The sequence below is a fragment of the Pagrus major genome, chromosome 20 (genome assembly GCF_040436345.1).
Source record: "Pagrus major chromosome 20, Pma_NU_1.0".
NCBI classification, from domain to species: domain Eukaryota; kingdom Metazoa; phylum Chordata; class Actinopteri; order Spariformes; family Sparidae; genus Pagrus; species Pagrus major.
Genome location: NC_133234.1, coordinates 19,508,564 through 19,652,742, shown reverse-complemented (window position 1 = coordinate 19,652,742; position 144,179 = coordinate 19,508,564). Strand labels below are relative to the sequence as shown.

Below are 144,179 nucleotides of genomic sequence, written 5' to 3'. Positions count from 1 at the left end.
TTAGATTTTAAACACTCTAATGACTTCACACTGTGTCTAATAAGATCTCTTAATTGCTCTGAGATAACTGTGATCTGATAATGTGCTAAAAACCTGAAGATATATCTTTTGCAGGTTTCATTTAGCAGCGAACAGACTCGTGGATAATAGCTCATTAGATTTCTAGACTCGAGGCTTCAAGCAAACACATGCCACTTGTTTCTATTCTACGCACACACACGTGCTAGACTACTCTAAACACACACACACACACACACACAGAGTGTTACTGACTGTCAGTAATGTGGAAAATGACGCTGCAGCAGTGAGGGACGAACAGACGGAGAGACTCGGTGGGATTACACTGCAAACAGACACACACGCACACATTTAGTTACCCGAGCAGAAACATGAGCATGCATAAGAAGACACCGAGGAGAAGTGATTTAAAGTAAGTTAACACGGTAAAATGAACACTGAAAGAGGGGAAAAATGTGAGGAGTGGAAGCGTTGAACGGGAAAAACACGGATCGGTATGAAACGTGACGCTCTAAACGTCTTTCTTCGTGAGGCGGAGGGGTAAAGAAACACACTCATACCTTTGCTGCTGCTCTGCACATGTCAGCCACCATCCTGCCGGACACGCACGTCTCAAAGATGTTGGAGGTGGCGAAGTGGTACACCTTCTGCAGCGCCACCTGACACAGGGGCAAAGTATGGAAAGGTCAGACGGTAACATTTTACGTGTTCAAGTTTGAATTTGACTTATAGATACGGTATGATTGATAATAAAAGCCTGGTGTGCAGCTGTGTACGAACATGCTGTGTCTTGGGAAACTCAACAGATGTTACCAAACATCAGGGGTTACATGAGGGTGATACTGTGTTCGTATATTATTCTGTAACAACAGAGCTGTGTTGGGCATTTGTATTATGAATGGATTTGTTCCTTTAAAACCCTGAAAACAAAGTATCTCTATAATATTTATGACTAAAGAAGCAACTATGAAAGTCACATTAAGAGATTTAACACTTAAAAAATCAGCTGCACCACTTCTAATCACATTTTCATTCAAATGTTGCTAAATTCTTAATGGTGCAAATTAAAATCATCTGTTTTCAGCTGAGCCCAGTCGACCTCAAACCAGAAACACACAAACAAAGAAACTACTCCACTAATGGGGGTTTGCCATCGGCATTTTTGGCCACGCTGAGTCAAACCGTGCCGCGGCTCTTTGCATTTCCGTTACCAGATTAAATGCAGCGAGCTGTGCCAGGCCGGAGATGGAAAATCTCCAGATCGGGGCCAAAGTGCGCCAAGCAGGTTGCCGTGATTCCTCACAGACTGCAGCCTCACCGCTCTCTCCTGCTGAAACAAGCTTGTGTTGTTGAACTCGACTCACGTTTGTAGCTTCAGACTGAATCTCTGTGGTTTTAAGTTCTCTCTTGTGTCTCTGCTTGTACTTTCAGACATCTGCTGTGGGCTACAGGAGTCACGTCAAGCTACTGCTGCTGAAAAACCAACATCTCTTGATGTCTCCGCTTCATAGTAAAAGCTTTTAAATAACAAACTACCGGGGCCTTTTGTTGTGAAGAATCTGTATGAAGTGAAATGTGTTTATCATTGACTTTAATAAAACTGCAGGGAGAAAGAAGACAAACTGAAGCCGGCACGGTGAGATTAGTCGAAGGGCTTCAGACAACAGCTCACCTACGACAGGTAAACAACTTCTCCGACCTGCCACGCCGTGTAATGGAAAAACGCTCTCAGACACACCTTCCAAGCGCTTTGCCCTGTAATGGAGATGCAAATACCTGCCACGCTGCCGGCGCCGAGTCAAATCAAGTCAAGCAAAGCCGAGCCAGCGCGAATGGAAAAGGGCCGTGACAAGCTGATTGAAAGAGGGCCTTTAAGGTTAGCGGCCCGTATTAGTGTTTGGATAGGTTCTGGGATTAGCGAATTAATGACCTTAAAAGAGAGCGACGTTACCTTTAAGTCAAGGAAGTACCAGTGTGTGTGTGTGTGTGTGCGCGTGTGTGTGTGTGTGTGTGTGTTAACCTTGTATATTTCTATGGAGCATTGAGTCAGGATGGTGCTAACAGTGGAGGACAGGCCCAGCTCCACCAGGCTCTCCAGATGAGTCTGGGTATCCGTCTCCGTCTCGTCGCGCGTCTGTTCCAGGGTGCTGCTGTCGATCAGAGCGAAACACCTGCACGAGCACAGACACGCACACACACTTATGCGCTTGTCAGAAATGAAAATGTCAACAGCGCTCCGGTGGAAAAAAAAGGCTGTTTTTTTTTACGTGTCCAGCGGAGCCAGTGATGCAGACTGGTGCATCTCAAACAGGAACACTCATACTCAAGACGTTGTCAACGAGGCTTCACAAAGTGACAGTCTGACTTGTTAATTTGTCTCTACCTGTCCAGAAACTGGAGAACGAAGTCTTCAAACTCAGCCGAAGCAAAGCACAGATCTTTCTCCATCTGAGAGGGAGAAACAGAAATGATTGAATTAAATAACACAATGTGCTTTAGCTTGTGATTATGTACTGCATGTGAGACGGTTTTATTCCAAATAATTTAAGGAACAGTTCGACGATTTGGGAAACATGCTTGTTTGATCGATGCCGCTCTCATGTCGGTACGCTAAATAAGAGGCAAGAGCCAGGAGATGGTTAGCTTAGCTTAGCATGAAGATAGGAAGCAAACCTAGCACTGTTAACCTCACAGTAACGGAAAGATTTAGGAAGTGACTGCTCGCATCCTGCGCATAAACAACATTAAATCTTCTTGTCATTTTTACACTATTTTGTACAAATAAAACAAAGAATATAGAACATGTTTTAGTGAGCTTTAGAGGTGAGGATTGGCAGATTTAGCTATTTACTAAGGGAAGTGCCAGGCTAGCTTTTTACCCCTGTTCCCTGTCTTTATTCTAAGCTAAGCTATCTGGCTGCATATTTACCTTGTACACTAAATAAGAAGTGGGAACGAGGGGACTGTAGCTAGTAGCTAGCACTAACTCCAAAAGTTGCTAAAAGTCATACGCTAGCAAGTCACTAGTTGCTTTTTAGAAATGAAACCACTGTCTACCAACAAAGTCTAAGCTAAGCTAGGCGGCTACACTTCACTTTTTGTACGAATGAAAAAAAAAAAGCTATAGCATGTTAATTAGTTAGCTTTAGAGGGGCTAATTGGCACATTTCTGTCAACTTTGTTTCCAGTCTTTGTGCTAAGCTAAGCTAACCATACAGACATGAGAGTGGTTTTCAAGATAAATGAGAAGGTCTATAAATGATTGATGCAAAGTACAATGTGAGTTTTGCTTTACGCCGTAGACATAATGTACATTTAATCTCTTTGGAGACTCAGTTAATGTTGTGGGTACCTCTGTGAGATCATCGTGCTGAGAGGGAGCAGACGAACAATCCACTAAAGGCACCAGAGTGGTGAAGGTGGCGATGAACTGGAACGTTATCTGGACAGACAGACACAGCGGGAAACAGATCAATTTACATCATCGGACGTGATCGAGGCCTAAAGTAAAATAACCTACCAGATGTCGGGAGAATAACTTTTTCAAATGTATTAATTTATTCTGCTGTGATGGATTAATGTAGTCTGGAGACAATGAGCGAACCACGAAAGGAAATCAATCCATTTTACAATCCAAGCAGAAACTGAGGACTGAGCCTCGGTAATTACGAGTTCTTCAAACTGAGATATTCATTCCACTTTCGGGAATTATTAATAGGATAGACCGGAGAACGCTGGAAAGGAATTTAATCAGCAAGAGCTGTATTGTCTACTTGTCTCACAATTCTTCTTCATTACTAATCAACACATTCATTACTCACCATGCACTTGCTGAAGTCGTTGGGGTCCACCCCTGGCAGAGAGCCTATGAGCAGCGGGAGCACGTGCGCGCGGCCCTCTGGGTAATGGTTGTTAGGGGAAACCAGGCTGCGAGCCATGCCGATCATGCAGCTGAGAGAGGCGGTGAGGGTGTGCGGCTCCGTCAGGGTCTCCATCGCCGCGTAGGTCCTACGAGGAGGGTGAGTACAAAATGAGATGATGGGAGGGTTGAAGAGGGAAAACTGTGTGAGGGGTAAGGTTCAGGTTCATTTCGCTGTTCTGAAAACAAAATTTGTACCTCTTTTTGGAGTTATAAGATACAAGATACACATATTTTTAGATTCAGAGTCATTCCCACTTTCAGATAATGCCACTCACATACCATCTCTTATTTCCATTGTGAGCAAACGTTCATAAATCTGTGTAGAAATCATAGAAAGAGATGTTCCTCAAAACTACAGAACTTGCCTTAGAAACTACACGTTTTTAAGTTTTCTTCAATATCAACATAGTCTAGCGAAAGATATCTGTTAATCCATGCATACATCATGAACAGGCAATGCTAATAGCTAATTCGGCATACATTTACAGATGATAATTTGCAAAAGGATATGAGGGATATGAGCAGTTGCAGCAGCCAGCTAAAGCAGGCCAACATCCAAAACCCTTTGTGCCTGATTGCTGCAATTTGCGCCAAAACTAGTACTCCTTCATGGAGTTATAACTCATACATTTTTAGATTCAGATTCATTTCCACTTTTGGACGATATCATTTTCTCTTATGTCAATTGCGAGTAAATGTCCACGAATCCACATAAGAAAAAGAAGCTCCTCGTAACTGCAGAACTTGCTTTAGAAACTCGCATTTTTAAGTTTACTTCAGCATCAAATATACTGTGGTGTCAGACGTCCGTACAGCCATGGGTATTTTGTAAACGGGAAATGCTAATTGCTAATTCGGCATACATTCACAGATGGTAATTTGCACTGATATAAACAAATAAAGGCTAAAAACACTTACACCTGTCTGTTATGTCGGTCTGTTATCCTCCAGATCAAAGTAAGACAATTATTGACTGATTGAGTCACTAAAATCCATCAATATGTTGCCCTATCAGTAAATGTTTTGACGTGGTTCATTGCATACATCTCCCACAAACACTTACTTCTCGAGTACAGGTGGTATGGCGAGCTCTGGTGTGAGGAGAGCCAGGTTCTGAAGAGCGTAGGCTGCATCGGTGCATCCGTGTTTACTGCACATCACCAGGAGAGGGCGGATGAACACAAAACAGGACACAGTACAGCGTCAACAACAACACACACGCACACAGGCAGATTATCACAGATGACCTGTGTTTGTCCAGATTAGGCTTGTTGTTGCCAGTGACTGCGCACGCTAGTTAGACACAGCAGGGTTTGTTAGATAACTGGCTGGCACTGATTCAAGTGGCATGTTTGCATGGCAGCAACCCAGTTAACCCTCGTATGGTGACATGTAGGTCAAAACTGCAAAAAAACTGGGTTGCTTTTGGCTGAAGAGTGACGGCATTTTAGTCATTTAGATGCTGATGAAGTCTAAAAAGTCTCCAGAACGCTCACTTTTAAGCAAACTTTCGCCCTGCAGATCACCAGATCACAGATCAGCTGTGATATTTAGCAGAAAAAGGACATCATAGTCGAGCTAAAAGTAAGAACTGGGAGGTGTGAAGCTAAATATGCCGACGTCCTGGCTCAAAAAGACGGAGGTCTGCAGGAGACTGTGGTCATTAAACGTGGGTTAAAAAGACCACTGATTGGCTGTGACTGTGCAACAGAACGCTCACACCTCCTCCTCCCACAACGACACCTTTATTTCTGCCCGAGTAGAAATAGTTTCTACCGGCCTTCCCACACACTGCCTTTTTTTTAAAATGTCATCTTACAAACTATTTTTACAGACCGGCTTCTCTTGAAAAGCTAATATATATTTATTGCCCTCTTTTGTTTGATTTCTATCACTGTGCTTTTTCTCTAATAGTTTTCCTGCTTTGTTGTGTGAACATTTGTTGCTTAGTTTCAAGGCCTTGAATACTATTTTTATAATTTCTCCAGCCACTTTGCTTTAAAGATGCTCTATTAATACAACACTCACTGAATGATGTCGTGATCTAACTCTTAAACTGTTTAAGTGTCCTAACTCTTATCTGGTGCTGCAGGATCACATGCAGAAAGACAGGACATAAGCATTATTTTCATGGCCGACAACCACCAGCGTGAAGTACCTGAACATGGCCAGCAGGGCGGCCCCGATGAGGCTGCGCGTGAACTCCTGCAAGTCCTCGTCGGTGAGCCTCTGACTCTCAGGAACCAGCGTGATCCAGCTGCGGGCGGCGTGGCGTTCCCGGTGCACGCGGCGCACAACGCTCGCCGGGAGACGCTGAAGCAGCCGCATCAGTCGTGACTGCGGGCACACACACAAACGCACACGCTCAACATTAGCGTTATCACCCAGGGACACATTCACACAGTCTGCAGTAAACAGATCTGTGATATCGCTCTTTTCTCCGGCACTTGTGCATTTCATTATTGCCTGGTTGGTGCGAAGAGGAAGCAGCCAAGTCCTGAATGACAGGTTATAAATCACAGGAGTGTGACAGGAAGCAGTAGAGAATGTGGTCACAGCTCGCACAGTGTGCACGTGTGTGTGAGCGTTAGACGTACCTGCCAGCGCCCGTGATTGGAGGGGTGGTAGAAGGAGGCGATGCTGTTGAAGAGGCAGGTCAGCTCTCTCTGTGCAGGGTTTCCTGGTCCACCCTGCAGGAATGCAAATCAGCAATGTAATTAAGCAGGAAAAAGCAATAAAAGTACGTGGTTTTTAATGTATTTTCATGAGAAAATGCCTGTTGGGGGTGTACCAGAAGCGCTGTGATCCACAACACCAGATGTCCGATGTCATAGGAGTTGGTGAGATACCGCGGTGCCACCATCTGACTGACCCCGACTGGAAGGTTGAGACTGCGCAGGATCCTGGTGAAGATCTACACACATAAGGGTAGAGGTGGGACACTTTTTGGTAAATGCTTCAGTCGACCTATGAAAAACTGCTACCTCACACATCATTTTAGGCCTCGTCAACATTTTCCCATTGGAATTAATCGGGAATTCAACAATTCCCAATAGCCTAGATTATGTTGATTGATTGATTGTGAAAGGATTAAGGTGCAGATAAATGCTTTTCTTCATCGAAATCACAGCACCTGAACTCACCCCTCCTACACCTCACTCCCATGAACCAGAAGTCCCAAATAAACACATTAACAGACACACTTTCATATGCACATAATCCTGCTGATGACTCACTGTGGGAATATAAGGGGTCCAGTCCACGTAGCCGATGTTGTCGTTGGCGAGGCGAGCGAACAGGTTCACGAGGTGCTGCGAGAGGATATCAGACAAGGCAATCAGCGCGAGCGTAAAAAAAAACATTCCCAGAAGTGAAGGCCGTCATTCCTAGAAGTAAATATAGCCACTCCGAGAGGAGATGTTCAAGAAGAGAGGAAGAGCGCACACACAGCCAGGGACCCGCTTCGAGGCCAGGACACTGAGCGGAGGCACAAATGGAAAATCTTATCTGCACTCGGAGCGGAGAGCGCCAACGCTTTAACAACATTTCAACATTTCAATCATCGCCGTCAGGAAATGTCGGAAAGTGTGTCAATCCAAATTACTCAGTCCATTTTTAGGAAACTGGACAGCTGTGTGATTCATTGCTCAATCATTAAAGGGGGAAAAAAACATAATCCACCACTTGGTGCTGGAGATTTCTCTGGAAACTTGAGAAGTGGAATTTTCATTTAATTTCAAGTTTATGTGATTTTGCTTTGGCACAGAGATTTTAAACTTTGAGGACAGCGGAGAGTTTGTTAAACTAAGTGTTGAATCATTCACAAATGTTCAAAGAATACCTGAAATATTGTCCAAGTGTGTGTTTGTGTGTGTGTGTGTGTGTGTGTGTGTGCACGCCTCACCCCTTCCCAGCTCGGCTGATTTTGCACCGATGTCCAAAGATTCATCAGCTCATCAAACCACAACCTGGAAACACACACGCACAAAAACAACATTACATTCACACACCTGAAGCTGATTTTGCCCTCATCTATCTCCAATTCCCAAAATATGACCTCCGCTCCCTCCCTTGTCGATTCTGGAGGAGAGCGAGAAAAAACTGAAACGGAAAAATGAAGTATTGAAGATGATGTATTGTGGAAACTGTTCGGAAACTGCTGATGAATCCAAGAATAAATCCAGACAAATAGCTTGCGAAAGAGCGAAAACGCTGAAGAATGCAGTGAGCGCTGTGAAGAGGCTTGATGGCTGGAATGCAACCATGACGGGTGAGGAGAGAGCGGCGCAGAGGTTTTCCAAGGAAGCAAAATAAAAGCAAAACAAAGAGGAGGAGGGGGGGAGCACCGCTAACGCAAGAGGAAGGTTATTTATCGAAATACTCCCAGGTGTAGACGCTAACAGGTTTGCATGACATGCACTCTTAAAGGGACAGTCCACCCCAAAATGTTTCCTCTCACCTGTAGTGCTGTTTATCCAGTTGCTGAGTTTAAATCATGACCGGTTTACTCGAGATAATCCACAGACCTTGTAACGAGCAGTTTCATCTGTCCTCTTTCAAACGAACGACGCATACCGAGCCACTCAGCCTTCATTTTAAATTCCCATTGTTGAACATAATGTCGGGGATTCTGGATGAAAACTGTCCACAGATGTTCAATACGATTATTCTGTTGGGTAAAAATATTTAGGAAACCATTTGAATTCAGTTTTTTTGAATATGTTGTGAAGCCAATTTCTTTAGGAAAAGATAATCGCTATAAATCTTTACAAAGTAGCACAACACAATGAAAAACTTGAGAAAGTATGCTATTGTGAAGAGCAGGACTGTACAACAAATGAAATATGTGTCACAATGAATTTTTCCTTTTTTATTATTTCTATGATGAACTGGGATTGTTAATTTAATTGATCACTGTAAAAAGTATCCCAGTAAAATTTTGAATTCATGGTAAATTTATTATTTTATCTTTTTGTCCTTCCTGTGTGGATGTATTGTATGTACAGAAGAGGATGAGGGCCACTGAAAAGAAAAAAATAAAATAAAATCTGACTTTCTTTTTCTTTTTATGATTCTGACATTAATCTCAGAATTTGGATTTTTCTCAAAATTCTCACTCTAAACTCAAAATTCGGTCTTTTTTCACTGAATTTTGACTTCAAACATAGAATTACAGCTTTTTTTTCTAGGAAATCTGACATGTTTTTTCTCAATTTTGAGAAAAATTCTGAGAAAAAAGTCAGAAATGTAAAAAATAAAAGTCAGAACTCGTTTTTTTCCCTATCCTAACCCTCTTTCATACGTATGTCATCACATCGCCATGAGTTTATTTGTTCTTGCCTGTATCAAGTCACTGTAAATAAAAAAATACAACAAAAAAAAGTACAAATAATACGGCTACCAGCTGTATCACTGCGGAGAAGGAACGCTGCATGGTTGAGAGGCTAGCTGAACAAGCTAAATACGTTAGCTGACGTTACAGCTCAGCTGAGGAGGATGCCGTTCATGCTTACTTGTAAATGATCCATGAATAGACGCCTCTTTCTCTTGTTCGGTAGTAAGAAAACAGTTCCTACATGAAACTGCTTGCAACAAGGTCTGCATCTTATCTCGATGATTTCAGGAAAATAACATTGCTGTTGAGTTTTTCACCACGAGCCAAATGTCATCCAGTTCCATTATATTCGAGAGAAGGCAGACATCTTCAAAACTCAGCAACTCGCACCAAAAACAATCTAGAAGGACAAACAGAACTACAGGTAAGAGGAAACATATGTGTTTTTGATTTTGGGGTGAACTGTCCGTCCACGAGATCCAAACCAACATATTCTGACTTCTTCTGCTGGCAGAGATTCTTTCATAAATAGACAAAGCGTGCTTTTGCAAAAACTTTATGGACCCTTTGTGCTAACTCTGGCCGACACACGCCGCACTTTGGCGTACGCTCCCGCTTCTAAACGGAGCCATTCGAGTTGGCCGACTCACTGGAAGCCCTGGCCGTGTTCCTCCGGGGGCATGATGGTGGGCAGGAACAGCTCCATGTTGCTGATGGCCTTCTGCATGACCACGTCGAACACGCACAGCAGGGGGCGCCACTCATCCAGCATCTCCTGCGTGGACGACGCGGGGAAATACCTGGGAAATTCACACACACACACACACACACACACACACACACACACACACAGAGGGAGGATAGACATGAGTGCAAATAGACGCAGACAAGCAAAAGACAGACTGGAGGTACAAATACACACATTGATCTACTGTACACAGCTCAACTGAGGATCAAAGCAATGCATTATCCGGAGAATAAATTACATGATCACAGAGGACGAGACTTACAGTCTGCAGCTTTTGATCAAAGCCTTCAGAATGTGGTCCACTGAGCTGCAAACAAGCACAGAGAGGAGGTGTGTGTTTGTGGAGGGAATCAGCTTTCTACTGTCTTGTGAGGTCCACGTGTCTTCGCCAAGGTTAGAAAAACCTTCAACAATCAGGCTGCGACTAAAAATCACTGTGACCATCAACACATCTGTTAAGTAAAATCCATAGGTAACAGTTTTAGAGCAATGAGAAGAAGGATGAATATTTCCAAAGCGAGACACTGTCTGGCATCTTTGCTTCATAATTGATCATTCTTACCCGTAAATTCTTTAGGAAAGAGGTTAACTTTTGGCATCAGGGTTGGGAATAGAGTTATAATAGAGCTACACTTTCTTGCTAGAGTTAAATGTGGAAAAACAAAGCCGCAGATTTGAAGCTGCAGCCATTAGCTGGCTGACTTAGCAGGAAAAAGGTGGCCTGGTTCCATCCAAAGGTGACAAAATGAGCCAACAAGCACCTCTAAAGCTCAAATTATACATTGTTTGTATGTTTTATCTGCTGGATATGATGTCAAGGCTCTGTGCAACATCAACATTCAGAAGCGAAGCGTCTGTTCTTCAGCAGCCGCATTAATAATATAGTTTAGAGTCGATTTACCCGCTTTCTGTCAGTGTTACGAGCATATTTGCGGCTCGTTTAGATCAAGCAAAGGATGCTCCGCGGCGCTGCTCGAATATGACAACCCGTTGTTGCTCCTAAGCTTCTCTGTCATCGCTTCAAAAGGCATTATCGCCGATCTCGCAGAGCAGCTGTTGACTGCTGTTCAACATATGATGAGCCAAAACCAAACTGAATAATAATTGTAGAGTTGTCCGACAAGAGAAAACAGATGTTTTGAAAGAAATACAACCCCCAAATCAGAGAAATGGCGATTCGCTCGGGACTAATATTCTCCCATGACCTCTGCGCTTTGTAATATGTGGTGGAAGCTTTGCTTTATTTATTGCAAAGGAATAAGATCACAGATGTCCTCCAGTGTTATTTGAAATTACTAGTGGCAATACTAGTCCCTTGCGAATAGGGCTTAAGAAATATTTTGGCATATAACCCCCCATAAAACATCAATTTGCCAATTTTAAGAGGTGCCGGTAGGTGAATTTTATTACTTTTGGACAGAGCCAGGCAAGCTGCTTCCCCCTGTTTTGAGTCTTAATGCTAAGCTAAGATAGCTAATAGCTTCAATTTTGACATATAGACATGAATTTTATTATATTACAGACAACAACTTATTCATATTCATACCATGCCCATGTCGGTATATAGTTATATCATTATTTCAGTATTCCTTTATGTGCAATGGTAAAAACTCAACTGATGAGTGTGCTTCTTCTTTATATGTTTATATTCTTCTTACTGTTTTATTTTCCTCTTGTTCATATCTTGCTTTTATACTTATTTGTTATTTTTTGTTTTGTTTTTTATTTTTATTGATGCTTATATCCACTTTGCTACCCCCCTGCACTGCTATAACGATGCAAATTTCCCCACTGTGGGACTAATAAAGGATTATGTTACCTTGATATTTACACTGTGCAACTATCCTGTGCCATTCCTGCTTGTATCCTGTGCAATTCTATTTAAATATTTTATAGGATAAAGCTACACACCATGTGTCAATTGCAATTACGGGTGGATTTCTCCATCAACGTCATATTTGTATAAGTAAAAGTTGTATGGTCTATAAAGAGTTTATTTTTATTTTGAATATTTGACTTTTTTAACCTCTTCTTTTGAGTCTTGTGCTGCTGTAACAAGTGAATTTCCCCAGTCTTATCTTATCTTATCTTATCTTATCTTATCTTATCATAAACGATGTGATATAAAACCAGGTCAATTGAAAGTAAGTACATATATACAGTCAGCCAATACAATGCTCAAACCGCTCTCATCAGGTTGATGTAAAGGTAAAACTTCATACTTGGGGAACCAGATGAGTCCGAGGTGCTCGGTTTTGGAGTAGACGACCCGGTCGTACAGGTCGTAGAGTGGTCGCCATGGCAACTGCAGGTCATCTCTCGACAGCAGTTCCTTCTTCCTGTTTGAAAAAGGAGAGTTGAAGTTATTATCCTGTTTCATGATGATACGAGGATTTACGGTTCTTTAACACTCAAACCTGCGAGGTAAAAAAAAAAAAAAGACGTTGTCATGACCGAATGATTGCACTATAATAATGTTATTGTGAGGTGAGAAACTACAGGGTGTCTGAAAGAGTCTGTAATTGTGGGAAAGTGAGTCACCGCCTCGCAGGCTGAACCGAACATGGCGATGACAACTTCCAGACATGTCTGCAAACACAACACCGCCATTCTCCGTATTCAATAAAGCATAAATGGACTGACGGCTGCAGACGTTAGTAATTTGCAGGTGTAGACTCAGCTGGGGTGAAATACTCTCTATACAGGGGCTCCGTGGAGAGAAATGAAGAGGGTTTGAGATCTGAAGGCAGACGCGACCGGCTCTCTGCAAGCTGTGAAGTTACCTTTCACTGTGATTCTTGATTTTTCAAACGCCCTGTTAAGCTTTTAAAGCGCACGGTAACCGTTGTGCAACTGATGAGTACTTTAAAAGCTTTAAAGGCGCAGCAGGTTTATTTAATCCGCCTGAGAAACTTCCACATTGCTTTTCTTTGTACTCCATTACTTCGCTCTTTGTAGGAATCACAAATTATAGCAATAAAAGTTGAGGGTTAAGAAAATGCGCAATTTCCACAGGCTCAGCTTCCTCTCGTCTCTTCCTCTCTCATTCATCTGGCAGCTATGGAACAGACTCTCATTGGGGACACTTGAGAAATGAAGGAAAAGAAGAGACAATCGGGGAAATGATGGTGAAATGCCAGCGGAGAGAAGAGAAAAAAAGCAAAGGGGAGCCCACTGAGACCCGATGTGAGATGTTGAGTATCAAATTCATCTCTCAGCTGTAAATCCTGGCACTTAATATACGGTTAACCCAGATCTTTCTCTTTTCATCTAATGGAAAACACTCAGACAAACGACATCTACATTAGAGTGTTGTTTTGTGATGGATGTGAAAATCATGGAAACAAGTGGAGACAAATGGGAAGTGATGAATGTGGCAGTCCTGGAGAATATCCTGCAGTGGGTGGAGGAGTGACAGATCTGATCTGAGAGACAAAAGCAGGGAGTTACGATATAGGTCAGGGCTTAAAAGGGAATATATGCACTGCAAGGCCAACATTTTTACTTACTGAGAGTGCGTCTGCCTGTTTGCGTATGTGTGGGCGTGCAGCTCAGTACATTTACTCAAGGACTCAAGGACTCTGTCAAATTTTGAGGTGCTACTCAGGTATTTCCTTTTTTTGCTACTTTAAACTTAACACTACTACAATTGTTTGACAGCCACAGTGACTAGTTTCATTTCAGACTGAGATTTCTTAAAAATATTTTTTTCTTTTTTGTCTTGCGACCCCTTAAAAAAGGACATCTGGATGGAGCCTCGTGCAGCGTTGTGCAACTTCGCCCATCCGTCCACAGTCTCCACACATAATAATTTCCACTGCCCATTTCCCAAACTAAATGAATAACAACCGCTCAATTACAAAATGCTGTGAGCTTGACTCGGGGTGGAGGGATTTTGTTGCTGTTGGCTCCTTGTATTACCTTTTGTTAACGACTTCTCTTGATTATCTTTCACTGGCAGACATTTCCCCAAGACTGGTTGGATGGTTCCTACTCGATGTGTCGTTTCAAAACTCATTGCAGATGTGGCCGACGTTCGTCCTTTTTTTTTTATTCAGACCACAATCTGAGCACAATTTGCATAAAAATGTGAGATTGTTTTCTTTGGGAATCTCATCCTCCTTCAAATATTGATATGAACTGGCTTTCTTCATAATGAAATCTCCACTTTAGCAGCTCCTACATACAGTACGCCAAGCTTTCCAATTATGCTCTTATCTATTTTCTGAAGGTTTTTTTTACTGAGGGGTTGTTTATATCTCATTCACAGCCGGATTTTCTGATGTTTTTTTATGGCTGTTGAAAAGATTTTCTGATTTATGGAGTGATAAAGAGAGATATCCAAATTTCCCTCTGTAACAAGCATTTTGAACCTGGTTTTATTGCATTTTAAAGCAAAAAAAGAGCACTTATACTGACTTGTAATGAGCTTCTAATTACTTTTATATCTACCAATACCTCATTACTTTACTCTAAGTACCCAGTGACCTCTGTTTTAATGCCTTATTACTTATGTCACATTAAAAGGCATTGAAACGCTGTGATCCCGTCCTGGTTTTGAAGTTTTCTCCTCATGTGTCATGTTTTGCTTGTCATTTCCTCCCTTTGTCTGTTTTTCCACCCTTTTTGCTCCTCACCTGTGTTCATCAGTTAACCACACTTTTTAAGTCCTTGTCTTCCTCTCTCTCTCTCTCGTGTCAGTTCGTCTGTTCTGTTTTGCTCTTGTGATCCCATGTCTCCCTGTCCCATCTTCCCAGGGAAGCTTGTCTTCGGCTTTTGGTTCTGACGCCTCGCGTTATATCTGGTTTGTACCTTTCTTTTGTTCTGTACTTTGCTTTGCTTTTGTGTTTGGACTTTCACATTCTGTTTTTTCTGGACTTTGGTTAACAGCTTTATTTAATGAAGCTCGCCTTTTGTTTCGTTACCTGCCTGCCAGTGTGTCGTATGTTTGGGTCCCCTTTTCGTAAACCTGACAGATCCTTGTGAAAAAGCATCGCATTGTGATCAAGCAAGTATTATGATCTTTGACCTTACAAATCTTTCAAAGTGCTTTATAACTCGGAGCACAGTTGCTTTGGAGGAGGTATAGACCCTTTTCACGGCAGCCATATTGACATGAAACAGAAGCTAAACACAGGTTTAATTAATGACAATGAAGTTTCTGTTCCAAGACTTTCTAGTGAGCCAACATGCACAATAGCAGCCTCCTGACTCTGTTTGACCTAATTAGTATCATTGGTAACACCTGTGTTTACCCTATACTGTTTTATGTCAAAATGGCTGCAGTGAAAAAGGTTTATTCAGGCCTGGGAATGGACGGGAAACCAAGCGGGTCAGCAGGCAAGGACGCAGCAGAACTGGGCTCAGCAGCGTCGCTGTGAACATGAGGCGAGTTTGACAACAGGAAATAAAGTGCAGAAGTGGTTTAAAGTGGTTTAAAGTCGACCAGGAGCCTGACTCCAGGAGAACAAAGACACGGTAGGTTTAGGTGACATAGACGACTCTGACATGACGCCGAAACTGTTATTTTGATAACTTCAGTTCATATATTGAATGTTCAAACTAAAATTCTGATATATTAGACCTTGTATGAACATCTATCACTGCGTTTGTTTGTATTTAGATTCAGATCTCGATGCAGATGCAACATTTTTCTGTAATGAATAACCTTCACGGAGGTATCTGCTCTCTGAGAGCTTTTGTCTCAAGTCTGCAGGTACTTTAAAGCTCCAAAATGGCAGCAACCCAAATGTCAGAGAGGTAAGTGACGAATCCACTTTAGCACGTCATATGTGACATCAGTATCCCACTTGTAGCACAGTGATACTAACCAATCTCTCTGATCTCATTATACTAAAGGACACTAAAAGTTAAGACGAGCTGATGCTGGGAAGTCTTGGCTTCTGAGGTCAAGAGCTCCCATTGATTTAACTTCCTACACTTTCTGTCATGATATATTAGCCATAAAGTTATTTTATTGTGAATAGTAGAACTCATCCATCCATCTATGTAGCAGCAGGCCGCCCTGACATGTTTCTCCCCAGCTCCTCCTGAGGGGATCCCGAGGGATTCCCAGGCCATATGGGAAATGTAATCCCTCATGTTCAGGGTCTGCTGCAGTGAGGCATCTGGATCAGACGCTTGAACCACCAAGACTTGCTGCTTTTATTAAAGATCTCCTCCACACGTGTATTACTAGGGCGTACATATACATTTTCAAATGTGTGTCTGCCATGAGTTTTGCAGAAAAAACAGGAGTATTACCACAATTTAACTTCTTTCTCCCTCATTAACAAATCCAGAAAATGCAGTTTGAATATGTAAATATTTTAAGTGCAAAAATGTGAGTAGTTACTAAGGAACAAGTAAGGAATGAATGAGGAACTACTTGATAGTTAATGGATCGTTAATGAGTAATCTCTGTGATTCAAGGACTATATAGCACATAGTGATGAGTCACTGGAGAAGGAACTGGGAGATACTACATTAATGAATCATTAGTTAATGATTAGTTCATAAGTATCTTGGAATCAACATACTGTCCACTTTCTTCATGAGTTGTTCCTGATTAACTATGACTCAGCTGATGAGTGGCTGGGAGTTGCCCCTTGCAGCTTCTCTCATTCAAACACTTCCCAGGTGACATCAGTTAAGTCTGTGAGGGTTCAGGGCTTAAGGGCCTTATGGGGGAACATCGGGATTGGGCCTTAATCTATGTGCACTGAGGGGCTTCAAGTTCAGGTGGGGCTTTAATACGAAGGAGCTGTGGTCTCCAAGCTCCCTGTGGATATCTTAGCGCCTGTCCCTGAGTGTGGGGAGAGGCTACACATATGTTGTGTTTGTGTATACATGCATGTTGTGTCACACCCACCTGAGAAGCTGAATGAGCAGCCTGGCGTAGTTCTGCATCATGTGAGGCTCCAGGTCCGGCAGCGTGACCAACTCATACAGCAGCTTGATGAAGAGGATGTGGTCCTCCTTACTGAACCTCCGGCCGTACAGCTTCAGAAAACTAAGAGTGGAGGTAAGGAGGGGGGAGTAGGGTTGGTGCAGGTGACAAGTGACCATCGATGAAAAGCTGATGTCCTCTCGCTTCCTGCAGCTGATCCATTTACCGTATATACGCAGCGTCAGTGGCCCACTTTCTCGACATGAACTCACCTCAGTGAATGTGAGTCGATGCCAAGTGGGCATGTGTTAAAGCTTTATTTAAAGTTGAGGTGGAGAACATGGTGAACTCATGCTCTCTGGAGGCCGACAGAGGAGCTGTGTGGTTTCCTCTTTAAATACTGCTGATATTTGGCACTTGGCACAAATTTGTTTCAGTGCAAAAGACTCTTGAAGACCTCATTGTGGATATTTGAGCCTTAAATGTAAGATTTATTATTGAAAGTGGAGCACAATGGGATCTCGTTTCAGAAAATATATGTCTGGTGGTGAATGGTGAGAGACAAAAACATGTTTAATCCCGTTCATCATCAGTCAATGAAGATCTTTCTCTTCTGATTAAAATGTCTTCCCCAAAACTACATAGTGCACCTTTAAAAGATCATTTTTCAACTCGAGAAAGCAGTTTACAATAAAGCTAATGAAATATAAGACTGTGAAAGTACATAATAAGAAAGACTTCACACCCAATGGTCGCACAGGTGACATCACCTTGTTTAACTGAAACCTTGTAGAGCCGGTCCTGTATATCAGCTAGCTTACATAACTGACTGACTCTCCTGTCACATAACTGAGGCTGTCAATATGGCCACATTTTCACCCGCAGAGACGGCCATGTTGCTGTTGGTGATGTACATTACACAGTGTACAGTACAGTGGGTTTGCACAGAACTAGATGTATTTAACTATCTCTACAACAAACTTTGACTTGGAAAATTATCTATTTAATTGTCAAACGTCATATGTTTAAGTCATGGCACAATTCAAACGGGATCAAAAATGTATTTCCCTCTCGCAGTTGAAACCTGTAAATTCTTTCCCCCCAAACTAAGGTCCAATGGGCACATTGGAAGGGGCGTGACTTCGTATCTTGATAGCTGTACTGACAAACTGCACAATGCAGGTCAATATTATAGTTTTATGACAAGTTTTACTGTACCTAACGCTGTGGTTCTTAACCTTTTTGACCTTATCAAGTTGGTTTTCACCACAACCCCAACTCAAAACATCCTGAAAGTGCCAAAATGAAATCAAAAGCGGGTCTAATCATAACTAATGTGCACAAACACACTCTCTTAAAATTCAATAAAAGTCTATTTTAAAAGGTGCACTATGCAACTTTTTATAGTCATATAAACAGACAGAGACAGAGCTCTTGATGTAGGGAATATTAATTTTAGTTGTGCTTTGTAAACACATGTCACCTTTAAGGCAAATTATATCACTGGTGCAGGTGTCATGTGAAAACTATTCCATTTTTTCTAAACTACGATCTGGTGACTCCTGGACATTAACTTGCCACCACCTTGGGGGTCCCGCCTCCCACCAGTGACCTAATGAAGCTTCCTAATTTGGCTTTTGTTGTTATCATCCCAGAGAAGTATTCATGCAAGTGAAATGATAACACCTCAACCCTCCATTTTTACTCACAATATCCTGAAATTGCCAAAAATGACAAAAGAGGGTTTTTTGTGTGTCAGTATCCAATCAGAGCTCATGTACACACACTTTGACTTTCACATACAGACTCAATAAAATCTAGGTCATTTTAAGGCTAATTACACCACTGCTACAGGCAAAGTAGTGTAAAATATGATATTTTATGTTTTTCTAAACTACGATCTGGCGTCCCCTGGAAATTAACTTGCCATCACCCAGAATGAGAGCCAATCACCTAATGTTTGTTGTTATGATGCCAGAGAAGTATTGATGCAACTTTATAACAACACATGAGGCCTTGGGTTGTGAGTGCAGTCAATCCAACCTTAGATCTTAAATAATCTGCTATACAAACAAAAAAATATGAATCCTAGACGACTAGCTGTGGGTTCATCTTTGTTTCAACACTCACTGGAAGAGTTTCCTGCACCAGAAAGCGACCCCGGGCCACAGCTCTCTGACGAGCACAGCTCTGGACAGGTTGGCTTTGATCTCCATCAGCAGCTCCGTGGCCTCCCAGTCCAACCGGTCGGAGTAAGGCAGCAGCCCGTTATACACAATCTCCTTCTGGGGGATAAACCCTGCCATCTCCTCATCCACAGTCATATCCCACCGGTCACTTTTCCTTCTGTGTGCGCGTAAAAAGAAAAAGGTAAAGAAAGCGTTCCCTCTTTAGCTAATGAGTGTTGCGCCTTCTGCTGCAGAAGTAATCCGCTGTGTCCAGCGAGCGGGCGGAAGGCAGGCAGGCGATCACAGGGAGGAAAAGTGTGTCACGCTAATTGAGCTGTGCAAAGCCCTGAGCAAGCCGAGGGGCCGTTTACCTCTTCCGCCCTGACCTGCAGTGTCAGGCGCTGCGTCACCTCGTCACTTCACACCTAACACATCCACCGGCGACCTGCGCGCACGGCTGGAGGTGACCAGGTGCGCGCATCATGACGCACGACAGGAGGTCGGACTAAAAAGGCCCACGGGTCGCAAGAGGAAGGTGCATTAACCGTGTGGCCAGCCTTTGATTCCAGCACCACTGAGCCTAACAAGGGGGAAGGCTTTGATATATGAAGGCTTTCATGTGTGGTGGAGGAAGAAAAAAGAGTGAGGGTGACTCTCTGGACTACAAATCCCAGAAGCATCTATATCCGTACGTGCAGCCAACTAATCTGCAGAATAATAGGATGATCTGATAACTGGGTTAATGCCCCCCTCCTGTTCTACTGACCCACAGTGGTTGTTACAGGGATAAACAAAGGGGTGTGCGTCTGGTGCATGAAGTCTATCTATCTATCTATCTATCTATCTATCTATCTATCTATCTATCTATCTATCTATTGTCAATCAAATGCATGAAAATAAAATATAGTACAAAAGAAAGAAAAAATGAGAAAAATGTATTTAATCACCAGTAATTTAAAAGATAAATGCTGGTTCGAGGGCACCAACAGACTTGATTTGAAGTGACCAATCAGGATCCATTGGAGGTGGAAGTCTGTGAATTCAGGGTGGTTTCTGTCAGTCAAAGCGACCATTGACCGACTGAGTGAACAGCCAATTGAAAAAAAAAAAAAGCGACTGAGGGAACAGAACAGCTACAGCTGCACTTGTTCTGTCAGATGAAAATAAGACTGGACATTTAGCAGGTGCTTTTTCGAGAGTGATAAATAGAAGTGCAGTGGAGTGAAGATCTCCAACTTTACAAGAAACCAGTAAAAGAGACACAAAACTGTGCCGTTCCAACAGAGTACAAGACAGTAGCACATAGTAAAGGAGAAAACCTCTAGCCTTCAGGAAGGCTTCAGTCCTCTGACTGTTTGAACCTGGGATAATGGCATATTAAACTAAAATGACACTTCTGCCATGGCCCCAATTAATTCAGTCAGCCTAATCCGATATCAAACTCGATAGCCCTCCACCACCCATAACTGCTTAACATGATTAAAGCTGATCTCATTGGGTATAAGATTTAAAATGTTTGCTGAGTGATGCCTACTTTCCCCACAGATCTGGATCAAAATTCATCATATCCGATTGGATTTACTTGGAAAACTATGAAAGATACATTCAAACTGTCAATACCTCTCTGAATCTCCATCATCTGAGCTGCACATTGGAGGTAGTTGAAGGTTTCTACCCATATTTACGTGACTATATTCAAGTTTTATGTGTTACCTGTACCCTCTCTGTCTTACAACACCTTTTGTCCCCAGCCTTCTACGATCTCGCTCCTCCTTCCATGTAAATCTATTTACTTTAAGCCCATGTAATTCTCTCACAGCTACATGCTCAGCGGTCAATTGCAGGATATTGTCTGGCCTATCCCATAGCGAGGTTGCTGCCGCTCACAGAGAGGGGCTTAGAGACGACTTCTCTGGTCTGGTTGCCTTCAGAGAAATGGGTTTTTTTGCTGCAGCAGCTCAACGTCAGCTCGTTCTTAAGCTGCCTGATTGCATAAAGTGCCTTGTTTCTCAACCCTGCCTCAGCCTCACCAGCGGTCTTCTACCTGCAACCTTCAGTCAGCTTCACGAGCGAGGGTGCCCTCTTTAAAACTATTTTCTCTCAATAAACACAGACAGACACAGAGTCACAGACTTTGAGAGCGATCCCAGAACAGAATGTGCCTTCCACACGGCATATCAGTCCAAGAATGGACTCTGCCAAGTAATCTCACCCAAGACTTTACCTTTTATATCCCCTCAGATCTTATTACTTCGGGCCTTTTTCAGCCCTTTAAAGCCGCTACAGCACCTGCTTTCTCCACCGCTGAAACACATCCAGAAAGAAACACGGTGTCCGTCCCTGTTTCTTCTTCTTCTCCGGTCATGTTGCCAGGTATCTGGAAGTCGAGAAGTTTGTTGGAATTGTGTTTCAGTGTTGTTGTGTGGGCACAGGGGCTTGCATGTGTGCGCACATCTGCGAGATTCATTATTCCACAAGTGGAGTCCACAGATGGAAAATGTGATTCAGGATGATGATGCCTCTTTGACTCAGCAGGGAGAAGACCAAGCAGAGCGGGAGAGAGGTAGAAAAAGGAGGGAGGGGGGGAGAGAAAGGAAGGAGAGATGATGGTCCCGATGGAAGTAGATGTTTTTGTCTTTCACCAGCTTGCTCATCTTTTCCTCACGATCGTCAGCAGACATCAAGACAAATCAGATCAAATGCATGCATATACACACACACCAGGGCCACTGTTAGATAGGTACACAAGTGCACACACACACACACACACACACACACACACACACACACACACACACACACACATCAAGTCTAATTTCCACCAGGGATTTACGGTGATGCCAGTTTTCTCGCTCCTAAAATATTGGAAAACTCAAGTTTGCCAATAAGTGTGCGTGCATGTGTCTGTGTGTGTGTGTGTGTATGTGTGTGTGTGTGAGTGAATGTTTGTGTGTGTGTCAGTTTGGAGAGTAAAGAGTGTAAATGATGTGTCTGGGAAACCTGCAATGTGATGTCAAAACACACACGAACACACACACACACACAGAGTTCCTTCCATCCAGCTGGGTTTCTCGCTGGGAGATATGCAGCCCAGTTCATCGCCAGACAGACGGGTAATATATGGCCCCCGCTCCTGCCTCACACACACAGACACACACACACACACACACATGCACACACTCTGACACACACACTCAAACAAATACATAACCACATTAGACTTCTCTGCAGAACTAAACTGAGCTGTCTGCATGTTCCTCACTCAGATTCCACTCGCACTCGCCTCTGTTTCCTTTGGATGCAACAAATCGCCGAGGAAAAAGGAAGCTGCGACCGGCCGGATGCCAAGGTGAGGAGGAAACAAGGAGACAAGGAAATAAGGAGACACACATTCCACCACAGAGCTCCCGCGGAGCTGCTGCAGCAGGGACGAGCCTACCGGCAGTGATTTCTTATCGTGGAGAAGGCGAACCAGCGAGGAGTACGCAGGTATGAAAGGTTAATTCCCTCTTCATCTTCTTCCTCTTCTTCTTTTATCTCCTCTGCAGCAGTCCTGCTTACATTGTGCGCTGGTGTAGCAGCCTAGTTGCTATATTTCACGGTGACTGCATATGTGATTTATGTGTGAACAGGAATGAGTCCGCTGAGAGGTTTCCCCTGGCTTTTGATTCTCCTCTCTGCAGCAGCTGTGTGTGCAGGTACCACACATGCTCTCACGTGTGCATTGACACAAACAGCAACCATGCATTCAGATATTTTGCACAAATACAGTTTCTTCACCTCTTCACTCTAGAAGTATAAATCTAGCACAGACCACACACACTTGTGCCTGCTCCACAGGTGTGGGTAGCGCAAAGGTGGACAACCGTTCGTCCGAGGTCTGTCGTCATCCATGTGAGGAGCTGCTGGGGTTGCTCACTGAGATCCACGGCCTGCGTATTGTCACCAGCAACCTGCTGGAGGACCTGGATAGAGTCGTAAGACGCACAAATACGTCAGCTTTTGTTTGTTGTCTTTAACTCTCTGATGCTACTTTTATTTTGAAAGGGAACGAGAGAGAAGCTGGATTAAAGATGTAAAAGAAATACAGAATTTTAAACATATGAAAACACAGAGTTAAAGGTGTTTTAACATCAGTAAAACAGACCGATGTTGTGACTGTTACGGAGACGCTACCAGCCTCTGCAATGTACTTTATATTGTGTTTGATGGGGCAGAGCTTTGTGGGAAGTCTGTGACCTAACAGCAGAGTTGCTCCTCTTTCAGCGCAAATGGAACAAGTAGTGACACACTTTTTTCTGGCAGTAAGCGCTGTGGTTTGTGGTAAATATCCTGGTCATTTTGTGGGGGGAAAAAACAAGCCGAAAGAATACCATCAGTGTTAAAATGTTGGCCGCTAACCTCTTCCGAACCAAAAAAGCAAACAGGCAAACGTCTCAATTTAAAGGTGCAACTGTGAAGTTTTGGGGAAGAAAGTTTAGTAAGAAGAGAAAGATCTTCATTGACTGATTTTCGTCATGCCTACACAAACTAAATAAACAAACTGATTTTGGTTTTGTGACTGAATAAACAAACTGAACTTAAAGTTTCATACTTTAAGTCCTTTCTAGCTTCAAACAGTGTTCTGGGGAGCTAATTTTCCTCTGAGAACAGATTGTTTATGTAGTTGTGGAAAAAATAAATATTTCTGAGTTTGAATTTCTTCTCCAAAATTACATAGTGCTCCCGTAAGTCTGTAGTCATGACGTACATAGTTAGAAAGCTTACATTCCCGTGATTTTATTCATGCAAACAAAGTCAAGATAATCATGTGGACACGTGAACCACCTGTCTCCTGAGCAATTTACACGCCAGGCTCTGGATGACTGATGTATCATGTAGCCAATCAGATTTCAAAACCAACAATATATAGTTTGTAAGGTACCAAACTTGGAAATTCTTCAAATTTATGTAGCTTTATATGCATCCAAGTCAGGGTAAATAAGGAAATAATAAAATGCTGATGAGTTTAATTTTCCTGTCTCTGGTATTTTGAGGTCACAAAATAGCTTTTTTTCCCCCAGGCGTGTGAATATTATCTCAGAAAAACGTGTCATTTTTCAGTGATGTTATCTAATTTGAACTTGAACCATGTAAGGCTATATGATGTGGAGCCACTGTGTTTTTTCCAGCTTAAAGGGGCAGTTACAGGTCATCTGCAGGCAAAATATTAAGGCGAGAAAATGTAATGAATATTCATTGTGTTCAAACTCCTATAGATTAAGGCCAGAAGCACTTACAGAGATCCTGACAAGTTGGAGGAATAAAAAACTGCTTATAACCTTTCAAAAGAGCCCAAAAACATTTCTGTACTCGTAATTTGGTTCAACAACAGCTTTGACTTTACTTTGGACTAGACCATTCTAGCCTAATTCAACAAGTCTATGTGTACGAATACAGGGCAATACATATTTATAGAGAGAAAATGTAGTTTTCTGATGATGTTTCAACGTTTTGAAAGTACAACATGTGTGTATTTGTATTTTCAGTCAAGAGAAAATGAGGAGATGCGGATATCTTTGTTCGAGCTGAGCACCAGCAGCAGTGGCAGCAGTGGCGGCGGCGGCGGTGGCGGCAGCCGAGGCAATGGCCGTGGTCGCAGCCATGGCCGTGGTGGTGGTGGCGGTGGTGGTGGTGGTGGTGGTGGTGGTAGAGATGGCAATGGTGATGGCCATGGCTACAGTGATGGTGATGGCTATGGTGATGGCGATGACTACGGTGATGGCGATGGCTTCGGTGATGGCGATGGCTACGGTGATGGCGATGACTACGGAGATGGCCATGGCTACGGTGATGGCCATGGCTACGGTGATAGCCATGGCTTTGGTGATGGCCATGGCTACGGTAATGGCCATGGCTATGGTGATGGCCATGGCTACAGTAATGGCCATGGCTACAGTAATGGCCATGGCTTTGGTGATGGCCATGGCTTTGGTGATGGCCATGGCTACGGTAATGGCCATGGCTACGGTGATGGCCATGGCTACAGTGATGGTTATGGCTACGGTAATGGCAGTGATCATGACGAGCTTGACAGAGACAGAGACGGGGAGGTCTGGTGTATGCAAGATGGACGGATATACGAGCAGGGGGAAGATTGGGAAGTCGACAGCTGCACCTCCTGCACTTGCCAGGTCAGCATGACCGAGTTCAACTAATCTTATTTGACTTCGACTCAAATATCAGCAGGGAGGTGTTTCCTAGGGGACTGCCAAGTCTTTGAATACATGGAAGATCTGTCATGTAGTTAGACCTGCTTCATAGAGGTTAGACGGTAAATATTCTACGCTACAACTGCTTCCATCTTCATTTGTAGCATATATTTTCAGTCCTTTGAAGGAAGTCCAAGTCCCAAATCAAAGTCTCTTTGTGTTATTTTGTTGAATTAATTATATAAAGACATCTCTGGACTTGGATAATTGACTCTGAAGAGATGACAAAAAACTTAAGTCTCAAGTTTTGCCCTGGTAAAATCCTGGAACCAAAAAGTTTAAGAACCCCCTAACGTTGCTCTAATGTAGCTTACCAATACAGGAACAGCTATGGGAATGGTTAATACATTTAAAGGAATAGTTTGACTTTTTGGAATATACACTTGTTGGTTTTCTTGCTGAGAATTAGATCAGAAGATTAATAACACATAACTCACGAGACTTCTAAAAACCGAAATGTAGAAGTCAAAATGGCTCAAGCCAGGAGATCGTTAGCTTGAGTGAGCATAAAAACTGCTGTTCAAAGGTTAAGAAATCAGCCTACAAGCACCTCTAAAGCTCATGTTATGTCTGGTTTAATCTGTACAAAAAAAGAAGGGTTACGTGCTAAGCTAACGGTCTCCTGGCTGTGGTTTCAGATATGAGAGGCATCCATCGTCTCGCTCTTCTAACTCTCGGCAAGTGAACAAATAAGCATATTTTCCAGACTATTCCTTGAAAAATGCATTAACAAGTTGGAGAGATACTTCAGATTTCACTTGTATCTAAATGTGGTTTCATTTACTTCCAGGCCGTGCTTCAGCCATCTCTCTGAGTCTGTTTCTCTTTACAAAACATCATTAGTTTTTTTCAAGGATGGATTGAGGGAGTAGCCAGACTTCTTGTGAGTCATGACAGCATACCATTCCTCTGCAAGGACTGGCATTAAGCTCAAACATCTGGCTCAAACTAGCGCGGTTTGACTAATAATGTTTTTAACACCGTCTGAATCTCCCTCACCTTGTGCAGGATGGGAAGGTGGTGTGTCAGCAGGTGTCTTGCCCTCCGGTCTCCTGCATCAACCCTTCCTTTATTGATGGACAGTGCTGCCCCGTCTGTCTCAGTGAGTTTGGTTTGTGTGCAGCTATGATTCATTGTGGAAAAATTGTGTGCTGTGATCACAACCTTTGATTAAGGTGCACCAACAGTGTATGTGTGTATAAAGATAACGGAGACGGCTGGTCTCCGTGGTCCGAGTGGACGGCGTGTTCGGTCTCCTGTGGACGTGGAGGGCATCAGAGGGGCCGATCCTGCAACGGCATCACGCCTAAAGACTGTGCTGGCCCGTCAGTCCAAACCCGCAGCTGCATGGTGACGAAGTGTGACCGCAAGGGTAAGACATCACTGCATGTCTCATCTGTCACGGCTTGATTTATTTATTCTTATGATTGAGCCTGAACCGCCCAGGGGGATGAATTGAGTATCCCTCAAAGGGTGAAACTTCAGACGAATGGATTTTGGAGATTAGAATCATAATTGGAAACATGTTTTAGTTTAGTAAATGTATACACACTGTGGAGCTGTGGTGGTGGTCTGTGCTGGATTTCTCCCAGAGACAGTTCCTGGCTACTGTACCAAAAAAAACTGGACTACTTACAATCTTCATGTGCTTGTTTCGTGTCTAGCGCGTCCTAATGGGAACTGGGGCCTTTGGTCCCCTTGGTCTGCGTGCACGACCACATGTGGCGATGGAAACATCACACGGGTTCGTCTGTGCAACAACCCTCCACCACATAAAGGAGGTCGAGGGTGCGCCGGCAGCGACAGGGAGACACAACCTTGCAACAACACACTCTGCCCCAGTGAGTATACGAGCACAGATGCACACGCAGCCTGCACTGTCGTACTAACAAAGTAAATATTGTGTTTGTGTGTAGTTGCCGGAGGCTGGACGAGCTGGACCGAATGGTCGCTGTGCTCGGAAACATGTGGGGGAGGTCTTATAAGTCGTCAGCGGGAGTGTTTGAACCCCGCCCCTCAGAACGGTGGGAAGCCTTGTGCTGGAGTTGCTGTGGACTATGAAGCATGCAACAAACAACCATGTCCTTTAGGTAAACTTGGATAACTTGGATGAGACATTTTTAAACAGCAGAGAGTTAAAACAAAGATTCTGCCTTTAATCAGTTAGTGAGGATTAGGACAGAACAGACAAATGCTTCAAAAACGAACTTCCTCGGAATGATTCAGCTGCTGTTAACCAAATCCTGGATTATTTGCGGACTCCTTTCCATTTGTATGTGTTTTCAGATATATGTGTGCTGTCAAACCCGTGTTTCCCTGGGGTGGAGTGCACATCATATAGCGATGGATCATGGGAATGTGGACACTGTCCGTTGGGTCTAAGCGGCAACGGCACTCACTGTGAGGATGAGGATGAGGTAAGAAGAGCCGACGTAAAGGATCAGACTGCATGACATCAGCCGGTTAATGGATCAGTTCCACTAATGTATGGAATTGGAGACAACAGTTTGATTATATAGCGCACAGATGAAGAGGAATAATAGATATCACAATGAAACCTCCAGAACTGTTTCCTTACATTAATACGATTATTTCTGTATCACAACTTCACGTTTGACCAGTGCATGAAAAAACAATCTCTCCCATTAAACTCTGTTCCTGAAGGCACTGTGATCTCCTAATCTGACATTATGACCAATCTTAAAAGAAATAAATGTAGTGTAGTCTGATCCCTGGAAAAATCCCCTCCGGTCACCCCTTTGTATTTACACTCAGTGTTTGATATGCTGAACATGGTTGATCTCTCTATCTCTGCAGTGTGAAGTGGAGGATGTGTGTGTCACAGAGTGTGTAAACACAGACCCGGGGTACTACTGCATGCCCTGTCCTCCTCGCTATAAAGGCACCCAGCCGTACGGCCTCGGACTGCAGGAAGCCCACAGAAACAAGCAGGCATGCGTTTCTCTCTTTGAATATCAATTTTCATCCCCTCACTTTGAACTACAATCATGAATCTCTTTGTATTCTCTGCTTTTGGCTGTAGGTGTGTGAACCATACAATCCTTGCAAAGACAACACACACACCTGCCACAAGTATGCTGACTGTTTGTACCTGGGCCTGGCGTCTGAGGTGTTGTTCAAGTGTACGTGCGCCGTCGGGTTTGCGGGCGATGGCTTCCTGTGCGGTGAAGACTCTGATCTGGATGGCTGGCCCAACAAGAGATTACCCTGCAAGCAGAATGCAACGTATCACTGTCAAAAGGTGAAAGCATGAAAATAATTCAATCTGATTGGCTGTCAGTGTTCTGGATGGATGTGATTTCACTAAACTGAGTTGTGATTGGCTTGTAGGATAATTGCCCCATGCTACCAAACTCTGGACAGGAAGACCTGGACATGGACGGACTGGGAGACGCCTGTGATCCTGATGATGACAATGATGATATCATGGATGAGAGGGTGAGACTGTGGCTCAGACATGGTGTAACTAACACAAACACAGATAAGCAAAAGCCTTACATTTGCTTATGTTGCAACTCTACGTTTGTTTAGGGTCAAAACCATTTGGTTATGGTTAGGACAACGTCATGGTCTGGCTATGTTTTGGTCGCCACATACAATGTTTTAAGGTCACAAACACAGCTGGAAATAGCCCAGCTTCCTTTGAAAAATATCTGGTTTTGGCTGCCACAAACACAACTGGAAATTGTCCCCGGGTCTCCTTAAAAACACCTATTGTTGTTGGCACAAACATGGCTTACAAACATTGAAATAATGTCATAAAAAATATCCAGCAGACTGAAGCTGTGGTCATCCATTTGGCAGCCTCATCGCCTGTTAATTCAATCACCATCCCCTCCACCTCCCGATGTGAAGGTCAGGCAATAAGCATGTCGTGCACGTGATATGGCACGTTTTGTAGAAATGTCAATCTGGTATGTAACCAGTGACACATACAAACTTGGACGTATCTGTGGTTTGCAGAAATATAAACTGCTAACGTTATATCCTGGCAAGTGGGCTGAAACTGACTGGCAACAGGCATATATTCACATCCTTATGTGAACCGTATGTGTGAACAAATGTGTGCGTTTGACACAGGACAATTGCCCGCTGGTGTACAACCCTCGGCAGTTTGACTCTGACAGAGATGGGGTCGGCGACCGCTGTGATAACTGTCCCTTTGATAGCAACCCACATCAGACAGACACTGATGATAACGGAGAAGGAGACGCCTGCAGCATCGACATGGACGGAGACGGTAGGAGCCACTCACCAGTTATTACAGTTTTTTTATTCACACCTTGATTTTTGCTTAGATTTAGTTAAACGTACTGCAAGGACATTTTAACAACAGACCAGGATCAATAAAGTGTAATAACAAAGTGGATTTAGTGTTATGTTACTCTTGAAATATGGATTGAATTACATTTACCCTAACAAAAGTCTTGATTTATATTGTTTGGAGTGTGGTTTTATGTGTAATAAAAGAATCGTGTCTGTGTCCTTCTCCAGAGGTTCTGAATGAACGTGACAACTGTCCCTTAATCTACAACACTGACCAGAGGGACACAGACCTGGATGGTGTTGGAGACCAGTGTGACAACTGTCCCCTTCTGCACAACCCACGGCAGGTCTCTGAAACACACAAAACTCAAATGCTGAAAAGCTCAAATGTATCTACTGAAAAATAGACTGGAAAACAACACATCTGGTATGTGTGTTTGCAGCTCGACTCTGACAGTGACCTGGTCGGGGACATGTGTGACAACAACGAGGACATCGATGAGGACGGCCACCAAAACTCTCTTGACAACTGTCCCTACATCGCCAACAGCAACCAGGCAGACCACGACAAGGACGGGAAGGGAGACGTCTGCGACCATGACGATGACAATGACGGGATCCCTGACGATCGGGACAACTGCAGGCTGGTGCCCAACAGGGACCAGCTGGACTCTGATGGTCAGTGTTGCTATAAGTTTCTCTAAAGTTAAGGTGGCAGAGAGGGAAATTCAAATCCACATGTAGAAAAAAGCCAATCGCATGTGGGAATTTTCATAAAGCTCTTCTGAAAACAAACAACGAAAGTGTCACCCATTACGAAACGTAATCTACTGAAAAACAGTCAACTGAACTGTTAATACAGCTCGAATGTCTTGACACAGATGTGGACAAATGCTGATTAATTTGCTGTCACATAAGGAAGATATTTCCCACAATTTATGATAAATGGATTTTGCAGCCATGCAATAAACTCCCGTGACAATCTGTCCAGTTATGTCTCCACTGATCCAGGTCATGTAAATGTTGGACATCAACATAAACCGTTTATGGCTCTCAGTGGTGTGATTAATCATACATAAAAGACTCTTTAATCTATCCACCATCATACAGCTCCTTCTCACAAACATTTGCACATTATCTCGTCTCGTCTTTCTTTTTTTTTCCTCGTCCTGGCAAAAGTGAATCCAGGAAATCACGTGGTTTGCATCTCGTTCCTTGTTCCTCTCTCTCGCAGGTGACGGTAGCGGAGACGCATGCTTTGATGACTTTGACAACGACAGTATTCCAGATGCGCTGGATCCCTGTCCGATGAACGAGGATATTGGGTCTACAGACTTCAGGAAGTTTCAGGTTGTTTTGTTGGACCCTAAAGGCACCACGCAGTCCGACCCTCTGTGGGTGATCCGCAGCCAAGGCACCGAGCTGCTGCAGACGGCCAACTCGGATCCTGGCATCGCTTTAGGTCAGTTAAGTGATCATGTCCGTCTGGGTCAAATTGATTACTCAGAAAACATTTACTTGCCAGTTGGCAGATTTAAATACAGATGTTCTGATACCATTTCCCCTTCCTGATACCGATTCCTGAACTCTGTGTTCAAATTGGACTGAGTACTGATCCGATACCAGTGTGTGTGCGCAGCCCACACTTCAGGATTCACAGCGTTGTATACCACTGTATAATAAAAAGCCTACAAAGCTAATATCCTTTTGTTTGAGCAGGATACGACAAGTTCAGCTCTGTCGACTTCAGTGTGACATTTTACGTGAACACCAACCGAGACGATGACTTCGCAGGCATCGTGTTCGCCTACCAGTCCAGTCGACGCTTCTATGTTGTCATGTGGAAACAGGTGAGGTTTGAAAGCTTGACAATAACTCCCATTGATGGGAGAAAATAACCTTAACTGCGCTTAAAAACCTTTGATTCGAGGTTTAAATCAGAAGTTAGATCCATCTTTTGTATTTGTCCTTGATGTCCTAACTCAACCTCACTGGTGCATAAAAGACCTGACTTTTCATCCGTGTCCTTTTGTGCCATACTGTACAAACATCAGTATAACCTTCACTCTCTTTTATCCTCCACGTCCTTTCTTTCTGTGAGAGTAGGTGTCTCAGGCTTACTGGGAGAAAAAGCCGTCCAAAGCTTTCGGCACAGCGGGAGTCTCGATCAAACTGGTCAACTCCAGCACAGGACCGGGGGAATATCTGCGCAACGCCCTGTGGCACACCGGAAACACCCGACACCAGGCATGAATCAGCGACTTTATATCTCTCCTGCTCGTCATAAACCACAGTAAACCTTGGGCAGACCATCCTTTATTAGATTGGCACAATAAAGCTCAGATATTCAAGTACAATTTTCTTGACGTCTGTGTGTGTGTGTGTGTGTGTGTGTTTCAGGTCAGAACATTGTGGCATGACCCCAATAAAATTGGCTGGAAGGACTTCACCGCCTACCGCATGCACCTCATCCACAGACCCAAAACTGGGTTCATCAGGTACAAAGACGGTTTCCCACCTTGAGTTTTATCACTCGACAATCTAACAGTGGTTAGATTTATTCGCACGAGATTCTTGAATGAGACTAACCCCAGATGATCTCTTTTCCCTTTGTGCTTTCTTATCGTCTGGACAACGTTTCTCTCCTGTTTCTATAGGTGAGAGGAGTCCCAAACAAGACGTATGAACATGTAGATTTATTGAGTTAAAGAATTTGTTCCTTGGCTGGTTTTCTTTTTTACAGCCTGAATTTATATTTTCCATGTTGAGCTGTCGCAAGGTCATAAAACACATCTGGATTATGATCGTGGAAATCACCCAAGTTTAAAAGTTACAAAAACAAAATTTTTTGGACCTCTTTGTAAGGGAACAACAGCTCCTCTCAAGTAAAATACCTCTACACAGGAGCAGTAGGCTTTACATTTTAATTTACAGCACAGACATTTGTTCTGTTTCATTTTGTTTTGATTCTTTATTTGCACATAAAAATTAAATAAAAGATAGAGTACATAATATGCGAGGAAATATGAAGATTGCCTAAAAACAAGCCAAGTTATTGATTTGGATTTTTAAAACGCAACGGAAAAACTTTTCAGTTTCTAGGAAACTGTTGTAAACAGAGCCAAATAAACAATGTTATAACTGGCTGTGCTTTTAAAGGGCCATAGCAGTGTTTTAGCCCATTTACTGCACATCACATCAATTTTCCTGCATGGTTTTAAAAACTTAACTGCCTAAATATAAGAAATTAGTGCTTGATTTGAGAAGATACAGACTAACAATGAGGGAATTTGTCTTCCAGTGCAGTAAGAAAACTTTACTTGACAAGAAATCTTAAAATAAGTTGGTTCAGACATAAGTTAGCGTTCAAAGGGTTGAAATAAGTAGAAAATGCTGTTTTTAGATCAGATTACTTGAGATCAGACTTGACAACACAGTGATAAGTGATAATCCAGCTGTGTTTTATGACCTTATTACAGCTCAACAAGAAAATATAAATTAAGGGTTCAGGTTGGAAAAGCTGTTTAACTCAATAAATCTGCATGTTCATACATCAGTTGACTTGTTTGTGGCTATCCTTGCCTATAGAACGTTAAGGACTTTAATATAATGCATTACTATTAGCGAAATAAATTGGATATAAGTAAATAATTCTTAATTAAAGTATTTTTGCATTCCTAATTTTAGCACAACCTCAGAACAAACGTCTCAAAATCAAATCAGCACGTGGATCCTCCTTTGAAAGCGCTACATAATCCATTTATACTCAAAACAAGACCAACTAGAATTTATGCCGCTTTTACAATAAAAAACAAACATGCCGCACACTGAAGATCAAAACATTCAGAGCAGGTTTTAGAGTCTGCAAGCAGATTTTTCAAAATGTTGTGAAGTCAATGAAAACAAATTGATGAATGAAATGTTCTAAACTCTAAAAACACCAAAGCAGCACGCCTTAAAAAACAAGCAGCAACTCTGACAAGTGAATGAAATTTGCACAATTTATGATTACACATTCTGGGCTCAGTCGCTCTCTGTTCGGTTCCTGTTGGTTTCAGTGGAGGAGCAATTTACTGTAAAACCTCTTAAATTTGTGGAAATCACATTCAGTGCCATCTTTAGAAGAGAAATTCAACCACAGATGTTCTTTGAGGATATCATCAATCTCCAGGAGTTGTTTTGTAACAGTGTAATTCACTTTCTTTGTTGTACTCGGTTCTCCTCAACCTGCCACATCCACTTAGTTTTCCTCTCACTAATGGACTTTCAGAAACAGCCCCCCGGCGATGACTTCTCTGCGCTTTGTGCTGTTTATGGAGGGAACAACATCAGTACTGTGGTGAGGTTTTACAAGCAGAGAAGAAGTGAGAAGAAGGAGAACAAACTATTATGTGTTCAAATTTTTAAAATACTCTTAAAAGAGGCTGTCTATGGCTGTTGTTGGATTCCGGGCACTGAATGACGACTGTACGCTTATTGAATGTGAGGCTGAAAAGAAGCTCCTGCTCTTTGATTGTGAAGGACGGACACATATTGATATTTCAGATTGTTGCTATGAAGCTCCACTGTAACTGCTATATATATAGCACCGTTTGACGTCATGTCCTCGGTGTTTATTTAGTAGTAGTAAAATAGGGAACAGGACAGAGACTACAAGAAAAAACAACAAACTTGACAAAGCAACCAAGTGAAAGAAAGAACTTAAGTGTAAAATATAGTACACAAACTGTTGTAAAAAAGAAACACTAAACAGAAAGATTTGCTTCAAGAGTAAATGTAGGAGGCAAAATGGCCTCTGCCACAGTTATATTGTTATATACTTAATTATTACTGATATATGAACGTGTAGGCAGCATCCTAATGATGTAGTTTGCAGACGTGGAGCTCAGTTCCAGCTCTTTCATACACTGGTGGGTGGTTTAATTTATAAGATTATATGAAAGTTATCATAAGTTTGTAAAATCTTTACCTCTAACGTAATATATATAGCTGTCAGATATATGTAACGGAGTAAAAACAACAATATATTCCTCTGAAGTGTTGTGGGGTAGAAGTAAAAAGAGTAGTAGAGAGGTAAAAATATTACTTTGGTAAAAGTGAGTCATCCTTACAAATAGCACTTGAGTAAAAGTCTTAAAGTATCTAATATTAAATGTACTTAAGTATCAAAAGTGCAGGTAAAAGTAAATAACTTGTTGTTTTTTTTAATCAGATTTCCGATAAAATACTTGATAAACGCTGTGTTTTGATGATGTCGCCGCGTCGTGTTCCCCTCGCAGGGTGGTGGTGTACGAAGGCAGGGATATTTTATCGGACTCGGGGGCGGTGTACGACCACACCCTGGCTGGAGGCAGACTGGGACTTTTTGTCTTCTCGCAGGAGCACGTCATCTTCTCAGACCTCAGATATGAGTGCAGAGGTAAGAAATCCTGTGGAAAACACCTGTCCTGACTACTGATGAGTGGCAGGACAAATACTTCTTTACTTAAACCGGCAACAGATAAAGTTTTCTGCTTCGGAGTTTCATTATGAAGTAAATGTCGATTACACAGTCTAATGGATATGGAATAATGAAACCATCAGCGTTTACATTCAGTCTGCCACCGGGCGCACGGTCACCCGAGGAAAGGAAGGTTAACTGGTGATCGATTTCTATTATGGACCAAATGATTGAATAAACTCACGTGTTGTTGTTGTTATTTGTGACTGTAAAGTAACAATACAACAATGTAAAAAATACTTCATAAGAAAAAGTCCTATATTCAAAGTAAGAGTATAGAAGTATAAATCTGCATAAGTACTCAAATTAAAGTACTTGAGCTGTAGAATAATTTGACACCTCGGCATGATTAGATTGTTAATACCGAGGTCGAGCTCATTAAATACTTCATATACAGTTAAATGTTTAAGTCAAGTGGTTCTCAACCTAAGGGCCCCAACCCCCTTGAAGGCATCACAGCATAAATCTGATAGGTCGTGAGATGATTTTTCTTTCTTTTAAAGTAAAAGTAAAATGGAAATACTCAAGCACAATGTCTCTGATGACCTGTATTTATTCACTTCCCTCCTCAGATCACTGAACAAACCCGACAGAGATCCACATTCATTTCAGAAAATCATCTCAATACGACTACGAGACAGAGAGAGGACGCACCGGACCGAGGCCTTTATCCTGCCAGAACTATCAATTAGTGACCAGTCATCTATCTATCAATCAGCTTTTCATGCGACAGTATTGATTTTCGGGCCGTCTCATTCGCTGTATATTACTGTAACACTCTCACAGCACCTCTAGTGACAGTAGCCTCTTGTTGCTTTTCATTTGCTTTTTGCTAAATGGTTGTAAATAATTATTTATTGCCAGATGCCAGACATGAAAGGGGGGAGATGGGAGGATGACTTCGTGATGGAGTTAGTAGATTTCTGTGCAGATGTCTGGTGGTAACTTATCAATAAAATACTTTGTGTTTTTTTCAGTTGTTTCTTTTTTTACTTGTGTTATCTGGTGACGCCACCACAGCACGCACACACACAGGGCTGTGGAAACATGGTCTGTAGCACCTTCCAGTGGTGAAAGTAGTTACTACACATGCTGAGGGGGAGGGAAGAAACTACACTGAGAAAGGTTCACCAAGGGAAGTGAAGTTAGAGGTGGTGCAGGAAGTAATCACGTTGTTTACTCAAGTAAAAGCAGTGTTGGAAAAGGTACCCAAAATCCTTCCTGAGTAAAAGTAAAGATAACCTGTCAATTAGTTTGGTAAAGGTAATTTTTAAGTAATTTTCTGAAAATGAATGTACTTTAAGTGGATTATACTTTTACTTATCAGCCAGGTTGATTACTGAATCCAATATTCAGCATCTTTCTGATTATTTTTGTTATCTGATTGCTGATAAAATAAAATAATGGAAAAACGCAGCATGCAACCTGCAAACTAACTTGTAACTAAAGCTAACAAATACATGTAGTGGAGTCCAAAATGTTGTGGAGTGGAAGTATGAAGTAGCAGAAAACGGAAATATTCAAGTAAAGTACCTGAAAATTGTACCTAAGTACAGTTCTCGAGTAGTTACATTCCCTCACTGAGTAAAAGTAGTAATTACACACTTTAAAAAATGACTCCACGACATAAATAAATGTGATAATAATGATAAATATAGTGGAGTAAAAGTAGCAGGCAATGGAATGAGTCAGGTTTTAAGAAAAGTGTTTCCTGTAGGCTGACAAATCTGGGTCTCCAAAGAAACCTGAGTCTCAGGGGAAACAAATCCTCTGTAATGACTGAAAACACAGAACCTGTTGAACCGGCTGGACAGGGGAGTGCACAGAGACACCACACACACACACACACACACACACACACACACACACACACACACACACACACACACTCTACCTGGCGCAGCAACGTCACCACTTCCCACTGGGATGTGAAGAATGAGGAAGACGAGTCCCAAGCGAGAAGACAGGAGTCATTACCAAACACAGACAGTGAGTTTCTGTCCTTAAATCAAGCGTCATTAAAGTGGAGTCATGGTGCTCGGCTGTGCAGAAAGGTGCGCTCTGTTTGCGCAGCGGCACCAGTCAGCCATGCATTTTGCGCTCCTGGTCGTCTGTTATATCCTTTACCTCCTGATCGGAGCCGGGATCTTCTCCGCCATCGAGCTGCCCTACGAGCAGGAGCTGCGGCAGGAGCTGGAGGCGGCCCGGCGGGACTTCCTGGCCAACAACACCTGCGTGTCCGACGCGCGTCTGGAGGAGCTGCTGGTCCGAGCCCTGGAGGCCAGCAACTACGGAGTGTCCGTGCTGGGAAACGACACCAAAAACAACTGGGACTTTGTGTCGTCCTTGTTCTTCACCAGCACCGTGCTGACCACGACAGGTGAGGCCCCGGGGGGACAGGTGGTGAAGCCTTAAAGCTGATGCGTTTGCTTTAAAGGTGCACTCTGTAGTTTTGGGGAAGAAGAGACAGATCTTCAGATTGACTGATTTGTTTTTAATGCCTAAACTCTCTTTGTTTTCATGACTGACTAAACAAGCTGCCCTTAAAGGACAACACAATTTTATACTGTTTCACTTTGTTTATATGTGGCGGACCCTGCCACCTTTCTAGCTTCAAACAGTGTTCTGGGGACCGTATTTTCTTCTGAGGACAGCTTGTTTATTCAGTTATTGAAAAATATATATATATATTTCTGATTTTGTATTATTACCTTACATTTGAATCTCTTCCCCAAAACTACATAGCGTCCCTTTAATTAGCCCCTTTAATTGATAAATCACAGTTTTTTAAGGGTTTTTATATGTTGCAACAAGGGTTAAAGGTGCAATATGTAACAATTGGCCAGCTAACAAATTCCTATTCAAACAAATAGGGGCCAGTATATTAGTAGAGAAAGCTAACTGTAGCTGCTGTTAGCAAGTTAGCTCAGTTAGCCGTGCAGCTAGCAGTACAGACTGGGGGGATGTTGGTGCTGCCACAGCAGCTTTAGACCGGGACGAGCCGGGGCTAGCTGGTTAGCATGCTAACTTTAGTAGATACATTACAACATAACACATAGACGTCATAATGTCAAAGAAAAGTCATTCCTTCACAATTTATTTTTTTAATGCTTTCAACTAAAATCCTCACATATCTCACTTTTAAATATCACCTCCAGACATGCTGTAAAGAATATAGAAAGAAATGTGATTAAACTGATTAAAAATCCCTAAAATTACATCTACTTCCTCTTCAGAATCCATCAATTAATGTACCATTTAAGGGCCCGACCAACTGATACTGCTCTATCACAGATTTATAGTTTCAGTGTATATATTGTCCTATATGTGCAGATATTTAACCTTAAAAAAAAAAATAGCTGTGGGTTTCACACTGTCTAGTAAACCAGCACGTCTGGAGTTATACACGTTAATAAGTTGTTTTTGCTCCGGATAGTAAATGATTTATTAACCATTAATGAACTTATTTAAGCTCTTAAAGCCTTTATACAGAGTGACTTATTAGAAACTGTCCCTATCATGTCACAGTTCATGTACTTTCATTATGAAAAGCTGTCAAGGTTATACCGGAGTCATCAGAAGGACAAAATGCATATAGTCCTGTAATCTTTCAGGGTATTTAAAGGTCCCTATTGACTGTACTAACATACTGTCAGGCTTTACATGTTGCACCGCTTGTTATTCAGTAAGCAGAAGCAGGTTTAGAGGTGTTTATTGTGGGTTTTAATGAGAACTGACGTCCCTGAAGCTCCATGACACAGTTAAAGCATTAGTTATGCTAAAAGGAGCAAATTAAAACCCACAGAGCTTTGGCGCTCTGTGTAAACATTTGTTTAGCCTATTATTTATTAATTAAGATGTAGACAGTCTTGATTCAAACTTGTCTTTACTAAGAAGAGATGTTGCTGTCTGTCTTTCTCTCTTGCCTTCCTTCATTTTCTCTAATTACTGTTCTCTGTGTCGAGCTTCGCAGAGGCTAAGTGGCTCCTGGAGTAGAGTCCCACCTCTAATTATACCTTCTGTAATTAACGCCGTGCTGCATGTTTGGTTTTGTTTCCAGGTTATGGCCACACTGTTCCTCTGTCAGATGAAGGGAAGGCCTTCTGCATCTTCTACTCCCTCTTTGGCATCCCCGTCACCCTCTTCTTCCTCTCCGTCGTGGTGCAGAGGATCATGGTCCTGGTGAGTCGGCGTCCGGTGTCCTACTTCCACCATCGATGGGCCATGTCTAAATCGAAGCTAGCCGCCATACACGCCACCTGCCTCGGCGTCATCATGGCCCTGGTGCTCCTCATCATCCCTGCGTGGATCTTTACCACCATGGAGAAGGATTGGGACTTTCTGGAGTCTTTGTATTTCTGTTTCATCTCTCTTACAACCATTGGCCTCGGGGATTATGTCCCCGGCGAGACACACAGTAAAGAGGACAACCCACACCCGCAGCTGTACAGGCTGGCCATTACAAGTGAGTGGGAAGCTAAATGTACTGCCTCTGCTGTCAGGTGGAAGCCTTTAATCTCCAGAAAAGAAGAAGAAAACGAAGTCAAATAAGGACAAAATGCGGTTATTGCATTTTTTTACCCACTGGTTTGAAAAAAGGTTTCAGGAGCTCTATGATAAGTGAATTTTCTTATCTTGTAGTGCAGTGGTTCCCAGCCTTGTTGGATTGTTACCCCTGAAAACAAAGCATCGCCTCATTGTCTCAGTTAGCATCAGTCCAGGACTTGTGAGAAGCCAAGCCACTGAGTTATTTTACTTTGCCACGTTTTAAGTTAATGATTGTTAAGGCCTGGAAATCTGAAGATTATCCAGTATTTCAGAGGGGAAAAGAGTCGAAGTAACAGTTCTAGCATTGATGTTTTGATGCCAAGCCTTTGTCCCGATGGCCCATTATTCAGATCCAAACCCTAATGCTAACCCTTAGTCTCTCAAAGTTTTTTGAGATCAGCCTTCATCTAACAATTCGGGTGACGTGGGTGGAAAGGTGGAAGTCAACAGCAGCAGTAAAATCACTTGAAATCTAGTTTGGTGTCAGGCCAGAAAGATAGCTTACTAAGGCCAAAAACCCACGGACAGGGGCCGGCAAACACTCAACTATCAACTGCAGGGAGATTGTGTATTTTCGTAATAATGGTCGCTTGATAAAAGGATGTCTGACAAATAGGCTTTCAGTCCAACGGGCCATTTTTCAGACTATTGGTGGCCGATGTTTTTCAGGTATTGTCGACAAGGCTGCGGCTGATGGACGATGGTATCCTCCATCGCCAACGGCTGACACTCATCGACTACTGAGCTCCGACCGTCGTAACATTGTTACCCCACTAGAGTGCACAAAAAGTAGTGTCACGTCAGAGTTGCTTGCGCTTTTGGCAGGCGTTGTTGGCACTGGTGGCATGTGGGAGAGAAAATGGAGAGAAGTCTATTGCTGCACAATGCAATAACGTTACGTTTCCATGTCTCTCACATTATTTTCTTCTTAAACCTGTTCAGTTTGGCGAACCCAAGGTGCTCGCTTACATTGGTGGCAGCGGTGTTTAGTTTCTGCTGGCTGCTGTTAGTGTGTATCTCTCAATCGTGCCATCATTAACTTCTGAGGCTAAACACAGTTAAGTTACGGCCATGTAGGGCGACGATGCAGACCTTTTAAACCCCTTAACCCTTAATACAGTGCATGGGGATGCACTGTATGTCCAGCACTCGCCAGGCAGGGATTTCAGTTGATCTAACTCCATTCACTAGTTGAGGGAGAAGTTTCTCGGCTGAGCGAGACAGTTGGAGTCTGCCGTCAGAGCGAGTGAGAAAACAGCTGTGATTACTGTGGTGAACTAATGAGCAGCTCCTGCTTTGCAGCAACTCTGAGGGGACTTCTGATTCAGAAACACCCAGTAAACCCTGCTATTGTGAATCCCACCTTAGTTTAGCATATTAGCATGCTCACATTCGCTAATGAGCACTAATCACAAAGTACATCTGAGGCCGATGGGAATGTCATTAGTAATGCAGGTCTGTTTCGGTTAGTTTTTGCATTTGGAAATAAACTAGAGGACTGCTAATGGATAATGGCCCTGGAGGAAAAGTCAGGGGATCGATTAAGTTTAATAGTTTATCTCTAGAGCTGTGTCACTAGCATGGCAAAAAGGAGAAAACAGAAAAAGTGCAAACATAAATTTAGCTCTGCATGATTGGTTTGTGTCAATCACCTTTGGGTGTATCGGCCCTCACACCTGGAGCCACTGCTGCAGAGGACTACTCGATCCTCTACAACAGTTCTCTTTTCTGATTGACAAAGTGAAAAAAAGGTCATGACTGTTAGCCACTACACCCTTATTGTACTGACCAAACCCAGATTTGTTTTATTAGTCACTCTGTACTGGTCTTTGTTCCTTATTCTGCCATTTTTTATGTGTGTGTTTGCTCTCCCAGTCTACTTGCTGCTGGGCTTGGTGTGCGTCCTGGTGGTGCTGGAGACGTGTTGCGAGCTTCCCCAGATGAAGCGCCTCAGACAGAGGTTTTACCGAGAAACCGTTCGGGAGCTGGACTCTGAGACCACCAACATCATCGATCGGGATCACATGAGCGACCAGCTGAACAACTCTTCGGACCCGATAGATCATCGTCCACCGGTCATCCCTTCTGTGTCAGAACAGGCTGTGTCTCTCCGGCAGGACAAGTCACCGCCTTACACCCCAGCATCAGGACCTGCTGCTAATGGAAAACTGAGATGACAGATTGCCTGGAACATATTGTTTTTAAGAGACTGGTTAATGAACTGAGCGTGAGCACTCTCATGAGTACACCATATCTACATGTAAGCACTTAATCACTTAAAAAGGGATTGCTTTCTGCTACTGCCAACACCAACAGACATTTGTGGCGTAAAAGCAGGAACCACCCACAGACTATCAGGATGGCATTGTTTTCTTGTTCTCTCCTGTTGCTCAATTTGCTGCAGATAAGAGCCTGATCTGTGATACAGAGGAAGGGCCGGGCCCCCGAACGGAGGGAAACCCCGCAAGGTTCCACTTCCTGCCAAAGTCTCGGTGCTGTAATTCCAAAGCGGCGCAGTTTGCTCCAGAGGATTTCACACCGGCTCATGGCACATTTTATAATCTAGGGAGGTATTTGCATAGGAAATTTGCCTTCTTGGAAGCAGTGAAGCAGCACGAAGACAATCGGGCATACCATCAGTTGGTTTATTGTACGTTCCGTGCAAGAAGAAGATCAGATAATGGCAAAAAATAAACATTTCTTTCTTCCTGGTTGCTTACAGGTGATTGTTGGCCTTCAGGTGTTGATAGCAACTTGAAATATACTAAGTAAATATATTTAGTTTATTAAAGGTGCACTATGTAGTTTGTATGTAGTATATAATTCATTTTTATCCCTAAAAAAACGAAATAAACAAACTGACCTTTAAGGACAACACAGTTTCATACTGTTTTACTTTGTTTATATGTGGCGGACCCTGCCACCTTTTTAGCCTCAAACAGTGTTCTGGGGACCTTATGTTCCTCTGAGAACAGCTTGTTTATTCACTTATGGAAGAAATAAATATTTCTATTTTATTATCACCTCATTAATATTGTAAATATTAAAATTCTGAGTTTGAATTTCTTCTCCAAAACTACATAGTGCCCCTTTTAGTACACCTCCAGTACACTACTGTTCAGAAGTTTAAAGGTGATATATAGAATTTATGCTGCTAGGCGTCTCTCAATCAAACAAAATGTGGGATCATGGGAGTCTTCGCTGGTAAACAGCCACCACTGATGATTAAAATCTATCTACGGGACTCAGGCAGAAATGTTAATGGATCAGATAATGTTTTAAAGTTGAGTTCATGTCATGCTCATGCTCAAAACACAACAACATACGTAACACAAAAGTCTAGGCCAGACCTATTCAACTGGCTCACCGTGGGCTGAATGCAGCACTTTAACAACCTCATTCCAACCCTCTGAGCATTTTGTTTGTAGGATAATTAATCCATTTACTTGCTGAGCACAAACATTCTCTTATTTCATTAAAAAGTTTCAACCCAAGCTGTTTAAGCAGAGGGAATTTACAAAAATCAACACCCTACTTCTATGATTAAAAAGCTGCACTGTTATTTTTTCCTGCACTTCTGTATTTATGAAGTTTCTTTTTTCAACTGTGAAAACTCATTTAAAAAAGCAGAGAAAAAAATGCATCGTTTTAACACAATTAAATTCCAGGCTTTACAAGTCCGACATAGGGAATTTAAAAGTCTGGCTCTTCTAAATAAGTAGTTGAATAGACCTGGCTTAGTTAAATAGACATTTAATGCAGAAATGGTACATCTTTAAATGGTAAACTTGTCCCCACAGTGTTGCATGACAGGGGCGATGCCATTTTCCCCATAAAAAGCCAATAGTGTTAACCATCGACTCACCTTCTGTTTCTATTTAAAAGCCTTAAGAATAGATTTGCTTCAGTCTTATCTGTTAATACCACCTTATTATTCTACACTTGAAACATGAACCTGTTCCCATTCGAATCTGCACAAATACTGATCCTAAGCCTCTAATTTCTTTTACTTCTGTCGCTCAGAGGTATGTTCTGTCTGGTCCAACCATCAGACCACCAAACAAAAAAACATCTGTTTTCAAAGAGGACTTTTTACATCCTAAAAGCATCAGAGACCATTAGGAAATATAGAGTAGAATCAAGCTTTTGAACGGTAGTGTAGTTAAAACTTATACAATCTAATGCTAATGTACAGCAATAAATCCCTTATTCATGGAGGTTAAACTGTTGAGTTTCTGTTAACATTTTCTGTGTTGTTAATTTAGCCTCACTGATATAAATTGGGTGGAGAACATGCTAAAATAATCTTACTTGTCAGTTTAATGCAATACAATTAAACCACAACCGCAAACTGCAGCCTGTTAAATGACCATAATGGATGCATGTCATTGTGGTAGTGCAATGTGTGCCATCCAACCACTAGAGGGCAGCACTGTCATTGCACATACAAAAAGTTAGTGGGCATTTATATTTCATGCTGCTTAAGGGAGTGTTTCTTTCTTTCGTAATTATGCTGCAAGAATATGTAATTGTTACACCTGAGGTTGAAAAGGCACGTTGCAGTTTTTATGATTCATGTATTTTGTCAAAGCTGTCCTAGTTTACAAGAGTGTTCAACTAAATGTGCAGTATATGTTGGATGTTTTAGGTTACAAATAATTTTTTACACATTTGCTTGGGGCATAGCTTAAAAAATCAAATCGAGAGTCTTCCATAGATCGTTTTGCTGCTGTTTTCGGTTGTTGTTTTGCGTGTTATTGTTATTTTAATCGACATCAGAACTTGTAATGGTAGTTTTTTATTGAATGTAGTTAGCGTTCTGCAAATAAAAAAGCATCATGGGATGTTTTAGAGCTGATTATTTCTTCATAAATGTACAAATGACAAGCGGATCAAACGTCTTATATAAACTTGGATTATTTTATTTATACAGTATCATATTCACATTGTAATTCAAGACACAAACATGCAGACTGATGCGGGTGCACACATTCAAAATCACACGTTCATACTCAAACATACACACACAAACACGGTCCTTCAACCACGGTGGCAGACCTCACTCCCCAGCGTGAGAAAGTATTTGTCCTTCTGAAATGTCCTTGAATCCACATGAGCCGCAGGACGGTTGTTGTGCAGCGGACCTTGACCTTTGACCTCCCCACAAAGGCTGGAAAGTGTTATTCGCATATCGGTAGAATAGCCCACACCATCACACTCACATACACTCCCTCCCTCGCCGCCACTCATGCTGTACGTCTGTTGTGTGTTTATACGATCTGTGGCTGTTTGGAGCAGCGGGGCCAGAGAGGACGCAGGCTGAGGATGAAAAGGATGAAGAGCAGCAACGCCATGATGGTGACTATGGAGACGTAGCCGGCGTGGGGTAGAGGGGGAGAGTCGGGAGCCTCGGCTGGAATCATGTTGGTCAGATTCAACATGTAGCCCAGCGTCCAGCCTGCGTCACTGCCTTTTATCTGGACACAAACACAGGAAGAGGGAAACTGTCACTGCGCACTGTCATTTGTTGATGTGACACAGTTTGGGCGGATTCAGACTGCAGTTGAATACAGACTTTAAGGGAAAAATGAATAAGCAAGGGGAGAAACGAGGAGTTACTGAATGTTTGATGAGCAGAAAGATCATCATTCACAGATATCAGCCCAAATAAAAACCTACAGGAGACTTTTGCTCATCACGGCAGACGGTGATCTCCATCATCAAAACACAAAATGAGGGAATATAGTTTGGAGTTTAAAGACTTGAAAGATTGTGTCATGAAGAAATGAAGCTGTAGTAAATGCTCACTAAGACACTTGGTATTAAACTGGTATTTCCTTAAATTTGTCACATATTTGGAATTATACAGTATTTAAATGTGTTTAAAATGGGCACTATGCAGTCTTGGGGAAGAAATTTAAACTCAGAATTGTAATATTTACAACATTAATGAGGTAGTAATACAAACTCAAACATATTTATTTTTCCATAACTGAATAAACAAGCTGTTCTCAGAGGAAAATAAAGTCCCAAGAACAATGTTTGAAGCTAGAAAGGTGGCAGGGTCTGCCAAATATAAACAAAGTAAAACAGTATGAAATTGTGTTGTACTTTCAGGTCAGTTTGTTTATTCAGTTTATTCACTCATGAAAACAAAGAGAGTTTGTTTATTTAGTTTGATAGGCATTAAAAAATCAGTCAATGAAGATATTTCCCTTCTGATTAAAACGTTTTCCCCAAAACCACATAGTGCACCTTTAAGTGGAGCCTGAATCATTAATTACTCAAAAAGATTTTTTTTAAAAACCCAAAACCCTGCATTTTAAATTGATGTATCAATCATTTTATTTTTAAAATTAGGTATTTATAAACCCCATTTTAATTTGAAGACTTCATGAACTTATTAAATGAATAATTTTTTTAAATTTATATAAAATAACTCACTATTATTTATTGCCCTTTTAAATGTCATTCAATTGGATGCTTTGCAACTTAATCTGCTTATTTAAGTACTAATTAATTCATTTGTAAAACCTTGTAATAATAAATGCTTTTAAGCCTTTTACATGACACTTTTGATCCTCCATACAGTCACAGCTATTCTCGCTGCTTAGCAACCAGCTGACAGGCAACGTCCAATTAGCTTCACTCAGGTGTGCAGCGCGGCCATTACAACCGCACCGTCTGCTACACAGCTGACATCTTTTAGCATGTTAGTGGTCGCTGTCTGCTTCATGACTCTGTGGTTGGACTGCTAACGCTCTTCATAAGAGGATACTCACTTAATTTCCACCCGCCATTAAGGCCTGAGTCCAAGGTAAGAACCAGCTCTTGTGTTTTTGGGGCTCAACAGGTTGTTGTTTTTGCTGTAAGCTAGCTCTGTGTAGCCTCTACGTGTTTACTGGTGATGTGCTCCTGTAAGTGTGCTTTACTTATTGGTGTGGAACATAATTAATGCAGGTGGCCTACCACATTACTTAACACCCACCTACAATGCAGTATTAAGTTACCTCCCCAGACAGCGTAACAACCATTAACACCTGGACTCGCCCAGCCCTAGCAACCACCATGAAGGCTTGTTAAGTCAGCAACCCACAAGTGGCCCTAAGGACTCAACTAAACTCAGAGCTCATACATGTCTTTAACGACTCTGTAAGGACACTCCCACACAGAGTTTAAAAGCCTGGAAACTCCCCTCCAGTTAGTTAGAACTGAAGAAGCCTCTTGTGAGAGTTGAAATGTCTTCAAGAAACTGAAACAGGTCCAGTTGCCTATGATACAGTAGGTAGAATTACCATGACCTGGATGACCTAAACAACATAATTAATGTAGCAGATGAGCTAATTACCTGTTGTTTGGGTGTATATTGGCACATAATGCGTTCTTGCATTGATCACACTGTTGTGAAAATGACTACTCCTGGTTACTTTTTTATTAGTTTGGTTTTTTTTGGGTTGGGTCCTCACTGAAAGTCAGGTCTCTTGCAGAGGGCAATTCGGGTCAATGGTTGTCTGAAGGATAAATAAGTTAGTCACATTCATAATTTCTCTCCATATGGTATTTAGCAAAGCATACGGGGAATATTTTAGTAAAAAGATTTAAGCACAATATACGCTACTCAAAATTAGTTAGGGGTATTGGGAAATGGGTGCATATAAACATGTGCATGGATGTGCAATAAAAGTCAAATGAAACAATGATTCTGGAGACCCAAAATATTTCACAACATCAAAATTCAGATATGTCACAGAATAAACAATCAAGTGAAACACTGAAATATCCCAATATCCTGACCTAATTTTGAATAGTGTATGTTAAAGCCTTGGCTTGCATTGAGAGCAACATGTGTTGCTGGCTATACATATATTTCACATGCAGGTGTAGTTTTGGAGAAGACATTTTATTAAAAAAGAGATCTTCGGTGATGGATTTTTCTTTAATGCCTAAACCGACTAAATAAACAAACTCTTAGTTTATAATTGGTGAACCCTGCCACCTTTCTAGCTTCAAACAGTGTTCTGGGTACCTATTTTCCTCCGAGAACAGCTTTTTTATTCAGTTATGGAGAAAATAAATATTTCTGAGTTTGTGTTATCATCCTAATTTATATTGTAAATATATATGTATAAATAAATAATTTATTCTCCAAATCTACATTATGCCCCCTTAACTTTTATCAAGATACTATATATAGCGGCTGTGTCGTAGAAGTGGTCGTCCATTAATTGCATGGTTGGCAGTTCAAAGCTTGGTTCCTTCTTCTGCAAGACACTTGCATGGTTTATACGTGTGTGTAGCAGCACTTTGTCTGCTAAGGTAAAAAAAAAAAAAGCCCAATATGCAGTCAGTGAGTCCCATTTAGTTAATTTTACTCCATCTGGGTATTGAGTTATGTGTCAGATGGGAAGGGCTTTGCTTCCATTCAAGGCAAAGTGCAACGTGACTGTTGCTTCACAGAGGGTGGGTACATTCAACGTTGAATATTTCTCTTGTAATTACTGAGAAAGATACTGTTAGTATCTTTCTCAGCTGAGGCTATCCAGAAGGTTATCAACACTGTAGGATATGACTTAAAGGAAGGGGCACAGCTTTGGGTTGTGTGGGATAGGAAAGGAGTGGACTGTGATCTACTGACCTTTTTAATGAATTTTATGTTGGGGTAGGTCGCTGCGGTGAAGTTGTATCCTTCTGTCAGCAGGGTGAGGATGTACGTGCCAGAGAAACAGTACTCAGCCAGATACTTCACTTTAACGTCTGGATGCTGCTGCGTTATCTGTTCAAGCAGTGATATCATCAATGTACAGTATGGGCTGGCTGGAGGACATAGATAAGACAGGAAAGTATATAAATATGGCAGGAAATTTTTTTTGTGCATGTAGAACGGATGCATAATTATGCCCCGACCTGATTCCAAGGAGTTGAGCAGAAGCTTTTTAGCTTATCCCTGACAGCATCCAGGGGAATAGATGTATCAGTCAGATTGAGGAAATTCATCACAAAGTAGTAAGCAGAGAAAGCCTAAAGAGAGACACAGAAAGAGGAAGAGATGATGCAAAAAGAAATTAACTTGTCCTTTCCTGTCCAATATTTCCCATTAAGTACCTCGACTGTGGATCCTGCCACTTGCCATCCTGAGTGAAATATAATCAGGGCCCATGAATGAGAGTGTAGCGGCAGTACAGTCCATCAGGACAACTGTGACACGTTGTGTTTTTATTTCTCACAACAACCATTCAACTTAACTTTCCTTCTTCTAAAGTTTGACATGAAAATAGTGAATGAAATAAGACTTGGGCTGAGTGCAACTTGAGAAAAGATGGCAGCAGTAACTATATTTCAGCATCCGAGGAGCAAGTTACCATGCTTTGCGTGTGCAACTATTTGCAGTGTCGTCACTATTCATATCTACACAACTGGTGTGTTTTATGATTAAATCGTTTGTCGAACTTGTTCATAGAAGTAGCTTCTTAATTTCTAGCATAGACGCATAATGCTTTTTCTTGCCTTACTGACTCAAATTATATCTATAGACAAGTGTTCAATAATGTGTACCACAAATAAAATGCCATTCACCTACATTACACTGGGGTGTTGGCAAAAATCTCAGGGATAGATAAAATAAAACCAAAGTAACTGTGGGGCTAGATAAGACTGAGATGAGCAACAAAACAAATTATTAATTTGTAGATGCAAATCATGAACATTTGAGTGAACAAGTAGCACTCAAAGCTCCAATCATTGTTTATTGATAAGGACAAGTCACGCCCAAAACACAAGTTGCTCAGTGAACTGTGACTATTAATGATTACAACTGATAGATCAGTGTTATATAGCCCCTGTGGTTTGTTTGTGCAACCCTCCGAACAACACGCAGTGTCTCACAGGCCACTGATATATGCTGATAAATAAACACTGTGTGACATTACCCCAAATGGCCCCTGCAGAAGTGGCTGAAAGACCCCATTGAATGAGCACTGGCTGTATTTGCAGTGGGTAAAGTTGAAGACTCTCTTGACGACGTCCTGGCATTCTTGGAAGTTTCCTTTTCCCGTGTGATTGAAGGTTGCAGGAACTTTCTGGGGTTTTTGGTCCGACACACAGGGACTGTCATAGAGGGCTGAGTAGTTCTTCGTCGCATTGTAGCCGGGGTTGAAACAAGGATCTAATATGCTTCCTGGACCTGACTAGGAGAGAGAGGTGTAAGAGACAGAGAGGGAACTAATCAAATTCAAAGTCATTACACATTTCAGCATATCAAATCTCTCCTAAAGCGTAAGTTTTAAATTATCTCAGACTATTTAACATTTAAACAGTCTATCAACAGCCGCGTTTCATCAATGTATTTTTAATGCACATTTTGACGTATTGAATTAGATTTTTTAAACAGAAAGAGTTCATGCACTTAATGGGAGATATACAAACATTTACCTCAGATGGCTGTTTCTGCTTCAAGAACACAAAAAGAAGAAGAGGGAGAAGAAGTCGTTTTTGGTGTTTTTCGGGATAATCGCATAATGTGCGAAAACCCTGCCAGTAGTAGCAACATGTACGTGTGGACTAATGAGGAGACCAAATTATTCCACGGTCTAATCCACAAAGACAGCATCTCGACCATTTTAGATGGAAAACTGCAACAGAACTGGTTTTGCTTTCTTTTCGCGACCTTTCTTTTTCTCTACTTATTGCAGTCATTTGCAACGTAGCCTATGCCACCAACTTCTATTAAAACTATCCTTTTCTTAGCTTAGTTTATTCACTTTAAACCACATTTTTTTCCCTTGCAATATTTCAAAAGTTGGCTTGACAGTTGGATGTCAACACAGCTGATGTTAACAGAGAAAAAGAAATATGCCTGAGACCTCAAAATTTACCTGAGTCTGTTGTGCCAGTGTCATTCGCAGTGCTTGGTCTTTCCCGTAACACAGGAAGCTGTGAGTGTACAGGTTATAATCATTTCCGTAGAGTCGGAAGGCCACAGAGTTGCTCGGTGACTCTGAACCATCATATTTATCAGATACAAAGCTTATCTGAGTGGAGGCCCCTCCAAGGTCAAGAGCACCTGTGGTGTCCAAGCCCTGCAGCAGAGACAAAAGGCAGTGAAGTTAGTGCACAGCAGGTGGACACTGACAGATCCACATTCCTGACTGGCACACAGAAAGCACATCTAAACGTACATGGGGAAAAACGTACATGGATAATATGCATCCAAACACATGCATACTGACCTGTGTGAGGCGGTCGTCCAAGTAGTTGACCGTGACCCAACCGAAGGCGCCCTCCTCCTGGCCGCTGAGTATTCTCGCTCCCTGATAGGAAAAGGGGAACTTCTGCAGGGCTTGCTCCACAGCCGTCAAGACTTTGTCTGATGCCGAGCTGTCCTCTATACTGCAGGCACACACAACACAAATTCATTAGAGTGACTCACATACATAATTCAAATCAATACCGGAGCCTATAAATAATAAATAGACTGTGTTGCATATAATGGATTTGACAGTAACATATTCGCTGCTCTGGCAGTTCAAGTGGAGATAAATCACAAAATAGGAGGATGGAAAAGGCTCCAGATAGCAGCACTTCAGCTGCCAGTGTGAACATAATTACAGAGTTTAAACTTGGGATGAAGTCACCTCAGTGTCAGCATGAAAAGGCAGGCTGTGTTACTCTTTAATGGATGCATGTTTTATGTTTGATTATGTCGTACTTCAGCAGTCTCATTCCTGCAGTAGCGCCCAGATAAAGAGGGGTCTCTTGGTGTCTTTTCCCTGGGACCCACTGCTCGGCCTCCTGCATGCACGCTCTCAGCGATTCCCCTGCCTTCAATGGTTCGCGCGCATAGCTGGAGATACCTGGACCTGCGAGTTGAGCAAAATGTCAAGAAGAGGTTGAAGTCATTCAGTCTAAATCGAGCGGCAATAAAACATAATAAGAGCCTTGAGTTCAAAGATGCTAGCCTGCTCGGGAGTTAAAGGTCATCTTTACCACTTCAAGAATATGGAAGGGAATTTGCTATGGGAGAGAAAGCTCAGTAAAGTTGTTATCAAGATGTCTGCTTCCTGTAAATGTTCCTGATGTACCCTCCATTGAGGAAGTATTCAATTTCAACCCTTAAGTTGTTCTATTTGAGCTTCCCAGTGGGAGAAATTACAGCCAAGAGTGTCCCTGATCAAATATCCAGCATCAGTGTACACATCCTCCCCTCTTGAGAGTAGGGCAGCATTTCAATACCCAACCTACCAGAAAAAGATTTAGGCCCAATCCCATTTCCAATTTTTACCCCTAAGCCTTGTTTTCGAGTGATCCCTTGCCCCTCAGTATAAGGTTACAAGGAGTAGTTGTTGAAAGCTCAGTCGTTTCTTTACGAACTGACATTCCCAACATGGCGCCTTTTGCTGTGGTCATTTCTCTCTTGTTACTGTGGCAATCCTGGTATCATCACAATGCAATTTGCCATTAATCTGATAGAGACAGAAAAGCATGGATGCCCGCAGTTCATTTAAACCTTCACGCTATTGGTCAAGCCACTGCTTTGTTACCGGCTAACAAAGCAGTGCTAACACTAACTTTCTGCACTGATATTAGAGGAGCGGTACAAAGCGCAGCAACTTCGCTGCTGGACTTTAGTTAAATGTCGGGTATCATACACCATCAAAGGGGGGGATGCAACATTGTAATACGTCAAAATGTGGGACTGTCATGAATAAATCAGCAATAGCAATGTAACATTAGCGAGCTAGAGGGACATTAGGAAACTGGTTGCGATTGTTTTAAGCCTTTTTATAAAGGGCCATAATACATTAAAACAGCAGAGAGTTCTCTTGAAGGGCCATGTAGCCCTAACACTTCACCCTACCTCTCTATCCCAACAAAAATCGGGACACCCTACCTCTAGACGTGAACACGCAAAACGTAGGGGTAAGGCTGAGTGGTAGGGGCAAGAGGTGTATTGGGATTGGGCCTTAGCGTGTCCCAATACATGCATGTCAAAATACAGTATGTCAGAAATACCAGGATGTCCTCCTACATCTGGCAGCAGCATACATTTTTGGCTAAACTAACCCACAGCGGAGGATACTTCACGTTCCGGATGACATACTTTTCCAATTGTACTTCAAATTTCACGCCATGAACTACAATGGATGTATAACAGAGGGTCAAAGTTCAAAGTGCAATGTCATGACAAAGACATGATTTGGAACACAGCTTAGGTTCATGTGTTAACTTCTCAATGTACCTGGTTATATGATACTGTGTTATTTTACGTTTTTCCCATTGTAAGAGGAAAACCAGCAATGCTTTAATTTGTCTTGCAATAATTTATGACTTCTACTGCTTAAGACATTGTTAAAACAGCTCAATGAAAGCCACAGTAAAGAATTTGGGCACTGTAGTTACAAACAAACCTTACTCAGGGAAGCGGGTTGGTTCCTTTTGTCTGTGAATTGCTGTCTGGTGCGTATGAAAAGCTTTGATAACCAATGTAAATTACATTGCGAAGGAGGCTGGCACACACCGACGGTTAATAGATAAAAAGCAATTGTTAAATCAACTGTCAGCTGTAATATGATGTGTATTAAAAGCACTTTAATAGTTCAGCAAGCACAATTGGTTGCCTAAGAAAGTGCCCTGAGGATGAGGCACACAGCGCAGGCACAGTTTGTACCACTATCTATGAATTGTTGTCTTGTAACTAATGTCTTGATGAATGATTAATTATTTGTTGGAATACGTTGGCATCTGGCAATCACAAAGTGATTAAGTCATAAGTAGAGTGTCATGGGTTTCATGGGTCACTTTTTAATGAGCCATCCGTTCTGCAGCAATAAATGTAAGTAAATCATTACAATATAACAATCCATGTCCAATTTACATTCATATCTCCAAGTGTCGTGTTGCAAATGTTAATGAGTTTTTAATAATTTTTGCTGCAAATGCCCTGCAAATCTTTTACAGAGGGTAAGAAGATTAGAGCTGAAATGATTAGCTGATTAACTGATTAGTCGCTGGTTGGAAAATCAATCTGCAACTATTTCGATAATTGATTGTTTGTTTTAGTAATTTTTTAGGGCAAAAATATGAACCATTGATTGGTTGCAGCTTCTCCATTGTGGGTAATTATTGCTTTTCTCTGTTCGTCGGTTGTGATGAATTTAATCTCTTTTTTTTTTGGGCTGTTGGTCGGTCTAAGCAAGTATTCAGTTACTCCAGAAAGGAATCAGTTGAACTGTCCGTCTGACTGGTCTTATTGATTAATCAACATGTCAGATTAAAATACAAACCAAACAGAAACTGAGTAGAGTGCATAAATGTCACATGTGCTTATGTAAGCTTTAACCAACCAATTTCAACCAGTAATTTCATGCCGTCCAACCATCAATCAATCTTCAGCTTTCATGTCAGAAAGACGCTGCTGGAGCGAACCGTTTCAGGGGGCCGTGCCTCACTGATCAGGCTACTGTACAAAAACAAAAAATTATAACTTTATTCACTGCTTTGGGTGAAACTGGATCATATATAATGGAGGCCATGTTTTCTGATTTTCCCTCTAATGTCCTCCAGCTGCCCTGCCAAAACCGTCAGTGAGTTTCCTGATAAACTGATGGCTGTATTTGTTGCTAAAGTAACCGCAAGTGAACACGGCCGGTGTTGGGACCAAACACGAACTCTTCGACCAGCTGTAGCCAGTTTGATGACAGGGAATCCAGTTCTGCGGTGGTTTACGGAGTTAAGCTGCTGTTAGACGGTTACTGCCTGCTCGTTTTAGTCATGCAGCTAACACTAGGCTGACTAACTTTAGGCCCCTGGTTGCCAGGAGCCAAACCTGGCAAGAGAACCACCTTGGTCCTGCACTCCCTGTCATCAAATTGGCAGCTGTATCTATCGTACCGTGTTTGGCAAGCACTCTTGTTACTTAATCGGCTTTCTTCACTGGGAGCTCACGGTTAGGCAGAGTTGGCTACTTTGACATCTAGCTGCATGGTGTCAAAGTAACTATTGGCTATTGGCTACTATAACTGGCAATGAAGTCACTCCCTACCTTACTGTTTTTACAGGAAACATGTTAATATGCAGAAGCAAATATCACTCCGCCTTTGGTTTCATGGTAACTTAAAATAAGTCCGATCTGATCCACATCCAAAGTTAATCAGGTCTATTCTGGGAACCCACAGGAAGTGACAATGGCAGTGGTGTCAATAAAATCTTATCATTTCCCGTCCCTATTAACATTCTGTGCCAAAAGTTATTCATATTAATGGTTAACTAGTCATCTATGAAGTATCAATGAATAAGTGACTGACCATTAACAAATCCATTATTTATAACTAATTCATTTTTACACTTTTCCAAATATATTTTCAAAGTTTAAGCTAAAGTATATTGTTCTCGTGTTGCAAATTAGCATATTTAATATCTGTTGGTGCACTAAGTAAAGTACATATTCATACAAGCGTAAGATTACACTTCCTTAGATATTTACATTAGTATGCATTAGCGGTCGTACGCATGAATGTGAGGGCAATTGTGCAGCGTGTACCTTTGACTTTGCAGGAATGTGTCTGTTCAACTCTTCCAGTGTTGTTATCCTTTTCTGCCGGCCACTCGTAGATATACAGAGCTGTGTGGGAGGAACCAGCATCCAGCACAATCCCATACTGGAGTGTGGAGACAGACAGAGGGAGGAATTTTCAGTTCAGTGCTCAGTGACATTAACTCTGGATGAGTTCCATCCTGATGTACTGTTCAAACATTCAGTGTTATGATTGTATAGCCCACAGACAAACTTCCCAGTACTACTATTATCAGCAAAAATATTAGTTTAGTGATGACACTGTTGAGTAAAACAACAGTCTAGAAACTGTAGCTGTGAGATCAAATGGGCTTACATTTCATGGCAAAAAGCAGTGGTGACTTATAATTCTTATCAACATTATATTGCCTTATTTGGTGATAGATTTCTAGAACCAGTACCAGGTTGACAGGAGACCATATTTGGCTGGTGGATCCCACAGTAAAGCACCGGGCTCTCACACATTCAGGAAACAGGCTACAACATTTTTAACATTTTCCTCCACCATACCTTGTACTTTTGGGGGAGGGGCCTGTTCTGCAAAACCGCTACCGTCACCAAGGCAACAATCGCTATGACACCAATCACAGTGATGATGATGGTCACGGGCGTTTGCCAGGGGTTCTTCTCTTTCATCTCTGTGAGCGTGGGCGGGAAAGACAGACAGACAGACAGACAGACAGACAGGAAGGAGAGGCGAGAGGGTTTACCAGGGGGGGTAGAGAGGGGAAGATGAGGGCAGATCGGGGGCAGAAGGGGAAGGAGAGGGGTGTGTTAGACAGTCTTGCATCCAGATGTGAGTGATGTCACAGCATGTTTGTATGTATGAGAGAGAATCCGTCCAGGGGTTTTGCAGAGAGTGTTTAATTGTGTTGTTTTGTAACCAAGGACTACAGATGGATTTCTCATTTTTTTTTGTCTGAACTCGTTCCAAGCTGTTCGTTAAATCAAGCGGAGGTTGTTATTCAGCCACAGCATGTTTTGTAAGGGTATTCCACCGAAATGCTGAGCTAATGCTGAAAGATCAAGAAGATTTCCCCTTCGGGAGACGATTAAAGGGAAACCAGTTGCGCACTTATTGTTGAGGAAATAGCTGAAATGTTTTATACAAACATTTGGCGTCAATCAAAATCAGCCACTCAGCGTTGGCCAACAGTAATTAATAATTTCAACATCCTGTTTCAGGTATTATTTTAATCCTGAGTATATTTGGTCTGCTGCTGCTTTGTTTGGCTCCCACATTACTTCCTAAGTTCTCCTTAAGTTTCCACTGTTTACACACACACTCACACGCACATACACGCATACACGCTCATGCTATTGTGGATAATATGAGCTTATACATCCACAGTTTATTTAGGAATGAAACGGGTTGACAAAACAGGTGTAACAGGATGTCTCTATTCACATGACTGTTGCGATAGAAAAAAGTGATGAACAAGACACCCGCCTGAATTTAAAAGTACACACACACACACACCAGTCGTTGATTATTACCATGCTAAGTAAACTGGCAGACGCTATCTAGGTGCACATGACAGCTGGCAATGTACACACACTCTTAGAGAGACCGATCAGACTGTATAGTAGAGAAAGGCACAAACACACGCACACACACATGTGCAGGACCCGCAGCAGTGATCGTAAACCTGACCTTTGTCTACTGTGGGAAAACACACAAAAGAACTAAAACTTAGAGCGCGTTAAAGCAGCAAGCCAGAGGCTAACGGAGAGCGGAAGAGAGCACTTACCTCTGTTGTCTACTTCAATGAAGTACCAATGACGGGGGAGGGAGAGAGGGAGGGAGAGAGAGAGAGAGAGAGAAAGAGAGAAAGAGAGGGAGGAGGGAGAGGGAGAGGAGAGAATGGACAGAGGGAGGTAGCGGACTGATAAGATGAGGAGAGGTTTTTCCGTCGCGGCCGGACAGAGGATTAGAACAGAGCTGTGTGTGTGTGTGGTGTGTGTGTGTGTGGGGGGGGTGTGTGTGGGTGTGTGTGTGTGTGTGTGTGTGTGTGTGTTGTAGTTCTCTGAAGCACTGAGTTTGGCATTTCCTCCCCAAGCTGGGGCAGCAGAGCTGGTCACTATGGAGACACAGCTAATGTGTGTGTGTGTGTGTGTGTGTGTGAACCCCTTAAAAGGGACTCTCTTCTGCACTTTCTCACTCCTCTCTGGGAACTAATGAGTTACTCACCCCAGCACTACTCTCTCCCTCTCTTCTCTCTGTGGGATGTGTAGGAGGGAGGGGAAGTGGGGACTCCCTTGTTTAGCATTTTTTTTTTTTTTTTTATTACTGGCAGGCTGTGATGTCATCTCTGTGACGGATTGGAATCCCCTGCTTTTCTCCGAGGTGGTGTGTGCGTCTTTTATTTGTGTTTGTTAGAAGAATAGCTGTTACTGGAGTGTGTGTGTGTGTGTGTGTGTGTGTGTGTGTGTGTGTGTGTGTGTGTGTGTGTGTGTGTGCGCACAGACCCAAAACATGACTTGCCTGCAAATTTGATCCCTTCTCTTGCCACAACACATGCACAAACGCACATGTTTAAACATGCACAAGAGAGTTACTGTCACCTTGTTATTTATGTCACTTATCCTTCCCCCCTCGAGGGAGCTGCGTGACTCGAAACCTCTTAGCATTAAGGAAACACACACACACACACGCATGCACACACATAAACCATAAAGCATCCTGTAATTGTTTGACCATACCACTTCTGAGCAAACAATCAAAGTTCATGGCTATATTTCAAACATGACCCACCGGCTGTCTAAACCAGATACAGCCTGGCAGCGGTCTGGCTGTTTATTTACTCACCAAGTAATCTGCAAAAGAGCCGTATCACTCAGTTGAAGTTGGAAAGCGGAAATTACAGCTAGACTATATTTCTCTCTGCTGATACGTTAAAATGTAAGCAATGAAATATTTAAAGTACCAACTTAAAATGTACAAATTCGGGAAAAAAGCAAAGTGAGACGTGTGAACGGTCTCTGGTTGCCTTAGGCAAAAATTTTACACTTGGATTAAAGTCACAGATGTAGAAAAATACAAAACTTGTGATGTCACCCTTGGGTTAACAGCGTAATGTTAAACTTTGCCAGATAATGAAACCAAATCCAAGCATGGCTGAAGAAGCCTGGGTGGAGCTGTGTTTAGACAATAAAGAGACAACTACCAGGGCTTAATGTCAGACACAGACACCTGACAATCATACAAACATGCATCAAAACATACTTGTTTTTAAGTTTTATATGTCTTGTTAAGGCACGTTCAGCTTTCGTTCCCACTTCACAGTGTGCCCTGGATTTTTTTGAGACTAAGGTGGCAAAGGGTGCAAAACATCTGTGGCATGTGCGGCCTTGAGCAGTTTGTGCGGCACATTTTATTGCACCATTAGTGGGAAGATCGCGATTTGCAAGAGAAAGCGCCATAAGGATTTAAATTTTATACCAAGATGGAACAAACAGATGAAAAACGGAGATTGTTACGAATGACAATGTTGATTTCAACACAGGAATCGACATGGAAAAAAACCCTCACTTGCAGATTGTATAATCTTTCCGTGCAGATTACACTCTCCTGACTCTATTTTCTTTTTGATAAAAACAAAATGGCACGGAGCCTGATGGAAAAAAGTGTAGACAAGAATGATGAAGGAAATGAGCTTTCCAATGCGACTGTTGAACAGATACCAACAGGTGGGTCATATGACATGAATGCCATCCAAAAGAAACACTGAACTTTAAATAAAAAAAGAGGATGATAATATAAAACAGAGAAAGCTCTAACATCCAGTACAAAGAGGGCATGTTATTTGTCGAGAGGAGTAATACAATGCAGTATTGATTAAATGAAAAATGTGTTGTCTGAGTTGCACAAACATTTATTTACCTTTTTCTTTTATGATTTATAAAAGTAGCATTATTAAATCCTCTAACATTCTAGCAATATTAAAGTTGAACTGTTGGTGCAACTCGGTCTTTAAAGTATTTTGTCAAAAAAAAAATCTAATTAAAATTTTATCAGTTGGCTCAACCTTTTTATAGTTTGGACAAAACATGTGAGTTTAAAGAGGAATTCTCAACTTTTTTACATTTTATAGGGAAAACATGTGAAACACATTGGTATGTTACAACCCGGACAGCCTCTACATCGCAGTTTAGCCCCGTTGTTCTTAGCCATCAAAAGCTCATACAGCGTGGATCTGAGTGGGGGTCCAACCAATAACCCTGACTGCATTACTGTCTGAGCTGCGTGACACAAGGCCAGCGTCTGGCTTCAGTCGGATTATGGGATTCCTCAAACCTTTCCTCGAAGGCATGTAGCCGCAATGAATAAAACCACATGTGATTGCCCCACATGTTTACTTGTTTAACAACATCTTCACATGCCTTGAGTTAGACTGTCATTACTATAGCTGTTAGTCTAGCACATATAAAATATGAGAGAACATCTGTGATGTGTCTGCTGGTGGAGTAAACAACCAGCCTTGGTATTAATGACTCCATTAATGACAGCTGGATCTAATTACGCAACTCCTGCTTCATTGTAGAACAAAGTCTGTGAGGGAAGTTGTTACAGTAAAGCTGCAAAGGTGCCCCACACTGACCTGAACTTCTCCCTTCCTTCCTGTAACGGTAAGTGTGAGAAGTGTTAAGCGAGAGATGGAGCCTTTAGTTAACAATCAAAAGTCTTTCCATACTTTAATCAGTCAGATTAAAGAATGGAAAGACTGTTACATCAGATACTGTTGATGATGCTGTTGGCAGCCGAATAAACAGATACAGACACGTAGTCACAAACACATGTCGAGACAGAAAACAGGGCTTACCTGAGCAGCAAATTAAGTGCATGAGATCATGGAGGGAACTCTCTTGGAACATGAACACAGACTGAAACACCGGCTTTCAGGCCACGCAAACACACAGGCTTGTTCATTTGCACTTTTATTGACATTCATTCCCTATTGATCACAACACAATGCCTAACCCCATCCCAAACCTAATCTAATCTAAACCCTGAAGTCTTGACCTTCAAACAGCTTTGTAAAGAAGTGAGGATCGACCAAAATGTCGTCACTTTCGAAGACTGTCTTCACTCAGATGCAGTCTCAGGCACACAGATTTGCAGGCAGTGGCAGACTCAGGATGTTTGAGGGGCAGGGGTGGGGAAAAAAAAATAAAAAAAGGCACCAGCTCTCTGCACCCTAGATGTTACTTCACCAAGTTTTGTCCACTGGAAGGACACCCTAGAGGGTACTTTAGTATGTTTTGTCTGCTGGAAGCGCACCCTAAAGGGCACTTTATTATGTTTTGTCTGCTGGAATGACACCCTAGAGGGAACTTCATAATGTTTTGTCCACTGGAAGGACACCCTAAAGGGCATTTTATCATGTTTTATCTACCATAGGGGCATCCAAGGGGCTACTTTCCCTGGCCTCCCCTGCACCCCTCCCCGAGTCCACAAGTGTTTGCAGATACACAAATACACATTGACACAAACGCAACACAATCACGCTCGCGCCACAGCGTTTCCATTTCCGACCCCTTCTCTAAACACGCTGTACTATTGAGGTGAGGACATGATGGTTCAAACTAGGACATGACGAAATAGTGGGAAAAGGAGAGCACGGAGAAATGGGAGTGGAAAGCATAACATCTGCTATCACTCAGTGTATCTTCTGTACCTTGTGAGTGCTTTTTTAATGCGTTTAATGCAAATATTTTAAGATTTTAACGAGATTTTTAGCCAACTAAATGGACAAAAAATATCAATAGGTGCTTGAACCTACTTTTGATTGTCAGGAATTTAAAAAAAAAAAAAACACTGTCGAAGGAGACAAGGGTTTTTAACATAAACATATTTTGCATGCAGCAGACATGAGTGTTGTTTAGAGGAGCAGTGCTCAGGTCATTGACCTATGAAACAATGTTCAACAACTGTGACACATATAATAACAATCACAGCACAAATCGATTTTAACTCCTAATACACATTCTTCTTGTGTCAAGATGACCGTTGACTATATTCACTACCTAATCCCTAAATTTGAATACAATCCTCACCTAAACCTGACCCTGAATGTGATCTTAAACTTAAGTACTGATTCTAAACTATATGAAGTAAGACTAAAACAAAATTAAGTTAAAAGTTCAAGCTGGTTTTTACAAGTTTAAAAGATCAACAAGTACTCTTACTGTATACATAATGGGTTGTCCTCACACAAAGAGGAACGCAACTGTGAAGTTTCTACTGGCACAATGTTTAAAACCAGGCAGATCCTTGTTTGATGTTTGATGACATAACAGACATAAGAGTCTCCACCTCTGTTGATCTGAAACTCATAAATGTCCTAAGATAGTAAAGTAAAACAGAGGAAGAGAGAAAGAAATAGAGGAAGAAGGAGGGTGTTCTGAATCAGCAGATACGGGTTGTTACTTTGCACTTAGCAATGAGTCAAAGGGTGACACAGTGGGAGATCGCCTGTGTGGTTGCTGATGACAGGAAGACGAGACAATTGTAAGGCAGGTCTTAAATTTGTTGTGCTGCTTGGTGGTTAGGCTCGAACAAGTCATAAGCCTATGTGTGGACTTACATGCACATCATGGGATAAAACATGTGTTGCCTAGGTGCAGTCACCACAACTCGCCTAACACAGTGGTAAAACAAGTGTCTAAATCCTTTAAGTATTATTAGCCATAGCACTCAATTACAAGGTAAAGTCCTGCGTTAAATTCTTTGTAAATACATTACAGTAAACAAGACTCAACAAGTACTCATATCTGTATTTTCATCCTTTACGTACAGTTTCAACGCACTTTAAGGAACTGTGAGCGGGTTATGAAACAGTCTCAATTTACCACTGATGTCTCTATATGACCTACATAGGCCAATGAGATACTGTATCTGAACAGATATCTGCATATGAATCTGTTGGCCAAGGACAAGATGTTGGTATGGGAAGTGTTGTGATTTCAGTTTGTAGTCTATTTGGTTAATACTGTTCAGATTACAGTCACTTTTGAGTGTGCTGTGGTTGCATCCAGGCAAACGGTTCATATGGAGAAAAAAGAAACGGGTGAAATGTCTTGCAAATGCAATCTTTGGACCCATCGGCTATCATCTGACAATGATTGAAACATGTTGCATGAATTTTCGCATTTCAAGTTGCTAATTGGACTGTAAGCAATGACTGGTACATGGAAGAAGTCTTAGCCCTGATATCCGTTTTCTATATATCGGCTAGCTTCACTGGAAGCCCTGAAACATTTGCTGTTGCTCCGATTTGCTGGTAGCTGATGGGTTCTGAGACCGAATGAAACGTCAAATTAATCTCTACAGAAATACTTTAGAAATGAACCCTAACTTTAAAAAAAGTTTTTCTGTCTTTTGAGTTGCATAGACCTGGAAGTACGAGAGCTATTCTCCCAATAAATGGAAGAAGACGTGACAATAATTTGAATTGAAAGCACTTAATGATGGATGAAGTGCAGACTGTATTTGATATATTGAATTCTTCCAGTTACTTATGCACTTCAGAGTAAATGGACCATGTTATTTTCCGCTTTAACTCAACAAATGCACCCTCCCAAAAACATGAACATATTGCCAATCATCCTCATGGGAAAACACTTCCGTCGTTCCAGTTAATTGTGCCCCTGAACACAATGTCCTTGAGTTGTTACTGTGCTTCCCACTTCAACTTTTCCAAAGAATCAGACAAACTTTTGTTTGTCCTAGATGTTGAAAGACACAACAATGTTCACTAACCAGCTCTATAAATACTTTTGTTCTGGCTTTGTGAAACTGGCGCATCCTGTAAAAAGGGAACCTCTGGCAGCGTCATATGATGAGAAATGAGAGGAAGCATTCTTTGTCCACCACAGGGAAGTCAAGTGGTCTGTCCTCGCTGATTTTGAGTCCAGTCTGACCTCATCTATAGGACAGACTGACACCAACTGGGCTGGGCTTATGTGCCCTGACCTTCAGCAGAGTGAATTAAAGCCATTGTGGTTTAATTTCAAATAATCTTGTCAAACATCAATAATTGGATTGTATTGGCTACAAAGCTAATGTTATTCCCACAGTGGTGACTTTGTGTTTCATCTAACTGGAGAGCCAGTTGACCCTGTAGATAACGTATCAGCCACTTAACATAAACAAACTGGACATTTGTATGCATTTTTGGGATTGATGGTATCAGCACTGTTGATACCTAAATGGCCTAAAACAAACCCTAATGTGATATTGTGATATTACTGTCAAGTCACCCAAATTACTTACCTCTAGTGATGCCTCGACATGCAGACAGTTTTGGTTTAATTTGTCCAGGTTTTAAGATTTCTGCCCTCACTCCAATACAGAAATCCAGAGTAAATGAGGAAACATCAGCACATAAAATATAAAAGTATCTACGCCTCTCTCCAGGTTTCTTTGAGATTTCTGCTTTCGCACATATTAGTGGAGGTGGATGGAATTTATTTTGCATACTCCCAGAATTCCTTATTTTTTGTCATTTCGGTGAACTGACCCTTTATTCTGCATGGAGAGCCTCATCATATCTTCAGCGTTTACATAAGGTATCAGCCACTTAACATAAGCAAATTTGACTTTTGTTGTACAAACATTCTTGAATTCACTGATAACGATCCTTTTTCGGTGCAAAAAATATTCAGCTCAGTTTATATTAAAGGGGCAAGTCACCAAAAAACAGATTGTTATAAAATATAGTTTTGATTTAATATCTTCAAGTTTCTCTGAGATGTCTACTTCTGTACCAATTAGTGGAGGTGGATGGAATTTTCATTTCTCTTTATTTCTTTAATCAGAGTAAAAGGGATATCCAGTAAGTATTTGGGAAATTGTGCCGATTTTAATCTACATCCGGAGCCAGGTGTCATATAGTGAAACGTTCTTGAATTATTGATGACTAGGCAGCCTAAAATGAACCATTTACTGTCGGTGCAAATAATATTAAATAATATAAAACTCTGCTGTTATAGTACACTTTGGTCAACACATAGTGTTCATACAGATCAGGAAACATAATTACTGAAACAGTAATTAGCTAATTGCTCTGAATCATTTGCACATCAATAAATATATTGAATCATACGTCAGATGTGTTGGCAATAAAACCAACCAACCCCCATCATGTGCAATTAAATTAGCAGATAATGTAATGCAATTACCCTGGGTCACATGCACTTTGACAACCTGACATAAAGATCACATGATCATAAGTGTGCCACTGTTTATCCTCAGCGGCACACGCTCACACGGACTGTAAACCCCCTGAAAAAACACAAACACACGAACAGAAGCACCTGCTAATGCTGCTGGTACACACACGCTCCGCACATGCTATGGAAAAGTCACACACCTGCCCCGCGCTGCTGCGCGCTGTAAGTCACACAGCTGGAAGAGAACACACACTCACATGACACTTAGCATGTACTGTACACACTTCTGGTACATCATCCTACTGCTTGGTACACAGCGTGAGAAGGATTTCCTACTCTTGTGTGTGCATGCATGTGTGTGTAGTTGTGTTTGTGTGCCAGTCATAGCAGTACACCTACCTCTTTGTGCAGACATAGGTTCTCTCTCAGCAGCAACACAATGCTCTTTCTATTCTTTGCCCCTCTCTGTCTCCCCCTCTCTCTCTCTCTCTCTCTCTCACTCTTTCTCTCTAGCCCTCTCTCTTCCTCTCTCTCTCTGGTAACACAGCTCTCTGCTCAGTCCAACGTTTTCAGCACCTCCTTTCACATACACTCGCTTTATTAGGAGAAGCAGAGCTTCCCTCCTCCCTCCTGCTCAGCCCACTCCCCTCCTTCTCAGGCGCCTTCAGCTTTGCCTTCTGTTTCCCCTTTCTCTCTCTCTCTCTCTCTACACCTTTGTCATTCCCTTTGTCGCTGTCACCCGTTCACTCATTCTTCATGCCTCCCTCCCCGTCTCCCTCTCAATCTGCCTCTCTGCCTTAACTCTCTTCCACTGGTGTCTTTTTCATCATTTTCCTTCTGCCTCTCTTTCTCTTTGCCATTGTCTCTGTCTTGTAAAAGTGGGTCAAACATGAAAGCACTGTTAGATCTGGATGGGAGCTGAAGCTGGAGGGTTAGAAGAGAAAAGGCAGCGGGTGAACTCAGTCTCTTCCTTAAACCCTCGTTTTAATAGATGTAATCTAAACACTGGAAATGATCTCTTAATGGCTCCAGTGAAGTTTTTAACCTCTAATAAAGAGCCTATAAAGTTAGGCATTATGTAAGATTTCTACAATCAGGGTGGTACAGCTTTCAGGCCAGGGTGATAAAGAAACCTTGATTCCAGGGCCATGGCATGGACACTGCTACCTGTGTGTTGTTTGTGTGTGTGTGCGCGCTTGTTTTACACACTTTATCCAAGGCTGAAAAACAAAGCTCTGTCTGTGTTTAAACCCTGGTCACAGGGGGAGTCCAATTCAAATTCACACTCCAGGCTACACTTTAACTACGACAATAAACCACCACCCGACAGCACTGATACTATTATGAGAAAAATCTGCCACCATCAGCAGAAACCACTTAATGTATGGGTGTGATCACTATGCATGCTAATGTGTACAGCGCCATCAGTACAAGTGGTATTGGGGGAATGCTTTGTTGCTTTTTTTAATGGCAGGGCTGCAGACGGAGGTATTATTTCGCTCGGAGCTCTCCCAGTGTTTTGTGCAGTGTTGAAAGAAAAACACACATTTATTATGACAACAATAATCCTCACTTAATGAAATTCTTAATGACATGCAGAATATTTTCTTCAGGATGGCAGCGATGTCCTATCATTCAGCTTGAATCTGCAGACGCTCCATCAGTCTGTCACTAAATATGAAAATCATCATTAGTCTTGGAAAATATCTATCTATCCAGTGGTGTGCACACTGTGAGGGCAAGGGGGGGTTGCTGCCTCTGCTACTTATGTTCTGAGTGCCGGAGTCTAAGTTCCCCCTCAGTACTCCTCTAGTTGTATCCCATGACACGGTACAAGTACAACTCTAGTTAGTCCAAGTGCCTCCTAAGTGCTGATGTAGTTGGTCCCTCTGATCCTTCTGGTCTGCACAGTTGCATCTCAAGTCTGCTAAAATGCTGCTTATTCTGCTCAACTAGAGCTTACATGCCCATCTGGTCCCCTAAAGGAATATATTGACATTTTGCCAAAAACTTCAACTTGGGCTTGGATCTTGAGAAGTTGCAGTATTTATTTACTGACACCCTAACTGTACAACGCTATTACATTACTGCAAACTGCATACTCACCTCCAAACACACGCTCTCTGTTTTATCACTCTCAACCGCACACAAGCTACGCAATGAGTTACAGAGAGCTGCAGGGCTGACATGTTTTTTTAACTCAGAGGTTAGCATCGCTCTGTTTTTTTTTCAGGAAACCTGTAGGATATTTCAATTGGATTTTGGATTATTGCAGAAAATAAGCTCCATGGCAATGATACAGGTTTTGTTAATCCTCATAGATGAACGCCACTTTTATGAATTTTGTAGCGTAAATGAAACCGCCAGAAGTAAAAAGCTAACGTTGGGCTATAAACGAACTACATCACGGTTGCGTGACCTCAATGTCACCGCGACTAAGTGTCTCACTGTACTGTACACAACTATAAAGTTGATCAATCTACAACTTGGAAAGTTAAAGTCAATTCAAAGGTAGAGTATTAACAGATGTATCTTATGTCGTAGAACAAAAAACATGAAAATCTCTTCAGCTTGTGTTAAACACAGACCTCCTTTCAGACATTTCACTAACTTTTTTCCGGGTTTTTGTACTCAGTCCTGCAGCAATCTATTCCTGAGGGGAGTTTGCTACTTGTATAACACATTTTCGTTTAAAAAAACAAAACAAAAAACGGCTCGAATACGTTTTTTCAAAAATTCCATGCTGCTTAGGCCCAGCAGGGAGTCAACTTAGACCCTCTGGGAAACCCTGCAGACATTAGGGCTGACCCAAATGCTTCAAAGCTTCTACTGTTGCCATGGTAATTGACTTCCAAATCAGTATTTTAAAGGAGATGTTGCATTGGCTACAATGAAATGAAACCAAAAGACTGATAAAGAGAGCGAGAAATTACGTCAACGCTTTTGATATGTAATTCTCAAGCTTCAAAAGCCTCAATAATGGTATCTGGGACAGACATGAGAGTGGTTTGCTTTTCTCATCTATCTCAAGACCGGAAAGCAAATAAATGCAACACTCAAAATATCAAACTATTCCTTTAAAGTGATGCTCTGCTGCACCTCAGATGACCCTTTTGTCTGTGAAAACTGATAAGTGCAAGTGCCCCCAGATCTTATGGCTGAAAGGTGCTGCTTTTTCATTTTTGCTATTGGCCATCGAGTACAGTGGTGTTTATAGATTCTCTCTCAGGTATTGATATGTTCTTAAGAGAAAGTAATGAAGTTCAAACATTATGATCATTGTTTACTGATTCTCCACAACTCTGTTATCATCACCTGGGTACAATTTGTAATTTAACATGCATTCACTTCGTTTTGACTAATATCAAACAAACTATTGAGCATTTAACAAGGTTAGAGTCCAGTGGTACAAGCAACGTGTAATGTATTTTTGCCAAATTTAGTTCGACTATAACGGCACAGAAAAGGAAGAGTGTTAAACATCAACCTGCAGAAGCTGTTGCAAGTCCATTTTTTTTTTTTTTTAAAGCCTTTCACAATTGTCATTGTTTCCTCATTTTACAATCGCTTACTGACGCAGCATCTAACAGTTCCTCAGAGCTCTAAGAAGGTGAAACAGACAAAAGATGAGAAAGGAACTGAGAGGGTCGCCAGACAGGGCTCGTGACTTTTGTTGGACCACATATTCAATCAGCACTCAAACATGACGATCACTAAATCAAAGTCTTAACTCTGTGGCCTCTTTATCTGACTGGCGCCCAGAAGGCTTTTAGTTAGAGAGCAGTGGGTTAATGAAATGCAACCATAACAACAATATTTCATGTTTAGTGTCTTTTGTTGAGCTTTGCTGACCTCTTAAAAAAGCCCTGTACATTAATCAGTTCGTATATGTTGTCACTCTAATAACAGATGTCAACAGGCTGCTTGGTCAGGGAATGGTCTGTTTCCTGTTTTATCTAATTTATTGACTGAGGTTTTGTTAATGATTTTTAAAATGAATAGAGTGCATTTATTGGAAAGCTCTTTGTTGGGAATGTAGCAAAAGCAGAAGGGAAATCAGCCGACCAATAAGGAGGTTTGTCACTGCGTGTACCTTCATTGAGCAAAACAAAAAACAGGCCTAGTACATGTTTTCATGCTTAGCTAGTAAAGCTGATTCTGAGAGAACACAAAGACAGAACTACAACTTCTAAAGTGTGTTTTGTGACCCTAACCATTTGAACTTTGACCACCAAGTACCAATCAGGGCATCCTTGAGTCAAAGTGGACGTTTTTGCCAAATTAGAAGAAATTCTTTCCTGGTGTTCCTGAGGTATCACATTCACAAGAATGTTATGGACACACGTGAGGTCACAGGGTCATTTGAACTTTGACCTGCAAATCCAATCAGTTTGTCATCCTTGAGTCCAAGTCTACGACTGTGCCAAATATTATGAAATTGCCTCAAGGTGTTCCTGAGATCTCACTCATAGAGATGGGGAAGACGGATGGACAACCTTAAAACAAAACAAATGTAAACAGTTTATTTTAAAAGCACATCACGGGTCATTTCCTGCAGTGGTTTAAAAGCTTTGGTGTCGAAGTTATGATTCACTTTTACCGCACATACCATTTCTCAACTCAGTTGATAATGACAATTTAACTGCTTGGATAAGGAGACAGCTGGACCAGATTGTTGATAAGCATCTTGGTTGTGACTGTTTTTTACCCCACACTTTATGACTCAAGCATCAACGGCGCATGCTGATTCATTTTTATTTTTTTTTTGTAAATTCCTGTCCTCTGCTCAGAGGCCTCTGACTCTGCAGTATCAGACTTCCCCCTCACAGACTTTCCTGATACTGTTCTGTTCTTTATCTCAGATTCCCAAGGCACTCATTGGACTTGCAGTAAGCACTCTTATCATGGTAACACTGGGGAAATTCATTAAGCATGGTTTACTTTATTCTGAATTGGTTTAGTTTTTTCTGACAATAAAAACCAAGATTTACAACCCGGCATGTTAGTCAAAGATGGCACAGTAAAGTTCAGGGCTCCATTTCCACTGTGGTTCTTGATATACAAACGGCAATAATGATGCATCGATACGATTCACATGGCAGAATCTGACAAAAGACAATTCATTCATTTATGGTAACAACAAATAGAAACCTAAAGAAGAGAATAACATTAGAAAAAATAGAATTAAAATTTGACGTTCATACTAAAATCAACTGGAACGGTTTCACTGTGCTGAGAATCTAAATTGCCACCATTTGTGTTGAATATAACCAGACAAATCAAGTTAATTATTATTTGTTTTTTATTCCCTCTTCGCAGATTTTTCATAGTTATGTTTTATTGTTTGCTTTTATTTGGCTTCATTAAAACAGCTTCTCAGCAACAATGTTAAAAAGGCAATAAAATATTGAAGTAAACTGTAATTAATAATTAAAGGCCTGTAACCAACTTCCCTTTTTGTGGTAAGATACTGTCATCGAGGAACTATTCAGCCATTGTAATTGGATGTTTTCCAGTCAGGTTTTGAAGCAAAATGTTTTCTGTCTCTGTTGTGGTTTACTTATTTTGACACAGTTAATAATATTTTAGCTGTGGCCAACTTGCCTTATAATTTGAAAAATAGTGACAACAAATCAAATCAAGACTACCGTAATTTTAAAATCATAACCAGTTGAAGATAAATGTATATATTACTCCTGTATTGTTTTCTCCAACATGAATAATCAAACATATTTTAGTCATTGTTGGGATAGCAATGTCAGTCATTCTGAGCGCAACAGTTGGTGGCGGTAATGCACCTCTAAGCTGGTTTGCCAAACACCGCAGCAGAAAAGGGTGATAAGAAAACATGCAGGAGAGTGAAATCTTGGATACAAACTAGGAGGCACCCCAACCAACCCAAGATCAGGGAGAAGAGCTTCTAACTTAGAGGGGTGTGACCTCTGATGTGTGGACATATCTTTTTTGAATTTATATAATGTTACTGTGATATAAAATTACATATACCATGATAAGAGATTTTGTCCATATTGCCCACTCCTAGTTATATTGTAGAGTTTCCTCATTGTCAACAAATTCCATGTAAAGTCAACACCAAATTATTGCCATATAATAACCTTTCCATCTACGCTTTGTTATGCTACATTTATGGTCCAAACCAAGCAGTCTGTTCATCGGAGCTTCCACTGTATTTCCTGAAAAAGAAGGTTGAAAGTAATATTAGCCTGATGGAACAAGGGAGGAATAGAATATCCCTTGTAATGCATTTTCGGGGGCATTGTGTCACATTAACATCCCAGTAAGAGCTGTCTGATTGAATTATAGCAGGCCTTAAAGCGCCTGTTGAGAATGTTTTCAGTGTAGCAAGACGCTACGCTGTGAAAGAGAGACAGGGAGAGGAAGAGACTGAGAGAACAAATTTAACAATAAGTCATTATCAAGCCAGAGATGTGACGTAGACAACAGACAGACAAACAGAGAGACAGGCAGGATCTCCGGTTCATTCATAGGATATTAATGGTAGAGAGTCCATGTTCTACCCGGTGCCTGTCTCTTTACATCAGCCACAACCACACTGAGGCAGGAGGAAAGAGTGTGCGAACATGGTCAGGTTGAGACACAACACTTTTGTAGCATACAAAAATGAAACAATTCAGACTTGTGTATCTTTTCTTTACTTTTTGCAGATACAGGGAGTGTTTTGAGTTAGATTAGGTCTCCTGGTCAGTTAAACCACCACTTTTATATCTCATCAACTATTGGATGGATTACCATGAAAATTGGTACAGATATTCTTGGTTACCAGGAGATGGATCCTACTGACTTTGATGATACCCTGACTTTTGTCTACAGTGCCTCAGTGAGGCTCACATTGGTGTGTCTTAGCACATTTTCTCAACAGCTATTGGATAGACTGCTTTGGATTTTGGTTCTGACGTTGTTTCACAAATAATGAATTGTAAAAACAATCCCCTTACTTTTCATCCAGCCCCATTATCAGGTAAAGAAAAAAAAAAAAAAAAAACATTGTCTGATACAATACCTGCAAAAGTGATGACATTCACATCAACCTCAGATTTGCTGGGTATTTAGTGCTAATTAGCATATGCTAACATGCGAAACTAAAATGGTCGACATGGTAAATGTTATACATACTTTACATCAGCATGTTGTCATTGTGAACATATAAGCATGCTGAAGTTAGCATTTAGCTCAAAGCACCGTAGCATGACTGTAGACTCTTAGTAGACTCTGTAGTTTTCTCTGTAGTTTTCACAGGATCCATCATTTCCATACTTCCTTTTAGTTATGGTATGTGTCCACAGTGCTTTTTGTGTATGTGTAGGTGAAAAATGAGCCATGCAGTTGCTCAATCTGGGTTAGTTTTTGTAGTTTTTCGGGAGTAACCAGATGCAGCAGGTCGTGCTGGACCCCCATGATTCAAATGAAGTAGCCTAGACCTCAACTTTACGCAAATGAATAGACTTCTGAACTAACAAGTGTCAATCTTAAATAAAGACAGATTCAGCAACTGCAGTAATATCGTTGTAGTCATATAATGTTGAGAAATCCGGGAGCAGACAGCCCACAAGTGAAAATGTACATCCAATCATGTACAGCCAGGGATCGTGACATACCACCTAGTGGCACGCCCATCAAGTAGCGAAACCACCGCATCCGAAAACGCTCCAGTGGACACATACCATTAGACTTGTTGTATCAGCAAAAACAACCTTCTTATGTCTTGTGTAGCAAGAACCACAAATTACCTGCTTGATAAGCACTTTGACTCTTGGTTGCTTGAAATTAAGCTCACTTGAAATAATTCTGTTTTCATGTCTTTATGAAGAAGTGCTTTTAAAGGTGAAAACTCTGGCACGCTGTTTTGCCTACGGCCGGTCTAAGCAGCATTCTTCAGATCTATTTTTCCAAATTTCTCAGTACTTTCTGTGAACGTTTGATTCCATATGATAATACAACATGTGTGTAGCCCAAAATACATGTGGTTTTGAATTCATGTTCCACTCAGGAGACGGTCAAAGGAATGTGAGCATGTTTTTGGAAAAAGTGACAGAACAAGTGAAAAGGCTTTGCTTGACACACACAGTGTAATCAGAAATCAGTTTCCGTAGCCGAACATGAAAGCCTTTGAGCAGACGGGTCACAGCCGAGGCCACCCGACCAATAAATGGCCCATGTTCCATATTATATTAGAAGGAAAAGGGGAAGCCTTGTGGAAAGACCAAATATAATTAGTGAGGGGTCATTCAAAATAAGAGAGTCAGTTAGGGTTAATACATAATTCATATGACCTCTTCACTCTTGCTGACCTTTTTTTGGCTACCGCCCCTCCCGCTGACGAGTGTTACCATGGCGCCGGGTCCCAGAGGAAGTGGAAATAGTCAACAAAGAGGCTTTTTGTCACTTGGATTTTCTGCAAGATAAGAAACATGATTGTTTGGCAAAAATAGCTCAAATTTACTCCTCCCTGTTATTGACTGGTGGCAATCACATGGATGAAAGCTTCATAGAACCACATTTATATTGGAAAATAGAGACTTTTCTTTACTTTTTTGTTCTGTTCTTGTTGCGACACTCCGAAAGAGGAAGTTCCTTGACTGCTGTATTTATAAATGATCTGCTTTTAGTGTGTTTAAAGCCACACCAGTTCCTGTAGAGATGTCATGTTTACTGGAAAGCAGTTTCAATTAACATTGATTCAAACCATATAAAACAGCGAGGCAAAGACAGTTTTGTAAGATCTGGGAAGTTTTATTGACGCATCATTACAACAAAATGACAGATATGGTTCTTTTATATCTAACATCTGGATCACAGTTTCATCATACTGACAGTTGTTGCATTATTCACCATCTATTAAGCAGCTTCAGCATTTATCTGGATTACATCTTCACAGCAGCTCTTTGATGGAAAACATAAGGACCCAATTATGACTGAGTACTATCATATAACAGAAATTAACAGTGTATTATCAGTTGACTTTTCCTTTAATACATTTCTCATCTACATATAGATTAAGGTGCACTGCCCCCTGTTGGCTGTAATTAGTATGTACACAGGTCCAGAAATATACAGTATGTCTCAATTACAGTCGTAAAACCATTGAAACCAGGGTGTTGCAAGCACCTTCTTTAAGACAGCTTGCAACCCCCTGGTTTAGTGGTGACTCATGTCTGTATTTTACGTTGAACAGAATGGAAATGTGTGAACTGGAGTGCTGGAGACACAAAGAACTGAACCTCTTTGTTTCTGTGTATGTTTTGAATTAGTTTTAAGGTTTCTCTGTTATTGAATCACACTTGGTTGTGGTTCTTTTTATGCAAACCGCCTTCAGTTGTTTTCCATCCACCGTATTGGATTTTCTTTGTTCCTGCTGGTATTTAATTCCTTTTTTCACACGCTTGCTTGCTGTTTTTATAATTTATATTTGAGTACAAAACACAGTGACAAATGAAGTTGAACTTAAAGGAGATGTTCCCAAATTTTCCGTCTTAAAACAATAGTTAGGCGTCCATATGGAAATGTTTTGCCTGCTGCTAATCATTCCTTCTTTCCATACTGATCATTAAAAGATCCCTATTAGAGTTTAATAAGGCTAATTTTTCTTCGTCGTTATCGTTAATATGTTGTGACTTTTATCAACCAAATTGTCAAGAAAAGAATTGCCGGATTAACTGGTTGTGTAAATAGTCCTCAGCCGTAATGTAGCATAATAATAAGTAGACTTTACTTTTCAAAATCATGCTCCTGATGAACATTCTGGTCCAGCTGATGCTCTCATCTGACCTCGATATTAAGATCTTGATATCAAACTGAATATTCTCTTGCAGATCAGCTGGTTAAAAAGCAGCTTTTTTTTAACTAAAAAGTTGTGGGTTCAATCAATCGTATTGAGTTGAGAGCTCAGTCGTGTTCTTCAATAATTTAAGACATTCTTATGAGGAAAAAAATGCCACCACCTCAGTGAGAATATTTAATGTCTTTCTTGGTCTTCTATGATAATAATTGGAATATGTTTAGATGTGAGGCTGTTTGTAGGACAAACGGGACATTGTAAAGGGCAATTTTCACTATTTTCGGACAGTGTATGTGCTGAATGAACAACCGATAAATCAAGAAAACCATTGTTCCATTGTTCAGGTCTGGTGCATGCAGTGCATTATTCACATGGACCATCCTCGTATGTCTCACCCAGAGCTGAAATGAAACCTTTGTATGAGCTGTAACACAGTGGCACAAATATATTTTTAAGAAAACTTTCACTGACACCCATACAACTTTTTCAGATGAATTTAATATTGCAACTTGCATTTCAAAGACACTGAGAATCCAAAAAGGGACAGACCACCCACAGAGAGAGCAAAGGCAAAGAGCTGCAGTCTAAATAGACCCTCCTCAATATTCTTTAAAGGACGGCGAGAAGAAGCCATGGGGAAAATAGACTCTGGGTTGTTTTGTTAAGTCTCTTCTTGTGCTGCACCTCACATCTCCCACAGATAGCACACAAAATATATGCACTTCACAGTTCCTCGCTGGCCAGCCACTTTCACAACACTTTGTCATGTAGTATTTACATACAGCATCAACACAATTACACATCTCATCGAGGATTAAAGCAGAGCTGGGTCGGATCACTCCAAGTGTTTGGTTTGATGTCGGAGTACCAGATGGATGGGGGGGTTACTGCCTCGGAAGAAATAAACAGAAAAGCTGTTTCACATTCAGATACTTTCCTATGAATGGAACTACCATGAGATACTTTTCTATGAAACATTCTGGATGTATATCTAAGAATACATCTGTATTCTGAAACGTGATAGAATGGGGTGTTTGTTTTTGTTGCTCTGGCATTAAGCAGGCACTGAAGCACCACATTTGTGTATTGTGGTATTTGCCATTACAGGACTCATCTAATGTTACACTTTGAATACTTTCCTGTGTGTTAACTGACACAGGTTGTCATGAAATCGAACTGACTTACCTTTTCTAAGTATCACCTCTAAATGCTTGGCCTTCAACTTAGGCTTGTTCTACTTTTCCACGTCTTAAAAATGTACATATGGCACTGATCTGTGAAAAATTCTCTAATCTAGAATATAAATAAAGCAATAAACATACTCTTGAATATTGCAGGTTCTTGGCAAAAGGCTGAGTTAGATGTGCTTTTTAATGTGCAGTCATTTTTAGCAAAATACTTTTTGCTGTCTACAGACAAAAGGCAGACTGTAGTAATGTTACATCCATGTTAAATGCAGTTGCATGCCACTTTTTTGAGGTACATAACCAGTTTTAAAGGATAAGTGCACTCACAAATGAAAATGCATTATCTACTCACACTGTCTTCTTAAACTGTCTTCAACACATGCGATTTTAGGCAATGTAATGAGGTGATCATTTAAGGTCGGAGTAGATGATTATGGTGGAAAAAAAATGCATAATGGTTCATCAAAATTCATAATAAGATAATACTTGTTTGGTGCAAGCTATTTTTTTTAGCACATCTTAACGAATTATGCGTTAAAAAAAGTAATGGGGGACAAAACTGGTAATTTCAAAAAGTAGTAACGATTTTGTCCACCGGTGTCCCCAGTGTAAATGAGCCAATGGTTGCAGCGTCCTTCAAAACAACTGAAGTAGACTTAAAAAAAAAAATTTTTAAAAAGAAAAGAAAAAACATACAGCCCGTCCGGCGTAATCCAATGGAAAATCCAGTGGATCCAATTCCGATGGAAGCACCAAAAGCCCATATTGATTTGAAAAGATGTTATTTAAACCCCTTTGAAGCAGAAATCTTCACTAAGCTAAAAGCGTTAGCGCACACCTCATCTGAAGGGGGTGCACAAGCTTAACTTTGCGTCAAGGGTGTAAATAGCATGTTTTCAATGAATCAATAGGGATCTCAGGTATTCTGGAGACTTGGATTACGCCACACAGTATAGATCTATTTTATAGGGTTTTTTGGTTGTTTTTTAACATTTTTAAAACAAGTCCCCATCTACTTGAGTTGTTTAGGAGAATGCTGCAAAGCTGTTTTGTTGTGAAGCTCTAGAAATGTTTTGTGGACTATGAAACGTCCCCTTACTTTCCATCCACATGCGGATGAGTAGATAATGCATGAATTTTCATTTTTAGGTGAAAATGATCCTTTAATGGTCTTTTTTACAACTCTTGATACGTCTCACCGTGAAACTTCTGCCCGAATCTTTATTGGAAATCAACCCCAGTGGTGTCACCTCGGCCTCTGTTGCATAACTTAACATTTTCCGCATTATGGCTGAAGTGATTCGTCCTTTTTCTGACAGTATTTCCATTGGAAAGAGTATCACATTCGTGATGGGCATGTAGCTTGAGGACAATGAAAAATAGTTGAAATATCGCCTCTAATCTCAGATAGAAGTCATCAATAAATGAAAGAATGGACTGTATGTTTGTATTAAACAAAAAAAAAAAGCTTAACATTCCCATCATGTTCTCCAAACTCAAAGAAGGAATGTCATCGTCAATACATAAATACATTTACAATAACTACAACTTTTAAAAATATTACGTGGTCAATCCAAAATAACACTTAGATAAACATTTAAAGTACAGTATTATACAACAAAACTGAAATAAGAGACCAAGTTTTGAAACAACACTTCATGACAAAATAATTATCATACATGATGTGAAATATACATTATTAATCTTACTTTTTTCATGTACAATTTTCATCCACTGACATACAGTATATTACAGCGAGGATGGAGTTCAGTTAATGGCGGGACAAGTGCATAGCAAAATAGATCATTTGACCGAGTTAAAGAAACACATAAAACTGACAAACCAGCTTTAGAAAACAACATTAAAAACCATGTTTAAGGCAAATCTCGTCATTTAAAATTGGCATAGTCTGAGAAAATGTCGACAAAGTCTTGTACCACCCTGTAGCAGAAGTCATACTGTTCCTGTGGAGGACAGAGACAAACAGGAAAGATAAATTAGGTGGTAGCCTGTACAATCAGTTACAGTCAAGATAAAGCAAGAGATTATTGGATGCCTGCTTAACATTCATGCCAATGTAAAGAACGCATGGAAGTATGTGGGCAGCTACAGTTACATCATTTGAAATGGATTCATCCATTTTAATACATAAAGGGGGCATAAATGAGCCTTTACAGGCAATCCAAATGTCGAGATTTGGGTTTTATATTTGTCATTAGTGACTCTTCTGCATCGAGACATAATCTTTCAAGAGAGAAAACAATGATGCATCTAAAAATCAATTTTTTGGATTCACTTCTGCTGATACTTACCACAGTTTGGACCATATGAGGCCTCTGCATGCGTAAACTCTTCACAGTTTGGAACACGTCCAGCAGGCCTTCTGCCTTGACTCGCTCCAGGATATTGCTCAGTGCAATGAACGTACCTGTTCGCCCTGCACCAGCACTGCAGCACACATTAACAAAATAACATCTTAGAAATTAATTCAAGAATGAACAGTGGCTGTCAGATGCAAAGCACCACAGTAGAAAACACAAATAAGCTACTATAAAAGGCTCAAATGTGTACCTGCAGTGTACGACAATGGGATGGTTCCCAGACTGCTGCTGCTGTCTCTGCACCGAGGCGATGATGTCGATCATGCCTTTCCCCTCGGCCGGGATGCCGACCTCCGGCCAGCCGTGGAAGTGGAAGTGCCTGATCACCCTCGTCTGCTTCTCCTTTGAGAGGAAGTGCACAGGCAGACTTGAGATCATAATACCTTTCAAATATGATTTATTAGCAGTATATGAAAGCGTATAATGGCAGGTGCAATGTCAGTGGAGGTTAAGTGGGCTGTAGATGAGTGGTGCACTGAGGGAGGTGGGAATGTACTCCTGAGCCTCTGAGAGGTGATGTGGGTCGAATTTAATGAAATATATGAGATGGGAGGCTCCACTTGATCATCTCAAACACATCCTGCCCACCACATTTCCTCTGACAGCCACAAGACATTTATGTACTCACTTGGTTTCTTGTTCTCTATAAGACAATTATGTCAGATCCTGTCTCGCTCTACAAAGTCAGATCTAAAAATGCTGTTAAAATTAATGAAACGTAATCTCCCCATTTTAGTATGTTCAGAAATTAAGACGATTTAGCTGATATCACCTTGAAACCTTCCAAGTTGACTACTTAAATTAAGACAATTATCTTTTTGTTTGCAAATTTTCTGAAATGTTATGTTTAGTTATGCAAAAGATCTAAATGTACACTAATTTGCCATAGTTTTAGGAATAAAATGTTCTGTAAATCAGGTTATAAATGATATATGAACAACCCACTTGGTAAAAACTTTCATTATATAGATGGGACTAAAACTGGAAAGTGTGGCTTGCAAGTGTTCTTGAAGTGGAGATATCTGGCTCAGACTATGAGGAAAAAACCCATTTACAGTTATATTTTGTGAGTTAATGGCAAATATTTTATTAAATATGTACTAATTTGGCTAATTAACAGACATCTGAACTAAAATAAACACCTGAATATGTTTTTTTGTTGTGTTTTACTTCCACTAGTATGAAACAAAAGATGTTTTAAAAGCTCAATGGAATGACATCAAGAGAACCAATAAATGCCTTTACACCCTGACAGGCAAATGTAATGTGAGTCACTGCCTCATTAACCAGCTGTGTGATAGCGTTTTAATTTGCTTACCGGGACAAAGGTGAGTACCAAGTCTCGTAGACTGAAGGTGTCACACAAAGTGTCTCCCTTCAGCTCTACTGTGTAATCTCCATAGGTGACTGATTCCTCTGTGGGCCAGTACTGGCAACATTTGTCCTACGAAAACAGACAAAAACAGTGTTTTGTTTAATTGCTGACAAGCTAATATTCAAAGGTAGTCTGGGGTCAAACTTTTTAATACTCAACATTTATAAACTAGCATAAAAGGTTTTGTGTCAAAGGCAGAAAAATCATAACAGAGATGGTTTCTGTTGCTCTAGTGGATGTTGAAGCCATCAGTCAGAGCTTGAAAGCAGCTATCGCAGCTCACCTGCTCCCTCTCCTGGAGCTCAGTGAGCATGACAATGGAGTGACATTTCCACTCCCACACCATCCTCCAGAAATCCTCCACTGTGTGTTGAAGAGGGCCCTGGGTGGCAATGAAGTAGTCCTTCTGTCTGTAGCCCTGAGTAACAGCGAAACACAAAGGTTTTCAGCTTTACTGGTCCAATAATGTGTGTTAACAGCAATACTAATGAACTATTGTGTTAGGTGATAAAATCTGCTTACATCTATGAAAGATGCGTTGATGTAATCCGTGAACTCCTGACCTCGTCTCATGGAGAGAATGACTCTGTTGAAGTCATCTGAAAGTGAAATACAGCAGCTTTCAAACGTGTTTTCAGAGTATCAGGTTCACAAAGTGGCCTGAAAAATACCATTAACTCTTACTCAATGCTGCAGAGCACAAAAACATGTTTAGATTGTAAACATAGTGTCAGACAATAAAATCTATTATTGGTCTGTAGATATCCATCTTTCTTACATGGAATAATTTGCAGAACTCTGTTCTTCTTCATGTTGGCAGGAAGGTTCCCCGTTCTCATGTTCTCCTTCATTATTCGCATGTTGGTCAGTTTCTGGGCAGAAATCATGAAAGGAAAGTCAAAACTGTTATTAACTTACAAATGTTCAGCATCCTTTGGTGCACAAATATCAATAGGGAAAAAAAAAGAAGTTGCACCGTTGATTATAATACATTTCTGGATCACTGTACAGGTAATGGCAGAATGAAAAGGTTATATCGAGTTATTTAATCAAGGCATTAGCAGTAAAACACATACTGTAGGTTCTGGCATCTTTCATAAAGCCTGTTTCCTAATACTTTGCGAGTATTTGTAGGTGATGGTGCATGTTAACCAGACAGTTTTGTAGTCTGTACTTGGAGCAGATATGGGTCTGGAGAAAGTACTCATAACTATCATTTCCACTGTTGGGAGGGTTACTTTAAAAATATATTCTGATACAGTTACTAATTACCTGTTAAAAATGTATCCAGTAACACTATATTAAAGTATTGTAACTTCATTATTTTCCGTTACTTTTGGATTACCTGAATACCAAAGACAAAGAGAAAAGAAATATCAATGAGATGACTTTTATTTAATCTCATTGTGTATTCAGTTTCACTCAAGACCAGAGTGATGTTGTGTGGAGCCGCGAAGTGTTTGCCGTGAGGTTGTAGATTACAACCAACGAAATGCCCCTCGCCTCACCCTGCCCTACTGCAGCTGAATCAAACACAAAAGGCCTGTAATGGAAATTTCTGTATCTTCTGTACCCTATTACACCACAGATCACGCTGGCTGAATACTTTGTGCTTTGTCACAGTGACAACACAGAAATGTGAAGAAACCCTATTTTACTGCTCTTTTCTTTTATGTATCTACAAACAGCAAGCATCTGCAGATGTTGAAATAAACTTAACTCCTAGGTTAAGAGAGGTTATTGTAGAGATGCTACTGGTCGATTTTTTTAGCCATTTGTCAGTTTGGTGTGTAACCAGCTTGATGTGTGATTAAATGTGACGTCTTATGGGCCAGAATGTGAAATAGGAGGTCTCACCTTAAACTCTTCCTCCAGGCCGACCCGGTCACCGTTTGCGAAGGTGTTGTGCAGTTTGTGCAGATGTCCTTCCAGAGACGACACGTCCAGCTCCGTGTCCCCGTAGAGGTAGTATTCAAGCAGGGCCTGGTAGATGAATGAGTACTGCATCTGGGGTGAGAACACACACAAACAGATGAGCTAAGACACACTTGGAAATTTACAGATGATGAGGGTGGGATAATTCACATGGACAATTCATTCATTAAGAAATGTGTTGTGTCATTTGGCCGACATGTGTGAACTTGTCACGTCTCCAACTCACATCTGTCTGGACGAGCTGTGAGCGCTGCTCTCGTATCTTGGAGACGAATCCAAACACGTCAACTTTCTGCTCTGCGTGCATTATGTCGATCATGGCATCTATTACGATGAAGGTTCCTGTCCTCCCGACACCAGCGCTGCAGGGACACAAACAAACCACAGACTGAATAACCCACAATCCTCAGCTGACACTTGCATGTTAATAGACAACAGCAGGGAAACAAAGGGACATCTGTGCCTGTAAACAAACATATTGCTGTAGTCACTCAGAAGGTTTCCAGTCACAGTTTGTTTTCCAGCAGACTCACAAAGCGGATATTTAACCGTAAATACATTTATCTCCATAGAAACAAATTGGATAATTAGAACAGTCAGTCAAAAGCACGTAGATCCCAGTAAACAACAAAATAATGAACATTGACCCATTAGCTCAGCAGTCTGGTACCTGCAGTGGACCACAATAGGCCCAGAGAAGGTTGGATTGACCACTTTGACCTTCTTGAGGAATTTGAGCATGCCGATGGGGGAGAAAGGAACTCCAAAGTCAGGCCAGCTGGTGAAGTGGAGCTGGGTGACCAGGCGGGGAGTCTTGGCGGCATCGCTGGCTTGCTACATAGAGACACAAACATAGTTAACAGTGTTTACAACACCAGCATAGCATACCCCAGGGCAATCTTTTGATAAGTTTCAACAGGAACCAGAATCAAGATAGAAACAGCTTTCAATGATCTGCATACATTTCCTGTACCATAGAGCAAGAAGTTCTCTATTCTCCTGAAATTCAAAGCTATAGTTCAACTGGCTTAATATGAAAAAGGAACTGAGGTACACATGATACAACATGCTGTAATGTTTCACACACTCTTCCCATGGATCTGTTCCCATTGTCACATTTTCTGTGGAGCACAACAACTACATGAGCATTACAACGGTGTATTAGGGCCATTGTAGAAATAAATACAAATACAAATAAATCCCTACAGAGCCAGGGAGGAGATGTAATATTACGAGACTAAAACTCAGAGAAATAGTGTTTTGGATCATGGATCCACATCGCTTCACTTCGCAGGGTTGGTGATGACCTCATCAAATTATACTTTGCAATTGGATTTGGCAAAAAGGAAATCTTCATGCTTTTGCGCCCAGAATCATTAAATTATTAAAAGCATCTAAACTTTGAAGACATAAAACTAAAAACTAAACTTTCTTGTTTTGGCATGAAACCACATTTTGATGTTTCTGTTTTTGTTTCACATAAATACATTACACATGAGAAAATAAAAAAATATAAAAAGTAGTTGTGGTAGAAATTTGTATTGGCTTATATGAAAACTACACCCAAGGAAAGCAATAAGGAACAACCCATAACCAGTGATATTGTGGCATCGGTCAGTTGTGTTTCAGTTCCTGATGCACAGAATTGGCAAATCCACATTGGTATGTTGCTTTCTTCTCAATAGGCCCGATTCTCAGAAATGCATCTTCAGAGTCTGGACGCTTATTATAATATGCTGAGAGAATTTCTGAGTTTTCTTGCAAATGGGTTATTTAATAATCTCAGAGAATATCCAATTATTTTCCGTCCCTTTTAATCTTTGAAAATCGGAGTTGTTTCTTTTTAATGTTACCCCCCGTCCCCAGCTTCCTCCTCACATATAACAGCCCTTAATCACCGTCATTTAAGCACTCCTTGATACTTACATATTGTATACAGAACTTGCGTATGGTGTAGTCCACGAGGACGGTGAAGTCTTCCACTGCCACCCTCACATTCCCGTACGTCCAGCAGCCCTGATCTGGCCAGTACTGGTAACACTTGTCCTGCGGGGAGATAATGACATTCATTATTCAATAAATGAAAGAACCTAAAGAGGAGTTGTTCTTCTGTAACGTATTCAAGGACTTTCCTCTCAAGAGACGCAATTGTTCAAATGAAAAGGCACACATGCTTCAATTTCACAGCCAGTCAGCCCATATTAGTGTAAGTGAGAGAGGTGAAACCACTCAATATAGGACTGACGTGGAGGACTTAATAACACATTATGTAGGCATTGATTTTAACCCATCCACATACTGATTTAAATCCTCTCTGATTCTCTTCTTATTGATCTTTTTAGCCTTTTTCTCCCCTCTCCTTGTTCAGCGAATGAGCTCTGGTTCAGATGAGTCACAATAAAGATTGTGCAATTATAGCAAAGAAAAGAGATGTCAGAGGGGAGATTATAGGTGTGAAATGACTAGTTAAAATTAAACACCATCATTTCACCTTTGACCACAACCAGTGAAGTCTATTTGAAGCACATTTCTTCTCACATCTTTTTGTGATGCTCACTTAAGCCCTTCATAGTGTCAGAGCAGAGACTTGGCTGAAGAGGAAACCCCCACAGAAATGTGTAATTCTGAGTACTTGAGCTCCATGAGGAAACCTGTTTAACACGGGACACATTTAAGAAATAAACATGGCTGAAAATCACTCACTTCTTTCCTTTCTTTCAAATTTGTCAGCATGACAACAGTCGCTACTTTCTGCTCCCATATCATCCTCCAGAAATCTGCTGTGGTGTCTTCTTTTGGACCTGTGAGACAAAAAAGTTCAATTAATTAATTCAAATAACCAAGAATTCAACATAATTATGTCATTTCCAAGCGCACTACTGTATATCTTACCTTGTGCTGCTATGAATTTGTTCTTTTCCGTGAAACCCTGTCAGAAAATAATAAAGTTAATTAAGAATATACTGTATATTTAAGAATTTGTGGAGCACAACATTCAAACAAAATAAGAAAATGAAAATAATAGTGGTTATTTAGGTACAAAGTTTTGTTAGTGTTCGTGTTAACTATGCTCAACACAATGACCAGAAACCAAAAAGATTAACTCACATCAATGTAAGAAGCATTCACATAGTCTGAACAGGGATTTCCATCCAGCGTAGTCAACACCACTCTGGATTGATCATCTGTTGGCAAAAATACAATCGGGAAGTTTAGAGAGTTTGTAAGGGTATTACCTGGTAGTTTCTGTATAATAACCATGAATCAGGCTGAAAATCAGGGCCACAAAGAGTTCTTAGTTCGGTAATGACATGTTATTTAGTTAATTATTATCTCCTTTTTGTCATATCATTACCATGTTATTACTGAGCTGTCATGTAAAGCGCTACAAACAAATCACACAATGACTTATTAATGCGACAGAAATAAATGATAAGAACTGCGATGGTTAAACAGAACAGAAGGGTGAGGAAAGTCTAAGTGAGTTGTTTCATTATGAATGAATACACGAGCTGGAGGATCTACTGTGTCTGAACTGGAGACACAAAGACACGTGCTCACACAGGCAGGAAACTGAACTCTGGGTGTGAGTCAAAAGAAACTTAGTTCCTACAGAACAGAAAGTACACTCACAGGGGAGGATGTTGGGGTATCTGTTCTTCTCCTTGTTGTCGTCCTTGTTGGCCTCTTCGTACGTCCCTTGGGCATTACCCCCAGGCAAGGACTACAAATCAGAAATACAGTCAGATTCTCCACCAACCATTTAAAACAGTTAGGCTGACTTTTAACCGCTCGTGTGCATTGTGTTCTGCCGTATGTAAGGCACTTCCTCTGCTACCTACAATAACAGTCCTTCATTAAAAGCAGAGAACTTCAACTTCCTCTGTCTGCTCTGAGTAAAAATCCTACTTGTATGTGTTACATAGACTGTGAGTCATACACTTTATTTGACTCAGATCCTCAATCATAGTCACAAATAGGCAGTAGGGTATTTTTGCATGCCTGTAGGTGTGTATATGTACATTATGTGTCATGGACAATGTGACACATGCAGTACATCTCCAGTAGTTTTCCTGAATATAAAATACCAAATAAGTCGGAAGTCTAGTTTTTGTGGGAAAACCCTTTTACTCCAATTTTAGAAATTTTATTTATATGCGGTTTTGTTGCCACAGCTGAAAGCACGAAACACATCGTAGGTCCAAGATACCGTTTCAAAATCATCTTTAAAAGCTGCATAAGTTACAAAATAGTGATGATAATATGGGTATTTTATTGTTTGCAGTAATTATTATTTAAAATAACAGTTGCAGTCAGTTCTGGTTGTTGCACAGCACGTCAAATGAGGCTAAATCAATACAGCGCTTAACCACACCTCATTAAAAATAAACAGATAAACAGACCTCAACCAAATTTCTTCTTCTTCTTCTTGTATGCACCACAGTGACTCTGTACTTTAACCCCAGATGCTTGGAAAAAAAACACGTCTTCCACCACTCATACAGTATACGGAAGACTCTAATCTTCAAGCAGAGAAGAGGGTACGCTTACATTATACTCCTCCCTGAAGAGCTTGCCATCGTCAGCCGAGCGGAGCCTGTACTCCTCCTCGAGGTGGTCCACTGGGATGGGGAAGTAGGTCTTGGAGGCTGAAGGGGATCTGGGCAGAAGGACCACCGTCTGTTGCTCTGTAAGGGAAGAACAGTCAGTGGGTTTATCATCCCTGCCCGACTGATCAAGATGAATGTTATTGTGGTTAATTATTTGTTGTGTTAAAGAAATTAACTGATTTCACTTTGTGAATTATTCAATAATTATCAGATGAACGACTAAAAAGGAATTAATAATAAAACAGGATTGGGTTTAATTAGACCAGTGGTTCCCAACATTTATGTAAATGTACCCAGAAGTACCCCCCTAACAACAACACCACCGTCTGTTCAAAACATTTGCATTTCAGTTATTGAGTTAATATTTAACAATAGTTCTTGTTATTGTACAAAAGTGGAAATTGTTATTGTAACTGTCAGTGTTTGTCGGTTTGTCCAAATTAGTTTTTACTACTACCACTTCAGAGTGGCAGAAACTGAATGTGGCAACCGTTTATTCAATACTTGGCTCTTTCAACCATTTAAACTATGATTTTGAGCTAACTATTACAACCATTTATGCATTTAGCCATGTTATTTCAACAATTTGTCCATTCGTTTGTGCTAAGTATTTTAAATATTTAATCCACATCTTAAAGCTACTTATTTCAACTGTTTATCTATTACTTTTAACTACCTTTTTTCAACCATTTATCCATTACATCTAGTTAACCGTCATCCCTCTGCTCGCTTGCTTATTCATTTTTATGTACCCTCAACTGCAGTTACGGGTTTCCTCTTCGTCAATGTTTCCATCTACTCCCCTGCAGAAGCAGAAGTGACCCTGGTTGGGAATCACTGACTAAGACTATAAGCTTATCAAACTACTCTACATGGACTCATCAAAGATCAAATTGATTTAATATCTTTTGACACGTTGGTGTGTGTTAGCCAACACCTTGATAATTAAAAAAAAGGAGTGTAAGTATTCTATGATCACCGAACATCAACAGGTGTTAGAGAACCAAGGAACCCCAGGGAGAAGCCACGTACAGCAACCCGTAGGCAGGTTTTTATTGAGTGGAAACCTCTATTAAGGAAGCACCCGACTAGGCATTCGGTTAGGGTTCACAAAATTTGGTGAATGTAGGTTGAAAAAGTACCGAGAGAGTGTTAGTAATATGAGGTTCCTCATACCGCCACCCTGTATACCTGACCTGGTGGTACAATGGTGTATAACGACTCAGTACTGTATCCGAACTCTAAAACACAACACACGTGAAATCACACACGGCACACACACATAAAGGCAAAACAACACTGACGGTAAAGATAGCATTTGATTCATTTTGACAGCATCCTGTTCACAGGAACATACAGTTTCTGTGCCCACACATGACTCTTGACATAGTTTAACAAACCTGTGTATGACGGCGTGTATTTAATTGTGCATAAGAACTAGCTAATAATCTTAATCTTTCAAAATTGTGCAAAACATCTGCTTATTTAACTGATTTAAAATCACATCTGGATAAAAACTGTCATGCTTTCCCAGCACAACAAACTAGTGTCATGATTACAATCACATGAATTAACAGCTCACTTGATAACCTCGATGTTTACTCAGTGTTTGTTATTGCTACTGTTAGGTGTGCCATACATTCCTATCTGTATAGGAATACAACCTGCTCTGTACATTCCTTTGTAACGCCAGATAAAAAATTACTTCCTAAAGAACACTCACAGCTCCTCGACACATGTTTCACGTTTCCTGTGAAGTCCAACAGCTGTTGGCGTACTTCACACAAATCGGCTGTTAATAACAAAGATGCATCTGTCAAGAAGAGTGAGAACTGCTCTTGTGTGGTGTATACTAACTTAACATGCAGCTTCAAAAAGCTATAAATGAAGGTGAGGATAGCACAGTTCGTGTTGTGCACATTAACCACAGGAAGTATAACAGAACCACAGTGCACTGGTGGGACATCTTCACACAGAGCACATACACACTGTAAGACTGAAACCTTTACACCTTACACTGCTGTCTCTATTTCCTTCTCTTTCTTTGCCTTCTTTACTTTCTCACTATGCTTCTTCTGTCGCTCTCACAATCTACAATCTGTCTCGCTGTTTCTCAACAATCTCCAGTGTATTCATCACAATGTTACCTTGTTCCTCCAGGATGCCATTTGGTATCTTCTTGTCAACTGTTGTGACGACTGCTTTTCTCTGGTTTCTTACCCTGCTGGCAAAAAAAGGCCAAGAAAATGAGAAGAACAATCGCATAAAAACAGTTCGATGATGTCATGGCAAAACAAGTTCAACTTCTTCTTAATATTAGAGCTAAACAATACTTAAGGTTTCCCAAATGATGTATTTAGCTTTAAACAAAAGCCTATCCTACCATCTAAAACTTGAGAAGCTATTCTTTCTCATTAGCTGATGTCTTGGAAACAGCAATCCAGTCTGTAAAATGTATAGAATTAGTTCTTCGTTCTCCTGTGTTGCTTGCCTGGCTGTTCTCCTCTCACTAAGCATGAGAGGGAGGCAGCTAGGAGCACTTCCTGACTGGGCTCCGCCTCAATGACTAAAGGAGGAAGTGTTTGTCACCCTGAGCTCTGCCCCTGAGCCTGGCTCACAGCCAGTCAGCGAGGCCCGGCGAGGGGGGTGAGCTTAGGTGGGCAAGTCTTGCAGGGTGGGAGAGTTTACCTGAGGAAGTACCAGGCTAGCAGTGCGATGATGAGCAGCAGCAGGGACAGGACCAGCACGGTGGGGAGGATGTGGTTGCTGTGGGTTGTATAGCCTGCTGAGGAAGAAGGAGAGGCAGAGCCGGGGGGTCAGGGAGCACCGTCAACAAAGAGGCAGGAAGAGGGGTGCAAGGACAACGATATACGTGCATGTGTGCGGCTGCATTCATGTGTTTGAGCCTCGTGAATATGCGATAAAACAAAATCAAAACTTGGCACAGCAACACACCTCCCATGGTCTCTTCTGGCCACAGGCCTGATTTAATAACTGGCTTCTTCAGCAGTATTTTGTCTACAGAGATAAGCATCAGCTCATTTCATCCTGCCAGTGTGTCTAACAGAAAATCAGAGGCTTTAAGAATGGAGACCCAGCCAAGACTCATAGCCACACAACCAGCTATTAACTATGTTTATAAAGACGCACAATAAGCCATAAATTACTGTCCAGGGCTGCTGAAGTTCATTGTGATCCGGTAATAACAAGGCTGTAGAAAAGGCTATCATCAAGCAGAATGCATGCGCCGAGGAAGATGCATAATAATCATATCTTAGAGGAAAGTGATGACTGCAGTGGAGAGCGATGGGATTTTATCGCTATCTCAAATTGTTCAGTGCTACTCAGTCTCACATGTCGAGGTGCATTGCTCTTGTCATTGTTCTTACCTTGCGTATGGTTGCCACTGCCGGTGGAATTGGATGTTGTTGTGGTCGCCACCAAAAACAGAAGTGGGACCATTGTGACTGCAGAAAAACAAAATGAAGACGGATATTAAATTTAGTGCCAGACATGTCTTGCAAAGTGAAGATTCATGGGAACATGGCCGCTGGATAATATCACCATTAGGGGAACACAAAAGCCATTGACAGATCTGAGGCATATTTCTTTATTGGTGACTGACGCTTTCGGGAATGTGCTCATCGGTGCAAAGTTCATGAAGGCACAATGGAACAACACACTCATATCCTGGTCATTCATTAGTGCTGTCATAAAGCTCACAGTGTAGCGCCTAACATGTCCACATGGGGGCACAAGACTCCAATATATGAAAAGCAAGGCTGGCCATGATGACAGGCTTCCTCACCAACCCATTGAGAAAAAAAATAACATCCATGCAAGAGAAATTTAAATGAATATAAGAGAGAAAAGTGACATATGTGTTTAATTAAGATTGAATTAGTGTATAATCACCTGAAACCAAGCATCATTGTGTTTTACCTTAGAAAGAGCCTTTTATATCTACAGAGATATCTTCCACTGTCTCCCTCATGATGCACTGCCATGCTTCTACAGTAGCCCTGGATGGACAGAACCCAACACTGGCTCTAGAGAGGCCCTTTCACATTTTCTGCGTATTTAGCGGCCACCGTGGGGGAGGCGAGGAGTGTTAAATTGGTTGCAATCTGCAGTCATACTGCTGAATCCCAAACACTGGACCTTTTTAAACGTGTTAAAGTTGTGGTTAAACGGTGACAAATTCTGTTACCTCATAGCACATCTTTAGAGTATAGAAAGGAAGAGAAAGAGCAAGACGTCACCCCTGCAACAAGTTAAGTGAGTCGGGCAAAACTTATATAATAATGCATAAGCCATGTTATTTCAACAATAACAATGGCCAAGGGACCACATCTAACCTGAGGAAACACGCCAAGCGTTCCCTGCAGTGCCCACAGCCAAAGTTAAACCCCTTTATGAAAGGTGAAACCTGAAGTGAGGCACCGACAACTTCACTGACATCTTGAGGTAATTAGTTAAACAGTGGAGATAACTGAGCTTTTTCCACTGTCATGATTTACATTATCTATAAAACTCAGCTACTGGCTGAATTCTTTACCAACATGCTGTTCAGTACACTAAAACAGGAATTTAGATTTTTTTCAGATGTTTGACACCATAGTATGACACCAATAGTATGGGAATTTACTGGCAAAAACTATAGTATGCAAGCACTGCAATAGTAACAACAATATAGCAGACAATGTCAGTGCAACTTCTTCTTCTCTGGCCTGCCTACTGTTATACTAATGTTCCAAGTATTGACAGTTATGTATATTTTTATATAAAGTCCAATACTGTGCTGATATTCAATCAGTTTCTACATTTTTAGTCCAGTTATCAACGTTGAAGTGCACAGAGTAAAAAAAGTTTGTCCTGCTGCTTCCAGGTCTTTGAACAGCTCCCTCTTTTGAAGAAATGCCAGTGTTACACCTGATTTAGCATCTTATATTTTACAACTGATATATTTTTTTGCATCGGTTCAAATGTCAACGGTACCCAACCCTAATTGCACCCATCCCTACTCAATGCAGTGCTCCTCACTACTCTAATAAGGCATATGCACTTGCTTTAATCAGTGTATTATCAGATTGAGCTGTTTAAATGCCACTCAGAGCTGATAACAGCTGTTTCCTTCTGCTGTTTCCGTGGCAATGCCATGCTGAAACGCGTCCCTTCCAGGATATAGCACGTGCAGGGTCTTAACATGCTATATGTTACAAATCACAACACTAACAGATGCAATATGCATGCCAACACAAGGCCTGGATGTCAGCTGACGTCGAACTAAAGAATGAGTAATTAAGCCAAGCTGACCACGATGTATCAAGAAAAGAAATCTAGACTCCGGCAGCGACGGGCTTAACACCTACACCCTTCACACTCTGCTCTTTGCCACCTCTCCCTTCCTCTTTGATAACATCACCCCGACACAAACACATGCATATCTAACACGCACGCCGGGCCGTGCACGCCGACACCCACAGCACCATGAGCTCCGTCCAGACTCCCCCTCCCCTCCCCTCCCCTCGCTACACACAGTGACATCTAGGAGTCTCAGCTGAATGATCACTCCCTCATTTTCTCCTGGTGGAAGATGAATGCAGAGGAGGGAGGATGGAGGATGGAGGAGTATCTCCGATCGATTCTCGCGTTTGAGCATTCAGAGCGGGTTTCACATCACATTGATTTAAGCACCTCAGTTCTTTTGAAAGCCATAGTAATTTATAAAAGAAAACCATGAAGCCTTGAGGGTTTTTTCTTTATTTACCCCAAAGCGTTGTAAAAGTTGGGATCTAAGCAAAGCACACTAGCACTGAGCTGCTACAAACTGCCATAATGAAGCAGAGCACTGCAGGTGTGTGTGTTTGTGTGTGTATGTGAGTGTGTGTGTGCTTTGCAGCTGCGGTGAAAAGAAAAGCCCAGGCCAAGTGCATAGTCAATGAAGACACTGTGTGTTGAAGCCTCCACGCTGTGCCGCAGTGTCCTGTAATGTGTCCAGGCAGGACACCGGAGGAATGTGGAGGCAGCAGAGCAGAGACACCGACTGCAGCGAGGAGAGAGGGAGCAGAAGGTCCAGGTCAATAATATTTCCTGGAGCGATTAATAAACCCTGACATGTCCCCCCTCCTTGCCCCCATGGGGGAGACTGATGAGAGAATTCTAATGAGAGACGAGAGGAGAGGAGGAGAGTGCTACCCCCAGCTCTCCTCGCTCTTTATCCCCCCTCTTCTTTAAGACTCTCTCTGCAAATGTCACAAGCTCGGATGAAGGGGGAGGATATTGAGCTGACTTAGTACCGTGTGTTGATCCTGAGGGTAGGACTCTGAGGTTTTGTGGTGTGGTAACTCTCGGCGCCATTTGGGACTTTCCACTACACAAGCTCGATTGAATTTTATGTATGCCTTGTCTGTTTGTTTGTTTGTTTGTGCGTATGATGGCTCAACAAGGGGACACCCCAGCAGAGTGCTCATAGCTCGCCCCCGGGCTGTGTCTTGTGGTAAAGTGTTGCTGCTCCTCTCCTCTCCATCACCTCCGGAGATGTCATGTTAGCCTCCGACCCCTGCGTGGCTCAACTGCTCCTCAGGGACCTCAGCCTGTTTCCCCCTCCTCGCTCTCTAGCTTTTCCCATCTTGTCACTGCGGCGATCTCTAGCCTGACCTCTCCAGCATCTCAGAGGAGATCGCCAACTTCCTTTCCGCTCTCTTTGTGGGGAAATGTCCCTCACGTAACTTTAAACAACGCAGCTTCCTCTGCCTCCGGGTATCTAATCTCTTTTTATTTCTCCTCGCTCAGCACAAACCAGCCAACACCACAAGTCTCAAATTAGACTATTAGTGTTCGTCATCATTTAGCTCGGGTCAGACTCTGGGCAAACGGCTATCATCACATTGTGTGTGTGTGTGCTCTCATCTGTGTATTGTCCTTTCTCCATTTAGCACTCCGCAGCTAGTCACCAACCATCAGCCATAATGAAAATAGGTCATGGGAGATGTCAGCTCGGGGGAAGTTCTAAGGCGTCCTTATTTTTCCGATAGGAGACATTTGCAAGTAGCCCGGGGGAAAGGGTATTGTCCTGGCCAGCTAGTCGGACAGTTATTTCAGTGCCATGTGTGTCCTGAGTTACCCAGCATGCACAGAGTTTGCTCCGTGTCACGGCAGGTCGTCCTGGGCTGCAGATTGGGACGCCTCAGCTGTATTGACAGGAGCTGCAGTTCAAACACCAATTTAATATGATGGCAGAAGGAGATTATGCCTCAACTCAAACCACTGCAGGCCCTGTCCACACGGACAAGGGTTTCTTAAAACAAAGCATTTGTCTTTGCACCTTGGCCTTTCATGCACTGCATTTTAGGTCCCAAACATTGATCTTCTGGGAAACACCAACGCCCCTTCGCTTCCTAATCAGGCCCTAATCAGTGAATGTCGCAACACTGGCGAGTGTGAACTCGGAGTACGTGTTAGTCATATGATATCTCAGTATTTGAAATGGCACATTGACGAAATGGATGTTATGCTGTCCATATTTAGAAGGACATGATCGGACATCAATGATAGAGAGGAGAGACAAAAATGGCTGCTAATGATGTTTTAACAGCATTATCCAGGAAGAGTCTGCGAAGTACAGTCGTTTCCTTGCCTCCGTCATAGTATTTTCAGTAACTAAGCAACCAACCATAGTGTTTACGATCTGCTTCTTGTTTACATCGGCACGCACAGGCCCAGTATAGATGAACTGCCATCTGATACACGTTTTAGTTTGGACGGAGATCCTTTTTTTTGTTTTAAGTCAGTCTTAAAGTGATACGCACTTCGAGTTATTGGTCAATGATTTCATTAGTACGGCATGTAACTGAGTACTTGTGAGTACAGCCAATGACATTGTTTAATTTCACAATATGCAAATACTCAGACAGCAGCTTTCAACACACGAAAGCACTTGAATACTATTGATCGTAATCATGTCATCACTCAGACAAGCCTCTGTCTCCATACTGTACATGACAACACCACGGCCAGTGTTATGTGTTCATGGAGTCCTCCAGCATCTGGTATGCACTGTGTGACTCACAGCTCCGTCTCCACTGATTACAACCCTCCCACCTGTGAGTACCTGCATACCTCACAGCATATAAACAAAAGCTTGGACAAGCATGGATATCATCATGTCATATCTCACAGCCAGGCAACAGAGAATACAAACAGACCACTACAAGGCCTCTCTTCTGCTTCTTTCTTCTAGCTCCAAGCATGAAAAAGACAGCGTGGGGGATTCTGACTCATGGTGAATCTTTATGGTCCCAAACCAAAAAGCTGATAAATGTTTTCCCCCTGACAGTGTTTTGTTTTTGGAGGATGAGCTATCCCTCTCAGTGGACCTGTGTTTTCCTTGTGGTGTGCTTCCTGCTCTGTCATTCCTTCAGTCTGGGTTTTAAAAAAAAACAAACCTCGAGTGACATAATGATACCCCTGCAGCTCTCCACTATTGTCTCACTAATTAGCCCCAGAAACCCGACCATCAGAAAAGGACAAGCTCGTTACAATTAGAAGATAAGACGGAGAAATTGGCTGTCTTCGCCTCTGACAGGAAACGCGGTGTTCCCTGGCATCGCGTCTTCCCGTGGACAGAGCTCTGTCAGTTCCACTGAATGTGGTTTCTCCGGGCACAGAGTCTCTCTGTCTCTTCAAATACATCAGCTGGGGAATTCGGAAAATGGGCGGTGGGTGTAGGGGCGATGAGACAGGGTGAGCGGCCACTAGGTACATTGTGTCCTCTGAGCAAAAAAGCTGCCAGATTGTTTACCCTTCAGGCTACATGTTCTTTTTTATATAACCAAAACCTGCGAGATGGCTTATTAGAGGAAAAACAACAAGTAACTTAAAGCCTTCTGCACTTCTTCAAACATTTTTTACAATTTAAATTGCTTTCTTGCAGAGAACTAGGTGAGAAAATCAATATCACTGTCATTTTCCTGCACAAGAGTTGTCAATTTTGGTTGATATTGACGTTAACAGCCAGACGTCCATTGACCTGTAACTAACTGGTTAATTAAAAAAAAAAGGAGCACACTGGACCATCTCCCAGTCACCGTTGAGGAAGAGACAGATAACCTAGTGGTGACGCAGCTTTCATTTCATTCACCAAGATGGTGGGAGGAGAGGGGCGGGTTAGGCCGCCATGGGTGAGGGGGGAAGACAGGGATGAGGAAGGGTAGACAAGGGGTGAAAATGCATGTATTGTAATGTGTTCTGTAAAATTCTGTAAAAAATAGTGTCAAAGCATCAAGCTGTTTTCCCCTGCTTCCTGTCTTAAAGCTAAGCTAAGCTAAGATATTAGCATCTGTATGTGTATATTAATCCTTTAAATCAACTGCAAATCCTACTGAATGTAGGCTACACAGTAATTATTATGATAAGCACTGTATGGCCAGACAGATAAAGTGGCTGTCCAATGTTAGCTTATTACAGATTTAGCAGTAATGCTAATGCCAGACGATAAGTAACAAAAATTTGCAGCACAGACATGCTCCTGTGCCAGCGGTGTAAACACCAACACTTCCATGGTTCTCCAAACTCCCACTCTGGACTGCTAGCTGCATGGCTAACTGAGCTAACTAGCTAGTTACTTAGCAGCAGTTAGGAGTTACTCTAGTGATATGCGGCCCCCTATTTGTAATATTTTGAGTATGGCCAGTTTTTACATATTGTACCTTTTTTAAAATGATTATAGTGAAGCATAGCCCTAATTATCTTATTTAATGTCAAGTCCAGTTGTATGTGCAGAAAACTGACATGACACTGACGTTACACCTGTCATGAACAAGGAGGAATCTTGACATGTTTTATATTGTTTTCATTAAGTGTCATCTGTCAATTAACCGTAACCCTCTCTAGAAATGACATTATTGACCGAATGACACTCAATGACAACAGTCAGACAGTAATTCAAGATGTCACTCTTATGCACAGACACTTTCAAATATTGTGTTACCTAATGAACCCGCTCCGTCCTACAATATGCACATGTGGCCGTGGGTGACAGCATCAGCGCTGGCGCAATTATTTCTGGTTCAACATACTCATCCTCGTAAGGAGCTCTATTTAAAACGAGATCAAGTGACTTCGTCTTTGTTAGCAGCTTGCTCACTGTGGTGCTACCGCAGAGTGAACTGCGCGCGGAATAGAGAAGTCTTATTTATAGAGCAAAGCTGCAAGAGCTGATCAGTGTGATGTCGAGTCATGCTGTGGTTGGATGCTGTATTGTGTTTGTTCCCGTAACTACAGTAACAGGTGTAACATTTCTGTGGCAATGGTTGGTTTGCACGTGCTGTCGAGAGGTGGTGAGGGAGAAGGTGATGCTTTGGGTTTTGTGTGTGTTGGCATAACGTCTTCTCCTGTTGCTCACCAGTACAGGCTGCAGACACAAACATGAATAAATTACCAAAGTAATTAAAGGTTACAGCCTCTGCTGCATAGATTTCGACCATTATTTTTAAAATGCATCTCTTATGAGTCCCTCAACTATGTTGAAATGCAAATCACAGGAGTGCTCTTACAGTTGTATATGTTTCTAATGTGAAGGAAACACTCTAAAAGAAAACAATGAGCGCGGGTAAAGTTTTAAAGGAGTCCAATTCGACCAGAAAACTGCAGGTCGTATAAGTCCATGCTTTCTATTTGAGTAGGTCGTCCTTGTGTCACCTTTCTGCCTCTGTGCTCTCTGCCTTTGGGGCCGGGTTAGCTATTTAAAGGACAGCACGCTACATTCACAGTCCTCACTGAGGAAATGAAGCTGGGGTGTCCATGTCCTCTCACAGATGTGTGACCAGATGCGACGTAACCGAGTTGGACAAGGTGATCAGCGTTGCTCCCTATCCAACGATCCTTGAAGACCACATCCATGATCCAGGACAGTTCATGTGTACATATAATTTTAGAAGCCGGTTTTCTCTTCTTTCAGAGGGGATTTTAGAAAGTACACTGTGGAAAATGTAGATCTGATTGAACACCTATGCCGCTGTTCTTCACAATGTGTTCCCATGGTAACCTGACCAGCAGCACTGCCACCAACGTGGCACCTGTGGGATGCTGAACATGTCAACCCAGCAGACAGACACGCTTTGTAAACCCGAGAACCTGATGTCAATCCAGCCTTTTGTCTGAGTCAACAGCTCCTGGAGAACAGTGACGTTTGATAAAAAGCGTTGGAAGGAGTGTAAAGATATAATATATAACCTTTCTGCATTAAAATGTCTAAGAATGACTAGACCTTTTGTTGAGTTGTGTGGATCTAGTATGTGTGGATGGAGGCTTTAGAGCTGCTGGTGCCTCTAATTCAGCTAGACCTAATTTAGATACATAAAGATTAGTTGTAGTTCTGTGTCACACGCTGCAGTATCTCACACCAGAGCTATCTATAGCACCATTGTACAGTAACAACTCTACCTCTGCAGCGCTGCTCTCTTGCCAATCCGGGTTCCTCCCCTCCTGCGCTCCTAGCATTGTCATTAATCAATTCCTGCCTCCTTCCCAGGGCGCCCAGACGCTGTGGCAGTGGTAATGACCTTGGAGACCTGCTGGCTCCGCTCTGCAGCGTCAGCCCTTCACGTCTATGGGAACAAATGTAGCATCTCCCAAAAGAGACCTGAGCTGAACGTGTGAGAAAATGCATATGTGCTGGTGTTATGTTTGCATGCGGGAACTTTTACTGCATAAAAGAACAAAGAGAAATCCATATAGGCTAATGGCAGGAAGAAAAAAAAAAGCTGTGGTTGGTTGCCAGGTTCAGGCCAAAACATCCTGTTGACTGAGATATGGCGGCTACTGTGTCTGACCCTAAAAGCACCGCCATTAGAGCAGTCCTCACTGGAAATGGGAGCTTTTAGCTGCTGCACATTAGTTAAGAATAACACTGTGCTAGATGAGAAGCGATTATTGATAATCCTCTTAAAAACATTCCAGCCATAACTGTAACATTTGAGAGCAGCTCTCATTTAGCGTACGACTTAACGTCTTCAGCCTTTAAAAGCTACTGTCAAATTCTGGTCAGGCATGGAAACCAAGAGTGTAATTGGTTGTAAATATTTACTCCAGTCTGTCGTCTGCACTCGCACCACATCTGAGCTTACACTCGGTCGGCTTGTTTGAGTGTCACTTGTGTGAGTGTGTCACAGACACACACAGTCGCAGTTAATTATTGCGAGGCGCCAGTAGGTCTTTCAATCACTTCTGATCCGCAGATTTACACGCCTGCACAAACGCACTACATGCATACGTTTCAGCACCAAATCTGCTAACAATTGGCATGCAAAGCTACTGCCTGGCTGCTTGGCATGAAATACACACACACACACACACACACACACACACACAGGGACACGCACATACCCACAAATCCACAAGCGCACCACGGGAGGGATCCATGGGAAACACATGTGCCAGAGCCTGCTTGAGAACCAGCATGCCAGAAATCATTCTACTCGTGGTCCATCATCCTCAACATGTGTGTGTGTGTGTGTATGTAGGGGAATAATCTCTCCGTGAGGGTCTCATCATCCTCCAGGCCCGTTACACCTCCCGACCTGACAACACTGAACAACGAGGCATCCATCTTTCTCCCACCATGACACCTCTGGGATTTACCTCCTCCCCCCTTTCAATTATTCAACGGCAGCGCAATTACGGGCTGGAATCAGAGCCATCGATAGCCGGCGTAATGCACGGCAGCTGGGCTGAAAATGACGAAACCAGAGCTGTGACACTTCTCATTATCGCCCAGCACTCTGTGATTACCGGCACTCTGCTACGAACAGGTATTAGTGTGAGAAACATGTAGAGGGAAGGTGAGAGAGACGAAGAAGAAGAAGAAGAAGGGATTGTGTGTAAAGCTTGGGGCCTGTCAGCGTGGTGATGTATGGGAAATTTACTGCTCAACTAGTAGGGCCATTAAGAGGGGTAGAAATGCGAAACATACAGTGGTAAACTAATGAGTTCTTAGGCTACTGAATATAAGGCTGTAGGCTCCTTTTTTGGAGGTATGAGTGCAGGTCGGACATGCATTCTTCAAGGATAACTCTAATTATACAGAATTGTAAAACAGGACGTTTATCCAGGGAAGGGGCGCGAGCTTCATGCTCAATAACTTTAATATAAATAATCCAAAAGCTTGTCTTTGAACAAAAGACACAAACAAACACAGAAAGTAGTAGCCGGAAATCCATGTAGCTGCAGCAAACTGCCAGCGATTAGCCTAAACTGGATTCTCCCTTTATCAGAACAAGCAGTCAATAAAAGCTGCATTGTTTGACTGCAATTTGGAAACTTGTTGACAAAATAACACAGTCCTGCTTTCACTACTACTTCTTGAGCAGCCACACACAGGCTAAATATGAGCCACTACGTAAACAAACCAGCAGGTAAACAACAAGGAAGTAGACCAGGAAGTGTGCTGTGCAGTCAGAAGATACATGGATACCTCGGGGACATCTTTCTGTGTTTACTTTCAATTGCACCTGAAGACAAGTATCCTAGATTTATTTTCTGTAAAATTTTAAAGGGTTAGTTTGGGCGTAAATAATTAACTATTTGTTTTTTTGGAGCTAGAAGTGACCACTTTGAATGAGAGGGTGGAGAACCAGAGGACACGCCGTGGTAGCAACTTGTAAATCGCGAAATCAACATCATGCTGTATTGAAGAAGACTTGAAACTAGACATTGAGACCATAAACTCATTAGTAAACTGTTTACTGAGGTGATAAATCAAGTGAGAAGTAGGCTCAATTTGTTATCATTATTATTATTATTTTTCATATGCTTACATGCAATCTGACCTCTTATTGAAACCAGTGCAGTCGCCCCCTGCTGGTCAGGGGGGGAAATGCAGTTAAGGCACTTTCCACCTTTCAGATCCGAAAGCTTCCTTCATATTTATCACAGTCATTTGTTCAGAAACCACATCCTCTCTGACTCTAAGCCTCTGGAATTTGCTGAACTCCATTAACGCATCAGACTGAATCTGAAACAATAAACAAATGTTGACTGGTGGTCACATTGTTGGTAAATCACCTCTTTAACCAACCATAAATTTGTCAGAGTCCTTTCTACAAAGTTGGAATGGTCAATAAACGGGATTAAGCAGATTAAAATGTAGTTTCCACGCTGATTCATAACAGCTGACTCAGATGCCGCCTTGGAGCCTGGTTTTAGAGCCTAAGAAGCAGTCAGACTGCCTCCCCGGAGAAATGCAGGGCTCATTTTTATGTCATGTTATCCAAGCGCAGAAATAACAGGCAATTGAGGAGTCCTGTGGGACAAAGAAACCCACCTCACTCAAATAAATTAAAATAAATAGCAGTGTCAGTGCCGGTAATGATGACACTCCACAAAGCTTTTCTCACCGAGAGATTTATTTAACATCAGCGCTGATGCAGAGGCTGCTGGCTAAACAGACCACCCCCTGGAGAAAACAGAGGGGATCTTGCACAGAACCCCTATTTTCAGACACAGAGAGACAAGAGATAACCACACTCCTTCGGGATCTGTGCAGGACAGACAAGATCTAACCCCCCCCCTTGAAAAAAAAACCTTTCATTCCCTGAGAGAAGGATGGGGAGGAGGAGGAGGGGAGGACAGTGGTGGAGAAACGAGTGATAAGCACCGCTGCGGGAGAACAAAAAGCCACTTGATTCTGAGGGGAGGAAAAAAGGAAGGAGGAGGAGACGTGGGACCAGAAAGGCATAAGTGAACGGCCCACGCTGCGAGGATGAGGAGCATGCCTCTGCTGCTCTTCGGAGATAGAGCAGACCTGTCTGCACAGTGCAGACGCAGACCATAAATCCCTCCTGTGAGTCGTTAAAAAGGGGATACAAGGAGCAAGTCTTCTGGCTGCTGACACGTCCCCAGACTGTCAGCACGGAAAGTGAGATTTTTACTGTCAGAAAGCCGCAGTGTTGCGCTTCATCCTCCAGGCCCCTTCATCACGCACCCATCCGGCGACAACAGGTTTGACAAGCAAAAACAAAAACAACTGGTATTTTCACAGCCTAGCAGTCCAGATTCACAGAGAAAGCGCAGCGATTCCAGCAGCCTGCCTTCTAGGAGCGACTGGAAGTGGAAGCACAGTAATTATGTTACCCCAAACCTCAACCTGACACATTTTTCACAATCCTCTTTTGCAGGATCACGGCCCCTGCGGAGCACATTATGAGCAGCACTTTTGTTGATTAAGATTGTGTAACCCTGTTGTTTGCCTGAATTCTATAGAAATATGAGTCATTCAGCGAGGCCTTAGGCACCATAGTGAGCCCCATTGTCCTCCCGCCTAAGCAGGCTTGTTACGCGAATGAGAAAGGACACACGCACATACACACCATATTGAGAGCGAATGAGTGTTCTACGTCGAAGGCCTCTCTGAGAACTCGCTGCCCTCTTGGAAAAAAGGAAGTGCAACATCCAGTGTTCACACAGTGCTGACAAAAGCTCTGCAAGACGGGCCGGCATGCAGGGAGAGTCGTGGGCAGCCACTAACAGGTCTTGACAGAGGCATGGAGGCATGACAGGGCAGCAGAAATCATGGACATAAACACCAGGCGGGGGCAGAAGGAGGAGGTGGTGACATATTGAGTATCACTAAATCTCAAGAACAGACAAATGTGTTTGACCTGCAGGCCACGGAGGTAACACAAGGGTCAAAATCTCAGCTCTGCTCATGTCTGTGAGACAAGACAGAAAACTAAATCAACACAGTTTCTTCCCAAACACCTGACAGAGTCTGAAAGTCATTACCAACCTTACATAATCAGATTTCTTTCAGTATGGTGAACAAAAACCCTGCCGACACTCCAGCAAAGATGAAAACAAAAGCCTCTGTGCAAATACTTTCTGACCCAGGTCTGTTTTTCAGCGCTGAATAGGGATGCTGAAGGTTGAGGAGCTACAGGGGACTGCAGCATTATGTAAAGTATAAATAAAGTGTGTGTGTGGGGGGGGGGGGCTTTGAGAAAAGTCGAGAGGGCAAAACAACCTTCAAGAGAAGAAGAAATATCTTTGCTGTTATGAAAACATTTCAGAAGTTCATTTGAAACGTCAGGATGTCCTCTCTCGGTGAGAACTTCTGGGTCTCCGCAGCTGACGTTTGCGACGTGCGATCTGGGTCACACTTCTAATAAAAGCTACTGTATTTGCACATAGGAGTGCATGCATGCATGTGGGTCTGCGTGCATGCATGTCTGTGTGTGTGTGCGTGTTTTCTGCAGTGTAAGCACATGCTGTCCTCCATCTGCCGCTTGATAGAGACCGTTTCCTTTCCTGTGCAGCCAGCCAACCAGCCAGCCTTCCTGTACCGCTCTGCTCCAGAGGGGAAATGGGAGCAAGACTGCCACACACTCCTGACAGAAAACCCCTGGATAAGATACGTACACATGCAGACACAGTCGGACAGACAATGACTTGGCCACACATTTTAACACAAACACACTCAGTCTCCTCTCCTTTCTCTTTCCTTCCGTCTTAGACTTCAGGCTTTGTTTTTCCATTCCTCCTTTTACTCTATGTTCCCTTTGTCCTTATTTTTTATGGCCCAATACTTCCACAAGTCATTAAAGAATATTTGGTCGCACAACAACAAGAGGACTGTTAAAAACAGCAAGTGTGTTGAGGGGCTTTCGCAGTTCCAACAAATCGCTAATCGTGACATCAGCTCAGCGAAATTCCTGTCAGCCGTTGGCATGAATTGTAAAAACAGGAAAATGAATCGGTTGTTAAATATACAGACCAAGTGAGTGTGTGTGTAATTTGACAGAAGCAGACAATTTATCTGGGACAACCTCAGTGACCTCAGTTACTGGTGGAGACTACAAATTGAGAAACAAGCACCTCATGCCCATCATGCCTAATATAGATACCTGTAAGTCTTCAGCCTTAATTATGCCGGCCACTTAAATGTCAAAATGTGATTATAAAAGGACGAAAACCTCGGAAAAATCTGCCTCAACAACAAAAATACAACAAGTGTAACCAACTGACCCTAAAAAGGGAAGAGGTGTTTTTGCCTCTGACAGGCTGAGGTTGTAAGACTCTGACAACATTACAGAAACAGTTCCTACGGAGATGGACCTTTTTGTTTTAATAATGAGATCCTAGAACAGAAGTCTCGCTCTGAAATCTCGGAAGGTGAGATTTTAAAGTTTATCTAGATTGTCAAAATAAGCTAGTCAGCAATGACTTTGAGGACCAGCCTGCAAGAATGTATCGCCAAAGTCCTCTCTCCAACTCTGACTCACGTTTCCACCATCGTCTTCCTGCAACAACTCACCTCTTGTGAGATTTCAGAGTGGGACATCTCTATGAGGGAGACTTGTGTTTCTGGTTAGGAAAAGGATTTTATTATTGAAGAAAAAGGTCTGTCTCCATCAGAATCATTGCTGTAACATTGTCAGACACTTAGCAACTCTATTTCACAGACTCCTAGTAGATTAATTTATATTTTATATTCTAAACAATATGGCTGATGTGAATAAGCTGCAGCATGCACGAGTTAATGGAGTTTTTACTACTCTACACTGTGCTGTACAGTCCTCTGTTCTCACTACTGTCCCACTTCCTGTTTCTTGATCCTTTTAACCAGCTGACACAAACAACATGCTGTAGCCATGAATCTCCAGATCCAGGAAGTGGCTGAATAGCCACAAATATGCCAGGAACGTGTTATAAAACTATTAATATACACAGAAAATAAACAGCCTTGTGCAAATCAAAAAGAGGAGTGAGGATCCCCAAACACTAACCTTTGGAAAACTCATAAAAAGCAGCTATTAAGCATTAAATGTATTGAGGCAGTGTTGTGTCTGCAGGCCAGTTACCTGGATGAGTGTTGATTCAATGTATGCTGATTCTCAGATCCATAATAGCAGGTCACATGGTTCTGACAGAGTCCAGGAGTCACATTGTTGCCCTCAGCGAGAACTTGGACTGAAGCTGGAAGTAGGGGAGTGCCGTCTGCTCTCACAGCCCAGCGAGGAGAGACAATCCCTGGATCCAGGCGTCGGCGGGTTCAGGGTCTTAGCGCTTCGCTTCAAGGAGCTCACCAAGCAGCAGCCAGCCTGAGTTTTTGTAGGGCAGCGCTGCAAGCCTCACAGGGACGCTGCTCACCACCTTTATTTAAACACAGAGCGAAGAGGACAAAAGAGCATGTTCACTACACAGCAAAGACCTTGAGACACACATGAGGAGGAGAAGCTGTGATGCAGTTCCTGTCTTGAGCAGAACTGGTATGTAGCAAGAAGAAGAGTGCCGAGGGCAGCTTCCCCAAAGGAGAAGGCTGTGAAGTAATAAGCAGACCCTAGAGCATTATGAAACAGCACATTTACCCTCTGTATGTTACCCTCCGTGCATACTGATGACTTTTAGCCTTGAGGGAAGTTTTCCTCATCAGCAAAGGAGCGGCGAGGATGGCACAAAGTCTAAGACGATGCCCAAGGGTGATATGCAGATGGTCACTAAATGTAACCATGGTGAAGGAAAGACTTGTAAATTAGTCAGGAGTTAAATGAGTTCATTTTAGGGGGGGGAATGAAATTTTACAGAGTGCCTATCATGCAAATTAGTCTACCAAATCCAGCAGCGAACTCCCAGGCAAACCTCATTTAAAAACTCCAAAATTAAAGTTCCCCCCGTTTTTCCAAATCCACTGATGACAAGAATATGCATATCAGCCCAGATCTGGAGCCTCTTTCTGTCCCCTTGCGAGCATATTAAGTTACATATGTCACAGGATTTTCTTTTTCTATTTTGGTCTATTACTGGTATATATTGTGCATAAGCTCTAGTAGAGACTGCACGTTGGTGACACCTAATATATAGTCCCTGCTATTACCCAGGGGAGGCCTGTGAGGGGAGGGGGTGTGAGAAAATAAAGGGACAAGGAGCACACATTTATCTACCTGGGAACGCTGAGCAGCGAACGTATCTGGAAAGCAGTGCGTAAACCTCGTAAGTGCAGTTTTCACCCTCAACTGAAGGATCCTGGCTGACAACTTAAGTGAGCCGATTACATTCTCGAAACCAGGAAACCTTGCACAGACCACGCACTTGCGAGTCGTCCTTTCATCCACTCTCGCAACTTTGACATTTAGGAGATACAAGGTTTGCCATCCACCAGCGGCGGGGAAGCATGCCGAGCGGTTGCTATGGCGACGTTCTCGTCTAGCCGAGCAGATCAGGGGAGGTGTAAAAGGGGGGGGTCTCTCTCTCTCTCTTTCTCTGAGGCTGTATAACGATAAATGAATGGACACATCTCCTGCAGCCCGCGCTCATCCCCGCCCGTCTTCTCAATGAAAACAGGCAGTCAACATTTGCTCTATGACACCCTGCAAAATGAGGCGTCGTGCTTGAGGATTTCCATGACGGCACGAGCTAAAGAGCGTACGCTCGAGAAGGCAGAGTAGAGAAAAAGATCATATCGTTAAGCCTGCACGATACAGTTTAACATTTTACACCTTAGTTCCTGGAAAGCACCGTTAGGCAGAATTTCAAATCACATATGTCAAAGGTCGTAAATAAATGATACAAGGTCTGACAGGGTTGAATCAGATCAAGCAAACTAGTGAATAATAGAAGAACCTTCCTGTAATGCTCAACAAGATCAGAGGAAAACACTGTGAAAGCTGCTGAATTCATAAGTCTATCTGTATGTGTCCCGTCCGTGTGTGGAAGGGTCACCATTTGTGCCCTCGAGCGGTATCGACTGGCCAGTGCCGCCACTCCTGCAGCGACAATCCCGCCCAGCCACTGGACACTCGATAAAGATAAGAAAGCCTGGCTGGGAGTGAGAAAAAATGGTTATAACAGGTTTTTACCTGCTGACAGAGCTTCCCCAGGTTGACTCATTCAAACAAGGACGCCTACCTCAACGCCCCGTCTTAGTTGCTTGCTTATCTTTATTAAAAAGAAGTTCCTTATCTTTTCTAAGCTACAGTAACACAATTTTTATGATGTGTATTTGAGGGACAGTGTGCGGTGAACAAGGCAGCCCTCAGTGCCCTTACAGTCATACACCAATAACCACAGTGCAACTGATGAACACTAAATAAATATGGGCGGTACTCACACAAGAATCATATTACATTTGGATTGGATGACTGTATGTGACTGATAAGGTCTGTTGTGTTTAACTTAAAGTTGTATGACGCAATGAATGTATAGAAAAAATAAAAGATAAAACAGAAAGTAGTCCAAAACAGCTACTATTATCAGAGCGCTACCATTTTTGGACTAGCCCCCCTAAGCATCCTAGTGCGTTAGCTTCTGGCAGCCTGCCGCGTCCCAGCTGGTTGCCAGGTTAGAGCGCATTGCACTTGAAATCAGCCAGTTATGTTTCTAAAACAAAGTGAATTCTGCACTTGGCAAAACATAAATTTGAAATATCCAGAAAAATGCAAATATTTAATCAAAAAGTCAAGTTATTTCAAGTTTTTTGTCTCCAGTCTGATTTGAGTCAAGTCATTCGACTCACCTCTGGCATTCAAATTAGCATGAATAACAGGAGGCGGGGTGTCACATCAAAATGAAGAAACCTGAAGAGTTTTCACTGCAACATAACACATAAAAGGCAGCACAGAGAAATGACAAATCATCTCTGGCACTGTGTCGGATCTTTGCTCTCTAGCAGGCCAGATGCCAGGTCTGTGTGTGTGTGTGTGTGCGTGCGTGTGTGCAGACTTCAAAGACATAATGTTGTATTTTCTTTATATAACCTCTCCGTGCTTCATCCGAGGGTGTAATGGACTGGCCAGCATGTGGACCTCTTGCACGTCTTAGATTTACAGCTGCAGACTCAAACACACAGTTTCACCCCAACTCTCACACTGCTGTTATTTCCCCCGACAAGAGTCAGCTGAAGATACATAGAACCAAGGTGACGAATACCAGCTGAAAGACAGATGGACACCTCGTACACCTATATGCATACACACAGACACACACACACTTGGCCTCTTTGACTCATCCACCTCTTGAGGGTTGTGGTCAATCAGATTAGAGCATCATACCGAGATCTCCGCGGGCACCAACACAAATCCATTTATAGAGATAAGCTTTGAGGGCGACCCACTGCCACACACACATGCACACACATTCACACACATTCACACACACTGCCAGAGAAAGAGAGGGAGCGAGCAAGAGAGAGAGAGATGTCACTTCACTCACTGAGGAGCCATCGGAGTCACTATCGGGCTCCGGCATCAGTCCAGATCAACATTGTGTTTACAGAGGCAGTCTTTGACCTGCCAGTCATTGTCAAAAACACGAAGCCTCCATGAAAAGTTCAGGACCTCCGCAGTGAGTTAGAAGACAAATCTCAGGGGTTAGGAGATGATTCACAAGATAGGACGGCAGCCAAAATTAGTTGTCTTTACGACTTTGCTCAATCTTTGCTTTATTTTTTATGAATTCCTGAATAAAATCACTTTCTCTGGCATATAATTATTCAAATAAATCAACCTGACAGGGAAAATTTGCAATGAAATCCGTGTTAAGGGGTTGCAATTAAGCAGCTTTGTGAGAGCAAAATTCGAGCACTTTTTGGGCACTTTCAAGTCGGTGTAGACCGATCATCGTCCTGGCCAACTATCGGGACTGATCAGCATTTTTCCAATTATCAATATCGGTGATTTTTCTGTCGGATTGCTGATAACATAAACTAATTTAAAAATGTGCTGTAGCAGAAAATGAAAATAATCAAGTAAAGTACCAGAAAATTGTACTTAATTGTTCAATTGTTCAAATTTTTGACGGAAAGATTTTCATTTTTACTGCAGATGAATATCGGTCCCAAATATCGGTTTTGAGTTTCCTTTATTTCTAATAATTGGCATCGGTATCGTCCCTGAAAAAGTCATATCAGTCGACCCCTACCTTTGAGGTACCTAATCCAAAAAAGCCTAGACTTTCAAAGCCTTTATCATCACATCTGAATTCCGATATACCCACAAGAAAACCAATATATAATAAAACTTTGTTTATCTTACCGCTTTTCATTTTAACTTGTATTTCTTATCATGATCACGAACACTATTTGTAAAGATCAACAGATGTTTTTGTGCCCTGACATTACAAAAGATAGGGGTATTTTACAACACCAGCTTGACATTATCCTCGCAGCTTTTTGCAGTCTGGGGTTAGGCAAGTTCAAATAATCTAAAATAAAGCCTCCAGAGTTAAAAAAAAAAAAAGAAGAACCACCTTTTGGGGATTCAGCAATAAACAACAAAAGACAGAAATCCAGCTTTGTTAAAAAGTTTGGATTCTCAAATTTGTTCGGAGTAAACCCTCTTCACAAACAAATCAATAACGGATCTCTGCGGGGATGACAGGATTGTTCAATTTCTCTGAGATTCTTTGTTCACTTGAGTGATTGTGAAGATGAAACACCCGATGTCGTTACATTTTTCAATGGTGTACAGAATAGTATATTCAGATTCAAGCATTCTAACCTTGAAAACTTTCAAGACCTCAAACACTAAACTGTTCTTTCCTTGGCAACAGTGAAAATATGAGTCTATTTTCTGAATGCTGGGTAATGGAAAATAATAAGATGTACAGTAATAAGGTGGTGTTAAATTTTTAATGATAAGGCTTTAATTAGAATCGAGCAGCGGCAGCAGCAGCAGTCTAGTGCCTGCTTTACCACATCATTGTTAGAGAGATGTAAAAAGTGAGAGAAGTGTGATTTATGGTGTTTACAGGCGAACCTGAAAGGGACAAAATCAGCCCCAAGATGAAAACTGCAGCCGCACAAATTTTAATAAATGGCTCTGCAGGAGAGAATCGCGTGCGTGTGTGGACTTTATGCCTCTGTGATCAGATGTGAATAGAGCCGTGTCCCTGATGAGCTGTCCTCACGTTGCGAGCTTAATGTTGCGAGTGAGAGGACAGACTGCAACAAGGAGCATGATTTCTGTTCCCTGAGCCTCCCTCGCCTGTCCGCCTCACGTCTAAACACACCGGTTGTATCTTGGCATCCAGGTCTGCTGAGCACCGCTCGGTGGCTCTGAGCCAAAGCAAGCAGGATGTGAATGTGATAATATCATATAGCAGCTCTTCCAAACTTGGCAATCGCTGTTATAATCAAATATCTGGAAATTTCCTAAAGGGCCCAGGCAGGACTAGATCATTTACAGAGACTGTGTTGCGTGATGGACTACATCAATAGTGTTATTCGTTTAGTGGGTAGCTGAATGAGAACCCTGATTTAATACTCACCTGTGGCTCTCTCTCAGATCAATAATCAATAGAGTGATGGAATAAGCCTCTGAGATGTGGAAAATGTCCAAAGTCCATCAAGAATTGAAGTCAGAAAGCGCTGCTGTATCCGGCTGCAATGACTCCCAGCTTAACAGCTTCATATTTCATGTTAACATCAATCGAGTTAAACGTGAGATTCTCCTTTTGTGTTGTTGTCAAAGAAGAAATAAAACCAGTGCTCTCCTTTCCTTTAACAGTATTACTGTCTATCAGTCAATCCACCTCTTCACTCCAGACTGAAATACCTCAACAACTAAAGGATAGATCGCCATGAAATCTTTAACAGACATTCATGATCCCCAGAGGATGTATTCTTCCTCTCTTTGGTGATCCCCCGACTTTTCTACAGAGACACCAGCAGGTCAAATGATTCCCATTCCCACACAATGTAATTACTTTGATGACTTTTCCTCCAGTGCTACCATATGGGAACGCTTCTGCATCAAAAAACGACTACACCTTTATTATACATTATGTTGACTTGTCTACCAACCTTGTCCTAAGTGTTTCCAGTAATGTTAAATACCAGAGAAATCTAAGATTTGGTTGCCTGTCGCTATAACTTCCTGGAGAGAGTCAGAGAGTGAGGAAGGAAATTGGCGAAAGGGAGCCAACGAGATGTGAATAAAACTTAAAAACACTACCGCGTCTGTGAGCAGTTCTGTCTGACTCACATAGATAGCTTTTCAACAGCAACGGTGGTTTGTTTTAACAATGAAGACAACAACTCCCATGAGCCCACGCCGCTTCCGTCTTTTGTTTTGATTGAGAGACGTCTAGGGGCAGAAATGACATACTGTGTGATTAAGTCGAATTCCTGAAAGACTATCAGATGGATTGCCATGGAATTTGCTACAGACATTCATCGCCCTCTCAGAATAAACTGCAATAACTTTGGTGATCATCTGACTTTTAATATAGCGCTATCGTCAGGCCCATACACCTGCAAAACTAATGACATTCCCACTGGCTAATTAATGCTAATTACAAATGTTTGCATGCTACTATGCTAAACTAAGATAAAACCAAAACAAACATTACGCCTGCTGAACATCAACACGCTAGCATTATCAGTGTGAGCATCTTAGCATGCTGACATTAGCATTTATCTCAGTGTGTGTTGACTTATACCACTTTTACACCAAAAATTATATTAAAATATACGCTGGTTTTTTTTGGGTAACATGGGTAAACCTGAGTTTGCCTTTCTGTTTTCTCTCTTGTGTGTCAAGTTTATCATCACAAATGCATCTGAAAAACAGGGAACAGTAGAAAGCAGCAGATCATATACCTCATCAGACTATATCCAGAGGACTTTAAACTTCTTTTAAAAAGTCTTAATAGACACATTTCTGAATTAAACACATTATTTTTCTCCAGAGCTGATAACTGTAGTTGCTATTGAATGTCCGGTTGTGTCAAATGATTCCCCCCTTGTGGCTACAGTATAAAGATTCTGCTTATTATACTGTTCTTTAATGTCTGATGAAGGTCTGTGATGAAATGTAGCGTCTTTTATTCGAATACTGTGCTGACAGTGTGTGGGAGTCCACCTCTTTTTCATTATATTCCATTCTCCTACGCGCCTGCCCTTATGGGTTTGCATTGGATTATATAATATTTTGGCTGAACAACAATAAAGAAAAAGTGGGCCGGTCTGGAGAGCCTGTCAATCCGGTTCTCAGTCGCAAGACCCAGACATGACTTTCCAGCTGGCCACAGGCCTTAAAGAAAATCCTCAGCTCATTCTCACTGCGGCATGTAAAAACAGACATTATTCAGCCTTCCATCCCACAATCCGTTACACTCGGTGGTGTCTCTCTTCCCTTCCTCCTCTCACATCCTTTCCCAAAGCTTACACTCCCAGGCACCTGGGATCAGCTCAGACAGAACGGGGTTAGGATTAAAACAAGTCCCCAGCTGAAGATTCCCTGCAACACTTAAACTTCATGAACCCCGACTGGTAAATATTCATGACGGGAGAAACAGTGGGATTCCTCGACGCGAGGGGGGGAGAAACTAACACAAAAACTATTCTCCAACACACACAAAAAGACACAAACGCACACATAGACTGACATTAATGGGCTTGTAAGAAACATGTACACCCACACAAAAGAGAAAAAAACACAGCCCCTGGATTTCTCAAGCTATCTGTGTGTATATCTGGCTGCAGCCCAGGGCTACATGTCTTGTCTGTCTGCACAACCTTGTCTGGGAACGGAGATGTTTCACACGTCGGAGAGAGAGAGAGAGAGCCATGAACGCCTCCACTTCTTTCACAGAGGACTGCCAAAAGTAGGAACCGGAGTGAGAAATCAAAACACAAATGTAGCTGTGAAGCAACATGTAACAACGCTCTTTTTCAGGAATGGGTTTATTTAACCGCTTCAGATTATTGTGAAAGAAAGGTCAGGCTGTCTATTGGATGATTCAACACATACATAAAAAAAAAAAGACGTGGACTCTTCCTGTAGGCTGTGTGAATAATAAAAAAATCAAACAACCCCACTGTCCCTCCTGTCTGTGAACGCAACATCTACTGGTCAGAGGAATTGTTTCACGTCTCTGGGACTGTACGCAACTCAGACGACTCACTGTCCACAAGCAGGAAGAGAAACAGTTCAGATCATATCCTGTGTGTGAGCTGTGGTTTACAGCCAAACACAGGGGGGTATAAAATTAGCCAGACTGTGAGAACTAGAAAGAGAGAGGGGAAGAGATAGAGAGCGAAAGGACACGCTCGACCCCGCGATGCACGTAAAAAAAAAGACAGACGGACAAAAGGACACAGGAGAGGGAAAGAGTTGGAACGGCTCTGGGTGCACCCTCTTCCTGACAAGTGTGACAATTCTGGCTACACTAACACAGATGTCATCGTTTGCTCAGCGCTGGCTCAGTTGTGTGCTGTTTTAAGCCAGATTAGAGAAGGAAACAGCACACTAAAACTGCACATTTGTGAGCTATGACCTAGAACATTTATCGTGGGTGTGACTCACACCCATAAGCCAAGTATTACTTTTCTAAAATGAGTCATTCTGTAATAAATATTGAAGAAAAGAAAAAAAAAACTGTTGACATAGACCAGTGGCTGAGTGGCAATAAAGGGCTTAGGGCAGTACACAGGAGCAAACAGTTAGGGATAAAATGTGGAGGGATAACTTTTCTTAGTTACGTGATATACTGGGGAAAAATGTAAGAAATGGCTTGTGTGAGGCACCTGTCTTAGCAAGTTAGCATTTTAAGTTTCTTAGCCAAGAAGTCAACATGTCCTTCCAAAGTCTATGCATGAAATTAAATCACCCAAAATCTCCTTTTTTGTATCGACAGACACCAAAATCTGTCTGAACGTTTTAACATTATTACCTTCATATTAGTGTTGGGAATCCTGATTTTATCGTGGATTTGATAACATTTGATTTGGATGCTTTAAAGTGGGGCTGCCCACAGTGAAGCCTGTGGGTCCTCATCTTCTCACACTCATGCTGACGGAAAGTCAGGTGAAGTTTTGTAGATCACCAAACATTTCTGGAGCTTCACAGCAAAACAGAGTTGCAGAAAACCAAAACCATAAAATGGTTTCATACAGCTAACCCGGCGTAATCAAACAATCTAACATTGTTTTACACCCTTGACATGCAGTTGACTTGGTATGCGCTAACTCCTTTTAGCTTAGCAGCTACAGTGAAGGTTTTGGCTTTAAAAGGGGTGTAAAAAAGGTCTTTCCAAATCAATTTGGCATCTCAGGGCTTCCGTAGACTTGCATTACACCGGACAACCAGTATGGAGCCACTTTATTTAATTTTTTCAGTTGCTTTTTCACATTTTAAAACAAGTCCCCATCTACTTCCATTGTTTCGGAGAACACTGCTACGCTGTTTTGCTGTGAACCTCCAGAAAAGTTTTTTGGACTACGAAATTTCACCCGACTTCCCACCGGCATGGGGGTGAGTAGATAATGACTAATTCATTTTTGAGTGAACTTATCCTTTAAATTGACTACCGATGTGAAATTCTCATCCCATGCCTGATTAATGTAAAGAGAAATGGAGGTCAAACAGAGCTGAGATCTCACTGCTACAGCTGGACACCCCTCATAGTGTCCTGAAGAAAGTATGGCTGCGACAGGAAGTAGGAGCTCATAGGAAGAACGCCCTGTTAACTTAAATCAACAGGATATGGATTATTTACAGGGTAACATCCACTGCACTCAAGAGCAGTAACCGGCCACGCCTGAAGAGGTTCTCAGACCTCTTTGCATCTCTCCCCCTTCAAACGGCATCACTCCAGCTGATCTACAAGCAGCGCTGTGCATGTGAGTAAATACTGTAATCTAGTCATCAGATACAAGGGAACTTGCACCCCACACCCTACCCTCCTTCCAGGAAGTAGTCGCGTAAATACTCTGCTGTATTATCATCCGACGTGTAACGTGAAACACACTGAGGCCCGCTGGCTGCAGCCTTGAAGGGCAAAAGGATCAGATTTGCAGGGCTGGCGGCTGAAGCCCTGACCACAAATTTCGATATTTCTAAAAAAGAAAGTTACGATGGAATTACATCTCTGGCTGCCGTGCGTTTCATGAGCAAAAGCCCGAGAGAATTCAGCCCTCTACTTCAGAGCAAAGCGCCACTGTCTGCCACACTTCAAACAATATCGAAACCAGGATTTCTTCTTGGATCTCAAATCATCCAGGGGCTTACATTACAGATGCAAACACCAAGGTGTGTTATTTTAATCTGTATCCTATCAGTTACAGCGACCCAGAGGGAAATCAGGATTCAGAGATCTGAGAGAAAAGCCCTGCTTTGGTACTCTTTCTTTAACAGGTTTCAGGAAATTGGCCATTCAGCACATCATCTACAGTAGCTATTCCAGTCAGCCGGCCGACTGATGGATGACGAGTCACACTCGAGCTGCGACACCATTGATTTTTCTACATATACAACCCCAAGACTGCTGATTCAAGATAATGTTACATTTTTAAAAGGCTTCGCTGTGATATTGCGGTGATAAATTCAGCCCATGAAACTGACAAATGAGCTCTGGCAACATTGACGGGTGAGATTTATTTCCAGGGAGTTGATTTATTTGTCTGGATGATGTACATTATTTATAGTTTATCGTCCAACGTGTACTTTCATTTCTGGCGCAGTATCAGATCTTTAGAGACAAATAGATTATTGAAAAAGGCAGAAAGACTCCAATCAGCACGTCCGCTGGTTTTGTTCTGTTTGAGAAATGAAATGCCGACTTTGTTGCGATAGAAATATCACTGTCACAAAAGTTAAATGCTGAACATCCAGTGAACCATACTGTCATTTAATGACATTTTACGATATTTACCACATCACAGTTCGTCCTGTTGACATAAACTGAGGCCCTTTGTGATTTTGTTGTTATCCTCCATTGATCCAAAACATTAATGCTCTTGTCTATAAAGCAGACTAGAGCCACAGTAAATATCACTGTGCTCACATCAAGTAATATTCTGTAACCTTTATCTTTTTACCGTCCGGAGTCAGCTGAAGACATGTTTTTCTCTCCGTTTTGGCTTTCCATCAACACCAACCTGCAGCTTTTCATGACCAAACACAAGCTTTCCTTTTTACAAAACTGAATTTTTCTGAAAGCCAGGACATATCCAAAAAGGTCACCTTAATCTTCTGGTGCAGGTGGGGAAAGTGATGATGTACTGTACTGTCGGTGGGCTGGATGGCAGTATACTTGAAGTAAAAAGTACAATTTGTACAGACGAAAAGTGAAAAGTAGTTGTATGAAGACTGAAATGTGAGCTTGAGAGATAAGTTTAAATCCTGCAGACTCGCTGTCAGTTGGGGAAAGTTATAAAAGTTCCCAGTGCTGGGAGCAAAAAACACATAATTTAAAGCATACCAATACCTTTACGAAGACAATTATGTGTCACCTCTGATCAAGGATTTCATAAGTCAATATAGCTGATCACACAGCACTGGTGTTCTCAATAACTAGGTTTTGTCCGACGACTTCACAGACAAATAATGCAGATTTGATCGTCGTCATACATCCCATTTACACCTGGTATTTTTAAAGTATTTCATTATCCTGATTGAGATCGGATCTCTGTCCTCTGTGAGTAATTTAAGGTGGCTCCAAACCAGCACCAGACTGCCTTAAAAAAACACAGAATTTTGTGAGTTGCTGAGTTGGAGAAACTTTGTGAAACGACGTCTGTGTGATATTCTTACTTATTTGTCCCATTTTGTACATTCGGCATATATAATACAATAAGTTTTTCCTTTCTTTGTAGAAAAAATATTGTGTCTGGCTGTCCTGGGTTGTCGCACAGTCTGCATGTAGGTCACATGCAGATCCCATTTTGGTTAGGGTTAGACACCAAAACCACTTGGTTAGGGTTAGAAAAACATCATGTCTCGACTTAAAATACCAGTTTTTGTTGTCACAAACGTGGCAGGAAATTGTCCTGACGTCTCCTTTAAAAAATACCCAGTGGTGTCACGCTTACAACTGAAATGCCACGGTCTCTCGTCAAAAATATCAATACTTACAAATGTATTGAAACAAGCCTCGAACTGCAGTCACTGGCTTTGTGTAAGGTAAACGTGATATGACGCGTCGTGTAGAAATGCCAATGCGGTACATAGGAATATGACATGCTGTCAAATTCATACTTCCTTCTTGTTCAGTTCTCTGACAACAGAATCAAATAAACATGTAAATGAGAACAACTAAATCAATAATTATGCAGGATTAAAACACAGGATAAATTGCCATGGAGAGCAGGAGGGGACACGCGGAGGTGTAACGACAGAGTAACCAGACTGTTGGTTCCACTCCTTAACCGATGTTGACTGTGAAGTACTGTTTTGTTGTTTACTGAGTAGAGGAGGAGGAAGAAGAAGAAACGTAGTCATCTTCCTGTCGTTTTGATGGTTAAGCATGAAAGGACATCTTTATGAAATCGGCTTGAAAACACAAGTATGGATGGATTCACTTTCAGTTGGCTTGGCCTGGACGTAATCTAGGTGCTAGCTCTAGTCCGGCGACATGGAGTATCAGTCTTGGCCATCACCGACAGGATGAAAGGTTGGGCGGCTTGTCAGGGAGTCGTGCTACCTGTCATGGTGATTACTGGCGTGGATCATTGGAAAGAGCTGTAAACAAAAGGCCTGCGTGCACAGCTCTGAGAAGAGGAGATAAGAAGGTGTAGGAGGGGGGGGAGAGTTTTACTGATCACTGTGCCAAGCTAGCAGCTGTGTGATGGATTTCACACACATCCACTCGTCTACCTCTGCATCCCTTTGTGTCGAACAGAGAGCAAAAGAGCCCCCTTCCCGAGTGCACGCAGTGGAGGATCACCATTTGGCCATTCATGTCATTTGCCCCCTCCGCATGTCGTGCATGGGCGAGCAAACACCCCCATGATCCTTCGGCACGCTCGACACAGGCATGCAATCATAGTGTTTGTCAGCCACGCTGGTCTCCGGCGTGAATATGTTCACGAATGGAGGGAAAACAAATACACACAAAACCAATTCTCATTTGCCGTCGGGAAAGCCGGTTGAACCCGATGTGATATTCCATGAATATATCGGACAAATCCAGCAAAATGACAGCCCCGCATTGTCTGCGCTGGTATCAGACAAGTGCAGCGTCTTGGCATACACGGCAGACAAAATCTGAACAGGATATTGCATCCCTTATGACATAAGCCGAAAGCAACCCCCTTCATTTTTTTTTTTTTTTTGTAGAATCAGTGACATTACACAAACAGAGATGCCATGTCAGCCTCTTCCAGAGGGTCAAAAATGCGCGGATTAGACTGTCATTAATACTGAATCTGGATTATAGCAATCCTGAGGCAGCTCTACGGCTACAGATTACTTCTATCCCAGCCGAAGCAAAAGAAAAGACAATGGCACTTTTTGTTCCCTCAGAACTGACAGTACCGCACAGTAACAAAGGAGGACTCATTTCTAATAGGGTCAGGAGTGATTAGACAAGCGGCAGGCCTGGGAGCCCATTGAGAGGCCCAAGATCCCCCAGAATCCCCCAGAATCAGACTGGATTTGTCAGATTACGACCTCACCAACTCCAATTAGCCTATTAGCGTGGTTAAATGCTGTAAAACGGGTTAAAACGGCAATAAAGTCTCAAGGCTATACGACTTTTGAAGATATTCAATTATGATACGGCCCTGGAGAAAAAACAGATCCAGTAGTAACAAGATATATCTTTGTGGGAGTTACGAGTAACACTTTACTGCGATAAACAAATGGCACCCAACTGTCTAGACATCTTCGCATATCTTGTGATAGCGGCCAACACTTTATGGCCGTCGTGAGCGCCACTTTTGATGCATTATTTACTAGACCTACCGTAAAAAAGGTTACAGTACATATAAAGCAGGTTCGTTTTATGCTGGTATCAGTGTCATTTATAACAAAACTGAATTGCTTCAAGTCAAAGCTAAGAAACAATGCAACTAAATGGCATGAAATCAAGGAAATACAGGTCATATCCTTGATTTCATGCCATTTATTCAGTAAAAATGACAGTTTTATTAGTATTTTTTGACATAAACAGGACCAATTTCTCTTTCTTCAGCCTCAAACATAATCCGAACAGTAGAAAACAGCGTTATTTCAGTTCATTTTTACAAGTTTAAGGAACAGATACTTTAATATCTTGTGTTACATCCACAATAAAACGTGTTGTTGTGCTTTCAAAGAAAGAAAAAAGGCAGAAACTCAAAAGAAAGACACAAAGTAGAGAGAGAGAGGGAGAGAGAGAGGGGATCAGTGGGAGTTACTATAAACAAGAAGTGAAGACGGGAAAATCTGAAGACTGAGGGGGCGGAGGGAGGGAGCGAGAGAAAGAGGGAGAGGGAATACAGATCAGCCGGCGTGACCTGTCCTTGCCCCACAAAAACAAATGACATCAGAGTAGCTGCCAATCAGCTGACGTGACTGTGAGAGAGGCTGTTAGAGGCACTCAAGGTTTCTCTTTTGGCCTGACGCTATGTCATAACCCTATCATAAAGGAGAGCAATAACTCACTGCAATCACACCATGGATTAATAAAATCTACGGCGCGTTCTGCATTGTAACCTACACCGACGACGGATGAAGCCTGTTACTCTTCATGTAAACTGATTCTACCAGACACCTCGGTTCTAATTCAATCCCAGACTTATTAGAGGGAATCAATTTAGAGGGACAAATTTAAAAGCAATTACTGGTGGTTGATGTGGCTGGCTTTAATGAACTTAATTAGATGCATCTTTGATGACAAGGCATAAAGCATTACCAGCGGCAGCGCCACGGGCGATACCATCCACTGTCATTTCACACAGCCGACAATCTCATCATGCGCTCGTTGAGTGGAATCACCGTCATCAGAGCAAACGGCACCGTGAATCTACGGACTGCACTAAATTAACAAAGAGGAATCAAATGGGTTTCCAGTTGACCGCTCACTGAACAGCAATTGTCCAATCACAGCACAGCCACAGTAATAAAACGTCTGAAAGGTGTTTTTATCTTCTCTAACATAGCATAAGCTGTAGATCATAGCATGTCCAGCTAACTAGCTTAAATAGTAGTATCCCAGGCGTTACTCCCAAGGCTAAGAGTTTAGCATGTCATTAGCTAACCACATTATTTTGTGAAGTTATCGGTTACGTATACAAGTGCTACTAAATCAGATTTTAGGCAACGGGTAAGCAGAAGTAAACAAAACGAGAGTGTGAATCTGAGGACTGCACACTGTATCAAATCAAATATGAGGAATCAAACGTTTAGCAACCGTAATTTCTACATAAAAAATCTGGTTGTATTTTTCAGGCTTTCCAAACACACAAGAGGAACAGCGTAAAGTAATGGGTTATTAATGCGTTTATCTGCTCTAACCTGAGCTGCAAACGTTAGCATGTCCGGCTAACAGGCCTAAACCGTAGTAACCAAACCTGGTACTACATGCTGAGATGCTAACCACACCGGTTAGTCCGAAGCCTTTGCTGTGTGCCTTACATGTAGGCCTACTGTCTGCAAATACAAACAATGAGGCATATAGTTGATGTACACACGATGTGACAGCGTTTTCTAACAACTCACTTAGCTAAGGTTATTAGCGTAATTAATCAGTTAGCTACAGCTGATAGAATCCGCAAACTCAATTTAAAGTCTGTGGTCACGGACTGGAAAAGACAGGCCTGCTTTTGTTTACGTCTTTCTGAAATTAGTGAACCAGCGTTTCAAAAATCTATACGAATCAACCATAAAAAGAACAAAAGGCTCGACAGGCATACCAACGATAACAAAGAGAAAAGCCAGCGGTCAATTTATTTTATCTGAAATCAGCAGATTCAATCAATTAATGTTGCAATTAAATCTTGATGGATTTGCAATCTTTCTTACCCTAACTGTACAAAGCTGTATGCTGAAAGTTAAAATATGTGGATGTGAATAAACAAATCAAGACGGTTTAACAAACTCTCAAGTTTTGCTTTGGTTTTGAAAGCAGGAGAGACACCTCTTCAAGGCGTCACACACTGGAGAGTGTTGACAGAAAATCATTTCAAATCTGGTGAGCATCCAAAGGTCAAAAGCAGAGCTCCCGCTAATAAAGCCACCTACTGTTCCAGAACGACAGTTTAAAGGCCTTGTTTAATAATAATGTCACAGAGTAGACAGATACTATATCAACGGTAAAACGAGGACAACCACCTTAAAGAGATTCACACGGGGGAGGCTTTGATTATAATTTTGCCCTTTTCCTTGATGAATGAAATACAAAAGACAACAAATCAACTCATTATTCCAGCAATACTGTAATGTGCACTATGATGAATCAGCCCAAAATGTTTCATAAAAGAGACACAGAAGGAGCCTATGTGGGTTTTCAAAGCATGCATCCCTCCCCACAATATAAACCCAAACAAATTAGCCCAGAACCCAAAATGTAACCATGCTGGCCCACCCATGTCATCTCTGGCAGCCACTGTGTGCTTGAAGAGACGGGAGACCCCTGCCACCATCATCCCCAGCAGGAGCTGAAGGAGATCTAATTGCACACATGCAAATGAAAGATGTGTTAAAGATTCCTCGTCATTATGGGGGGATGTGTTTTGGCACCGGCGACTGTTAGCTCCCTGCGTTTCATCTCTCCCAGTTGTGCTTGTGGTTGTAGTTTGAAGTGAAACGCACACCCACCCCCTATTTTCCTCGTCCTTCTCTTCATTTCCCCTCCACAGCCTTCACCCAACCCCCCTCCTACGTTTTTTCGACAATAACCAATTACAGGCACAGGAATGCAGGGTGAAATGTGTGGCCTGGAGCATGTAGGTTTTTTATATATCAGACTCCACACTGATATGACAGCAACAACATGGGTGGGGATACTATAAAAACAACCCTCTGCTTCACCTTCCCATATTTTTGGAGCTCATGGAAAATGACAGCCATGGCGGTGTCTAGTGGTATCAATCTACCGCCGGCAGACTAATGAAAACAATCAAGCAGAGCCGCGGGAGTTCTGGCTGTTTTTAGGACAAAAAGTGCACAGCGCTGAAGGACCAACTGCTCGCCGGTGCAGCCACACATGAGACACAGCGAGGAGCTCGAGCAGAACGTGATGAAAATGGACTCCAACTAGTCTGCACTAATGAGTTTTTGCCTTGAGACTGAAGGCATCTTTCTGGCTAACTAAGCAGCTAACTATTCCCCTGCTGTGGCCCAGCTGCTGGATGTGATAGTACAGTAATGAAGTGATGGCAGTAGAGAGCCTTTTATTTATTTCCTGTTGTGGCCCGGCCAAGTCGGACGGCGTCCACGCGTCGGATTTGGTCTAAAACGCTGCTTAGGACACAACAGGCTTACAAATTTGCCTCAAATCGAATACAAATAAACAACACAGTAACACAAAACAGGAGACGCAACCCAGCATGCTGCTCTTCTTACAAAGCCGGCAGTCTTTACATCTCCTGTCTGCCTCCTCATCTTACACTAGTTCATCCCAGGCAGTCATAAAAGACTGCAAATGAGGGAGTGTCTTCGTGTGTTCAGAGAGAAAGGCGTTTTCCCTCTCCAGGGAGGACAGATCTGATGATCAGATCCTTTCCTGTCTCCTTGTTGAGCCCCTCTCCGCTGCAAACAGAGGGGGTATTTTTCACTCTCTCATGTCGGCCATGTGTCACACTCCGCTGCCCACCAGTTTTGTATGAAAGGCCTACATGTGTACAGCCCAGAGAGATTTCCAAGCGCTCTCCAAAAAACGTAAACAAGGAGATGTGGAGCTAATTACAGATGAATTCCATACGTTGAATATATTATTTAAAATGCAAACGCATGACAGCCAAGCAGACACACAAATGAGGCCATCCAGCGTGGCTGTTTTCTAGAGCGCTGGTGTAATCTCTGAGCAGGACAACAAATTAGTCAGTGTGCACAGAAACGACCACATTGAGGAGTCCCACAGCGGACGCACACTCCCAGCGTTACAAAAATACATATCCCATAATGTATCTTTGTCTATCTGTTTAACCTCCAGATGCAGGGAGAGTGAAAGCGGGGCGGAAGAGGATTCGAACAATTCATAGTTCAGCAGCAGTAAAATAGACGTTTGTGTGAAGAGCCACCCACTGACTAGGCTGGGCCCACAAAGAGAAACACTGTGTGATATCCAGCCCTGGGACACATCATTATTATGATTACCGTGATCTCTAACCTCATTTGCCTCCATGTCTTGGTTCTTTAGCAGCGACAGAGAAAACACTCAGGGTTTATTTCGATGGCGGCCCGTGATCGCTGCTCCATAACAACTGTCTCACTGTATGAGGTGCCATGAAACGGGGAGGCCCAGAGGACGAGTGGGCGGATGTAAGAGGCTGTTAGCACATGTTGCTCAATTATCATCACCATATGTAGTTAGCACTATGTCTCTAAGACTTACGGTGTTATAATGAAAGGGGTTGTAACGGCTCCAGACTGAATCGCAAACCATTTCCTTCGCATCCAACTTTGTGGATTTGGAATATTATATTCCTTTTTTTCTTTTTTTTAATGATGTGATGCTCATTTGAGTGGGATGCTTTTTTTTCTTACTTCTGTGCGCTGTGCCAAGTCAACAGATTTTCTTCAGAGCAAAGAGGAAGTTAAGTAAACTGTGTGACAAATAGAGTTTGTCTTACTTTTAAACTAAAGATGTATGAATGCTACTGTCTATATAAACTTTAGTGTGATACACTTTGGCTGAAATTGATCAAACCTTATTGTTTGATTGTTTCAGGATTTCACTTTAAAAACCTGGATTTTTTAAATGGAGACTGTTTTAAACTGTGGCTTAAACAAGCACTTGATCAGTTGACGAGTCAAACGATAAAAATTAATCTGCAACTGTTTAGATAATCAATCAATCAATCAATCAATCAATCAATCAATCAATCAATCATTTGAGTCATTTTTCAAGCAAATATGCCATCATTTGCTTGTTCTAGCTTCTCCAATTTGATCATTTGCATCTTTTTTCTGTTTGATATCACAGCAAACTGAATATCTTTGGGTTTTAAACAGTTGGTTGGACAAAACAAGACATCTGAATATGTCTCCTACACATTTCTAAGTCTTTATGGACCAAAAAACTCCATTAAAGGGGCATTATGTAAGAATTTTAGTTGAAAACATTCCAAACTTATTGTAAACGATCAACAGAAGCTGATTAAACAGCAGTTTTGACATTATGATGTCCATGTATTGTGTATATACCGGCTTTAGCATGCTATCCAGCTAGCTCCGTCCCAAAAGCTCCCATGCTAGCGGTGTAAACATTAACACTCCCCTGGTGCCCCAGCTCCCATCCCGGACCGCTAGCTTCCTTGCTAACTGAGCTAACTAGCAAACGGTAGCAGTTAGTGGTTACTCTGGTGATATTCTGCCCATATTTGTTTTGAGTATGAATTTGACAGGTGGCAGTTCTTCCATATTGCACCTTTAATTGAGAAAACAATCTGAAAGAAATCATCGGTTGCTGCTCTACTTTAAACCCATTTTCCCACAAAATCCTTCTGCGCCCACGCAGCCAAAGGTCGTATTTTCTGCTACACAAAGACACTGACCAACATTATTTACAGTAAACAATATATCTTCATCACAAGTGCATAAAAACCAAACACTCTTTGGAATAATAATAATGAAAAATAATGAGCCCAACATATATGGCATTGTCATCCAATTACCAGTTCTCACTTCTGCAAACGCACCAAATAGCTCTTCATGGTTGAATCTCTGCTGGCATCAAAGCAGACTCTAATTATGATTAACAAATCAAACCTATCATTGTGGTGTGGATCTGGTATTGTCTCTGGCTGAGCACAAAAAAGGCTTTGGCAGAGCTGAGAATAGTGTTATTGTCAACAGAGTGTGTTCCCAGGGGGAAAACATATTGTATGACCAAATGCTGCGACGACTGGCAACATACCGCATAGTTTAGTTTTGTTGAGGAGCGTGAAAACCAAAAGCATGAAAAATGAAGAGAGCGTGTGTGTGGAAGTTTGAACTGTGACCTGCTCATGCATGCCACACGCGGCAAAGTGAGAATGTTTCACAGTACTTATAGATTAGATCTCCGGAGCTGAAGGTCGGCGTGACAAAGTCATGCTGTGGCATGTATTTTCTTACATGGATGAATCAATACAATCTCCCCAAGAGGAACAGGCCTATTGTATTATCTACTCGACATTATTATTGATGACTAGGGGTGATTTATTTTCAGATGGAAATTATCTTACGTGATGACACTCTAAACAAGGCAGAAGCAGCCATATAACTTGTTTGAAGAGCGTAATGATGTTAATCACATCACCAAGGACTTTTCAGTTATGAGATATGAGGATATTATTGGAGGGTCGACATCTGGAACAATGGAGTTTGATTAGTCTTATGAAAATGGAACATCCCGTTAATCAAACAGTTTTTACAGCCATCGTTAAAATCTGCCCTCGACAAAATGAATGGATAAATAGCAGCGATGGCCGCTGATTACAGCCAGAGCACATCAAAGTTAGAGTTAGAAACCAACTCCTTTTCTGTTAGCAGACAATGACAGTTGAAATTTGGTTTCTACAGCTATATTGGCAGACATTCAAGAAGGTGCATGATTGTTTCATAGGCTAACAGTAATAGCATTGTATTGATAAGATCATCATAACCCATCACGGTCGATTCTTCATTAGTTGAGCTATTCCCGTCATGCGCCGCTGTGATTGACACAGCCTTTTCAGAGAGATATGACCAGCGTTGTGACTCTATATTCACCTTCACGCATCGCTTTAACATGTAGAGCTTCTGCAAATACATAAACCGAATAGCATGTGCACCTGACACCTACCGCTTTGTGTTTGTCAACCAAAAATAGCGTCCTAAGAGTCTAGAGCCACGCTAGCTGCTCTGTGAGGCTGTGCTCAGACACAGTGGTGCCTTGAGCTAAATGCTAACGTCATAATGATAACATGCTTACAATGAAAACGTCAACATGCTGATGTTTAGCAGGAATGATAATAAATATTGTGTTCACCAACTTACTTTAGCATGTTAGCATGCTTATATTTGCTATTAGCAATAAGCACAAAGGTCAGCTGAGGCTAATGAGAGAGTCATTAGTTTAGCAGGTATTTAGTCATAAACCAAAGCACAGGACAAAATAATTTTAGTTGAAAACATTCAAAAATGTACTAAAAGTATCAACAGAATGTGAATAAAGAGCAGTATTGACATTACGATGTCTATGTACTGCACTGCAGAGATATCTACTAAATAGATAGCATGCTAACCAGCTAAATCAGTCCAAAGCTCCTGTGCTAGCGGTGTCAACACTAACACTCCCATGGTCCCCGGGCTTCTAGTCCGGACCACTAGCTGCATGGCTAACTGAGTTATCTAGCTTAGGGCAGCTACTGTTAGCAGCAGTTAGCGGTGATATGCTACCTTCTATTTGTTTTGAGTATGAATTTGCCGGGTGTCCAATTCTTACATATCGCACCGTTAATCCCGAATGTCACCCTCATTGTGGTACGGGAGATCGGGGATGTTTGCCTCTACTTAATGCTGTATTTTTTCTTTTGGCCTTTAGTTCTTTCTTGGGCTGACAGATATTGTAATTACAATATGAGTTAAATATAAAATTATGTATAAAAATTACGATTTTACTTAATACATGGTGATTTTTGCTGGTGTCTGTACTGAACAAACATATTACCTTATGTCTGGGGGATTCGATTTTTTAGACTGAGGCATCTTTCGCATCACACTGCTTAGTTTATAATGATATGTTGTGACACATTTTACCTTTACCTTTTGCCGTATTGCAATTTAAATAATATTTGCATTAATTGTTTGCCCCTTGTTCTTTTGTATCAGCCGAAGATAATGAATGTTGACAGGGCTTGCCTTACACTGGGCTAACAGTCAAAATCACATGATTTTTCTGCATATCTTTCTCTCTCTCAGTCTATGTGTTTTGAGTTTCATCTAAACCATTTCCTCTTTTTTTTGTAACCACAGAGATAGTTTTGCTGTACCATCACATAGCAGAAGCTGAAACTACAACCTTAAACACTACAACACAAGTGATCAGTAAGATAAAGCGTGTTCAAGGTTCATCCCCTCATCTTATTGCCAACACACGGCCTAATCCAGACTGCCTTTAACCTTGGTCACCTATATCACCGAGGACAGCTCTGATTACCATCCCATACATTAGTGCTTCTTTTCTGGCGCTCGCCTGAGCCTTACGTGCCTATCAGCATGCAGGGCATGTCAGCTAACCCCTGACTGCGGGCTCACTGCCGCATCTACCTTTGCTCGTTTAGACACATTCATCACCGGCCCTCAACACTTCACACTTAAAGCTTCCCAAAGGTTCAGATGTTGAAAGGTGGTTTTGACCATATAGATCTGAAACTCACTCTGCCACACCACATCCTTTCATAGCTCGAAACAATAAGTGACAACGCAGACATTGAATTAACGCTTGTCGCTGTCACTGTGTGATGTGATCAGCACACTTTTTATAATTACAAGTCTCAGGGACCCCGGAGCAGATAAGACTTTGAATGAATAAAATAGTGCTGCTTTCTGTACGCAGTGAATCTGCAAATAAGTGGCGGCGTGTTAAAACTGGTGCTCTGTATTTATTTGACTCGGAGATCAAATAAAATAAGCCGTCCTTTTGAATCTGCCTATTGTTCTTGTGTGAAAATGTTTATTGGAGGTATTCCAGAGCATTCAGATCATAGTACTGAAAACACAATGAAAATATTGAAGGGCCGACATGATGATCACACACAACTCCCTGTGTAGCAGCCTTGAAAGAATGAATAGGAAATGGGCTGCTTTAGTGGGCATGCATTATTCATTAAGCACTATACTCCTCCATGTCAATAACATTTGTACTGATACGGCCAAACCATTATTTCCTCTCAAGTCACACCCAACTTTCATCTCATACATGACCAGAAGCCAAGCTCTTAACAGCCTGTAAACATCCAGCAAAACACTTTATCATCCAGCTGCATTTGATGTCAGACTGTTAAAAGAATCTGATTCGACATTAACGTTTCAGTAAAAGCGAGAGCCCAAGCTGCAGCTGATCGTCGTGGCCTTTCATGAGGTGCGAGAGAAAAAATCATTGCGTGTGCTGATAACACGCAGCGGCTGACGACATAAGTCACAGGACCCGTGAGAGACCTTGATGCATCTCCCGCCAGGCATCAGAGTTTACGGTGCCGCGGAAATGACAGGAGATAATCACTCTTTCTATATGCACCATCGCCACGTGAGACACAGCCGCACGCCTGCCGCTTTTGGAATCAATTAAAAGCCACTTTACATGTTTGCGTCAGAGCCAGGACACTGAAGTTCAATACGGTTTGACAGGAATGTTTTAAAGGAGACATATCAAGCTCTTTTTTCAGGTACAGGATTTTATTTTGGGTTGCTGCTAGAATAGGTTTACATGCTTTTGTGCTCAAAAAGCATAGTTTTCTCATACTATTCCCCCTCTGTCTGAGATGACTGTTTCAGTTCCTGTTACTTTAAAGGTGCACTGCGTAGTTTTGGGGAAGAGAGCTTCTTTGATGGATGTTTTTTATGCCTAAACAAACTAAATAAACTGTTTTTATGACTGAATAAACAAACTAACCTTAAAGGACAACACAATTTCATACTGTTTTTGTTTATATTGGCAGACCCTGCCACCTTTCTAGCTTCGAATAGTAGTTCTTGGGACCTTATTTTCCTCTGACAACAGAGTTTTTATTATTACGTCATTAATATTGTAAATATTGAAATTCTGAGTTTGAATTTCTTCTCCGAAAATATATACTGCCCCTTTAAGGCCCCCCTCCCTAATATCCAGGCTGCTCTGATTGGTCAGCTCACACACGCCTGAGCCAGCACTGCTAACAACAACAGAGCAGCCGTGCTAAATCGATTCCTATGCGCCAAACTAACAGCTAGGCATTAATTATGCATCTGTGTGACATGGTGACGTAGTGTGATGTCACAAAGTCACAGAATTAAAGGTGGGACTACTGACGAGGCGTTTCAGGAGCAGTGTTTTCTGTGGGAGAGAGGAGCTTCTGTTGGTCCTAACCTTTGTAACTTTAAAGATCTTTTACATGCACGAGAAGCTATATGAAAAAAGCATAGTAGGTCTCCTATAAAGGGACATTAAACACAATTAAGAGGCATCAGTAATTTCATAAACACGTGCAGTATCAAGCCTCAGTTGCACACTATTTGCATCATCGTTTAACTCCGGAGACATTATCATAAACATCAAGCTATCTAGGAACGTGTGAGTGTGACGTCTTATGTGCAAAAAAGACGAGTGCGCCTCAGATTCGCACTACTATCAAGCAAAAAGCCTTCAAGGAAATCCACAGCGGCTGAATCTTTCTCTTCCCGCCTGTCAAAGCGATATTAACCACGCTCCAGTCTGCAGGGCTTGCCTTTTGTTTTTTTCGCCAGAAAACCTAATATTTGTTTTTCCCTCATCATTCACTCAGATAAAGTGGACTGAAACATGCTTGAAGCCAGAGCCGGAGATGTTTGCTTTCACTTCTGTTAAATCAGGCCACATAGCGCAGGGAGTTAATCTCTTCTGGGCTGCACCCTGCTTTCCCTGAGCAGGTCACCAAATTAGGTTGCCATATTTTGGCCTAAAAAGGAAAAATAAAATAAAAAAAAGTCAGGGCTGAATTCAATATGAGTTATCGTGTTTAAATCACATCTGTCAACGTGCTGCCCCTGCAAGCAGACGATGTTAAGTGAGGGCTTGTGTGATTAAAACAAATGAGTTTTGGCTGTCTGCTGCCTTTTTTTCCTTTTTTGTTGTTGTTGCTATTTCAACGAGCTGAAATGCAGACAAAAACACACACAGATCTTAAAGGTTTTCAACATTGTGTTTTCCATCTTTGGAGACTCATAAAACAACTGCAAGGTCACAGCTCAATCTCCCAAAGCGTGTCCTTTAAGAGCTTTGTGGTGTACTTTGTAATGCACTCATGTAGCGACTGACAGAAATACAATAGAGAAACTATGTGTTGCCTGGAGGAGGGAATACACCCATATTACTACTGGGCAGCGGCTGTGGAGTGACATCATGCAGTACTTCCTAGGGCCATGTTCTCTTATTCAAACTGGAAGGGCTTAACCTGGTGGTTCCCAACCTAGGGTTTGGCATCCCCCCGGGGGTTACAAAGACAAATCTGAGGAGTCAGAAGCTGATCATCGGGACAAAGAAATATTTCTGTTGGAAAAAATGATGTTTAATTGCTCGCCTGAGTTTTGAATACTGGACACTTTCACCTCTTCAGGCCTCTAATGACAATAAAGATTATTTTTGGTTGAACTGCTCACAATCCAAGGCCAAACTAAGGCTATAACCTTTAATTAGGGGTCACAAGTAGACACTGCTCCAGTTTAAGGGGTCACAAGCATTTCCTTTCCCTGTCATCCCCCGCAGCAGCTAACAATGAGTACAGCAGACCAAAGCCCGACCGATACTGGATTTCAAGGACCAATGATGATATAAAAATGTTTTTTTTTTCTCTCCTAAACAACTGAAGTAGATGGGGACTTGATTTAAAAAACTAAATAAAATGGCATCATACTGCTCATCCGGTGTTATCTGAGTCTCCAGAAGCCCTGAGATCCCAGATTGATTTGAAAAGACGTTATTTACACCCATTAGTAAGCCAATATCTTCACAGTAGCAGCTCAGCTACAAGCCTTAGCGTGCAACCCATCTAAAGTGGGTGCACAAGCTACACTGTGCATCGAGGACGTCTTTTCAAATTATTTTGGGATCTTGTTTGTTCTGGAGACATGGATTATGCCGGACGAGCTGTATGAAGCCATTTCATGTTTGTTTGTTTTTCTGATGCTTTTTTCAATTTTAAAACTAATCCCCATCTCCTCCAAGGTTTGTAGGAGAATGTTGCAACACTGTTTGGCTGTAAATCTCCACAAGTGTCATGTAGACTACGAAAATTCAGCTGAATTTCCACAGGCATGGGGGTGACTAGATTATGACGATAGTAGATTCAAAGGCTGCAACTAATCTGATGTTTCCTTTCTCAAATAATAGTCTGTAAAACACCAGAAAAGAGTGAAAAGGGCTAATTAAAATATCCCAAAGCACAAGGTGGTTTCATCAAATGTCTCGTTCTGTCTGAGCAACAGTCCGAACCCCCAAATATTCAACTAACTGCAACGCAAAGCTGCGAAATCTCACATTTGACCTGACCTTTTTGCTCTGTTTGACTCCTCAGTCAATAAAATAAACAGAACAGAGACAGACAGAGATGTTTTGCAGGGGTTGAAGCACTGTGTTGGAATGACGGATTTATTTTATTCCTGACTTCCCCTTAAAAAAGATTTCAGCCTCTCTCTCTTGTGCCTCATGTGCTCGACCTCACTGTTATCTCAGAGGACTAACTTACAATGCCTCCTTTGAACAGATGGTGGGTGAGCACTGACGCATCTGAAAAGGAAGAACCTTGATCTCTGTCCAGCTGTTTCGATGCCACAGTGAGGCTTAAACACAGCTGATAGTAAACAAACACAAATCTGCACAGTTTGTAGGCTACACATTTCAATCGCGAGTCACAGCGGCGTCAAACTGGCCTTCCCCAGCAGCAGCGCTGGCCGAGGGCGTAACACAGATGAGATGGTGGCGAGGGGGGGGAGATGTGTGTGAGGGTTAATGAGAGGGACGGCTGCAGGTAGCAGTTTGCACAGCTGTGGACTGTCCTCGCGGGCCTCCTCTGATGGAGTCGCACTCCCTCTGTGTCACCGAGGTCCGGCCTCACTGCGAGGCTTCGGGGCTTTCCAGATCCTACCAAAGTCCTCCAAGCAGGAAGCAGTACACCGCTCACATGCTCCGTTTCTGCTTTCCCTGGTTTTGTTGTCACTGTTGCTGCTCTGGCGCTGATTTCTATAACACTTTTCTTTCTGTTTAAACACAAGGTCACATCTACACTACAACCCTTCACATTGCTCATTCATTTGTAGGAGATTTTAAAGGAGACATCATTTTCAGGTTCATAATTTTATTTTAGGTTACTGCTAGAATATGTTTACATGCAACATCAGTTTTCTCATACTATTCCCCCTCTGTCTGTTTTAGGTCCTGTCTCTTTAAGGCCCCTTCCTCCTGAAGTCTCTTCTGATTGGTCAGCTCACACACGCCTGAGCCAGCACCGTTAACAACAACAGAGCAGCTTCGCTAAAGTTATTCTTACGCGCTACACTAGCTGCTAGACACAAATTATGCAAATGTGTGACATGGTGACGTAGTGTGATGTCACAAAGTCACATAATTAAAGGCAGGACTACTGACGAGACGTTTCAGGAGCAGTGTTTTCTGTGGGAGAGAGGAGCTTCTGTTTCAAATTTTAATTTTCAAGCTCTTTTACATGCACAAGAGCAGTAAAAATTTAAAAAGCATTACATGTCTCCTTTAATACAACTGTCTGGTTAAGTGAGGGTTAAATTTTATCTCCTCACCCGGCATGACCTATACTACGTTTTATCATTACTAAATCATTTAAGCATGATGCCAAAATCCAAAGGAACACTGCAGGGTTTGCATTCTGTAGCACTGCCCGCAAGCACAAACAAGCCTACGGTTGCAACATGCTGCAGCTTAATTTGCTTTAGCAAGCTTCCACTAAGGCAAGCAGTAAAAATAACAGGTTGGATACAAATGCTGTTTGTATCAAAAGGAAGATCTTAGTATGACATTTCCCCCGTGCCTAATTCATGAGGCGTTCTCCGAGGCTGGCGAAAAAACCGGCAAATATCTGACAAGTTCTGGGTCATACCGGGCTCATCCTTAATTGCAGAGACGTTATACCATTAGTTCCTTCTCCGCCTATTTGAGAAAAAAAGCGTTCCTTCAAGCAGAGTGTAGTTAATGTGGTTGCAGCCTCGGAGAGAGCACAGCACAGCGTGTAGTCGGCGCAGCTCAAAGTTAGTGTGTGTTTCCAAAGACTTGGAGAGAGGTGGCAGATAGACAGAGGGTGGGCGAGCTGCGGGGATTAACTCCGGGCTGGCAATTTGAGGTTTATACCCAGCAAGCTGTTGGAAACTTCAGGTACGCACTACTCCTTCCTCTCTCCACCTCACTGTGGATTTCATTAATCACCACATCTGTTCCCCTCGCACAAGCGCGCCCACGCTCGAATAACACGCACTTCACAAGCCTTCCAATATGCCATTTTACAGCTCTAACTATAGCGAAACACTTGAAAAGAACATCTTGGCTGTGTGTTAAACAGCAATTAAATGTAGGTTGAAAATAGCTGCTGCTATTATAAACCTGTTAAGTGTTTGCACCATTTTATTCGGAGACTTTGACACAAGCGCGAACAACCTACATTCTCGCCCTTATTTCTTTGAGCAATTACTTCTCCGGGTGAAATAAACCGTTGCAACATACACGGCTGATGTTATCTCGCTTTCGATTATGGCAGCGATTCAAAGTTAAAGGTGCAATATGTAAGAATTTTAGTTTAAAACATTTAAAAAAAATTACATTCTCACCAGAATGTGAAGAAACAACAGTTTTGACGTTATGTCAAAGACATCGGTGTCTATTGAAGTTAGCGTGCTAACCAGCTAGCCTCCAGCCTAAGAACCTCTTTCTCCCAACTAGGCAACTAATCAATTAATCAAGAAAGTTAAAGACAGCGTCATCGACAATGACAATAATCTTTTGCTGCAGCCCTATCAGGTATCAAACACGAGCATGACCAGTAAACGGATGAAAGACAAATCAATCTGCCGACAGCACTCAGCAGTCAAAACGTTATTTCTTCCTGCATCCTTACACAGTCTCATTAGTCTTGGCGAGCGCCGACTATTTGTTTATTTCATTGCATCCTCATTAGCTTCTGCCACAGCCATTGCCATTCTTCCCGGGGTCCGCACTGTATAATTGAGATGGAACTCGCGCTGACATATTGCAGACAGACGCAGACTTTCTATGCGTGAGACAAAAGAGGGAATTAAGACAGAATCAAGGGCAGAGAGGGGAACATCAAGTGGCTGCTAAATACTACGTGAATATGAGACTTAAAGCGAGAACAAGGCTTCTGCATCTGTGTGTGTGTGTTTTGGTCTCTGGCCTGGAAAGAGACAGCTGACCTGACACGGCAGAAGAGAAGTAAGGTATGTCTGAGAATGTCTTTGTCTGCTGTCTTTAATGAAAAGGAGCAAAAACTGAATGTTTGGACTTGTTCAAATTCTGTCAGCAGCGTTCAGGATGAGATAGGAGTCATTTGTTATTTCCAGAAGTGAAACTTTTCCACCAGGTCCGCAACTGACGATTATTCTCACTGTCCATTCATCTGTTGAGTATTTTCTCGATTGATCGATTACTAATTGGTCTAGAAAATGGCTCCCAAAGCCCTAGATGACATCCTCAACCCAAGAGATGTCAGAGAATGGTTATCAAAGCCTTAGACGACCTCCTCAAATGTCTGATTTGTCCACAAACCAACGACATTCAGAGAAAAAGGAAGAAACCAGATAATATTCACATTAAAGAAGCTGGAATCAAAGAGTTTTGACTTTTTGCCTTCTTTTCTCATCTGTTGATTCAGCAGGTTGCTACTCGTCAGACAAGATTCATAAGAAGTCATTCAGCAGCGTCACTCTGACCTTAATGAACTCAGCTCATTATCCAGCCGTGTAGCCATGATGCTACGGCCAAAATTACAGTAAAAGACCAGCATTTAACCCTCAGAATCTGTCTTTGAGGATGTGAGAACAAAAGTGTGAAGAAACGTTGTCATACGAGTGTATTTCCTCTTTCAGAATGATGTCCAAAAGTCTTTTTTTTTTTTTACAATCACAGGTCAAAGTTCTCTTTAGTGGTCAGTGGAGCACAATCCTCATGGTGTCTGTGCTCATTTAACTTTTCACTCCCACAGTCTGATTAGACAAAGGTCAGACTTGACACAGCGGTTCATCTCCTGGCACCAGGGGTCCTGATCCGTTGCTGACCCTGACCTCTGACCATCACATGGAGACACCCTCCCTGTAGATTAATGATGTCCAATGATCGTTACATTAAAAAAACAGCACCAATTCACAATGCCAGCAGCCAACACTACATCCAACATGAGTCCAAATCTCAAGACATAACTGAAAACCCTGCTAAAGATTCTCACAAGATCTATCCATGATCTGAGAAGTACCACAGCCTCTGTTCACCGACATGTTGAAACTGGCTCAAGTGCAGCCCACAGAGACAACCAGACAGCCACCGAACATAAAGAAGAGAAATATAACATGCACTGGGATGAATGCAAATCACAAACAAAACAGATAAGCGAGGTGGGAAATGAAAAAAAAAACGAGAGAGGGGAGATCAGGACAGAAACTCCAAGCGCCCGCTCCATTAACCCACATTGACGCACCGGGTCGACTGCAGGTTGTCAAAACGCAGAGCTCCCTCTCAGTGTAAGCCAAGATAAACATCGCTGGGTCGGAGAGAGGATCGCATTCACTGCCACATTAAAAGCTGGACCTGAAATGGACGTTTCATGTGAGGAACCCACCGTGCGCTGCTGTGCGTAACGGACAGGTAACAACACGGCGGTGTGTGTTTGTGTGTGTGTGTGGCTGAAGAATGACTGAATATTTTGACGTTTCCGACGCGCCAGATGTGTGTCAAGATGCAGAAGACGGAGCGATGACATGAAGTAATCATATCACTCACCTTGATGGCTTCAGCGTTTAAGTCCTGAGCGCAGATTGTCTTGGAAAAGGCGAGGCGACGCTTCAGTGTTGCCGCCTGTCACCGGGAAGGAGGAGTTTGTGTTTACTCCAACATAACAGAGCTGGCTGTCAGCGAGCACACGAGCCTGCTCAGCGTTCAGCCAAGAGAAGGGAGCCACAGCCTGGACACACGCTTTATTACATCATGTGGGCTTCTTCTAACGAGAGCCAGGGGCCAGAAGTGTCTTTGGAAATGGTTTGTTTGGGTTATTCTTGTTTCATTTGAGGATAAGAGATTAAATGAGATGAAACTTTATCAATCCTGAAGGCAATTGTTGTGCCAGAGAATCTCACAAAATACAGAAACAGCAGAATAAAACACAAAAACATAATAGACTGCTGGCATAAAAATAAAATAAGTAAAAAACAATCAAATGAAATAGAAAAGGTGGTGTTTACAATGATACTGAGAAGAAATCAAAGGTAATATTGCACCTGACATTGTCAAAAGTAATATTTTTAATGCTATTGAACATTGATGATTGTGATTATAACAAATTTTGTGTAAGAATTAGCCCCCAAGAGCTCATTACCTCTACCTTAATAACATGAAACAGTATTCCCAATGTCAAAAATAGGCTTAAAAGTAAACAATACTTTGATTATATTCAGTTTTAAACATTCTCTGTAGGATTTTGAGGAAGATGTAACTTTAAGTAAATGAGAAAAAGAGTTTAATAAGTAAAGAGCCCTGAAAATGTACCTCTACAACCTAATACAGACATGCGATTAAAACAACAACCAGAGTAAATGTTGACAATGCATGTCTTGGTTCATGTTTTGGCTTTTGACGCCACTAACATGGTTAAAACTTTGTCCCGATATGTTGTTAAAAATACTTTGTACAGTCTCTTCATAAATGTGCAGATTCGTTGCCGCAAACACAGCTGGAAAACGTACACAAACGTACTTCCTCAAAAATATCCAGTGTTGTAACGCTTACACATGTTGAAACGTCACCTCAAACACTGATCTCTTGTCCAGTTAACGCCACCGCAATCTCCTCCACATCCTTCTGCTGAAATCAGGTCATACGAAAATGTAATATGAACGTGATATTGTATAAGGGTTGATATTACACATACAGACAGAGTGTCTGTGATTTAATTTATCCTGGCGACTGGGATACATGTGCGAGAGGACAAAATATAAGCCTGTTGCTGCAATGATGATCTTTTAGCTAATTCAATTAAGTTACATCTAAAGAGAGAAGGGGATTGGTATAAACGATTTGCAAAAGCACAAACACATCCTGTTGATCTCTCCTCATCTACCATTACCAGGAAGTCCTGAAGCTTCACTGTAGCTCCACTCATGCTGGATGTTTCATTTTGTGCCATAAATCAGAGGAACATGTGTGTTTTCTCCATTTATTTATGGTATTTGTATCATTTGTGTTAATATGCTGCCTCTCTTATCGTGAGCCAAACATTTCCTCTTGTCTTCTGTGAAGTGATCCCAGCCCCTCTTATGGTTTTAGGGCTTCATTGATTACGCACATGCTCCTCTTCCAGTAACTTTTCTTGAGCGAGACAAGTAAATAATTAATCGGCATTGTGTTTTATGATGCTGCTATTTCAAGAGCAGGACTTTGAATCCCTGGCTGTGAACGTGCTTTCCTTCAAAGTGGGTGTGTGCGTAGACGACACGTAGAATCATTGAAGGTGCCGTTTTTGAAAAGGGTCTTTCGAATGTGGCTTTGTTTGGTTAAACTCAGTATGAATCTGAAAATGTTTCCCGACTCTCACGCCACACTCAGACAACAGATATCCGAGTCCAGACGTGGCACAGTTATGATGTGTAAACACGTTGGGGAGATAGGTGTCCCTACCATGACAACCAGCTCTGTCTTTACTCTTCACACCAAAGGTCACAGCCATAATCAAGAAGACTTTATGACCATCAGCCCACATTTCACTCCACCCAGGAAGGTAACTCATACACTCATACACTGGATCTTCAGAGGATCAGAGGGTCCTAATCTGCTTCTGAGGCTTCATCAGCGCTTTAGAGAAGAGACGCCGTGATTTAGATTGAACTAGTGCGACTGGAGTACAGCGATAATGCCTTCCTCTAAGAAGACTCTACATTTCATGTCCAGCGCGTTGGCTACTGCCTGGTCTGTTGGGTTGTTGGGGTATTGCATGTCAACACATTGGTCTAAGACGACTGTAGAGTGCGCGTCAGGTGACAACGACGTCTTCAATGGATCCGCTACGCTCAATTTGGACCTTTTTGGAGCGGTTTTGGAAAGAAGCTTTTGCCCCTTCTTTTTAGGGGAAGTACGTTTTCAAGGTAACTTTCCAAAGTTTTCAAAGTTAAATTCTAAGTTTATTGATTTTCCCCAAGATTTAAGATATCTGTCTCTTAGACTCCTGCCACCAAATGACAGCAACGAAAGACTTTTTACTTTGAATCAGCAGTTTACCTCGAAGCAGTGCCCCAGTTCAACCCAGTCACACAGCAGTTTGTGTCCAAGTACACAAATCCTTCAGATCTTAAGATTAAATTTCATCAGCTTGTCAACAGATTTTTTTTATTAATGTATCCTGAAATAACTATCTTTCCCTTACTTTAACAAAAGTGACTCTGTTAGATTACATTTCGTGACTGTTTCACAAACCGAACATATTTTTTCCTAACCTTAACCAAAGTGCTTTTGTTGCCTAAACCTAAAACTGTTCCTGGACTTTGTACACCCAACCCACTCACCGGAATTAATGTTGGCACTGTACATTTCTGCAAACCCCGGATATGTTGAAACTTTATATTTCTTTATGTTGCTATTTTATGTTTTTTTGGTTTAAATTTTGAGTTTCATGTGACAACGCTCAAAAGACCATGTTTTGATCATGTCCTTACAGATGTTGAAACGCTGTCTGGAATAGTGGTCTCTGGCTTGGCAGCCATCTCACCCAGCTGTTACGCCACCATTATGCGCTCCACTCCCCAAAATGAAAGTCAGCTCACAAATATGTAATGTGAATGTGATATGACACGTATTGATACGTCTGACCCGTATGAATTTAAATGTCAGCATTTTATTCTGGTGACTAAGCCGTGTTCAACACCTCCTTGCGACTCATAAACGTAGTGTTTTATTCCCTCAAAGAACGCTCTGGTTAGGTTTAGGACCAAAATCACTTGGTCAGGCTTGGGGAAAGATCATGTTTTTGGCTTACCTGGTTCTGTAACCACAAATACGGCCAGCGATGTCTCGAGTCTCTCCTTAAGAACCCCCGGTTCTGTCTCCACTAACACGGCTGGAGATGTCCAGAGGTCTCATTATAACACCCGATCCAGTGGTTTCACACTTGCAAATGCTGAAACAAAGACTTGAACTGCAGTCATGAAAGACGGCTAGTAAACACGTACTTTAACGTGGTAAGACACGTTTTGTCGATATGGTACACAGCCGAAGGCACATACGAATTCGAACGTGTCCGTGGTTTGCAGAAATGTGGTGGCTTGTACAACTATGGTATTGTAAAAGAGTATAATACATGTAAGCTCTACTAAATAATATAACCATTGTGTTCTTGTATTCTGTGTGTGTGTGTGTGTTTGTAGTGATTCCTGAGTTGGCAAAATTAGGAGGTGCCAGTGTAGTCCTGCACTCCTTGGCTTTGTTCCTGTTGGTCCTGTGTCTGCTGTTTTCTGCCCTCAGCATCCTCATCTCCCTCTACAACAGCGTCAGTAACCCTTATGAGACCTACATGGGGCCCATTGGCATCTACGTCTGCAGCTCGCTCAGCGGTAAGTGACACAAATATCGAAGCTCTAAGCACCTCGGACTAATAGAACTGCCGGAAACAAATCAGCATATTGTTGCATTGCACTAATGAAAATCACAGATGAAGACATTTAGGGTGTAGTTTTATCCCATCCTTTCATTTCTCTTTCTCCTGCAGCGTGCTTGTCCTTCCTGGTCCTCATTTTATTCGTGGTGAATGTACAAGTGACCAACCTTACAGAGAAATTGATAGTGAACCTCGCCAACACCCTTGAGGTGGCCGTGATGAACGAGTCTACGCAGATGCAGATAGGATACTACCTCGTCATCCCTTACACGGTGCTGTCTCTCGTCGCCATCGTTTTGATCTACCTGTACGACCACGCAGCCTACACGCACAGGAGGGAGCAGCAGAGGCCCACCGAGGATGCGCCCAAAGAGATCATGATGTATTAGTGGCCCGAGTCAGTTTTCAGGGACTTTGATAAATTGCTCATCAAGACGGCCCGGAGTCATTTTTCTATAATGGAGAATACAGACAGAAATTGGATGTATATGTACAGTAAAATATGGATGTACAGCTTGTTGTACACTAAGAATATATAGCCTATAGAAAAACACAATATCATGTTTTAATGTCGTCACACTATAAGCAACAGTTTTATCAGTTATCACACTCTATTGTAATTTTTTTTTGCTGATACCGTCGTTTTTCAGGCAATTTAGATTTATATCTGTTTTGATTTTGAACTGACCTTCTTACAAATCTATTTATTTTGTGTGAAAATAATTGAACCGAAAGATAATCTCTTTTTCAAAGAGGAATGAATCTTGAAGTCTTCCACACGTCAACATGTCTTACAAATCAACAGCTACACAGAAACCCTGTGACTTTTTTGTGTGTGTGTGTTTTGTGTCTGCATTAAGTAAGTGAATGTAAATAAACAGATAAACAGATGAGATGAGGTTGTTTCTGTTTTTCATTTCAAAGCATGGATTTCTTTTCATTACGGTCAACATTTAATGTTTCAGATCTATGCAAATACAGGAGCACATGCTAAAAAATAGGCACAAAACACATGCAGTTAATGATTAATGAATCACATTTAAAGGTTAAATCAAAGGTAAGAGCAGTGGAGAAAAGTGGGAAGGGGTGGAGGGGATTCATTGATCTCTGCTGCCCTCTATCTCTAAGATGACGTAAATGAAAAAAGACACCCCATGGCAAATTTCAAGTCAACCCCTGGAGAAGATTTAGTGGATTATCGCTTAGGTCAGTCTTTCATTAGTCATGGCTGACAATTGTTGATGTTTGTATTTTTTTAGTCGTGGGATATTTCTGGCAGGCAGAATGCAAAGTTAAATAGCTGTGATTGTACAGGATTGAGCACTGACACAGGAAACATATTCTCACAGGCATTCCCATGACAGGAAAGCTCCAGACTTGAGATAGACCAATGTTTCCTAAACCCCCATGGTGAGGTGACCAGATTTCTGAATGAATACCGAGAATACCGAGAAGTTCAGCGGTCAATACATGATTAAGCTATCCAATGTTGTTTTCTATGAAAAATTAAAGGGACACAATTCTGGTTTTATGTATGTAAAACCAACTGTTTTACTGTACAGTAGTAAACTAAGGTGCACTGTACATAATTATGTATGAAGTAACTTTGTTCTGCTACGGTAAAGACAGACAAGCAACACTACCAGACTGACAAACTGAAACAGAGATACAAAAATCACAGTAAATTGCAGAAGAAGACTCCCAGGAGAATTCAATACATTTCCTCAAAGAAAAATCCCAGAGGAGTCCAAAAATAATCCTGGAAGACTGGAAAATGTCTATAAAAATATCCCAGGAAGAAATTCCAGTAAAATTCTGTAAAAATACCCCTAAAAAATGTTTTTAAATCCCAGAAGAATCCTAGAAACATCCCAGGAGAATCCCAGTAAAATGTAAAACATTTTTTAAAAAAAGTTTTTTTTAATTCTTCCTGACAACTGATTGATTCGGAGAAACACGATCAAGATCTTAAAGCAGTACACTGATGTAAACAGATCTGTTCTGTCATTACATCAAATCCACACCAAACAGAGAAAAGTGTAACCTAACGCACAAACAAAACATTTTACAGTTATTTATGACATTAGGATGGTATTCATTTAATCCTACAAAAGACAAGACCGTTGTAAACTAACTTCACTTTACTTTCTTGCCTACCCTACAGTCCTTCTGTGTACTGAATCACTGACATAGGCCTCATGGCTTGCTTACTTACCTTTACTAGGCTAATAATAGCTCGTGATAGAAGCAGTGCCTAAGTCGAGCCCTTTAAACTTCAGTGATACATTGCATCTTATTTGTATCCACTTCCATGTGGGATCAACCTGGGGAGAATTTATTACAGATCTGTTTAATCCACTCGGAAGGCTTGCAAAAAACACAAAAACAAGCGATCAAAACAAAGCTTGCTGATTCTGTAGAAGCTGAGACATCGCTTGCTGAGAGTCAGCATCTATTGTCTCCTGGATCTTCAGACGCTCTCACAGCTGCGATTCACATGACTGTGTTGACATGGGAGCAGGGCCGGGGTGTCCTCTTACCGTTTCCCGTGTCCCATCACTCAGTTCCTAAAGTCTGTTTGGACATGCCCTTTGCAGCACCTCTCAGCCCCGCAACGCCTTCTACCTGCCTTCAAAAGACCCACTCTTCCTTCAAGTCTCATACTTCAAGGGAGCTGTGGAAGGATGCAGCAATCTGCTTTGTGGCTGTCAGCGTGAATATGTATTAAATTTCTGAGAATGCATGCTTTCTGCAATGAATCAAAAGCATTTCAGGCCTGACAGAAGTTCTGTTAGAGTAGAAAAATACACCTTCTGAGCACCACCTCCTTATTCAGAGTCAAGTTTTAGTCATTAATCCAAAACATTTCTTTTGATTAGTCCTGATGATGCAGCCTGATGTTACCCTGTAGCTGCGGCCCAGTGTGAAGCCGGGGCAGGTTGTATTCTCCAGAGGAGGCCACGTCAAAGCCTCAAACTCACCTGCTGTGAAATTGATGAGCTCTTCACAACACAGCACCGATCTGTCGGCCATTAGAGACCCTCTTATTTTATTTTTCACCTTTGAAATTCACCACTGACCCACTCCGACTTCTGACAGACTCCAAGAACAAAACACTAAAACTTTCTCACTCGATTTCTGAAATAATTCCTGAGTCAGTTGGCACATAGGCAGCAGGTATCTCTACTTATCCCACTTTAGCCATGATAGGAATTGAACGGCTCCTTATAGACAGGAATAAAGGCATTTTAAATTAATGTAGGATCCCTTTATTCTGAACATCAAGCTGTTTAACAGCTGCCAGAGGAGATATTTAACTATATCTATTACCAATCTTCTCCCGTGTGCACTGAGGTGTGGAATAGCTGAATTGCTATTGAGGGACCCTTCTCGCCGTTTGCTGTGCAAACATCGATTGAATAAAATCAGAGGTGGGCAGTAATCTCTTCCTCTCTGCATACTCTCTGTCTCTCGGCTCACCAGAATGGATAAACCCGGGATTATGCAGAATCCCTGAGCCCTGACCACTCACTTTGTGTGATAGGATTAAAGCGGAAACTTTTGTACCTGTGAAACCTAACCCCCCTAGGTCCCGCATTACAGAGGCCTGTGAAACAGACACCTCCAGCTGCAGGGCAGGGGGGGCACATTTTCAGCCACGTAGAGTCCACTCTGGCGGGGCATAGCGAGTTAGGGGGGAAGGGGTCTGGACTCCTTCCACCTTCGACAACTGAGAGGTATAGGTGTATGTTTAGAGGGGGGAAGGAATGTCTGTAACGATTGTTTTAACACTTTCACAAACACCTTAGAATGATTCTCACCTATGAATACATCGACCCACTCTTAAAATCATCAATACAGCCAGATACACAGCTGCTAAGACACAGTGAGAACATTCCTCAGAGAAAGTACTTGAGCCTGCCAACCTGAAAAGTCCAATCACGCCCCAGAGCCTTTTTTTATTTGATGTCCTTATCACTCCTGAGTGACCTTCTCCCTGCAGCGTCAGTAAGATAGGTGTGTCCTTGCTGCATTTTCCTATGAGGTAATGCACATTTATGACACTGCTACTGCCTTGTTTTAGCAACACGACTTAGCAACAACTGCAAAACATGTTTCGTAAAAAGTACTTAGACGTCATACTTGAGTAAAAGTAAATGCATCGTGTTAAAATGTTACTTTGGTTAAAGTGAAAGTCTCTCATACAAGCAGTATTTGAGTAAAAGTCTTAAAGACTCTGATGATAAATGTACTTCAGTATCAAAAGTACAAGTAAGAGTAAGATTATACAGATATTTACATGTATGTATATCTATGTAATCATCCTGGCTGATCATCTTGAGTAAAATAGTAGGCCTACTTGAGTCTAAAGTCTAAAGCATTTGATATTAAAGGTGATTTATGTACATTTTTTTAAGCATCAAGTTTGGTTACAGCGACGTGCTGTTTAAGTTTCATACGTCAAAGTAAAAGAATGTGTTGCTTCTTTAAAAGTGCATTAAAATGTATTAAGAGCTCTGTCTTTGTCTTTTTATAGGCCTCTAAAAAGTTGCATAGTCAGCTTTAAATGGACTGTGTGTCAAAAGTGCAAGTAAAAGTACACAATGCATACATATTTACATGTATGTAAATTCTGTATCCCGCAAACAACTGTTGGATCCAATCAAATCACTGAAGCTCAAGTTTATTGCAGTTGATTATTAATCCAGTGGTGGGCGATACTGCATACCATAATGATCAGGCAAAAGCGCAGCCCAAGGCATCATGGGATTGCCTGTGGACGGCTAACAATCACGCTAACAACAACAATAGTTATCGTTTTCAATGTGGGAAATTCATCGTTGGACTTATTTTACAGTCTCAAGACAGACACTGATGTTCAAGTCTCAAAGCTGCTGACAGGGATCTGATCACACCAGAGCCCTCATTAGCACAACGGTATAAAAAAAAGTAGCTGAGTCTCAAGATGAAGCTTTTTAGAGATGTTTAGTATGTTGTATATGACCTTGTCATGTAGTCACACGATTGGTGACATAGTAAACGTGATAATTTCAACAAAATCCTTTTATTAATGTGTTAATATTTCTTTATTTTCCTGCTGAAAATGATACATCGCTGTAATCCCAACACTACCGCGGGCTGGGGATGGATTGGTAAGGTTTTATTAAAAAAGAATAGCTCGGAGGAGCTCATTTAAAAGGGAATAAAAGAGGAAATGACTGTGAACTACGTGTAGTTCATTTTAATCTGTGTGAACTGAACTTTGAACTTGTTCTTGTAAAGTGTGACGTGCACAACGCTGTTAGTCACACTCATCATCATCCGTAAACATTTCTGGCTCAGTCATGTGGACAGACATCAGGAACAGTCCTATGATCCCACGCTCCTTATGTCTTTTGTTTTGTTTTGATTGAGAGCTGTCTCAGGCAAAATTACATACCGTGCCTTTAATGTTTTATTTTTATGTATTCGCTGAGTCACGGGGGAGGCAAGCCTTCATTTCACTGCACAATGAAATTAAAATTTCAACAAGGGAGACAGACGGGATTTACAGGGAACAGAAATAACTCAAAGTGATGAGGTGTACCTTGCTGTACTCCTGAGTCGCTCTCACACTCAACCCTGAGCGTGTGATATTGGAAGGTAGGCAGGTTCCCTACTTATCTCCGTCATTAATCTTAATTTGTCAGTGAAGGCTGAGGTGAAGGCGGAGGGAAGGAGAGAAGGAAGAGGAGGAGGGCTAAAAGGTAATTGCACCCCTGCTGCTCCATTATGGTGTCATTCCACTGTTAACACAAGATAAGATCTTCTCCAAATCACCTGAAGCCAATTCTCCACTTTACCTGGCTGGGACGGAGAGACAGAAAGAAAAAGACAGAGAGGGGTATCGAGGCTTGGGCTCACGAGGCACCGTGGAGACAAACTGAACTAATCTATCTGTGCAGAATGCTCCTGACCAATCTGTCTGTCTGTGTGGTGAAAAAAAAAAAAATCTACATCTGATGCTGGGTGACGGTTT

General features: G+C 41.8%; 6 protein-coding genes across 10 annotated transcripts in view; 3 read left to right on the top strand and 3 right to left on the bottom strand.

Annotated features, from left to right (window-relative positions):
- The window catches only part of LOC141015735 (proteasome activator complex subunit 4B-like), a 39,752-nt gene extending 20,534 nt beyond the window's left edge, over nt 1-19,218 (bottom strand). The window contains exons 1-17 of the mRNA XM_073489904.1: nt 19,043-19,218; nt 16,895-17,035; nt 12,246-12,362; nt 10,286-10,330; nt 9,926-10,075; nt 7,845-7,908; nt 7,177-7,251; nt 6,732-6,854; nt 6,538-6,630; nt 6,099-6,277; nt 5,004-5,090; nt 3,840-4,026; nt 3,371-3,460; nt 2,402-2,466; nt 2,039-2,189; nt 579-677; nt 274-343 (exon numbers count right to left, since the gene is read on the bottom strand). Of these exons, the coding sequence (XP_073346005.1) occupies nt 274-343; nt 579-677; nt 2,039-2,189; nt 2,402-2,466; nt 3,371-3,460; nt 3,840-4,026; nt 5,004-5,090; nt 6,099-6,277; nt 6,538-6,630; nt 6,732-6,854; nt 7,177-7,251; nt 7,845-7,908; nt 9,926-10,075; nt 10,286-10,330; nt 12,246-12,362; nt 16,895-17,035; nt 19,043-19,218 (1,912 nt within the window). The remainder of the gene's footprint in view (nt 1-273; nt 344-578; nt 678-2,038; nt 2,190-2,401; nt 2,467-3,370; nt 3,461-3,839; nt 4,027-5,003; nt 5,091-6,098; nt 6,278-6,537; nt 6,631-6,731; nt 6,855-7,176; nt 7,252-7,844; nt 7,909-9,925; nt 10,076-10,285; nt 10,331-12,245; nt 12,363-16,894; nt 17,036-19,042) is intronic.
- Nucleotides 19,219-22,714: 3,496 nt separating this feature from the next.
- LOC141015566 (thrombospondin-2-like) lies at nt 22,715-35,777 on the top strand. Its single transcript, XM_073489691.1, has 21 exons — nt 22,715-22,778; nt 22,921-23,057; nt 24,609-24,687; nt 25,141-25,253; nt 26,340-26,433; nt 26,536-26,703; nt 26,996-27,172; nt 27,248-27,421; nt 27,618-27,748; nt 28,149-28,283; nt 28,375-28,593; nt 28,683-28,790; nt 29,433-29,592; nt 29,847-29,965; nt 30,062-30,296; nt 30,853-31,080; nt 31,338-31,468; nt 31,725-31,865; nt 32,019-32,116; nt 34,898-35,037; nt 35,691-35,777. Exons 1-21 carry the CDS (start codon nt 22,715-22,717, stop codon nt 35,696-35,698), a joined length of 2,859 nt encoding a protein of 952 aa, XP_073345792.1. The 3' UTR covers nt 35,699-35,777.
- A 1,372-nt stretch (nt 35,778-37,149) lies between these two features.
- On the top strand, nt 37,150-41,843 carry LOC141016114 (potassium channel subfamily K member 1-like). The gene is made up of 3 exons (XM_073490378.1): nt 37,150-37,498; nt 39,179-39,583; nt 41,542-41,843. Exons 1-3 carry the CDS (start codon nt 37,150-37,152, stop codon nt 41,841-41,843), a joined length of 1,056 nt encoding a protein of 351 aa, XP_073346479.1.
- Nucleotides 41,844-44,565: 2,722 nt separating this feature from the next.
- Nucleotides 44,566-64,961, bottom strand: entpd1 (ectonucleoside triphosphate diphosphohydrolase 1). The gene is made up of 10 exons (XM_073489130.1): nt 64,808-64,961; nt 55,745-55,872; nt 55,202-55,319; nt 51,371-51,521; nt 50,892-51,051; nt 50,538-50,741; nt 49,593-49,850; nt 48,571-48,684; nt 48,302-48,439; nt 44,566-45,143 (listed from the first exon to the last, which is right to left on the bottom strand). The coding sequence occupies exons 1-10, from the start codon at nt 64,821-64,823 to the stop codon at nt 44,937-44,939; spliced, it is 1,494 nt and encodes a 497-aa protein (XP_073345231.1). The 5' UTR covers nt 64,824-64,961; the 3' UTR covers nt 44,566-44,936.
- A 9,742-nt stretch (nt 64,962-74,703) lies between these two features.
- ptprea (protein tyrosine phosphatase receptor type Ea) lies at nt 74,704-134,360 on the bottom strand. 4 transcript variants are annotated; one of them, XM_073489126.1, is made up of 22 exons: nt 134,302-134,360; nt 103,572-103,863; nt 89,103-89,180; nt 88,402-88,498; nt 87,861-87,934; nt 86,910-86,954; nt 85,655-85,791; nt 84,737-84,827; nt 84,212-84,288; nt 83,996-84,032; nt 83,807-83,904; nt 83,030-83,149; nt 81,774-81,937; nt 81,330-81,465; nt 81,026-81,175; nt 79,947-80,040; nt 79,691-79,767; nt 79,452-79,586; nt 79,112-79,237; nt 77,984-78,135; nt 77,725-77,860; nt 74,704-77,376 (listed from the first exon to the last, which is right to left on the bottom strand). In XM_073489126.1, the coding sequence occupies exons 3-22, from the start codon at nt 89,173-89,175 to the stop codon at nt 77,302-77,304; spliced, it is 2,094 nt and encodes a 697-aa protein (XP_073345227.1). In that variant the 5' UTR covers nt 89,176-89,180; nt 103,572-103,863; nt 134,302-134,360; the 3' UTR covers nt 74,704-77,301. The 4 variants fall into 4 exon arrangements, with proteins under 4 accessions (XP_073345227.1, XP_073345228.1, XP_073345229.1 ...); XM_073489127.1 differs by lacking the exon at nt 86,910-86,954; XM_073489128.1 differs by lacking the exon at nt 86,910-86,954 and having other exon boundaries at nt 88,402-88,495.
- clrn3 (clarin 3) lies at nt 81,091-138,940 on the top strand. Of its 2 annotated transcripts, none has more exons than XM_073489132.1 (3): nt 81,091-81,180; nt 137,931-138,116; nt 138,272-138,940. In XM_073489132.1, exons 1-3 carry the CDS (start codon nt 81,159-81,161, stop codon nt 138,547-138,549), a joined length of 486 nt encoding a protein of 161 aa, XP_073345233.1. In that variant the 5' UTR covers nt 81,091-81,158; the 3' UTR covers nt 138,550-138,940. The 2 variants fall into 2 exon arrangements, with proteins under 2 accessions (XP_073345233.1, XP_073345232.1); XM_073489131.1 differs by lacking the exon at nt 81,091-81,180 and adding an exon at nt 136,424-136,655.
- The last annotated feature ends 5,239 nt before the right edge of the window (nt 138,941-144,179 follow it).

Excerpts from the sequence above, each read along its gene's own strand:
- LOC141016114 (XM_073490378.1), top strand. The coding sequence starts at position 37,150 with ATGGTGCTCGGCTGTGCAGAAAGGTGCGCTCTGTTTGCGCAGCGGCAC. Across the intron at positions 37,499-39,178 it reads CACCGTGCTGACCACGACAG|GTTATGGCCACACTGTTCCT; the intron begins GTGAGGCCCCGG and ends TTTTGTTTCCAG. Across the intron at positions 39,584-41,541 it reads GTACAGGCTGGCCATTACAA|TCTACTTGCTGCTGGGCTTG; the intron begins GTGAGTGGGAAG and ends TTGCTCTCCCAG.
- ptprea (XM_073489126.1), bottom strand. The coding sequence starts at position 89,175 with ATGGTCCCACTTCTGTTTTTGGTGGCGACCACAACAACATCCAATTCC. Across the intron at positions 84,828-85,654 it reads TCTTCAGGGAGGAGTATAAT|TCCTTGCCTGGGGGTAATGC; the intron begins GTAAGCGTACCC and ends TCTGATTTGTAG. Across the intron at positions 84,033-84,211 it reads TGAATGCTTCTTACATTGAT|GGTTTCACGGAAAAGAACAA; the intron begins GTGAGTTAATCT and ends ATTTTCTGACAG.
- entpd1 (XM_073489130.1), bottom strand. Across the intron at positions 51,052-51,370 it reads GCAGGAATGAGACTGCTGAA|TATAGAGGACAGCTCGGCAT; the intron begins GTACGACATAAT and ends GTGTGCCTGCAG. Across the intron at positions 49,851-50,537 it reads CACTGGCACAACAGACTCAG|TCAGGTCCAGGAAGCATATT; the intron begins GTAAATTTTGAG and ends TCTCTCTCCTAG.
- clrn3 (XM_073489131.1), top strand. The coding sequence starts at position 136,424 with ATGCCTTCCTCTAAGAAGACTCTACATTTCATGTCCAGCGCGTTGGCT. Across the intron at positions 136,656-137,930 it reads AGGGGAAGTACGTTTTCAAG|TGATTCCTGAGTTGGCAAAA; the intron begins GTAACTTTCCAA and ends GTGTGTTTGTAG. Across the intron at positions 138,117-138,271 it reads CGTCTGCAGCTCGCTCAGCG|CGTGCTTGTCCTTCCTGGTC; the intron begins GTAAGTGACACA and ends TTTCTCCTGCAG.
- LOC141015566 (XM_073489691.1), top strand. The coding sequence starts at position 22,715 with ATGAGTCCGCTGAGAGGTTTCCCCTGGCTTTTGATTCTCCTCTCTGCA. Across the intron at positions 23,058-24,608 it reads TGGAGGACCTGGATAGAGTC|TCAAGAGAAAATGAGGAGAT; the intron begins GTAAGACGCACA and ends TTGTATTTTCAG. Across the intron at positions 27,422-27,617 it reads CAAACAACCATGTCCTTTAG|ATATATGTGTGCTGTCAAAC; the intron begins GTAAACTTGGAT and ends ATGTGTTTTCAG.